The following is a 141,421-nucleotide window of genomic DNA, read 5'->3' as shown; positions in this document are numbered from 1 at the left end:
CACAGACAGCGATCTGTCAGGGGCCGGACCGGCGCCAGAGCCCACACAGAGAGTGGCCCTCTCGGCCTGCGGGGAAGTGACAGCGTGGGGCCTGGGCACCTGAATGCAGGGGTAGAGAGGGCTGCAGCTCTGCTCTTCCTCCCAGCGAGGGGTGTCCCGTCCCCTCCCGCTTGAAACTGGCCTTGGGATCTGCTTGACCAATAGCAGGTGGCAGAAGTGACCTCGTGGGATCCCCAAGGACGAGCCACAGGAAGCCTCAGAATGTGGCATTCCCAGCCTCCCTCTGAGCCTCAGAACCCCGGCTCTGGGGTCTCCAGACCCCCAAGCTGGAGAGGCCAGGTGTGGACACTCTGGTCCACAGGGCCAGCTTTCCGGGTGTCTCCACTGGTTCCCAGATCCCAGAGGAAGGTGTTCTGGATGCTCCAGACTAGTGCGCCCACTATTTGACCACCACTGAGTAACTCCCAGTGACCACACAGGGAGCAGAAGACCTAGCCAGCCTCGCCCTGCATCGTCTCGGCTCTAAGGACGGGGGCTGGCCTTAAGCCTCTAGATTTTAGAGCAATCTGTTACTCGGCCACAGATAACTGGAACACTCATTCATTCACTGACTCACTCATTCATTCATTCAACATGTACTGATGAACATCCACCCCCAGGCAGCTGCCCCAGGGGAGGCAGACGTCCCAGCTTGGGCTGCTTCTCTGGAGGGGTGGGTGAGGGGTGCTGGAGGCAGGTCCAGGGGGTCAGCCGGCCCCACTCTCTCACCAGTCCAAAGACACGGCAGGCAACAAAGGCCAACATCTGGGCTCCTTGCTGTTCAGTCACTAAGATCTGTTGGACTGTTTGCAACCCCATGAACCGCAGCACGCCAGGCTTCCCTGTCCTTCACCAACTCCCAGAGCTTACTCAAACTCATGTCCATTGAGTCGGTGATGTCATCCAACCACCTCATCCTCTGTCGTCCCCTTCTCCTCCTGCCTTCAATCTTTCCCAGCATCAGCGTCTTTTCCAAGGAGTCAGTTCTTCACATCAAGTGGTGGAAGTACCAGAGCTTCAGCTTCAGCATCAGTCCTTCCAATGAATATTCAAGGTTGATTTCCTTTGTATTGACTGGTTGGATCTCCTTGCAGTCTGAGGGACTCCCAAGAGTCTTCTCCAACACCACAGTTCAAAAGCATCAGTTCTTTGGTGCTCAGCCTTGTTTATGGTCCAACTCTCTTGTCCATACATGACTTCTGGGAAAACCAGAGCTTTGACTAGACGGACCTTCATCTTTCTGGTTAAGCAATGAGCTCTCCCTTCTGCCTGGATAGGCAGCTGTTGGGGGTTAGACAGGATGGAGCTTGTTCCTTTTGTCCAAAACCCACGTGTCCCGACTCGCCTGCAGGACCCCCAAGTGCCACAGCATCTCCTGCAGCCCCCGCTCACTGGTCCCCCTCCTGGAGCCAGGCGCCCTGCCCAGCGCCCTCCCCCAGAGACCCCCTCCGGGGACGCCCAGCGTCTCCTCCCAGAGCCCCTCAGGGCCTCCGCAGCTGCTGGTCCTGTCCACCCACCGCCTGCAACTTCCCCCCCACCCCACTCACTGTCCTCTGGGTCCCTCTGCTGCAGACACACCAGTCTCCTCACGGCACCTGGACCACGCCGGGTATGCTGTCCACTCAGGCAACCCCAAAGGGAGACCCGGTGACCACTGTCCTCACCAGGGACAGCAGTGCCAGGGCCCCGAGAGAGTGCCCTCACCTTCCAGGGGAGCAGGAGGAGCGGGGGGTCTCGCCCTGGCTGACCTCACGGGCCACCCGCCCACTCACAGTCCTCCTCAGGCTGTCAGGGAGCCCTGAGGCCTGGATCTCACGCCCTCACCCCCTAAGGGCCCTGGTGCCAGGGGCTAAGGCCGTCCAGGAGGACACTGGGCTTTCACAGGGCACCTCGTGCCAGCCCCACCCCGCCGGACAGCCGACAGGCACGGCCGACCACGAGAGCCAGGTCTGCCACCAGGACACGGTCTGTGGGAGCCCCGTCTTCTGCCCGCAGCTGGCCCGGTCCCCCGGGAGGCAGGGGGCCGCCCAGGGGCCTCAGGACCCATGTGGTCTGACACTGTCGTGCAGAGCAAACAGGCCCCTCCAGCCAACAAGACAGGGGCAGAGCCGGGCTGGGGCACAAAGGACCGCCTGCCCAGCGCGTCCCGAGGGTCAGCACGCTGGAGAGGCCTCAGCGGCAGCCCAGTACAGCCTCACCGCATGCTTGGGGAACCGCACCAGGTCAAGGCGGACCACCGGCCCAGCTGGTGCCCGACAGCTTCAGAGTCCCTCCCCTGAATGCAGCAGCGCCTGCCCGCCACCACCCCACCAGTGGGGGCCTCGGGCTCCTGGTGGCAAAGTAACTTCCCCAAGGAGACCAGAGCGCGGCAGAGGCCAAACCCGACACTCCAAGGGAAAAGGCAGGGCTGTTGCAGGATGGACGGCGGTGCTGGAGGCAGTCCCGGCTCCTGGAGCCAAAAGCCTGGGCACGCTGACCACGCACAGCCAGAATCAGCCCAAACACCTCCCCGAACACGGACACCGCGCAGTGAACAGGTCTGGCGCAGCACTGCCTGGGTTCTGGGGGCAGACAGGCCCGGAGGCGAATTCTGCCTCTGCCCCTGGCGCGTGCGGGCAACCTCTCTGAGCCTCAGCGTTCACATCTGCAAAATGGGGTGATGGTAGCCCACACGGGTCATAGCGCCAGAGCACCGGGAAAGGCTTCGTTATAACCGGGGCTTGACCGCCATCAAAGCGCCCCGGAGTCTAGGTGCCCAGAGCATAGCATCGCTGCCTGTTCCTCTGTGAACCTCACTTCCTCCAAGGAAAGCTGAGCGTCTCACAACGAGGCTCAGGCAAAGCACAGCTCGGTTGAGGGTGAGCAGCCTTGATCCCCACCCCACAAGGCTGATGTCGGTTCTAAGGAAGCGCCCTGGGCGGTCTATACCCACCCGGGCCTTGCCTGGCCCACTGTCCCCACTCCCAGGCCCGGCACGACCGCTGGCAACATGCCCAGCCCACTTCCTGTCTCAGTGCCCCCACGCGTGCTGTCTGCTGCCGAGAGACCATCCTCCTCCCTCTCGCTCTGCAAGCCCGGCCTCAAACGCCACCTCCTCCGGGAAGCCTTCAGAGGCTGACACCCGAGTCTGCCTCCTGCTGGGGGCTGCCTGCACGCCACTCAGCCCCTCTCTCACCCCGGCCGGGGTCTCTGTCCCTGCCCCCGTGGAGGCCGTGGGGGAGCTGCCGCTGGAGACCGAGGACCGGGCAGGGCTGAGTAAGCAGGAGCAGTCGGGGGGACAAGGAGACAGTGAGTCTGCGGGGCCCGGCCCGGCTCCCGCCTCAGACTGGTTCCACACACCCTCCCACACAGACAGGCCTGTCCTGAACAAACTACAAAGCCTTCACTGGAGCATCGGCGGCGGGGGGCAGGGGGTGGTATTCTGCCTGGTTCAGTCCTTTCGACGTTTCCACAGGTTTGAAAATTTCACAATAAAGCAACCCTCAAGGGCTCTCTGGGTATCCCATCCCTCCCCTGTGCCAGCATCCCTGGTGTCCTGCAGCGCCAGGCGCCCCACAATCCCGCCACCTGGAGCAGGGCCGCCTCCCCAGCCCACCGGGGCACCCGGGGCAAAGCCTGCCTTACGCCACCTGTCCTCCCGCTGGGAGATGCTCGAGGCTGATGGGTGCCTGCAGACCCAAGCAGGGCTTAGCAGCTCAGGCGTCATCACGGGGCCGCCCAGAGGGTCCCTATGAAGCCGGGAATGTGGATGCAGCAGGTGCTTAAAAACGTCAAGGCTGCAACTCTTTACTCAGTAAAGCATAAGCACGCAGCGTCCATAATAACCGGGTATCGCCCGCCAGCATGGCACTCCTGGAAGAGAGGATTCAGACACGGAAGGTCCACGGCCTTGGGGATTCCCAGCAAGGCTGTCACTCTGGGAAGCTTGCTCTGAAGTCAGGGCAGTTTCCGCTGCAGCCTGACCTGCATCTGCACAGTGGTGGTGGGGGGGGTGGGGTACACGGTGGAAGATTCGAGGCCCCCTGAATTTCCCGGCCACGAGTGTGGCCCCGGCTGCCTCGCGACCTCCTGTGTAGCTTTTGCTCTGTGTCAGTGAGGTCAGCGCACGGCCCCCTCCCAGGGCCAGCCCGACGCTTTTGTTCCTGCTGTTCTGTGGCCAATCACACAGCTGACACCCTGACTTGCTCAGAACGGTGCCCTCCCCAAGTCGGGCAAAGCTTGGCTCTTTCTTACAGAAGCAGAGAGCAGGGAACAAAAAAAAAAATGAGATCAGCTGTCAAAACAATGTTATTGACAAAGCAGCTGACAAACAGCCACGCAGCTGACCGAAACTGCCCCTGACCCCAAACTCCTGAGTGCAAACCTCACAGGCACAGCCCTGAGACCTCCGCAGGCTCCGAGGCCTGAACCAGATTTATCTCAGGATTTATCCTCCAGGTTGTAACAGAATCACTGGCTCAGCGTGTCGGACGTTCGGGAGACGTGTCAGAGAAGCATCTCCTTGTTTCTGCGGACTCGACCATCTGCCTGAGAAAGAACGGCTTGCCCCGCTCCCTGGGACGTGAACACGTGTTCTTCAGCCGGACCGAGGCCCTGCAGGCACAGAGCAGCCCGTTCCCGGCCAGGGGACCTCCTCCCCGGCACCGGCTACTCGGCTGGGAGAACAAGAGCATCATTGACCGAGAACGGGAGCCCGGTATCTCCCCTGGCCACCCCCTCCGCCCTTGCAGATCAGAGAAGCCTGCTCAGACTCTCCCGGCCTGTGCGAGGCCCCGGAGGTGGAATCAGAGGCGGCCGGGACCTCCGACCCTGCAACCTGGGCCTGGGGTTCCCCGGCTGCTCTGAAGATAAATGTGCTCTCGGAGGCTCCCAGCCAGGACCCGCCCCGTGAGGTACTCGAGTCCCCACCTCCAGCCCACCCCTCGTCACCGGTCACCCTTGAGCATCACCCCTTTCCTCTCCCCCGAAACCGATGCACCCTTGTCATGGTTAATGTCAGCACAGACCAGAGGCGCGCCTGTTTGGGAAGTCAGCAGAGACTGAACGCTGCTGGAAACCTCCCCCGGAGTGAGTCACCAGCTCACAGCTCCAGAGAAACGTCCTCTCCGGTGAGCTGACAGCCCTCGAGGGCAGGCGCTGAGAAAGGCAGCTCCACTGGGCCTCCCAGCCTCGTCAGGCTGAGGCTGACTTCTGCCGGGAACTCAGGAGCAGAGGCTGGGAGGCAGCGTCCCCGTGCCACCCTGGGCCCCTCCACATGGCAGCCTCGGGCGATGCTGAGGACCCGGCCTGGTGTCAAGGACCCAGGAGGCGGGACAAGCACCCTGCATGCTGGGCCTCCTCCAGCCTGCGGGCTGGGAGTCACGCAGGACCGACGGGAGGATGTCTGATCACCGGGAGCAGGAAGGGCAGGTGCGGGCGGAGGGGCGAGAGCAGGGTCCACCCCTCCTGGCTCCACACTGGACAGGCGGGAGGGCCAGAGCCGGTCCCGGGACCTCTCTGAGCATCGGTCTCTACACCCGTAAAACGGGAGGGGCTACCATCCCCGCCTCGTGGAAGCGCGGGGCCCACGACAGGAGCTGGTAAACGCAAACACCGGAGCAGGGCAGGCACATAGGGCGCCCTCGTGGACGCAGCAGCAACGCACACACCTGCTTCCCACGCGTCTGGGTCTGCGCGCTCACCGGCACAGCTGTGCCCGCTAAAGCCCATGCTGACTTTCTAACGGCGAACACACGGATCCTAATCAAGCCCCCCGTGTTCAGCAGGATCTACTGAGCATCTATTATGAGCCTGAATTCCTGGAGGGTTGGGAGAGGCCGGTTCCAGAAACATTAGGATGGAGCTGAGTGAACACTGATGTGAATTCTGACGTCACACAAAACAGCAGTGAAACACACAGTGTAACCAAAGGCATCCTATTCTTTTCCTGTTGTTACCCTGTTTTCCCCAAAGCTGAGAGACGCAGGATGGCAACCTTCAGCCGTGATGGAAAGAGGACTTCCTGAGAAAGGGGTTAAAGGTCTTTGGGCGGAAAGGTTTCCCCCACGCCCAGGAACTCCCCCGAGGACTGCCTGGGGGAGGCGGTCCAGAGACGACTGGCGTCCAGTGTGAGCCTGTCCGGCGGCCTCCGTCTGCACATTCCCCAGCAGGACGAAGCACCTGCCAGGCAGGTGGGGGCACCCTGTCCAGCAGCCAAGGGGCCAGGGGTTGCTGACTCAAGCCAGGCCCAGCCGAGCCTGCCTGCTCACCGGACCCTCAACCTCAGGGGCCCCGGTGTGCAGCTGGGGGGCAGGGGCTGGGAGACGGTGGGGGTACTAGCTCTGCGGAAAGTGGAGCGGGTCCCCCAGCGGGAAGCAGTCTCAGCGGTCTGGACTCGTGCTGCGCGTCGGCTCAGGCCAGCCAGGTACAGACCTCCTGGTCTCTACGCCAGAGAGCTGACCCCCACCCCGCCCCACCATCTGGACCGTCTCCACATCCCCCCGAGGTCTCACCCTGCAACCTGTGCTCACCTGGCCCCCCGAAATGAGAACCTGCCTGACAAGGAAAGAGTGTGCCCTGCATTAGGCACCTACTGTGTACGTTTCCCGCACACCCTTTACCTTCTCTTAATCCTCAGAAAGAGCCCAGGCAGCAGCTGTGTCAGCCCTGTTTCCGTGTGTTAACACCCCGAAGCTAAGAGAGGAGACCTGTCCCACAGCCCCTGGGTCCCGGCCGCCCGCCCGCGCTGCGCACCCCCTGCCTGCCTTCTCCGCGCTCCATTTTGGGTTTCCAGCACATCACCAATGGCCCCGCATACAGTAGGCGCTGAATAAAAGCCAGTTGCTCTCAGGGGGTTGGTTACCCCCTTGCTCCTTAGGCATAAATCACCTCTCTCCACGGATGGGCAGGGGCCCCTCAAATCTGGGCTGGAAAAGCAGCCCACAGCTCACTCCCCCCACACTGCAGGGGCCGGAACCCCTCACCAGAAGGGAGAAGGCACATATGTGCAACCAGCCCAGGGCATGGGCCCCGTGGAGGGAGGGGGGCTCGGGCGCCCTCTCTGCTCAAAGGCTGGGGAAAGACACGGGGGAAGCAGGCCCCCAGTCCTGTCAACACGCTCGAGCCTCCCAGGCTGGCTCCTTACTCCTCACCTGTGGCCCCAAAGCTGCAGCACCCCTACCCCCAGGAGTCTGTGAGGCCCTCCAGCCCCCGGCCCCCAGACCCACTGGTCAGCATCTGCTTCTCAGCACGACCCCCAGGCCCCTGTGTGCACCTTCCAGCCTGAGACGCTCCCCTCCACCCAGAACTCGCTGTTGCCACCGTCTCTCTTGAAAAAGATGCGACCACAGGCTCTGAAGCCACGCTGGGGACGCGTGAGCCAAGCCCCGCCTCAGAACACCCCAGCGCCCTCCAAGCAAGCAGCCCGCACCAGCACTGGGGGGTGGGGGTCCTCAAGCAGGCTCCCAGCATCCTCCGGCCACACCTGGTCACCAGAAGTGACTCTGAGGGGGAAGAAGGAGTCCTTGGACACTGCCGCGAGGCACCTGCCAGCACTGAGCCGGCAAGCGGGCCGCGTGGCCCCGGGGCCCTGCCTGTCGGGCCGCTGACGACTTCCTCGGGGCCCGGCTCTTCTGTGACTCGCTGCCTGGGGGGTCAGGGCTCAGGCCCTGAAGCCAGCACCAGGTGACCACGGAGAGACCGAGGGACAGAGTGTTCTCAGAGATACCGGAGAGCCAGGGGCAGAGATCCAGAGGCGGCGCGGGAGTCTCTTCCCTCGCTAGTGATGCCGGCTGAGAGCTGTTCCATCCTGCCTCTGCCCTCCCAGCACACAAACACAAAGAAGTTTGCCACCAGAGCCTCCGGGCTCACCCGCACCCTGACCCACCCAGGCGCCCCTCCTCCTCCAGGGCCCACTAGAGCCAGGAGCACCGCCCAGGACCGCGCAGGAAGCCGGCCAGGAGGGAGGCTTCTCTGTCCCGTGACCGCAGCCTGCACAACCCGGCCCCGGGCAGGGGGACACAGGGTCTCGGGTGACCACAGGACCAGGTAGCCACACCTGGACGCCTGGGAATCAGGAGCCCCTCCCCCAAAGGATTTTGGAGTGGGGGTAACTTCTCCCCCAGCATTTCTGCCCACCCCTAACCTCCCAGGAAACCTTCCCTGAAGCTGCGTATTTCACCCCTTACCCCAAAACCCACGCACACAGTTTCTCCTCTGCCCCCAGTCCATGGTGTGTGGGCCAGGCGGTCCCAAAGACACGGGATCCAGGGGTTAGGGCGCAAAGCACGCAGGAACCCCGAGCCCCAGCGCCCCCCGAGCCCCGCGCTTCCTGCCTCGCCCAGGGACTTGGGCGGAGCGGGGCGAGCACACGACTTCGGACCCGCGGGAGGCAAACCCTCCGAGGCAGGGACGCCGGGGCCAGCGCGGCCGGGCAGTCCTGCCCCATGCTTAATCCTCGCTCCGAAATAGCCCCGGGTAATCCCAGGGCCAGGCAGGCGGGTATTAACCCGGAGCTGCGAAGGAAGAGACGGAGGCGTCCCGAGGGAGGAGGGCTCCGCGCGTCCCGGGCTGGGGCTGGAGGCAGCAGACAGTCCCTCCCCGAGGGAAGCGACCTGAGAGGGACCCAGGCCCGTTCGAGGGCGGGATCTGCGCCTGCTGCGCCCCCGCGCTCCGGGTATGGGGTCTCCGGGTCAGGGGTTCCGGACTCGCCAGCCAGAGCCCCGGCTGCGCCCGGCAGCCCTCTGTGGCGAGACTATCCCGCATCCAAGCTCCCGGGTCGCTGGAGCCCGAGTCCCGAGCCGGCCGTCCGCGGAGAGCCGGGCGCGCGGGAGCGCCGGACAGCGCCCCGGAGCCCGTTTCCCGGGGAGCTCAATCCCGCAGAGACCGCGTACCAGGGCGGGCCGCGACCCCGCCGGGGGTACCCCGAGGTGACCCCCGGCCGGGCACCCTCCACGCCGAGCCCTGAGGGGCGCGGGGGGCCCCCCAAGAAGTTCGCGCGCCCCCGACACGCCCGCCGCCCCCGGTCCCCACTTACTTGTCGCGGTGGCCGCCGAGCTCCGGGACGGCGCCGAGCGGCTGCGGGCCGGGGCCGGGGTCGGGGCGGTGGGCGCACGCAGCCAGGTGTCGCCGGTGCCGCTCCAGCAGGCCGGCGTTCTCGCGGCTCAGCCGCGCCACTTGGCGCTCCAGATCCTCGATGCGCCGCCGCCGGCGCGCCAGCAGCTCTTGCTGCGCCGCGACGATCCGGGTCAGCTCCTGCAGGTACTCGGCCGCCTGGCCGGGGGGCTCGGCGGCGCTCGCCATGGTCCCCGCCTCAGGCGCGCGGGCGGCGGGGCGGCGGCGGCGCGGCCGTGGCTGCGCGGCGGGGACGGCGGCTCTGCGCGGCGCGGCGCGGCGCGGGGCTCGGCCCGGGGGGCGCGGCGCGCGGGGCCCAGCGCGGCCCCGCCTCGGCGCCCGGCTCCCGCCTCCGCCCGCGCCCGCCCCGGGCGCCTCCGCGCCGCCCGCGGCTCCGCGGCCGCACCGGGGCGGACAGGGCGCGGAGCTGCGGCCGCCGCGGGCGGGCGAGGAGTTTGCAAAGTGCCGGCTGCGGCGCGGGCGGAGCGGGAGCCCGAGCCCGGCGGCCGGCGCGGGCGGAGCGGGCGGGAGGCGGCGGTGGCGGCGGGGGGAGGGCGCCGCCTGCCGGCCCCGCGCCCCGCGCCCGCGCCGCCGCCGCCGGGGGGAGCTACGGGCGCCTGCTCGCAGCTGCCTCGGTCGCTTAGAGATGCTAATCTCACCAAGAAATTCGGCGAAACAGACGTTCCTACGGATTATCAGCCGACGACTGGGCTGTGAATAGCAAAATAAGGAACTCAGAAGCACTCTGGCATTTTTCCCCAAGTGTGATAAAAACGCGGGGTTCGTTTTGTTGCCCCCGCAGGACAAGTTTCCTAGGCCATCCTTTTTCCTAGACGGTTCTAGGTGGCTGGCCGCCCTGAGGCCTCCACGATGTGGCTGTGGACCAACTCCCAAGGCCCGGGCGGGGACCTTCCTTCACACCCCGGGTCTGGTGTGACGGGCCTGCGGTCCCAAGACCCACCTCTTCGGTGGTCCGGAGCCTTCCAGCAGTTCCTTTTGTCTCTGAGCCTCAGGTTGCCCAGCGATAGTATTTTCTATTTCTTGACTTTTAATAAGCTTTTATCCTTTTCATACTCTAAATTTCCTTGGGACTAACCTTGTTCTTTTCCTGCCTTCTTGGAGAGTTCAGTTCTTTCCACTGATTTGTTTTCTGGCAAATGTTATAAATTTGCCTCTGGGTAAAGCTTTGGCTACATCTCATGAGTTTCTAAAAACCTTGTAATAATGTACATTTTGATGGTACAGTGTCTCTTTGTTAAGGCTGGCATCACACTGGCTTTGATAAGACTTGGCATCCCACAGCCACGTTTGTTGATACCCCTTTACCTCCAGGAGATGATGGGCCCCGCCTAGAGAGACCCCTGACCCTCCAGGGCCCTAAGGCCTCCTTGGGTGGCGCCTGGGCATGGCCTGTGAAAGAGAGAATGGCAGGGGGAGCGGATTCGAGGTCCTCAAACTCACCAAGTGCTTTTCCTGGGCTACTTGTGATGTTCTAGAAATTAATACTGTTTTTATAAATCCTGTAATTATTTTCTCTAGGGCAAAATTCCATCCTGCTTGTGTGTGTAAAATGTGTTTATTGTTTCAGTTTATATTTTGAAAATATACCAACATCTTTGCAAGCCAGTCCTACTATATCCTCCCTTTATAAAGAGACCAGGAGCCTCCCCAAAAGGGATATGACCTTGGCGTCTCGTGAATTATTTGGGAGACCTGATCCTCGGGTCACACACATGGAGCCTCTCTGCCAGTTTGGGAATGAAGGAAATTCAGGTGTAAATCCTGGGGCACTTGAGTGAGGGTTGTGGGGGGAAACTGATGGGGGGTGAGGAGCAGCTTCCCCCGTCCCCCCGGCCAACCCCCATATGCCTGTCCCCACCCCACCCCCGCCCCCTTGCAGCAGTTCTGGGTTGAAGCTGACCCCATATTTCTGTCTCCATGCTGCCTGCCCCTGAGGCCCCCAGATGCAGTGAGCTAACTGACCTCACTCTGGACGAAGGACTAGGCTCTGGACTCAGCCACCCAGACGTCCTTCACAGTCTCCCCACGAAAGCTGATGATGTCAGAGCATTGATGGGCAAGGTGGCAGATGGTGGAGAGAGAGAGGTAACCCAGGGTGCTTTAACACACTCCTGCAAGACGAAGCAGTGAACACACACACAGGTCGTCCCGTTCACACGGCCTCTCGTCTGGATCCCCACAGAGGACAGCAAAGGAGACCTGTGCAGTAGGCGCTGCGGTGGCCGACAGGACCCCGCTTCAGGATGGGGCTCTCGCCCTCCACCCGCCAGACACGGCGGCGCCTGACAGCTCACGGCACTGTCCCTCTTCAGAAACTGCCCGGTGCCCACGGACTCGACCGCGCCCAAGGTTCCGCCCCTGCTTCCCTGAAGCCAGGCCGTGACTGGTCCACTCAGGGGCACAAGAGCCCCGCGCCTTTGTCCAAACTCGGCCAGCTCGGCAGGGTGGTCCCAGCTCCAGAACCGCTGACGGGGCTCGCGGAGGCCTCTGCTGGGATGGGCCCGCCGGCCGGCCCTCCTGCCGCCCAGGCCTGGCGCCGGTCCTGAGAGCTAGGCCGGGACACCTCCTGTGCCAGCCTCGTGTCCCGCTCTCCCGACCCTGTGTCACCCTAGTGAGCGTCCCCTTGCTTTGGTGTGGAGAGATTCTAAACCTGAAAAACCAGTGACAGCCTTTTCCAGTGTTATCATTACCTGAATACAAGGCCAAGGGGCAGAAAAAAAAAAAACATATTACTATGCACTCTAAAGAAAATAGAGGTTACAAAAGTTTGGAGGAGAGAGGGGAAGGGGAGGCATGTTATAATCATCTAATAACTTTTACTATTATTATCCACATTCAGCTTCTCAGTGAGACCATCTATCTTTTAAGTATCACCCTTTGTTGTAGAATCTTCATTTTTCTCCTTAAAAACCCTCCTGAGAGCTCTCTGACTCACCGTTATAATTTGGCCTGCTGCCTCCTTGGCCTGCTATGTGGCTATCGTTGGCGATTTCTTGGCATTTCCCTCCTGGATTGGGTCCATGCTTTCTTGGATTTTATGAATTCTCTTTCTTGGATTCATTTTGTATTTTGCTGTGAATATCCTCTAGCAATTCTCCCAGAGACAGCCTGTGGGAAGGTCTCAGAGTCCTTGGGCGTCTGAAATGATATATTTTGCCCTCACACTCAATTGACAGTTTTTCTGGGTATAGAATTCTAGGTTAAAATCAATTTCCTCAGAACTTGGAAGGGTTTCTACCATTTTCCTCGATCACTGAGTGCTGCTGATGCTAATCTGATTCCTCTCCCTTTGAGGAAGAGATTAGATTCTCTTGGAGGAGAGTGGTACTGCCCCCAATCACCACATTTGGAAATTTGGTGGGGGGCTTTTTTGATCACCACAATGACTGGGTTCCTCTGGTATTCAAGGCAGTAAAGTCTCATCTAACAAAAGTTGCCCCATTCAAATTGCCCAAGATAAAACAAAGTTGGAGGGTGCACACTACATGAGTTAGAGATTTATTATAAAGCAAGAGTAATCAAACCAAGTGGTCCTGGTGTAAAGCTAGACAAAAACCTCAACAGAAAAGAGTGTGAAAATAGACCCCCACACATGTGGTCAATTGATTTTAACAAAGATAGCAAGACAGCCTAATAAGGGAAAGGCTAGTCTTTCAACAAATACTGCTGACACAACTGGATATCCACATGCAAAAAAAAAAAAAAAACGAAAACTTACCCTTGACAGCATCTACAAAAATTAACTGGGAATAGAGCATAAACCTAAATGTGAGACTTAAACATACAAAACTTCTAGGGAAAAAACCACAGGAGAAAGTCTTAATGGCCTTAAGTTTGGCAAAGATTTCTTAAGTATGACACCAAAAGCATGAATTCTAAAAGAAAAAAAAAATCAGTAAATTGGACTTCATCATGATAAAAAAAAAGAAAGAAAGAAAGAAACAACTTGGTCTTCAAAAGACTCTGTTAAGATCTTTTGCCCATTTTTTTAGTAGACTGTTTGTTTTCCTGGTATTGAATTGCCTATATACAATGGAATATTACTGAACCATAAAAAGAACAAATCTGAGTCAGTTCTGGTGAGGGGAATGAACCTAGAGCCTATTATACTGAGTGAAGTAAGTCCGAAAGAGAAGAACAGACACAGTATGTTCATGCATGTATACGATTTCTAGAGAAACGGTGTTGATGAGCCTATCTGCAGGGCGGGAGCAGAGGCAGAGATGTAGAACCGACTTGTGGACTCTGGGGGAGGGAGCGGGTGGACCATGGGGAAGTAGCATCAGCATACATGCGCCGGCGTGTGTGGGGCGGAGAGCTGGCGGGAAGGTGCTGGACCCCACAGCGAGCCCAGTCTGGGGCTCTGTGATGACCCGGAGGGTGGAATGGGGGAGGTGGGGAGGCTCAGGGGGAAAGGGGAATGTGTGTAGTTGTGGCTGATTCAAGTGGTTGTGTGGCAGAGACGAACACAACATTGTGAAAAAAAAAATTTTTTTTTAAGACCCTAATGGCAATTTCCTGGGGTTCAGTAGTGAGAGGACTCCTCGCCTCCCCTGCAGGAGAACCGGGTCTGATCCCTGGTCAGGGAACTAAGAGCCCACATGCCAGGTGAAGGGCCCTGCGCCCTGGTAGACGTGCATCAGGTCGCGGTGAGGGTCCCGGCCCCCAGGGCCTGGCTCCCAGGCACAGCCCTGGGTGGGGTGGGTGTTGGTTAGCATGCCACCTTCCCTGACCTGGAGTCAGGGGACCCCCTCCTGTAATCCTGGGTGCTGCGTCTCACTCGCCTGGCACCACAGAGCCAACCGCCACGGACTCTTCAAGACTGCTTCCACCTGTAGTTTCCTTTGAAGAGGAAATCCTCTACTTAAAAAAAAAAAAAAAAAAAAAAAAACGCTTAGGAAAAAGAAAAGAAGTATGGGAACAAATATTTACCAAATATACATTCAACAAAGAGCTTGTGAGTAGACTGTATAAAGAATGCTTACCACTTAATAATAAGACAAACAACCCAATTAAAAATGGGCAAAAGATTTGAACAGACATTTTACCAAAGAAGATATGTTAATGGCAAATAGCACACAAAAAGATGCTCAGCTTCATTAGTTGCTGCTGCAGCTGCTAAGTCACTTCAGCTGTGTCCGACTCTCAGTGACCCCCATGGACTGCAGCCCACCAGGCTCCTCCATCCACGGGATTTTCCAGGCAAGAGGACTGGAGTGGGCTGTCATTGCTCATTAGTTGTTGGGGACATGCAAATCAAAATCATAATGACTTGTATATGAAAGCAAAACTATCAGGAGGGCTTCCCAGGTGGCACAGTGGTAAAGCTGCCACCTGCCAATTCTTCAAAGGACATCAGTCAAGAAATGGAAATGACAGCCCTCTGAACAGGAGAAAATTTTTGTGAGTCATACATTTGATGAGACCTTTGTTTCTAGAATAAGTAACTTTTATAACTCAACAATTTAAAAAGACAACCCAACGTAAAATGGGCAAAAATCTAAATAGACATTTCTCAAAAAAATAAAATAAGCACATGAAAAGATGCTTGACATCATTAGTGATCAGGAAAATGCAAATCAAAACCAAGCTGACATACCACTTCACCCTTACTAGGTTAGCTAAAATTAAAAAATACAGAAAATAACAAGCGTTGGCAAGGATGTGGAGAAAGTGGACGCTCATACATAGCTGGGGGGAGTCTAAAATAGTACAGCTGCTTTGGGAAATAGCCTGGCAGTTCCTCAAACCTTTAAGCACTTAGATGATCCAGAAATTCTGTTCCTAGATATATAGCCAAGAGAATTGAAAACACACACCCTCACAAAAACTTGTACACAAATGTCATAACAGCGTTGAGCAAAATCATGGAAATAAATGCCCATCAATTGATCGATACAAAGTGGTCTGTCCACACAGTGAATATTTACTTGTTAATAAAAAAAGAATACAATACTGACACTTGCTACATGGACAGACCCTGAAAACATGATGCTAAGTAGAAGTCAGTCACAAAAGACCACTATTGCAGGGTTCCACTTACACGAAAGGCCCAGAACAGACACATCTGCAGACAGAGAGGAAATAGACTCGTGGCAGCTGGGGGGTGGTGGTAATAGTGGGTGGATCAAGATTTCTTTATGGGCTCATGAAAATGTTCCAAAATTGATTGGAAAACTCTGTGAATGTACCAAAAAGCATGGACTCGTACACTTTAAAAGGGAGAATTGTGTAGTATGTTAATTATGTCTCACAGAAGCTATTAAAAGGCAAAACCCTCCACCATATCTGCTAGCATGGCTTCAATTAAGGAGTCTGACCGCTCTTCCCGTGTCTTATCTGAAGCGGGGCGATGCGGGTAGGCGGCTGGGAGATGGGTAACCAGCTTCTCCAGGCTCAGCATGCAGCCCTCCTAGGAGTCCCCCTGCCCATCGGGGTTGGGGCCTCTCTCGAGCCTCTTCCTCCTGCTGTGTTTAAAAGACGGCCTTTGTGTGATGGAGCTCTGGGATGACACGCTCTAAGCCTGTCACGGCTGGGCTGATAGCAGCACACGCTCCTCGGAGTACACACCCCTCTGAAGACTGCGGGGCGGGGGTGGGGGCGGCGAACCCTCCTCCACTCTCACTCACACACACCCTTGACCCGGCAATTCCAAACTCGGGAGTTTATCCCACAATAAACCCACTCACGAGCTCCAAGGCATCGTGGAAAGTCCCTTTCACGGAATATCTGTGGCCTCAACCAAGGTTGTTCTCTATGGACCAACAAGGACAACCTTTAGGATAAAGGAAGTGATGAGGGTCAGACACAGAACATAGGTGTGGGTTTCTCCCAGCAGCGCCAAAACACGCAGGAGCATGCGGGATCGTGTGCTTGAATTTGTAGAGACTTTCCAGAAGGATGTGCTCCAGATAATGCCAAAGGTGGGCACCGCTGGATTTTTTATACCTCCTTATGTATATTTTACCGTTTATTTAACGACAACATCCTAGGGGTGGAGAGAAGACTGACTCTATAGCCTTTTGTAAAGTTCAGATATTGTCTCCCATGCATGTATCACCTTTTCAAAATGTGGCCATAATAATAAGGAACAAAGAATCTCCAGGAATCCTATCTCCTCTGCACAGCTCTCTCTCACCTCGCCTGGATTCCTTCTGCTCCCAGAACTGCCCCCCCCCAGGAACTGCCCCCCAGAAGGGTTCAGGAAGCATCTGATGAATGAGTGACTGAGAGAGGCAGCCCCGCCCCAAATCAGCGAGCGGTCCTCCCCAGAGCACGTGGGCAGGAAGGCGTGTTCCCCAGGGCTCTGTGGGGCTCCCAGACACCCCAAACCCACTGGCAAGAAGCAGGCACCAGGCAACCACGGGGAGAGCTCTCCCCTCTCTCCCCTGCACACACTCACCTCTGACTCTGTCGTCACACCCCAGCTCACTGGCTCTTTGTTGAGGAAGTAGAGACAATTGGTGAACTGTATAGACAGACAGACAAAGAATGGCAGAAAGAGCCAGGACTTAGAAATCCTGCTTGGCCACCCACTTGCTGATAAGCACTGGACCACCATCTGCAGCTCTTGAGCTTCACTTAACTCATCCGTGAATGGAAAGACTAACCCTCCTTTCCAGGCTGCTCTAAGGATAAATAAAGGTCATACATGGAAACTCTCAGTGCCTGGCACAGGGTCGATGCATACGACCTCGTGCGGCCCCTCCCCAACTCCCTAATCCCCGCCTCAGGGATTTATCAGCATTCACAAAGATCAAGCTGGAGCAGAGACACTGTTAAACAATAAACATGATTAGAAAACCAAGTATGTGTGTTAAAAATATACAGTTATTCACTAGGCAAACAGACACAGAAGGCATAATTTTCAAAACAGTTGGGGGGGAGAAATGAAATAGATAATTTGATCAATTTAAAAATGTAACATAGTGAAATCATGATGAATTAAAATAAGATGGCCAAGTAAGTCTAAACAAACCAACAGTACAATAAAGGTTAATGTCTTCCATTCTCCTATCAAAAGGCAGAGACTCGGGTGGGGGGGGGGGCTTACCTGGTGGTTCAGTGGGTAAGGCTCCAAGCTTCCACTGCAGGGGGTGTGGATTTGATCCCTGGTCCAGGAAGTAAGATCCTCCATGATGTATGGCATGGCCAAAAAATAATAAAAAGGGCAGAGACTCAAACAGGATTCTCAAGAGGTCCAGGAGCACATGTTTATGAGAGTTAAGGTGTCTCAGGAGCGCCCTGGGGATTGGAGTCTCTGCTGACCACCTCCCAGCCACCTCACCTGTCCGGATGCTACACACTGCTAATCCTCAGAGACGGCCATCAAGCTCCGCTCTTTCTGAGTAGCTGGGGAGCAATTTGCGGTTCTTCTAGATAAGGCTGCTTGGTGATTACAGTCACCTTGTCAATCACCTTGTTTCTGCAAATCAGGAAGGATCCTCATTCCTCAGCTGTCTCACCTTGTAGGAGCAGGTAGCTGGTCCTACAACACTGCTCCTTTCCGTGACTCAGGGCACCCGCACAAAACTGCCACAGAACTGAAGCTCTTCACTGCGTCTCTCACCCCCAGGGCCGGGCTCCTGGCGTCTATGTGCACAGAACCTAATAGCAGGACGTGGGCCTGCTCCTCCACATGCCTCTGGTCCACTGTCTGCTGGACGCATTGTGGAAGAGGTTGACCTGCCCTTCAAAGAAGGGGAAGACAATCAGAAAAAGGAATCTTTAGCGCTAGATCCTTAGCACTGGACCTTGTCTGCACTAGCAATCGTTATCTAGAATGGGAAGGCCCAGAGAGGTGGACTGATTCATCTGAGGAGACACAACAGAGGATGAGATGGTGGGATGGCCATCACCAACGCTATGGACATGAATCTGAGCAAACTGGGAGACACTGAAGGACAGTGCAGCCTGGCGTCCTACGGTCCACGGGACCGCAAACAGCCAGACACAACTTAGCAGCTGAATAGCACACGGCATGCTGATTGCAGCCCAACCCCACGGAACCCTCCATTCGGCCATTCAGATGCCGCCTGCACGATGGCCACCATTGAAAAGTCTGCAAGTAATAAACGCTACACTGTTCGTGGGAAGAGCCACTGCAGAAAACAGCATGGAGGTTCCTCAAAGACTAAAAACAGAGCTGCCATATGATCCAGCCATCCCAATCCTAGACCTGTATCCAGAAAAAAACTATAATTTGAAAAGATACATACATATGCACCCCTATGTTCATAGCTGTGCTATTTACAACAGCCAGGACATGGAAACGACCTGAATGGCCATGGAACGGATAAAGAAGATGTGATTATGTATATGTACGCACACACACACACATACAACCGAATATTACTCAGCCACCAAACAATGAAATAATGCCCTAGAGATTATCATAGGAAGCAAAGCAAATCAGACAAGAGAAAGACAAATACCATACGACATCAGTTAGCAAATGCGGAATTTAAAATACAACACACGTGAACCTATCTATGAAACAGAATCAGACGCAGAGAACAGACGTGTGGATGGAGGGCAGAAGAGGCGGGGATTGGGAGTCTGGGATTAGCAGCGGCAAACTGTTATACACAGCACGGATAAACAAGGTCCCACTGCCTAGCACAGGGAGCCATAGTCAACATCCTGTGATAACTCGTAATGGGAAAGAATATGAGAAAGAATATATATGTCTGTATAACTGAAACATTTTGTTGTACAGAAGAGATTAACAAAAAACACTGTAAATCAACTATCCTTCAATAAAAAAATTTATTAAATGCTGCCATCATGAATTTTGCTGTTACTGGGTATACATGAAACATATATTTAATTTTTTTCTTTACTGTTTTAAACAAAAATATTTTTAGGGGAGTTCCCTGGTGGTCTCGTGGTAAGGATTTGGTCCTTTCACTGCAGAGGCCTGGGCTTCCCAGGTGGCCCAGTGGTAAAGATGCCACCTGCCAGGGGATGCAGGAGATGTGAATCCAATCTCTGGGTCGGGAAGATCCCCTGGAGCAGGAAGTGGCAACCCGCTCCAGTATTTTTGCCCGGAAGTCCCATGGACAGAGGAGTCCTGAAACGACAGAGCACACACACAGTGGAGCGTTGAAGACCCGTCAGCGTCTCCTTCACACAGTCAGGGCTGAAGGGAAACGGACCTGACCCCAGGGTGTGTGATGCGCTGTGGTCCACACCTCCTCAGGCGGACCAGGACCCCACAGGGCTGTCCTCACCTCCCAGCCTCTGCCTTCTCGCCTGTAAAATGGGCATAAGAACAGCTGCTGACACTGGCCCCCATGGCAGTCAATGGCCCTGTGAGGGCGGCAGGGACTCTCACCCCCGTCTCTGAAGGAAGCAGGAGGGCTCTGACAAGCCTCCGCGTGGAGGATGTGCCCGGTGGTCACTGCATCCACCGTCCCCCTTACAGACAGGTTAGGGGGACTCAGGCCCCGAGACAAGGCCGCCTGCTTGGCCACGGGGCAGAGCGTCGGTAGCCGGGAGGCTGTCGGGGGCCCAGCAGTGTTTTGCAGGTGGGGGTGGAGGGGGGCGGAGGATGGGGGGAAAGACATACTAACGTGTCAAGATGAATAAATGTTCAATTAAGTGTCCACAGAACAGAACCTCAGTCAACTAGTCCAGGACATCTCCACTTATTGCCGTGTAGTTATATATAAATTCTATTTAATGAGGCATGTGGGTGCCTTTTAATCTGTTTGCTGTGACGTGGAGTGGAGGCACCCACACAGGGCCTAGCGGAAGGCTTAAAATAGCCCAGCCACGAGAAGGAGGGGGTGGCCAAAGCATCCTCATTCATTCATTCTTTGTTTCTTTCATTCATTCATTCAGCAGGCACTAGCCCGGGGGGCCAGCAGAGCCCGCGTGAGGGACCCAGATGAAGCCTCTGGGAGTCTCTCCTGCAGCTGACTCTCCCCCCATCCATCCCCCGAGGCCCACAGGGAGCAGGGCAGGCCTGACGTCACGGATCCACGCCGTCAGCTGCAGAGCGGCGTGCACACCCAGCTCCTACGGGGCACACAGCGTCCCCTGAGACCCTCTCCCGGTTCCTCATGAATACATACATGGTGGACGCACCCTTCCAGAAGGCTGCGAGGAAGCCCATTACAGATTCCTAGGCGCCGACTGCATCTGTAATTAGGAGAACACAGTGGTTCTAATTTTAACATCACTCCTACTACCCCGACCGCCTCCCCTCCCTGTCGTTTCTGTGAGGGATGCAGCCCAGGATCTTGTCTGTGACTTGAGATGAGTCATCTTTTGGAGAATTCTCCATACAGCCAGTGACTCCAGCCTCTTGTTCCGGGGTCCCTGAGAGACACCTCCCCCACGGAGCTGCAAGGCCCACCAGTTTTAGTACCTGGACCAGCATGGAGGTTGGAGGCATCGGGCCTGTTAACCGTGATCCTTAGAAAGAAATCCAACCACCTCCCCAGGCCGGCCAAGCCTCCATCAGGCTGATGAATCACCTCCCCCCAACTCCTCCCCCTGAGCGTAGGACTGCCAGATAAAATAGAGGTTCCCAGTAAAATTGGAATTTCAGATAACAACAAATGACTTATGCAACATTTGGAATATGCTTATATTAAAAAATCTATTTAACCAAACCAGTCAATCCTAAAGGAAATCAGTCTTGAATATTCATTGGAAGGACTGATGCTGAAGCTCCAATACTTTGGCCACCTGGTGCAAAGAGCAGACTCACTGGAAAAGACCCTGATGCTGGGAAAGACCGAAGGCAGGAGGAAAAGAGGGGGACAGGATGAGATGGTTGGATGGCATCACCGACTCGATGGGCGTGAGTTTGAGCAAGCTCCAGGACATAGTGAACGACAGGGAGGCCTGGCGTGCTGCAGTCCATGGGGTCCCAAAGAGTCAGACACAACTGAGTGACTGAACAACAACAACAAATCTTGCTGTTGAGATCTCTAACTGGGTGCCCTGCATTTCTGTTCACTAAAACCTGGGGCCGTACCCCAGCCACGTTGCCCCTGCTCCTTTCCACGGTCAGGCCCGGGTGTGCCTACCCCAGGGCCTCTGCACATGCTGTCCCTTCGGCCGGAATGCTCCTCCTGCTCCATCTCTGCCGATCCCTCGGCTCTGAGATCTCAACTCAGACAATGCCGCGGGAAAGCCTTCTCCGACCACCGAACGGAGGCAGGGCCCCTCCGCCATCATCCTGTCTCTGCCCACCTTGTCTGGTATTTCTCGGGGTACTTAGCACTCTCTCTACAACCGTGCTGTTTATGCTTTCTCTGTCTCCCCCACTACAACGCCAGCTCCACGAGAGAAGCCAAGCCTGCCAGGCAGAGGGCCAGGCACATGCCTGTCTGTTGGCTGTTGAATATTTACAAGCACCCCTGCGGGAGAGGGTGGCCCTCACCGCCGCCGAGGAAGCTGAGGCTCAAAGCAGTGGACCACCCGGCCTTGGGCTCCAGCTGGGCCCTGACACGCCAGGAACGCTTCCCAGTACTTCCCAAGGATTCCCTCAGTTAATCTCACATCGGCTCAAATGATGGAAGCACCTCTGTGGCCTCCATTTCCGGGGTAAGGAAACTGAGGCACAGAGGGTTTCATCGGCTTGCTCACAGTGAAACAGCACATGAGACGTAGAGCCAGAATCTGGACCCAGGCTTCCTGACTTCAGAGCCCACTCACAGAAAACGGTGGCCTGGTCCAGCCTTTAACGTCACTCGGTTAAATGTTTACAGCAGACCCGCAGAAGCCCTGTCCGAGCCACGCCACCTCAGCCCCCTCCTGACCTCTGCCATGTCCTTCCCTGGGACCGCCACTGTCTGCTCCACATGATACACAGACACACCCCCACCCACCCCCCGCCTCCTGGTTCTCTCTCTGGTCATCTTTGCAAGGGCTGTTCCCTCCTGTTGGCGACCCTTGCCAAATTAAGAGTCTGGGATTAACATTCAATCCAGGGAACTCTACGCAACGCTCTGCAATACTCTACATGGAAAAAAGAATCCCAAAAAGACAGGGTATGTGTATAACTGGATCACTTCGCCGTACACCTGAAGCCAACACACCGTTGTAAATCAACTCTGCGCCAACATAAAATAAAATTTAAGAAACCCTTGGGAAGAAAGCAGGGCAGATTGAAAGCAGAGTCAGCAATCAGCAGAGGGGCTACAGGTGCTGCGGTGGTCTCTGCCCCTTTAATGAACTCTGATGACTGTAATTAGGGCCGTGCACACGAGTCCCCCAGGGTCCTGTTGAACTGCAGGCCCTGACGCAGCAGGGCTGGGGTGCGGCCTGAGAGTCTGCATTTTCTAACAGGCTCCCAGGAGCACCCATGCTGTCCATCTGAGGACCAGAGTCTGAGCAGCGAGGCCGTAGGGTGTTGCGGGAAAAGGATGGTGGGGAAGAGGAGAAGGATGGGAAGTGGGGGGATGCTGGGGGGCGGGGAGGAGGAGGGGGAGGAGGGGTGCAGGCGGAGAAGAGGAAGAAGGGAAACTGCAGAAGAGAGGGGAGCTCTGCCCTGGAGTGGGGAGTCAGGCCAGCAGAGAAGGGAGGCGAGAAGAACAGCAGGGCGGGCTGACTGGCCGGTCCAGGCTGCCGGGAGCTGCGTGGGAGGAGCCGAGGCGGCTCAGGTGTTCCGAGTCGGGCAGGAACGTGGGGCGCCTAGGCTGCCCTTCAGGGCCTCGCCAGGTGTGCTGGCTAAATCAGGCCATGGTTGGCAGAGGAGCTGGCCCGCTGGCCGCCCAGCGCCCCCACCCGGCGTGGCCCCTGTGGTTCCATCTCCCGCCTGCCAAGAGCAGGGTGGCCCCGGGGTGGCAGCCGCGCTTCCTGCAGACGCAGCTGTGGCGGGCAGGCAGGGTCCCGGCCTTGGGTCTGCTCCCTTCCTGGACCCACAGGCTTTTGGAGCTGGGGCATCTGATCAGAGCCGAGGGGGACGCTGAGGCCCAGGGAGGGGAAGGGCCTGGCTGGACAGTCAGGACCGGATGTCTGGGGGGAGCCTGGCTAAAGGGCCAAGGGGCAGAGGTGAAGTGAGGGCACGTGTTTCCCCCAAACACATCCTGTCCACTCTCCTTGGACGGAGCAGTCATCCTGCCAACTGTCACCGAGGGGCCTCCACTCACACACCCCAGGGTACCTCTCCGAGCGGCCACTGGCCATGACACGCCCACTCGGGCCCCTGCCACACAGGGCGCAGGGCCCCACCGCACTCGGGGGGCTCACAGCTCTTTCAGAGCCCCCTCAGAGCATCTCGATGAAACTCAGTCCTCCCCCAGCCTTTCCACGGTGACATCTGCAGGTTCTCATCCTTCGTTTAAAGGTGTACTTTTATGAATAGGACATAGAACATATTAAATGCTTTACAGGTGGAAATACAATGAGGATTGACCCATAATTAGATTATCTTATACCAGGACTTGCTATAATAGGTTTAAACTGTCATATGAAATAACCTACTCAGAATCTGAAATTATGTGAAATTGCACTGAAAGTGGGTTTTGTCCATCTTGTTATTTGAAAAGTGAGAAACCTAAAAAAGTAAGAGTCCAGCTCGATTGGGAAAAATTGACTTTGCTGACTTCTCTCCAAGGTGTCCTGAATTCAGAGCATCTCAACCCAGCCATGCACACCCCTGGGGAATGCCACAGGCCTGGGGGAGACAGGAGGCCTTGTTTGAATGCACTGACCCATCACCCCAAAGCAGCACTTCCCTGCATCCCCTAGTTTGGGGGCCAAGAGCCTTTTATACCCAGAACAATAGGCCGTAACTCTGTCCCAGATGGGTGAGGATATGAAGCCAGGCCACAGTGCGCTCCTTCCCACTGCTCAACACTGCCCCCAGGGGAGGCTGGGAGTTTCTGATACGCCCGGTCACCCAGTCATGTCCAGACTCCTTGCGACCCCACGGACTGTAGCCCACCAGGCTCCGCTGTTCATGGAATTCTCCAGGTAAGAACACTGGAGTGGGTTGCCATTTCCTTTTCCAAAAGCAGTTTCTGACCTGGGGCTCACACCAACCCCTCTGACGATGTCCCACGCCTGGTTCTGACTCCCCTCCTCCTGGGAGCCTCCACCAACCCAGCCGCATCCCTCCGCCGAGGCTGCAGCATGCCCCTCCCACAGGAGCAGCTCTGAGCCTTGCCGGGTCTCCCCCTGCCCCTCCAGAGAGAAGCCTTGTCTGACTCATCCCCCCGACTCCCACCCTGCCAGCTCCTGGGGAAGCAACGCGTTGACAAAGGCTGCCAGCATCTCCTGGAGGTGGAAACAGCAGCTCACCCCTCCCGGCTTAGGGAACAAAATGACTGGCTTGACAGCCGACAGGAGTCTGCCTCCAACTGGGCGCCTTGATCATTTTCCTTTGATTTAGACCATGAGCTCCTGTTCCCCTCCCCAACAGGGGGGCGAATGTCTCAGTGGTTCCTGAAAATAAAGTATTACATTTACACAAACACCCTGCCTCTGCCCATCAACGCCCTCAACCTGGACCTGGTGGGCAGTAGGGGCAGGAAGCGGGGCCTATGTCTTCTGCATTTTAAGATGCTTCAGTCCCAAACCTATATTTTTGAAGGGAAAAAAAAAAAAAAAAGATACTCCAGCACACAAAACATCCTTCATCCAGTCCCTCTATCTTTGTCAGCTGCCAAAGAAAAGCTGATCCTATCACGTCTGGTTATGGGTGAGCTAAAACTAGTCCTTTCCTGCCTCTGAAATGAGCGGCTTGGGAGTAGGTTAGTGGGCAAGGTGGGACTCCTCACTTCCACTGATACCAGCTAATTGGCCATGGCTGCTGGAATGCTGGACTGTAGGCAGTCTGAGGCAGAGTCCTACCCGAGCAAGAGAGAGAGTTCTGGGATGGATTAGCAACGTCTGCCACGGACCCAAGAAGGCGCTGGGGGCATGCACGTGCCAGACTGTTCACCATTTATGAAGAAACTCCGAGAATGAAAGCTGGTGGCCTGAGAGCGGGTTTCTTTGGCCCCCAGAAGTTGGTTTCTCTTAAAAAAATATTTTTGAAACTTTAATTTTATTACCAACATGTATAAGCTGGAAGGTTTTACCTCCCCCGAGCTGGACTTTCTAGAAAACCAGGAGAACGGGCCCCGCCGGGCTCTGCTCCCACCTGGCAGGTGAGTCCGGCGGGCGAGGCCATCCACCCTCAGCCCCGCACTCTCGGGGCCACGTGCTGGGCTGTCCCGCCGTTTGTGAGCGGGCACCTGCCTGCGATTCGGTTCCACTGGCCTGGTGAGTGGCAGCAGGGGCTCCGGGGGGAAGGTTTCACGGCCCCCAGAGGGCGAGGGCGGTTGCCTCCAACCCCCGGGGAGGCGGAGGAAGCCCAGCTCACACTTGCTGAGTGCCACCTGCTTGCTCACCAGCAGGCCGGGGTTTAACGCGGCGGCTCACGCCATCCACACAGCGCGCCCGCGGAGGAGGAGGCCGTGTGAACACTGCCACTTTGCAGACGGGGAAGCCGCGGCTCGAGAGGTGACAGGACGTCCTCAAGGTCATGGCCGCCTGCAGGTGAGCGGCAGAGGCAGGCGCTCTGCGGTGGCCGGGCCTGTCCCTCAGGCTCTGGGCTGCCGCCCTTGGCTCCCCGACGCGCCCCGCTCCGTGGAGCAGGTCCCAAGGGGGGCGCACCACCAGTCTGGGGCGCTGGCACCCGGGAACCACGGAGCAAAGGGAAAACGGGCTGCCACCTCCCTGGTGCTTATGGTTGTCTGTATTTGCTTTCAGTAAATGCTCCCCACGCGACAGTGGTCACCTGACGAGCCTGCTGATGAAGCCCTCCCCACGCAACTTTATGTGTGCTACTTACATCCAACATAAAACCCAACGAGACAACAGACAATCCCCAAGCCCACGGCTCTGGCTTTGTTTTCCTCCCGTCTCTCTGTTCAACTGAGATCGCTCACCCATGTGCTGTTAACACTGGGGCTGCAGACGGGCTCCTTGAGAGTCAGTCGTGGGGGAAAGGCTCCCGCCGTCCACTGACTAGTCCGCATGTCCTGGGTCGCTGCTCCGGGTGGAGGAAGGGGGACCTCGACCGCCAGGAGAAGGGCCTGCTGTACTCCTCAGGGGTGGCCCCCGCTCGTCCCTTCCTGCCCCTGGACCTCAGCTTCCCCGTCTGCCCGATAAGGGAGTTGAACAACAAGAAAAAGGACGACCCGAGATTGTTCTCTGTTAATGACCTTGACTCTTGACCCCTCCTCTCACGTGGTGACTCTGCAGCACCCCCAGCCGAGGGAGCCTGTCCCTGAGCCTCGATTCTAGATCCAGACTCGTGACTCGCTTTGTTCAAGAGACTGGAGAGCGGTGGCTCGCGTGGCCGTCCCAGCCAGCCGCGGGGGGCTCTGTGTCCCCACGTCCCCTCTTGCTCCTGGTGGCCACCTGGCCCACTGGGGTGACGAGATAAGAACAGAAGCCCGAGGAGGGGGAGACCAGAACTCCGGGTAGGAGGGCGCTGCGTGATTAGCCTCCACGGCACGTGCCTGAGTGCCTGGTCGGGGCGCTGACACGGGGCGCACTTCCTGCTCCTGTCCAGGCCACCAGGAAGCCCCGTCAAGCTCCGGGCTGAGCCCAGGAGAGAACAGGCTGAAGGGGAGGGGTCCCCAGGCCGCAGCCAGGTCACCCAGCCTCTGAGACAAGCGGCAGAAAGCTGCCCCGCAGGCTTCAGCCAGAAGGGAATTCATGCCTCGCTTTGTATCGGTCACCTACGGCTGCAGCAATGCCGCCTGACAAACCGTCCCAACGCTGGTGTGTTTGTGACCGCCGTCACTCACGCCCACGGCCAGGCGGTCAGGGATGCGGACGCTTGTCTCAGGTCCTCTCAGGTGCCCTGGGCCCCCTTGCGATTCTGTCAACAGCAGAAGCACGCAGAGGGTGAGGGGAAACTGGTGAGGCTTCATGGTCGCTTCCACCCACTTTCCGTTGGCCAGAGCAAGTCATGTGACCTCCGTGGGAATGGGGGGACACGCATTCAGCCTCCAGGGAGGTGCGGGGAAGCGGAGGGCTGGGATAAACTGCAGCCCACGCACCACCTGTGACCTGGTGACACCGCGGGCTGGCGGGTAGGGAGGCAGCCAGATGTTAGGAAGGCCGCTCTGCAGACGGGGGAACACGCGTCCCCTCCCACCGCAGACGGGGGGCCTGCACCTCGGCCACCCCATCTCTGAACTCCGTCCGTGCCTTTCCCACCCACCTGGACGCCCAGGCTGTGGTCTGTCTCAGAGCTGCTGTCTCAGACCTTGAGATGTAACAAGTCCAATACGGCCCCCTCCCTGCCCCCAACACACACAGACACACAAAAACAGGAGGAGACAGAGAGAAACAGTTATTTTTTTGGCCAAACTTAGGAATTCTAGAGGGGGGAAAAAAGCCCTATATGCAATACTATATTTTTAGCATGAAATGGTGCTAAAAGCATTTTTTGGCACCCTTTAGAGAGTGAAAGTTGCTTGGTTAGTTCGGGAACAGAAAATGGAAGCAAGTCACCGGGTTTTGTCAACGCCCTCGCCTCCAGCCGGGTCTGGCTGTTTCCAGTAGCATGTGCTTTAAGATGATAGTGACGTCTAGGGAGAAGAAAGCCCAGACCTCTCGGCCATAGGCCCGGGTGTCCGTCCAGCTTTGTCAGGGGTCAGAGTGCCTGAGATGAGCAGAGAGAGGCAGACACAGTGATGAGGAAGGAGACCAGCTGGGCAGACCCTGACACCTTTCCATTTTCATCTGAAAGAAGTTGAGGAGGTCGACATCCCGACCTCCACTCAACCCTGAAGGAATACCACCCATGATTGTTTCCTGAAGGAACAATCATCCGTGGCCCTCACCTCCAGGGGCTGGGAAGGACCATGGAAGCCGACTCTGGCCAACAGGTAAGGTGGGAGCTGTTTCGTGATGTGATGCCGGATCCTGGCAGCCGTCTTGCGTCACTGAGGGGGCGTGCCTGAGGGCTGTGCTGACTTGTATTGAGTGCTGCGTGCCAGGCAGGTCCTGAGCTGAGCACGTGTGCATATGTGTGTGTTAGTCACTCAATTGCGTCCAACTCTTTGCAACCCCATAGACTGGAGCCCACCAACCTCCTCTGTCCATGGATTCTCTGGACAGTGTCTCTAGAGGAGATTCTCCATTCTCCTCTGTCCTGGGTCTCCCACATTGCAGGCACACTTTTTACCGTCTGAGCCACCAGGGGCATATGGTATCAGTTAAATGTGTTCTAGGTGTTCCTGTGGACCAGATTCTGGAGACATACTAGAACCAGGTCCGTTCCCATCCTCGAGGCTGGACCAGCCAGGGTGGGGCAGTGGGGCTGGTGATGGTCACAGAGATCCCTCAGAGGGGAGGGAGGCCTGGGTGTGCAGCCAGAGACGAGAGGCCCATGGAACAGACCCGCTCCCCATATTCACACAACAGGAAACAGCACCACCAGGCCTGGGTCAGCTCCCGGCAGGACGCATGGGATTCCGGCAATAATCACACTCGTGTTAAGAAATTAAACTGAGCTTTATTAAATAAACCAAGTAGAAATGCGCCTATTTACATCCAAGTTGTCAGTTTGAGCTCAAGTAATACGCCAAGGCACAATTCTTCCTGTCTCTAGCTTTAAAAAAATAAATTGCGTGGTCCAGCCCCGAAGGACTGAGGCATATTCGGGCATACGGCTCAGGGTCAAAGCTGGGGGCCCCACGGCAGGGCCCATGCATGCCGGGCTCTGGGGCTTCCTGGGGGCAGCCCAGCTCCCCGGCCACGGTAGGGCCGCGTCCTAGAGGTCTCAGCTGCTGCATGGATGAGGGCTGGGCGGGAGGCTGTTTTCCGAGCCGCCTCCTCCCTGGCCCGTCTGGGAGCTGCCTTGAGGGAGGCCGTCCCGCAGGGCGGCGGAGGCTCAGATCCGCGAGGCGCTTGGTACAGGAGGAGTGGCGGAGAACATGGGTCTGTGCGGGGGCAGGGGGCTGACCACACGGGTGGTGCCTGGCTCCAGGTCAAGGACGTCTCCCTGATTACGACTCTGAAGCCCCCACGCTGATAGGGAAGCTGGGACAGGCAGGACGGGCTGTCCCCTGGGGCGGAGGCCCAGTTCACCGCCGGGGAAAACAAAGAACCACAGAGGAGACTGTCCATTCACAGCGGCCCTCGGTGGGGGCAGGAGGCAAGCCTCCCAGCTCCGGGAGTTTCAGGAGTCCCCAAGGCTGATCTGGGCGCCTTGGCCCAGCCCTGAGGCTCCTCGTGTTGCCCTGGGGTGGCCCCAGTCACTCGCGTCCATTCGCTCCAGTCATTTCCCAGCAGGAGCTGGACAGAGGGGAAATGTCGGGTTTCCAGAGAGAAAAGAACTCACACAAATAAGAAACATCACTGACAAAGTCCTTTCCCTGAGAACACGGCTGTCACAGCATCTACAGACCCTTGGTCCACAGACTGCCTGCCACCTGCTCTGAGTCCTGAGAATGGTGTGATTCTAGAGACTCCAAAATAAAAGCTGCGTGTGCTTCGAGAAGCCCCAGACGACAGGTCGAGGAGGGAGCCAAAGTATTCACCTCGGCAAGACTCTGAGTAAAACAAAACAACAATAAAAGCAACCCCCCCACCCCCACCGCCAAACAACAAACTTAAATTCCTACATGTGAGATTGAGCTCCTGGGCACAGCCTAGACTCCAGTTCCAGGCAGGGGGCGGCGGCGATGGCGGCTGGGGCTGGGGCTCGCTCCAGGCTGGACCCGGCAGGCCTGTCCCGGGGGCGGTGGGGGCCCGGGGCCTCGGCCTGCTGCCTAGTGGGACAGGTACGAAGGGCTCCATAGCCCCGAGGCGGGGCTGGTTCGGCGGGCAGGAAGCAGTGCGTTGAAAGGTGTTGGTGACGAGGCAGCAAAATCTAGGCAGGAAGAGAGACGTGGTCAGCGGAAGGGAGACCTCGATGCCCCCAGACCCCGCAGGCCCGCGCCAGACGATGGTCAGGAAGAGGCCCAGGCTCCCGGGCCGGTAGGCGGGGTCCACAGGGGCCTCCCAAGCGGCACAGGCAGAGGCCTGGGCCACGACCCGGACCTCCCAGAGCGCACAGCCTGCTGGGCAGAGACTCAGGATCCCAAGGCCGCGTTCCATCCAGGGGCACTCGGGGAAAGGGGCCTGTCCCTCCGGGCAGTGAAGGCTGCAGGAACAGACTCCCACATGTGTGGGTGGAAGGGTCTGGAGTGCTCGGGAGGCAAGGTGAAGCCCCCGCCACGGCTCCCGTGAAGCAGGGAGGCGTGTGCTGTGATCCGTGTCGACACAGGGAGGCGAGCTGCTGAGCGGTCCACGGCCTCCCCTGGCCGTCACAGGCCCGAGAGGCAGCCTGGACGAGGGCTGTGATTCTAGAGCCCAGGACACATGGACGGTCTTGTCACCCAGCAAGACGCATCTATACACAAAGCTGTGTCCCCTTCCAAGAAGCTCACAGGCCCCTTGAAGCCAGGCCACGCCCCCGTGCAGGTCAGCAGACACCCCCTCAAGGATTCTCTGTGTAGAGGAGGGAACCCTTGAAAGGGAATCGGGAGACACAGGGCCGCCATGTACAGCGGTGCAGGTTGTACACTGCATAGCCCCAGGGGACGCCACTCGCGGGGCCTCAGGATCGCAGAGACAGCTGGATTATGAAGAGGAGTGAGTCATGCGGTTCTTCTCTGAGCATTATCTCCTCGGGACCGCCCAAACCCTCACCTCTGAGTCAGCCCATCCACCCCACGCTGAGAGCCCTAGGAAGCGGTGCCAGAGGGCGGGAACCAGCCTCTCTGCCGGTACACCGGCAGACCCAGGGTCCCTGGCCCCAGCCCCTCCATCTTGCCCAGTCTGCCCCGGGGAAAGCTCTCCTTGCCCAGGACCGACATCCCCCACCAGCACCCGGACCTGCGCCCTGGGGCTCACAACTCACGCCCAGGGCCGGGCCTCATGAGACCCGGGGTCCCCCCACCTCCGGACCGCTCCGCAGGGTGGCTACTCACAGTGGGGGCTGTGCTGAGGGCTGGCTCTCGGGGAGAGGGCTGGCGTGGCAGGGGGCTCCCGGGGCGCGCAGATCGCATGGTAGGCTGAGAGAGACACGAGCGGCTATTAGAGTGGGGGCGGGGAGGGCAGGGCAGACGGACGGGGGGACACGGCGCGCCAGCTCACCTATGATCATGACCGCCGTCCCGGCCAACAGGGCGAACAGCGTGAAGAACATGGCCTGGTAGGAGTCCAGGACGTGCTGGAAGAGCCCGGCGCCATCTGCAGTCCAGGGACACGGTCACCAAAGCGCCCGCAGAGCCCGAGAGCTGTGCCCACGCTCAGCGGGCCAGGGGCTGGGTCAGAGCCCAGTCAGCCCGGGGCCCGCCCCCAGCCATCTCTGGCTGCTTGAACCCACCTGCCCTGGGCCCAGAACCCTGCCTCCTGGAGCAGGGAGGAGGCTCAGCTTCCACCCCTTCAGGGGCACGCCCCGGAAGCCAAGGCGGTGCTCAAGCGGTACAAGCTAGTCACATTTTACGAGAGCCCCTCCGGCTGCCTGTGAGTGCAGATGGGGGGCGAGGGGAGCAAAGCCTGCCTGACCGTGGCTCGTTCACTCACTGCGGGGCACATGTGCTTCTGCTCCTCCCGCCCCCAGACTCCCGGGTGCCGCTCTTGGCTGGACCACGCTGACCGCCCTCCCCCCGGGGCCCTGCCCCATGACTCACGAGCACCCGGGCCTCGGCGGTCCATCACGAAGGCCACGGTGACTGGGATGGTGACAGCCTGGTTGGTGCTGGGGCTGGAGAAGGTCAGGGCGGTGGACAGAGGCCCCTGGCTGCCGGCCGTGGGGTCCGAGATGCCGACTGTGTAGGTGACGAAGCTCGGCAGCCCCAGAGACTTCTCCTTCACGAAGGCCAGCACGGCCGGGGACCCCGACTTCACCTGGGAGAGATGTCAGGGCTGAGGCTGTGAATGCCGGCTCAGTCGTGTCCAACTCTCCACGACCCGTGGACCGTAGCCCACCAGGCTCCTCTGTCCATAGGATTCTCCAGGCGAGAATACCGGAGTGGGTTGTCATGCCCTCCTCCAGGGGATCTTCCCGACCCAGGGGTGGAACCTGCATCTCTTGCATCCTGCATTGGCAGGTGGGCTCACCACTGCACCCCCGGGGGGGCCCCAGGGCTGAGGGGCGCGCCCCTACTTCTTCCTGACACTCGTGCGGCCCTAGTACCTGGGCACACCCAGCTGACAGGCACACAACCCACGAAGTCAGAGGAGCACGCGGTCTAGGCTGGGTGTTTTTTTAAAAGAACAAATCAGTATCACGGAATTCTAATCAACAGCTCCTTTTACGTAATGCTGCGCTATGTGAGTGATCCCCAAACTCTGCTTCCCGAGGGGGCAGCTGGAGCTCTGGTCTATGGGCTATCAGATGCCAGCAGCCCAGCCCAGGGCCCAGCAGACCCTCCCCCTGTCAGCAGCCAATTCATTCCTGTCTCACTCCGGAGGCAAGGCTGCCAAGAGCAGGCCCAGGAGACCCGGTGAGCCCTGAACACGGCGTCCCGGACTCCTCCCACCCTGCGGGCCCCGGAACCCCCTTCGGCACCCGGCGTGGCCCAGGCCCAGAGCTGGGGACCTGCTGCCCACAGGTGAGCAGGGTCTGCGACAGGTGAGGGCTCAGAGCTCCTCGCCCTGCTCTCGGCCACCACGCGTCCCGCACTGAGCTCATTCGCGGACACGTGACACGTTTGCTGAGCACGTGCTGCGGGGGACAGGAGCAGCCACGACCCTTCACACCATCATACAGGCCGACAGACAGCCCTGGAAAAGACCCTGATGCCCGGAAAGACAGAGGCAGGAGGAGAAGGGGAGACAGAGGAGGAGGTGGCTGGATGGCATCACCGACTCGATGGACAGGATTCTGGGTAAACTCTGGGAGATGGTGATGGACAGGGAGGCCTGGCCTCTGCAGCCCATGGGGTCACAGAGTCGGACACGACTGAGCGACTGAACAACGAGAGACAGTGACTCTGCTCTGGGAAAAAGAATGGTCGAGAGTGTCTAACTCGGCCCTCATTTCAGAGAGAGGCAGCCCAGGACTTCACGGCTGCAGCTGCTCCTCCCCGCCTCCTGCTCCTTCCGGAGGCCTTGGCTCCTCCCTGCTCACCGCTCACCTCCAGGTGCTCCAGAACCTCCATGGCGCCAAAGACCTTCACCTCGGAGCTGGTGTGGTGGTTGCTCAGGAGGATTTCGGCCTGGTCGGCGTAAAGCCCGGGGCTGACGGGCACCTCGGCCCCGGCCTGCTCCGCAGGGGAGGGGCTGCCCAGGAGGGACGCTGTGACCAGCAGCGCCGTCCTCTTCAGGCTCAGGTGCTTCAGCTGCTGGTCCGTCAGCCGGAGCATCGTCACCGAGCAGACGTACCGGCCTGCGGAGACAGGGACGCCGTTCCTCCAGTGCCTTCCCTACCCAGACAGGGGCACCGATCCCCTGGTGCCTCCCCACCCAGGCCCCCAGGGACCGGCCTGCAGAGACAGGGGCGCCATTCTGCCGGGTCCCCTCCCCACCCAGACCCTGCCGCCGTTCCTTCTCCCTGGAGGACTCCTGTGCATCCTTTGGAGCCCAGGTGAGGCACGCCCTCCTCCAGGGGCCTCCTGGGAAGTCCCTCTTCAGTGTCCCCGCCCACCCTGGGCCCCCTTTCTGGGCCCAGAGCTCCCGACTGTCCTGGAGTTCTCTGTTCACGGACTCCCCTGGGGCAGGAATACCAGGTCCATCTCTGAATCTTGGGGCCCCACCAGGCTAGCTCAGAGCGGGAGAGAGGGAAGGCTGAACTGACACCACGACCCAACCCTGGCCCCACACCCAGCGGGGCTGACTCCTCTATAGCCGACGCCCCGGGTGCTGCAGGAGGCTCTACGGTGGCCTGGCTGGGACTATTTGGGGTCCGCGCCTGGCCCGCAGCAGGTACCTGGGCTGAATGAACAGTGCTGAGGGAGCCTGGGGAGGCTCCGTGAGCTGGGGGCCAGGGCGCCTGGGATGGGGTCTCCCCCCGTGCTCCTGCCAGCCAGGCGCCTCGAGGCCAGTCCCTTCCTTTCCTCCTCCCCCACCTTCACCAGCGGGGAGCCCCCAGGTGAGCTGGCTTCCTGGCTGACTCTGTGTCCTTCAAGTGGGGGTAACATCGACCCCGTGTGGGGCTGTGCTGGCCGATCCACAGGGCCTGGGACAGCTGAGGGCCTACTCAGCGCTGAGCCCCAGCTCGGTCCTGCACGCAGTATGCCTGCAGGTGCGGCCCGGACCCCAGACAGCAGCCGGAGGGACAGACACGGAGTGGGCAGAGGGGGGCCTGGCCTCTGGCTACAGCCAAACTCGCTGGGTGGCGCCGGGCCGCGCGTCCTCAGAGAGAGCCGAGCAACGTGCTGCACGCCTGTCCACGGAGACGCTCACGGCAGCTCTGACTCGAGCTGGGCGCCACGCAGGCTTGTCACGGGAATGTTCTGAGCTGTCCCGGCTCCCTGTGAGGGCGGCCCTCCTCTCAGGGCCAGCCCATGGGGCCGGCCGCCAGCTCCCCGGCTCCGGTCAGCAGGTCTGCGGAGCAGCTACACTCCAGAGACGCCCGGGACTCTAAGAGTGAATAAGGGCCCTGCCTCCGCGGAGCGCCCCCCCCACCCTGAGCCTCATCAGGCCGGCGGCGCAGGGCACCACCTTCCTTCCCAAGTCTTGAGGGGAGCAGCCTCCAAGCTCTGAGCTGCAAAGAGCAGGAAAGGCCTTGGACCAGGTTTCTCAGCTAAGAAGCGCGTCCTCTCCCCGGGTGGAGGCAGCCGCTGGGGGAGGCCGGTGCCTGGCATAGGAACGCAAACCCTCCTGGAGGTCGCAGTGACCTGGAGGCCAGGATGACCACATCCATCCCCAGGTCAGGCTCCTGACAGGTACGGGGCCTGCCCGGACAGATGGCCGTCGTGAGCCCGACACAGCGCGGGCACACCCACCGTGCAGCTTCCGTTCCCCTCCAGACCCACAGGCTCACCCAGGGCGGCGTCAAACTCGGGCTCCGCGGTGAAGACCTCTTGCGCTGGGAAGTCGAAGATGTCCTGCTTGAACTGCAGCTGGCAGGAGAGGAGGGCTTCTGGGCGCAGGGCCGCAATGCCTGCCACCTGGCCGGGGGAGCACTCGCCTGCAGATGGGGGGGGGGGGCAGGTGGTGAGGGGCGCCGCACCCAGGCCCCCGCCTCAGCCCTCGCCCACGGAGCCCAGCACAGGACACCAGAGCAGACCACACAGGGGCCGGCTGCTCCGAGAACCAGACCCGCGCCCACAGCCCTCTTGACTGCAGCTTATAAAGGCTGAGGGAACAGGCCATGTCAGCGCTTGTTCAAAGCCTGCGTCCAGAGAGCATCCAGAGGCCGGGCAGCTGGGTCTGGCCCGCTCATGCATGTTGTCTGCTCCTGACAGCCGGCGTGTGTGTCTGACTCTGTGACCCCCCGGACGGTAGCCCACCAGGCTCCTCTGTCCATGGGATTCTCCAGGCAAGAATACTGGAGTGGGTTGCCATGCCCTCCTCCAGGGGATCTTTTGGACCCAGGAATCAAACACTCAGGTCCCGCGTCTCCTGCATTGACAGGCAGGTTCTTTACCACTAAGCCACCAAGGGAAATGGGCAATTCATCCCTGGACATTGGTTCCCCATTGGTACCCTGTCCATGGGCTGCAAGGAGCTGGCCACGGCTGAGTGATTAAGCACAGCACAGCACGCGGATGCACTGATCTCTGGCAGCTGCTGTCCAGGGCTGTCATGGGCAGGGGAGGAGGTTGACTATTCCACGCAGGACTTGGGAGAATTACGGAAATCAGAATGAGTGGTGAGGCCTGCTAGGCCAGCTTTTCAGGGCTGTGTGGTGGCAGGGTGAGGCTTTCTCCAGTTGGGTGCCCAGGGCTGACGCTGCGTCGCTGAGCCCAGAAGCGGGCAGTGTCTCAGCACTGGGCCTTCAGAAACGTCCCTCACTGCCTCTGCCTGCGGAGGACTTGAATTTCTAAAGAGCTGGGAGGAGTGGGCCAGCAGGGGTTAAATGCCCTCCCAAGAGTGGGGGAGGCAAGTCTGGGCAGGAAGGGCACAGAATCCCATCTGAAGGGTCTGCTCCCCAGCCCGGCAGGGCCCCCCAGGCCTCCTAGCCCCTCACTCCCTACCTCTCAGGTTGGAGCTCCGGTCTCCCACGGTGACCATCACTTTGGAGGCCGAGACCTCCTGGAAGCTGCTCTGGATGGGGCGGGCGTACCGGGCCACGATTCTCTGAGGCAGGCTGACCACGATCTGGGGAGGAAGCCGGGGTGGGTCGTTGAGCGCCTGGGATCAGGTACTGCCCTTTCCGCGGTCCAGGGGGCAAGACCAAGGCTCCGTGGCCACGTGATTTGCTTGCATGGGGCACAGTTGGGCTAGACCCCAGCCTGGCTGGACGCCCCCTCAGAGCCAGCTGCCTCTCCCAGCACGGGGCAGGGTCACCATCAGGCCTGATATCACGTGGCTGTCGGGGGTGGACCGGGGACTCTGGCTCCCGATAGCTATGACCGCTTCTCCGTACATCAGCTTGGTTAATTCATCTTTCAGCGAAGAGAGAAGGACCTATTTTACTTTAGTGCCATTTATTCAAGATGAACCAGCCTGACCAAACTGCAGGCTCACACGGGCATTTTGAGGGGTGGTCTTTCTCCGCTCACCCCTCCCCTCAACGCCTCTGCCCCCGCCCGGGGGAGAGGCCCCAGGCCCGGCTCCACTTGGCTACTGCTCCGGGAGGCCCTGTGTGGTCCCGCCGCCTCTAGGGCTGCAGACCCCCCACGCCCCCACCCTTTGCCGTCTCCAGCGTTCAGCCCTAGAGCTCCTGACAGAGCTGCCCAGCTGCGTGGTCCCCAGCCCGGCCTGGAAGAGCCACAACCACCTCAAACCCCCGTCACCCGCCCCCAGCTCCGCCCTGCCTCCCTGCTCCCCTCTCGTCGCCCAGGCCAGACCTGGACACTCACTCCCAAGGCTTCCTCCTCCCAAATGGTCACTGAGCTCTGATGACCATCCCTCCTGAGCATCTCCAAACCCTCAGTCTGCCTCACCCACGGGTGCCAGGCCTCACTGCCCCCTCCCTCGGGCTCCTAGACTCGGCCGGGCACCTGGCAATCTTTCCAAACGCACCTCTGATCAACATCACTCTTGGCCTTAAAAAAAATTCTCTGATGAATCCCTACTGCATCTGGCCTAAGTTACAACGTTCTCACCCCGAACAGCAGCAGCTCATATCCATGAAGCACAAGTGATGCGCCAAGTATCATCCTAAGGGCTTCACACCCATGAACGACTCATTCATTCCACACAACAACGTCAGCCCCATTTTGCCAGTAAGAAAACTGAGGCACAGAGAGCCCGAGGTCACATCGCCTCTCCGTAACCAGCTGGGATTTGAACCCACACAGCCTGGCCCCCGAGCCAGCACACCTAACCACGCTAGGAGCGACCTGGAATTGAACGCATGCTGTGATGGACAGGGGGGCCTGGCATGCTGCAGTCCATGGGGTCACAAAAACGACTGAGCAACTGAACTAAACTGTGATCCGATTGCAAAGCCAGCCTCCGCTGCTCCACACCCTGAGTTCCAGCCCCAGAGCTGGCTCTCAAAGCCTGCCTGCGTTTGCTGGGTGGCGCCCTGCTCTGCCAGCCCCCCTCTCCCAAGCCAGTCCAGCTGCCCTCCTGGGCTTCTTGGGGTGGGAGGCACCGCTCCATCGGTCACACGGTGCCTCTGTCTGCACTAACTCGCCCCAGCAGCAGTGCTGAACACGCCCGCTATTAGGTGACACTGCTGGGTTCCACGGAGCACACGCTGCTCGGAAAATGAGACGCGTGGAACGCAGCCAGACTCCGCTCATTGATTCATTCTCAGCTGGAGATAGACAGGAGAGAGAGCGGTCTTGTTCGCCTCCACAGAGACTTGAAAGGTGACTTGCTGGGGGAGGCTGGCTTTGCCGGTGACGCCAAATCACTGCACGGGGCCGCCCACGGCCGCCACACCCCAGGAGATGCCCACGCAGACAGTCCTGCCCATGGGGCTCCGTGGAGGTGGCGTGGGCGCGGGGATGCCCCCAAGAAGCTGCCTCTGTCCTCTCACTGCTGTGGACGGGGGGGGCCGGTGGCCTGCGAGGAGGGGCCTGCCCCCCTCACCAGGCTCGTGACCCCCCAGCCAACTGCCTCACGGGCCGCTGGAGCTTCTTACATGGAGGAGAGAAGCAGTCAGCAGGCAAGTCGAGCTTTCCACCCCCAGGGGGTCAAACACGTGTGCCCGAAGCCCACCTCCTTGTAGGTCCTCAGGTGCCCGGTGACCTCATAGTAGACGGTCACGGAGCCTGCCTGCCGGGCCAGGGCCACGCCTGTCTTGGGGTCAACGTGGAGGATGCTGCTGGCTGACGAGCTCCAGGTCCCAGTGACTCCTAGGAAGAGAAACTGCGCGTGACCATCTTTCCCACGCCTCACACTCCAGCTGTTCCCGTCTCACCTGGGTCCCCGGGCAGCATCCCTGCTGCCCCAAGCCCCCCGCCCCTCCCCTGGCTCCTGGCCACGACCACCTGCTCCCTGAGTGGCCAGGGCCCCTGCCCAATGCCTCCGCCTGGGGAACCTCACGGTCATATCCCATTCTGGGGTGACCCGGGCGCTGGTCCTCCAGGGCTGGCTCGCTGCGTGCCAGCCCCAGCATTGCCCCCACTCAGCCACCCTGCTATGCAGCCCTTTTTACACAAACAAAGCAGGTGGCAGACTCTGCGCTGTCACTAGACGGCGGTCCTTAGTGAAAAGCCAACCTCGTTATATAATAAACATGAGGAGAACATTCAACAACCACCTTCTATTTGCGGCAAATAATATTTGCTTTTCTTTAAAGGCAGTGTGTAACTTCATTTTAAAAGGAGTTTGTTGTTATCGTTGCTTAGTCGCTAAATCCTATCGACTCTTTTGCAACCCCCTGGCCTGTAGCCCGCCAGGCTCCTCTGTCCATTGGACTCTCCAGGCAAGAACACTGGAGTGGGCGGCCATGCCCTCCTCCAGGGGACCTTCCCCACCCAGGGATGGAACCCACGTCTCTGCATTGCAGGCCGGTTCTTTACCCTCTGAGCCACCAGGTCCCTGTAAAAGGCCAGACAGTAAGTACTTGGGCTGGACATGCCTGACTGTCTCTGACGCTGCCACTCAGCACGCAGATGAAAGCGGCCACTGACACGGGGAGCTGGCGGGTGTGGCCGAGCACCAGTTACAGCCCAGTGCAGAGAGAGGCTGCTGGCTGGCCCCGGTCGGGATAGCGGTTTTCCGATGCCCGCTCCAGAACCTCACCAAGCTCCACGTGCACACTGGCCCCGGGGGCCAGAGCAGCCCTTCCCACCTCCCAACCCAAGACACGCCTCCCTCGGCCAGACCCCCTCGTACCTTCCGGGCTGACCAGAACCGTGGCCAGACAGAGGACGTCCCCCACCACCACCGCCCCGGACAGGTCGGGGGAGATGGCCTGCAGGACGGGCAGCGGGACGAAGTCGGAGAGGCCGCCATGCGCCGCGTCCCACGCCCTGAGCAGCGTCAGGCCCACGCTGACCGTGCGGATCACGCAGGTGTTGTTGGCGACGCCCTTCCCGATCTGCACGAACTCGTCCCTGCAGCACGGGAGACGTGGCTCTCAGTCTCGGGAGTGGCCCCAGCTCCCAGGGAGGGCCCCGGCTGGGCCCCCGCACCTGCCCACTGCACCCTGATGCCGCCTGGCTCAGGTTCATGGAGCAGCTGTTCTAGGTGAGCGGGCTGCAGGCCATACCAGCCGGACTCCCCCACCATCCACGGCCCAGACAGGATGGCCAGCTTCAGCACCCCCACATCCCATGGGGAGGCTGAGGCCCAGAGCAGGTGATGAAGCTGTGCTCCCAGCCCGCCCGAGCAGGGAACCAGGACACTCTGGGGGTATGGGCGGCCCTCAACCGGGTAACTGGGACAAGGGCATCGCCCCTGCCCACCTGCTTTCTCCTCTGCTGAGTAGGGCTGACCCTGTACCCACATCACAGGCTTGATGTGAGCAGCAAACCCAGTCAGCAGCTGGAAAGAGCTAAGGTCAGCCCAGGCATGCGGGCACACATGGGCACTCGGGGAACGACAGCCCCTGTGGGCTGGGAGGGACAGGTGGGCTGAGCAAGTGGAGGGTCAGGGCCCCTGCTCCATGGCCTCCCTCCCCGCGCGCCCGCTGCCCAAGCCCTGACTGCTCTCGTGGAGACGGATGTCCCAGCCATGGAAGGGCCCGTGTGACTTCTGGACGAGGGGCGGCCTGTGCCCCAGACCTGCAGACGCCCTGCTATGTGCATGGAGCACCCTGCAGGCCAGAGGCCCTCGTGACCACAGCCTCAGCTGGTGGCCTGGGGGACGAGGCCACTTTCCCACACCGCAGGTGTAGTCACGGCCGCCTGGAGGGGTGACCTGTCCATCCAGGCTCACGGGCCCCAGAGAGGGCAGAGCCAGGCTGGACCCAGGCCCGACTCCAGACCCCACTTTCCCAGGGCCTGGCCCCAGGTGTGCTAGCGTGGGGCACACGTCTGCTCCAGGGCCCGCAGGCTGCAGTGGTCACCAGCCCCTGCTCATGACCTGCTGTGGCTGGAGCGGAGGCTCTGGAGCCCTGCTGCCTCCTTCCGGGCCTGAGGCCCCTCTCAGCTCCTCCTGGCTTGGCCTACATCCCCTGGGACGGTGGTCCTTAGCCCTGACAATCACCCGAAGGCCTTGTTCCACCAGGTGCCCTGAGAGCGTGCATTAAGGGCTCCCAGGCAGTGTGATGCTGCCGTGTGGGGACCACACTTTGAGAACTGCTGCTCCAGTGGGCTCACAGGCCGGCAGGCCTAGCCTAGGGCCACGGCTCTCTTTCCTGGAGACCACTCCCCTCTCCCTCATATTCGGCCTGAGGCTGCAGTTCTAGTCCCGAAGTGTCAGCAGAAAAGAACTGCCCTTGCAGCGCACATGGGACCTGGTATTCAAACCCTACTCTCTGGCTGTGTGGCCTGAGACAAGTGGCTTGACCTCTCTGGGCCTCTACAAACGGGCATCACTGAAGAGTCAGCGAGATGGCACGTAGGCGGGCCTGCACAGAGCAGAGGTCAGTGACCGCCGGACTCCGTCCTCACCGACACCTGAGCGTTGGAAGGCGTGCGCCTTCTCCGATCGGCTTTTGTAGAGAAAGCAGCGAGCGCCGCGCTTCAGACTGCAGGGCCAGGGTTGTCTGCGCCTCCAGCTTCCACGAAATCTTAGTGCAAACCTCCAGCCACAAGCCCCGACCTCTGGGTTCTGCTTCCTGGGCGTTGGGGGACGTCCCTGCCCAATGACTTTCTGTCTCGTGATAATCAAGACTCTCGGCAGTGGCCCCTCAGTCCCGCTGCCTGGCCGAGCCCAGTGCTTCTCCCGGGGTCCTGAGAGTGGGGCGAACTCCCTGCTCTTGGGAACCATGAGTGATGAACTCATCCTTCAGCAGCGCTGGCCTCTCTGCAGGGTCATCAGTCATCTGTGTGAGTCAGATCTGGATCTGATGGAGATGTGACTCCGCGTGGGGAATGCGGGGGGCCCACCGCCTACCTGTTAGTTGCAAAGTTGAGGATGGAGTTGTGAGCGTGGAAGACGTCTCCGGAGTTGTCGTGGAAGTGGACGGTGAAGGTCACGGTCACTCCCAGGGGCAGGGCCGCCAGAGCCTCCTTGTTCCGGGTGTGCAAGGCGGGGCTCATGGAGATCCTCAGGTAGGAAACAGGGGACACCTGGGGACAGCAAGCAGGTGCGGTTACAACTGTGCCAGGGACGCCTCCCCAGAGAGCCCCCTCCCGAGGACGGGTGCCCACTCCAGCTGCTCCCAGCTCAGGATGCCTGGGGGCTAGACCGACTTGGGGTCATGGAGAGAGTGTCCCAGCCCAGATGCTGGCCCTCCTCCTCCCCGCGGTGGCTGGCCTCATTCTGAGGAAATCTAACCCACAAGAGTCAGAGTCCATGACTGTGAAAAATTAGATCATTATTCATGTTGCAAAAATATCCCCTGGGCCTTGAATGCTGGGCCACGTCGGAGGGCCTGGCTCTCCAGGCATTTAAAGTAGAAACAATGTCTGCTCGGACGGCGGTGGTATCTGGGGGACACTGCATGCTGCAGAGGTGCCTAGAGGTGCTCCAGGGAAAGGGGGGATGGGAAAGGAAGGGACGATGGCTTTCGGGAGCCCGGGAACCCAAGCTCCTTAGAGAGCCGCCTTGGTTCTCTGTCTCCAGTAAAATCCATCGTGGCCAAAAAGCCAGCCCCTCAAAGCCCCCGTTTCCAGGGATGGGCGCACAGTTGGCACTCAATGCCATCTGGTGACACGGGACGAGTCGGCAGTCACTTTCGCTTACTCAGAAACTAGGGTTGAGGGTTCCCTGCCAGATGCCCATCTTGAAACAAAAAGATACTAATAAGGAAAAAGGCCCAGGACCCAAGCAGAGTCTAAATATTAATATTCAAGAGAACATGTATTTGCTCTGTCAGCGAGGATTACATTGTGGTTGTGATGAGATGTGCAGAGAAAATTCCGTTCAGGATAAACTCTGGGACCCGATCCGGGGGACGCCCAGGAGAACATTCCTGTCTTAAGGAGCACAGAGCAGCAGGGGGCACGGGCATGCTGGGTGTGGGGGGCACCAGAGGGCACCAACCTGGGCTGGAGCCCAGAGCCTGACTCCCAGCCACCGGGCAGTGCTCAGTGGCTCGACGGCCTCGCCTGTGAGACGGGCCTCCTCACCCTCCCAGAGCTGTCTGTCACCCAGTGCTTTCTGGGTCAGCACACAGCATGTGCTGAGTTCATCGTGGTCAGGTGTCGGCTGATCCAGGCTCCGCTGGCCGGTCAGGACACGGGGCTGCCAGTCCCGCAAAGCTCGGACGGCTCTGGGCCACAGTTACTCAGCGAGGAAAGGAGTTCATTGCCATCAATCATTTCCAAGGATCTTTGCTCTGACACCCAGGACATGCTGCAGCTTTTCACCTATTGTTGTTCAGACTCTCTGCAACCCCATGGACTGCAGCACGCCATGCTTCCCTGCCCTTCACCATCTCCCAGAGCTTGCTCAAACTCATGTCCATTGAGTTGGTGATGCCATCCAACCACCTCAACCTCTTGCGTCCCCTTCTCTTCCCACCCTCAATCTCTCCCAGCACCAGGGTCTTTTCCAGTGAGTCAGCTCTTTGCATCATGTGGCCAGAGTATTGGAGCTTCGGCATCAGTCCTTCCAATGAGTATTCAGGGCTGATCTCCTGTAGGATTGACTGGTTGGATCTCCTTTCAGTCCAAGAGACTCTCAAGAGTCTTCTCCAACACCACAGTTTAAAAGCATCAGTTCTTTGGTGCTCAGCTTTCTTTATAGTCTCATCTAGGACCTTTAATAGTTTCTTACAATTTCTTGGCTAGAAGGTGAGTATATTTACTTGCACACCTCAAAGGGAATACAGTACTTCTGCTTTTATTATTCCAAAACTGAGGCAGACGAGATCCTACCTTGACAGCAACAATGACGGTCTGGTTGGCCCCGAAAGCTTCCTGGGCAGTCACTTCAACCATGGACGTCCCGATCATGGACGCTGATGCCAGGAAGCCCTTCTCGTCAACATGCACGACGGGAACCTTCTCCAGCCCATCCAGGACACGGTAGCTCAGAGAGGCGGCGCCATCCCTTGGGAAAACAAAACACACTCATGTTCGCCTTCAACAGCAGTAAGATGGTCAGGGAGAGGGGCCTGGGGTTCAGGAGTCCTGCTGCTCACAGGAGAAAAAGAAGCACAGTTCTGGCGTCACCACGCGCCAGGTCCCCACGCACAGCCTGCTGCGGCTCACTGGCCACCGATGGGAAACCTAATTTGGAAAACCAAGGGTTCCCAGTAGAGCAGCACCTTCCGTGGCCAGTCTGCAGGAAGCGTGTGGGAGCTGAGGCTCTCATGAGCTGCAAGGACGCTTGCAGTCAAGACAGCCTTCCACGTAAAGGCTTCCCTGGTGGCTCAGTGGATAAAAATCTCCCTGCCAGGGCAGGGGACACGGGCTCTCTCCTGGTCTGGGGAGATTCCACGTGCATGGACCAGCTAAGCTCATGCACCACGACTACTGAGCTTGCGCCCTACAGCCCGTGAGCGGCAACTGCTGAAGCCGAGAGCCTGCGCTCTGCAATAAGGGACGCCACTGACATGAGAAGCCCGCGTCTCTGAGCCAGATGGCGCCCAAAGGCAGTCCCAAAGACCCACCAGCAACTGTGCATCTTCAGACACACCAGTCCCCTCTCCCAGCCTCGGCTTGCTCAGCTGTGAAACGGGAGCGAGGGCCTGGCCCTGTTCTATTTCCAAAGGCCAATAACTGGATAAAAACTGGTCACTGCTATAATAAGAATGCGGTGCGGGAAACTACCAATAATGTGCACCAGAGAGAAGGCAAATGACGCGGTCTCCTTTGCTCTTTTACATATTCATGATGTTACAAAGAAAGGAAGGAAAAGCTCCCAGGCCCGCCCCCCGGGACCCTCTGTGCCGCAGTCCCACAAATCCTCCGCAGACGACTCCTTAAGCAAATGTCACCGCTTCTGCCTCATATTCCTGTCCCCTCCGCTGGCGCCCTCCTCTTAACCTGCAGGCCTCCTACACATCCCCTGAGACCCGACTCCTGTATGTCCACGGGGGCCGTGCCTCCCCAGAATCCTGGCACGGAAGGCGCTCCTTTGGGCTGTGGCTTCGGACCATTACGACCTGTCTCACATGACACTCCCCTCTCCCCCACCAGACTCCTCGAGGGCAACGCTGTCCTCCGTCTTGGATCCAGAGTCCAGCTCGGAGCCGGGCGCTGACACTTCTGGCTGTGTGCCCACCGTGTGTGTGTGTGTGTGTGTGTGTGTGTGTGTGTGTGTGTGTGGTGTGTTTCTCCAATGTCCTTGCAGTTCCCGACTTTGCAACTGCAGTTCACACACGAGGCATCGCTACCCAAAGCGCCACCTTAGAACACAGGGCAGGGGTCTGGTGTGCCCACAGGCTTCAGAACCCACTGCTCAGCATTCACGGTGTCTCCACCACCCAGGAAGGGCTGAGATCTGCATTTTTCACATGCCCCACCCACCAGCTGATGCCCCAATTCCCAGACCACACTGAGTGGCAAGTCTTAAAGACACAGGACATTCGAGAGACTGAACCCCTCCAAGCTGGCACTTGCCCCCCTTTGAAGAAGCAGGTTTGTGTAGAAAGTGTGAGAAGTTCTGGGCCGCAGGGAGGAGAAGGGCCCACGGGGAGATGCTGCAGACGAGCAGGGGTCGTCCCCGTGGCCGGGAGGAGGAGGGGGACGGCAGGGCACTGCGGCTGGCCCTCGGCACGCATGGCTCCTGCTGACTTTGACAAGCGAGCCGTAGGACGGGAGCCGCGCTGAGTCACGTACCTGTTTGTCTGGAGCTTGATGAATGAGTTTGGTGACATGAGCACGTGTTCTGCTTCTATTTCAGGGCTCAGCAGCCGCAGCTTTTCAAACACCTGGGGGAGAAGGAGAGTTCCGTTCTCCTGTGATCCCCAGAAGCACGTGCAGGGTCGGGGTGCCTCCCGTGGGCTGAGAGACCCTGGGGCCAGCGCTGCCAGGAGCTGGGGGGTGGGCAGCGAGCGCCGAGCATGAAGAGCCCGAGGGCGTGCTGGGCAGGGGCAGCAGGCGCGGTGGGGAGGCCCCCGGGGCTCTTCACGGGGTCGGGGGTGTGAGCTCTCAGGGTGTGTGTATGGAAGGCGGCACATGCAGCAATGGGGCCCGGGGCCCTGCTCGGCGACGCTGCCAGGCTGGGGAAGCTCTGTCTGAATTCTCCTTCCCCCAGCCAGACATGCTCTCCACATCGGCCTTTCCCAGAACCACCCGCCAGGCACCCTCTCTGCCTGCCAGGCTCCTGCCGAATCCGCACAGAACCGGGACAGGGTGCCTGGTGACCTCCGGCCAGTGGCTGATACACCTGACGATGTCGGGGGGATCTGATCCTGCCCCTCCCCGGCAGCCCCAAGCTCACGAGGCAGCCCTCCCCCGGGGACTCCAGACGGCTCTCTGCACACAGCCCACTGCGCCCACGCCCTTCTAAGGCCCTCTTCTCCCTGAGGACCCGCGGGCTGCTGGCACCCTTGACCCTGAGCCTGGGCGCTGAGCACACTTTGGGGCTCCCCGCTGCCTTCTGATACGATCAGGCCAGCTGGGTGCTCCGAGGGCCTGTGTCTAAAACCGAACAGGTGATTTCTGAAGAGGAAGCTGGCCTACGTCCCCTGCCGCCCAGCAGCTGCTCTGACCACACACTCAGGCGCGCCTTCCTCATCAGTAAAGAGGGCCCCGAGGGAAGCATCCTTGGCGTGCTCGCCTCCTGGAGCTGGGGACGCGGGGGACACTATGGAGGGGCGGGGCTCCCTACACGGGGCCTCAGGGGCTGCATTGGGCTCCAGACCCAGGTGAGCCCGTCCGCGGGCCGACGGCTCCCAGAGAGAAGCTGCCTCACAGGCTGAGCGTCACACAGCAAGCACACACCCAGACAGGCCCCTCCCGCCGCTCCCAGGCAGGTAACCCCTGCGGTCCCCCCGACAGACACAGAGCCGAAGGCACAAGGGGGGCCTTCCTCTCCTGCCCCGTGACCTGCCGAGGGGCGCCAGAGCCGGCAGCACGGTGAACGGCCGCGGGGTCAGGGCGACGAGGGGGCCTGGGGGCTGTGACCTGGGGGCTCAGCTCCGTCAGTGAGAGGCTGTCTCATCTGCTGCCGCTTTGGCTGGTGGCATCACTCCACGTCTCCAGGACAAGCCACACACTGGGCTTTTAGACAAAATCTTCCTGTTTTTCAACGTTGGCAACAAATAAAAGACTGTTTCGGAGCACTGAGTGAGCCAAATAAAACACCTCTGTGGGCTGGATCCAGCGTCTGAGTTTCCAATGCGCTCGAAAGTTACCTGCTGTCAGCCAGGGAAACCGAGACACGGAGCTGCTAAATGACCCGACTGAGGTCACAGAATTCAGAAGATGCAAAGCCCTGTCTCTAATTCCAGGACAGGGGTCAGAATTCGCTGCGCTTTGCTTTCAGTTGGGAGGAACGTGTGTGTGTGTGTGTGTGTGTGTGAGTCTGTGTGTGTGTGTGAGTCTGTGTGTGTCTGTGTGTCTCTGTATCTGTGTGTGTGTGTGTGTGTGAGTCTGTGTGTCTCTATATCTGTGTGTGTGTGTGTGCGAGTCTGTGTGTCTGTGTCTGTGTATCTGTGTGTGTCTGTGTGTGTGAGTCTGTGTGTGTGTGTGAGTCTGTGTGTGTGTGAGTCTGTGTGTCTCTGTATCTGTGTGTGTGTGTGTGTGTCTGTGTGTCTCTGTATCTGTGTGTGTGTGTGTGTGTGTGAGTCTGTGTGTGTCTGAGTGTGTGTGAGTCTGTGTGTCTGTGTGTGTGTGTCTCTGTATCTGTGTGTGTCTGTGTGTGAGTCTGTGTGTCTCTGTATCTGTGTGTGTCTGAGTGTATGTGAGTCTGTGTGTCTGTGTGTGTGTGTGTCTCTGTATCTGTGTGTGTCTGTGTGTGTGTGTGAGTCTGTGTATGTGTGTGTGTGTGAGTCTATGTACGCACACGCAGGCAGGAGTCGGGGGCGGGGCTGGGCAGACAGGCACCTCTCTGAAATGCGCTTCTTCACCCTGCTTGGGGCGTGTGCCTGACCTAGAAATGGCTTGTTTCCTCTTGAAGAGGGGGTTTGAACCTGTGTCTTTCCTCATGTATCTAGGAGTCGCTTTCAGTCTTTCTTTGCAATTTAGGGGGACCCAGACATTACATTTAAGGGCTTCCTGGATGGCTCAAGGGATAAAGAATCTGCCCGCGATGCAGGAGACCTGGGTTCGATCCCTGGGTCGGGAAGATTCCCTGAAGTAGGAAATGGCAACCCACTCCAGTGTTCTTGTCTGGAGAATCCCACGGACAGAGGAGCCCGGTGGGCTACAGTCCATAGGACTGCAACAAGTCAGACACGGCTGAGCACTCACGCACAAGGTCAGGACACCAGTGAGTCTCACATGAGCAGGAGAGGGTCCCTAACTAAACACACTCAGGGCAGGGGAGCAGGAGAGCGCTGTGGGCCAGGCCTGGGTGGACAGCGCCGTCTTGCCGCTGCCCCCTCGAGGGGCCCTAAGCAGGCCTCCTCCGTCCTGAGGCTCAGGTCCCATCTGTGAACGTTGGGGTCACACCCTGTCTCCTGGGGCACAGCCCTTGAGGCCTTCTGGGACCCTCCAATGCCTGTTTCCTGGGAACACCTGCCCCGTGGGCTTCGCAGGACCCGGCCCAGGAAGCGGCGGGCACGCATCTGCCTGCGTCTTGTCCTCCACGAGCGCTTGTGAAATACAGGCGATTAGACGCATGCCCGGCTCAGATTTTCCAGCCTCTTTCCCCCAGAAGGCACCCCACTCCGAGCTCAGAGTCAGCTCCTGCTCTGGAAGCACATCGAGCTACTGCAGACCTCCAGGCTCTGCACGGGCCAAGTCCCCTCCCCCTGCCCCCGCCAGGCCCTCCCAGCCCCAAACGCCTCCCCTCCACGAAGCCCTGGGTCGCCCCAGCCCTGGGCTCCCACGGCACCTCGGAGCCCCAGCTCAGGCCCCGCCAGCCTCACCACAGCTCCCCACAGGCCAAGCGCCCCCCAGGGCAGGCCCCCAGCCCCCCCACACACGTGCCCACACGCCACGGGGGAGCAGGGCCCTGGGCTGGCCAGCACTCCCCCGCTGACAGCAGCCCCTGGGCGCCCTCCCCTCACCTGGATCTGGATCTCGTCAGAGAGCTCTTTGGCGAGGCCCAGCAGCTGCCCAGCGGTGGGGTCCAGGGCCTTGACCACCACCCTCAGCCCAGTGCGGCCCTTCGCCCGGCCGAGCACGTTCATGGCAAAGTTGTACTGTGACGGCAGCCGGAGCGATGCCTGCAACAGACACTGGACGTCCCGAGGGGGCCCGGGCCCGGCTCCCCCATGGGGCAGGTGCCCCAGACCGCCCGAGCCGTCTGCCTGTTGTCACCCCGCTGCCCTCCCGCCCCAGTGGAGGCCTGCCAACCCCGGCACGCGCATGGGGTGCCCCATGCTGCGATTCACGCCGTTCCCAGGACCCGCGGGAGAGGAGGGCCCCGCCAGCGTCCTCACGCAGGACTTCTCAGAGCTTTGGCTGCAGGGCTCGGGGCAGATCGCCCAGACGGCGCCAGGCTTGGGTGCTGCCCATGGAGCCCTTGTTATGGGGTACTTGTGAAGAAGTCATGTGCCCGGGTACCGTGGGGATGATCTGGGGACAAGATCTGGTCCCACAGGGTCAGGGGGTGGGGGGTACTGGTCTTGCACTATATGAACTTCAGGCAGCCTCTAAGAGACCCCATCCCCTGTCTGATCCCCTCTCCAGGCCCCCAGTGTCCTCAAATGAGACAAGGAGAGACCCCGGGAAGCAGGTGCACTCAGGCCCCGTGTGACCGAGGCCCACCTGGGGTCACTGCCTGGAGTCACAGGGCCAGTGCCCGCTGCACAGCCCACTGACTGGGTCACCCAGGCATGTCCGCCTCCCCACGCACGGGCCTCAGCTCACACATGGGGCAGCATGTCTCTCCAGCACCTTCTAGCACAGACCTGGGAAGGGGCCAGGCACCCCCGAGGGAGCCTAAGGGGACGGGGTAGGGTCCTGGGATACACCTGGAGAAAACTCCAGGGCTGCAGCGGCAAGTGACATCCTAGAAAGGGGGTCAGAAGCTACAGACTGGGGACCCCCAACCAGGACCCCTGGCATCCTGGGACCTGCGTGACTGTCCCACCCGGCTGTCATTTTTGCTGCTTCCACCTGCAGGTTGCCTCCAAGCCTCTGGGCGGTGTGGCTGGTCGGCAAGAAAGAGCGTAAGATGAAAAGGCTGCAGCCTGTCCTGGAACCCACAAGAGGGGAGCTGGAGGCACGCGAAGAGCTGAAGGGGGGAGGGACCCCGGGGAGGGACAGCATGGCTGCAGACAAGGAAGGCTCACGAGGGCGTGACAGGCTGTCATCTGGGACGGAGGGTGGGGTCTCTGGGGGCGCGGTGAGTACCTCGTGATGCCGCCCCCGGACATCCAGGACGTCTCGCTTGGTGACAGACCAGTGGAAGGTCAGGCCTGGCATGGCGTTGCCGAAGGAGAAAGGGTTCTGGTTGTTGGTGATCCCGGTTACATAGACGGGCATCTGCGGGGAGAACCCAGGCCCGTGACCACCCACGTCCCATGGCCGGAGCCCCCGGACACCCTGAGACACAGCCTGCGCTGTCCCCCAGGGCCTGCTGCCGCCCTGTCTCCTGAGGGCAAGAGGGGCCCTCGATCAAGTCCTCCCGAATTGGCAGCCGGCACAGCACAGCGCCAGCCCCTCCCCGCCCGGCCTTCTGGGGCCAAGGGACCCCGTTCCTGACTGACTGTCTAGAGCTCTGAGGGGCCTGCAGCCCCCCTGGCAGGCCAGCTCACCCTGTTCCCATCCCTCTCAGGCTAGTGGGGGCCCCTGCTCAGAGCAGTGGACTCGGCCTCCTACACTCTGGATTTGCCAAGTGCTGATCCAACGGCAAACAAACAGAGCAACGCAGCAAGAGGCCGGGGCGGAGCTGAGTGCGGCTGCGGGTCAGCGCCAGCTCCAGCGTTCACTGGCTGTGGGGTCAGCAGACGCCCTAAGCCTGCCACATGTGCACCTCCTCGTCTGTGACGCAGGGGTGACCCCAGAGCCACCCTGGGGGGCTGTGATGCACGCCACGTGGACTACGACATACGAAGCACCCAGAAAGGTGCACACCATCCGAACACCAGCTCCTGGGAGGTGCCAGGTGCTGTTCTAGGTGCGGGAAGGTGACAGGCTGGTGGAGACGGGGCATCACCCCCGCGGGACTGCAGGGGTAGGCGCCACACGCTGGGGAGCTGGCGCACGGGGGAGACGCAGCAGGAGAGGCGGGGAGTGAAGCTGGACCCAGAGGGAAAACAGAGGCCAACGGGTCGAGGGGCTGCAGAATCGTCCCAGAATCATCCCAGCAGAGGAAACAGCATCCTGGGGGCAGCTCCCCCAGGCTCATCCTGAACCAGCTCCCAGAGCCTGACTCCTGCCAGAGTCTGCTCCAAGGACAGACAGGAGGGGCTGGAGAGGTTCCGCCTCACCTGGGTCCCCGCCCTCATCCCTGTGATGGAACCTCACCTGGGTCCCCGCCCTCATCCCTGTGATGGAACCTCACTTGGGTCCCTGCCCTCATCCCTGTGATGGGAACCTCACCTGGGTCCCCGTCCTCATCCCTGTGATAGGAACCTCACCTGGGTCCCCGCCCTCATCCCTGTGATGAAACCTCACTTGGGTTCCCGTCCTCATCCCTGTGATGGAACCTCACTTGGGTCCCTGCCCTCATCCCTGTGATGAGAACCTCACCTGGGTCCCCGCCCTCATCCCTGTGATGGGAGCCTCACCTGGCTCCCTGTCCTCATCCCTGTGATGGAGCCTCACCTGGGTCCCCGTCCTCATCCTTGTGATGGGCGCGCGGATCCTCACAGCCTGGAGAAGCAGCACCTCCACCTCCACGAGATCCTGGGAAGAGGGCTTCGGGGCTCAGGCTGGCAGGGCTCAGGGGCTACTTGCCAACAATGGGTCCCTCCCCGAAACTCCCCCTTCTGAGGCTGCAACCCTTTCTTTAGAGAGGAATGAAGTAGACCCTCCCTGGTGCTTAATTTTACTCTCAACACGCCTGGTACTTTCTTGTTTTTATGAAATTGATAGACTTGGAGTATCCACCCTGTGATTCAAAAGGACTTTGCAGTCTGACCAGGACACTTGGAGAGACACTGGAACTGCTGGGAAAGGCGTGAGTCAATGAACTCAGGGTCGGGTCAAGGTCAGTCCCATCCCCTCCAGGGGGTCCCAGAGCTGAGTGCTCAGATGCTCTGAACTCAGCAGCGCTCCTGGACCACTATCAGGGACCCAGTTTCTGTCCACAGTCACATCACCCAGAAGGAAGTGCTCTCTTAGAGCTGGGGCTCCAGCATGGCCGGACCACCCAGCCGCTGCTCCTGCAAGTCACTGCTGGCCACGGACATGGGGCAGAACCAGGCACCTTGAGCTCTTCCCAGGAGGGGACACGCTCTGCTCTGTCCTTCCCAGAGGCCCACAGAAGTGCCCACCCCAGGAAAGGAGGAAAACGGCAGACCGAGACACCCGCCACCACCTGCTTGGGGCCAGAGCAAGAAAGGTGTGAGGTGGGGGTGGGGGTTGGGGGGATGAGGGGCCCTCCTGGGTGAGGTCCCCCTGACTTGGCCTCCAGCATCTCTTCCGACCCAGAAAAGCTGCTGGGAAGTGTCCCCCACTCCAGCGAGGAGGCCTGGAGATAGTTTAACCTCTAGCTGAGCCAAGATCCTAGTGGATAACTCAGGGTTTCTTCTCCTGCAAATATCAATCCAGGTCTGAAATACTACGGGTGCCCAGTTACCCTGGATTACGGCAGCCAAGCCAGCATGCGCCTCTAAAAACACACGCCATAACCCCCGCAGCGTGTCAGTGCCCACGGCATCCCAGCTCTCCTGTGAGAATGTCTGCAAGCCCCGCTGGGAATGAACGGACTAAAGGCGGGAGGGCTCTGACGTGGGCAGCACGAGCTCAGGCCTACAACAGCCGTGGGTGGCCGTGGGTGGCCACGCTCAGGCAGAGCAGAGGGTCCCGAGAGCACGCACGGAGGCACAGGGAACAGGGTCTGCTGTCTCAACTGCTGCCATCACCCTGCACTGAACGTCCCCGGGGAGGGAGGGCTTGGGGCCCCAAGCCTTAAGAAGCAGTCGCTCAGCTGGTAAAGAATCCACCTGCAATGCAGGAGACCCTGGTTCGATCCCTGGGTTGGGAAGATGCCCTGGAGAAGCGATAAGCTACCCACTCCAGTGTTCTTGGGTTTCCCTTGTGGCTCAGCTGGTAAAGAATCCGCCTGCAATGCGGGAGAGCTGGGTTTGATCCCTGGGTTGGGAAGAACCCCTGGAGAAGGGAAAGCCTACCCACTCCAGTATTCTGGCCTGGAGAACTCCATGGACTGTATAGTTCATGGGGTCACAAAGAGTCGAACCTGACCAAGCGACCTTCACTTTCAGGGACCCTCGGCCTGGAGAAGGGCGACTGTGGGGGTGCAAGAGCAGGCCTGGCCTGGTGAGGGGGGAAGCTGACAGGCAGGTGCTTCCGGCTCCGAGGGCAGAAGCAAGACCCTGGGAGAGGGGTGGTCCTCAGGAGCAGAGCCCACACCAGCAGACGGGGAACCTCCCTGCCATGGCTCTGCGTCCCGCCAGCCGCCTGGGGAGCGGAGCACCCCTGCCCTAGAGGGCGGACGTGGAGGGCGCCTCTGCTGCGACCCCGCCGTTACCTGCGACACAACGACCAGCTTGCCCGTCTCCGCGTCCACGGCCTGCACGACCCCCGACACGGCGCCACGGCCCACCGCGAGGCCCCGCACCAGCCCCGCGCCGCTCACCAGCGCCACGCTCTCGTTGCTCATGGAGAAGAGGATGTTGGACTGGGGCTGGGGGCCGCCCTCGGAGGTGATCTGGAGGGGGTAGGCAGCAGGGCCCATGAGCCAGCCCCTCGGGTGCCCACACCCCGGAACTACCCCCCACAGCCCGCTCGGAAGCCCCAGGTGGTGGTGTGGGGAGGGCGCAGCCTTGAACTCCCACCTGCATCGTGGCCCCAATAATCAGCGTCACCTTCCTGGGGATCAGCCTGAACGGGGGGAAGACCTGGGCGTGGAGACACAATAGGGAAAGAGGCCACTGTGTTCCGGGCGCGGTCACCCTTTAACTCCAGGGACGTGGGAACACGGTGCCCAGACTCCTGCCTCTGAAGGGAGCCGACGAGGGCCTGGGGTCCCAGGTTCCCGGGGGCGTGTTCCGCTCTGGTGGGGTCGGCAGAAACGCCCACTCCCCGGTTCGCCTGGGACCTGCCCATCAGAGGTGGGTCCTGCTGTGTGTTTCAGCAAGTCCCCATGACAGTCTGGCACATATCCAGGTTTCCAACCCGCTGCCTTCGAGGTTCCCCAGCTCCCCTTTGGAAGGCTGACTCTTGCACAGTTTCCAGATTTTTACTGAATAATCATCTAGAATAGTTCTCTACCCCCATGGCCTCAGTATTTTCCAGATGAGGAAAGGAGGACTCGGGGTGGGGTGCAGGATGCGGAGGCCCTGTCTCTGCGGCAGGGCAAAGCCCCCATCTCCTCCTCCTACAACCCCACAATCCCCGCTTTGCCCGAAGACATGCCAGTCAGCCCAGGGGTGACATGTGTGTGAGGCATGGTCTCAGTAGGGCGGCCCTGAGCACAGGCACATAGGACTGCCTTCTCACCCGGAGGAGAAGGGCGCACCTCCATCTCGGAGCACCACCCACACCCGCCGGCACAAAGCCCCCCAGCCCGCGAGGCTGAGCCCACAGAGGACGTGGCAGGGGCAGCTCAGTGCTGCCCCCAAAGGATAAACTCAGACACGACTTCCCAGCCCTGGCGGCCATGGGCTCCTGTCTCAGCCCAACACCAGCACCAAGTTCCCTCACCCAGAACGGCTGCTCTGGTGAGCAGGGGCTCCCGTGAAGAGCCTGCTACCTCCAGGGCCCCAACCATCAGTGTCTGCTTCTACACTGGAGTCCAGACCCACCTGCTCACTCCCCAGCCACTCCCCCGTCTGTGACAAGTCACTCCCTTCCTCTGAGCCACACCAGGCCCCCTACATCCCAGACAGAGTGAGGGAACCCAGCCCCCTCACTCCTGGGCTCCCAGACCCCCGGGACCAGGAAAGGCCCTCTTTTAAACAGAGGACCCTGGAGAGCAGTTTCATATGCCCTCTCCACATGGGGCCGTCCCTGCCGGCTCGAATGGTAAAGAATCCGCCTGCAATGAGGGAGACCCAGGTTCCATCCCTGGGTCAGGAAGAGCCCCTGAGAAGGGAATGGTTTCCCACTCTTGTATTACCAATTGGAGAATTTCATGGACAGAGGAGCCTGGCGGGCTACAGTCCAGGGGGTTAGTTGCAGAGTCAGACACAGCTGAGTGACTAACACTTTCCCTTTCCATGGGGCTACCTGGGCTGCCCCTAAAAGTCCCAGCCGATCACAAAAAACAGCATACCCCTCCCTCACCCCCCCACAGAGCGCTGACGTGCCCCAGGGGCCGGGCCAGGCCCCCGAGGCGTGAGGAGGAACAGCTCTACCTCGATCTGCTGTGGGGCTGAGCTGATTCTCTGTCCGGCCTTGTCAGTCACGGTCGCGGTGAGGCTGGTCTGGCCGATGGCCACGCCGTGGACGCGGAAGGAGGCGGTGTAGTCGTCCGGGGCTTCATCGAGGGCCCTGGAGCAGAGGGAGGGGCTGGGACCTCTCCCCCGGGCAGACCCGTTGCCGCTGCCCCCCAGGTGCCCTCCTCTGACCCCCGACCCCACGAGAACTCACACCAACGTGACGATCTGGGAGGCTGCCCGGAGTTTCAGGTCCATGAAGGCCAGGTACTTGGCCAGGAAAGGCTTCTTGTGGAAGTCCAGGACGCGGACATGTGCCTTGACTGTCTTCCCGATCTCCACCTACATCGTGGGGGGAAGAGACTCCGGGATGGCCTTCGAATGACCAAGCCACCACCTGTGGTGCCCTACAGATCTCTGCAAAAGCATTGCCAAGCTCACACCCAGAGGCCCACGGTGATCTCCAGACTATCAGCCTACCAACAAGCGGAAGCTGTTGACATGCTTTCTGTGTTCAGGGGGCCTCGGGGGGATACTCAGATGCTTTGCCTGAAGCATAAATGTGGCATAAAGGTCACAACCCACTCTGAGAGAACTAACATCTGGGAGAGGGATAAATGAAGATGAGAGCAACAGATACACATGACTACATATAAAGTAGATAAACAACAAGGGTCTACCAATCGCACAGGGACTATCTTCAACATCTTATAATAACCTATAATGGAAACGAATATATATATGGGCTTCCCTGGTAGCTCAGCTGGTAAAGAATCTGCCTACAATGCAGGATACCCCGGTATGATTCCTGGGTTGGGAAGATCCCCTAGAAAAACTACCCACTCCAGTATTCTTCGATTTCCGTGGTGGCTCAGACAGTAAAGAATCACCTGCAATGCGGGAGACCTGGGTTGATCCCTGGGTCGGGAAGATCCCCTGGAGGAGGGCACGGCAACCCACTCCAGTATTCTTGCCTGGAGAATTCCATGGACAGAGGAGCCTGGTGGGCTATAGTCCATGGGGTCACAAAGAGCAGGACACAACTGAAGCGATTAAGAAAAGCTATGACCAATCTAGACAGCATATTAAAAAGCAGAGACATTACTTTGCCAACAAAGGTCCATCCAGTCAAAGCTATGGTTTTTCCAGTGGTCATGTATGGATGTGAGAGTTGGACTGTAAAGAGAGCTGAGCGCCGAAAAATTGATGCTTTTGAACTGTGGTGTTGGAGAAGACTCTTGAGAGTCCCTTGGACTGCAAGGAGATCCAACCAGTCCATCCTAAGGGAAATCAGTCCTGAATATTCATTGGAGGGACTGATGTCGAAGCTGAAACTCCAATACTTTGGCCACCTGATGCGAAGAACTGACTCATTGGAAAAGACCCTGATGCTGGGAGGGATTGGGGGCAGGAGGAGAAGGGGATGGCAGAGGATGAGATGGTTGGATGGCATCACCGACTCAATGGACATGAGTTTGAGTAAACTCTGGGAGTTGGTGATGGACAGGGAGGCCTGGTGTGCTGCAGTCCAAGGGGTCACAAAGAGTCGGACACAAGTGAGCGACTGACCTGAGCTGAACTGAAGCGACTGAGCGCAGCACATATGTGTGTGTGTGTATACACACATATAAAAAAGTGGAATCACGGTGCTATGCACCTGAAGCTAACACAGCATTGTAAATCAGCTCTACTTCAGCACAAAGAACTAAGGCCTGAGTTAGAGAGCTGATCCACAGCTTAGCACAGCAACAGGCATACAGTGGGGGGTTAATAATCGCTCCACAGTTCACACCTGGCAGCACATACTGCACGCCGTGAAAACTTTGGGAAACGTGAGTCAGAAGTGCTCAGTGAAAGAACACAAGTCTAGAAGCAACTCACCCGTGGAAACGAGATCAGAGAGGGCATAACCGAGGCTCAGAGAATAGTGACTGTGAAAAAGTCCAAGCTGCGTGAATGCCCCCTTTAATGACCAACCCTTCTCTCCCTCGGGAAGACAGGACTCTGATAGCATTCCTCTGGAAACCGCTGCAGCCACCTCATGTATTTGAATTACATAAAATCCGTCTTCACGTTAAAGAAAAGCCTAGATCTATTATGCATTCATTTTGCAGAAGCACTCGGTGTTAGTGCGCTTTATTCATCTGCCACTGAATTTCTGAGAAGCCGAAAAGTACAGACGGGGGAGAAAATTCATGCCCTGGCTGGCTAGTCACCTGCAGCGGCCAGAGGCTAGGAATCCCCAGGCCAGGGCCGATGTGAGGACAGCATCCACGGGGATTTACAGCCAGGTTACACGGGTGTCGACCGAGATGAAGATGGACCCCCCCCAGAGGCCGCTCTGCGCTAAACCCAGGATGCTAGGTGAGACAGCACTGCAAGGGGTGGGGAGATGCGAGGAAAGCACCCCCCACAGCCCCACCGTGCTCCCGGCTCCTGTGCGGCTAAAGAGAGGGAGCGTACGAGGAGGCTGACACTGACCTTGTCCACCACGCGGATGTACAGCTCCTGAATGTCCGAGACGTAGACGTCAGCCTTTGCGGGGGCGGGGAAGGCTAAGCACAGGTCGTGGATCATGACGGTGGCGGTGCCAGGGAGCACAGGGTGCACCTGCAAGGCGGGGGCGGGGTGTGGTCACACGGCCGCTCAGGGCAGCGGCCTATCGCCCGCTCGGAAAACCCTAACCCAGAGCTGGCCCCGCCCACCCCTCGTCGCGAGCCCCCACTGCCAGCGGGCGACGGGCTTGGGGTGTGATATGTTAGTGCCGGGATAGATCTCAAGGAGCATTTCTTGCAACTTGGCACAGATTACAGAGAAGAAATGGAAGCTGCTCCAAGGCGGGGTGATCAGAGCTCGGCGGACAGAGGATTCACAGCCAGGAACCCATATTGCTTGTCCAGGCCACCTGCTGCAGCTCCCATCAGAGAGGGGCGTCCTGTGGGGTCTCCTCTGAGGCTGGTAGGCTGCGAGGCGGCTGCTTTCCCCATGAAGCCCTCGCTGAGGAACCCTAATCTGGACTCACAGACTCTCAGAATCTGGGCACGGGCCACAGAGGCCACCACATCTTTCTTCACTGTGAGCTCCTCGAATCTCACCCATCTCCACATTCATCTCCACCTCTGCTGTGTTTGAGGGCTCCCCTGGAGGCTCAGACGGTGAAGAATCTGCCTGCAATGTGGGAGACCCAGGTTCGACCCCTGGGTCAGGAAGATCCCCTGGAGCAGGAAATAGCAACCCACTCCAGTATTCTCGCCTGAAGAATCCCATGGACAGAGGTGCCTGGTGGGCTGCAGTCCACAGGGCGGCAAAGAGTTAGACGCGACCGAGCGACTCACACTTTGCCACACTTTCCCCATATTTGACGTAGAGCCTGAATAAAATGTTCACAGTGAATGAACTCATCTGAGCTCCTGTATTCCAAGCTCCTGTCTTTGGCTTTCCTTGCCAAAGACCCTCTTTAAGCCTTCTTCTCTCTCTACTTCCTTCCAGGGATGCCACTTTCAGAAGAACCTCTCCCCAGACAGCCTGCATCATCACCACTTTCTCACGCAGCAGATGCACTTGCAGTGATTGGTTGCATTGCTGAGACGGGCACCTCAGGTGGGTGGTCTGGGGGCTGGGCGGGTGGAGGCATGTCGCGGAGCCAGTGGGTGGGCCTGTGACGGCCTCCCACCTCTATCTGGTCCGGCTTTGCTGCCTGCAGTTTGTGGCCTATGTTCACTGGGGGTAGGGCTGGGTATAGCGAACGGCTCCGTGTTGGCAAAGCTGCAGTTTTAATACCAAGAACACGTGGGGGAAGAAAAAGTCAGGAGACAACCAAATAGGTTAAAAGCCTTCAAAGGCTACCCAGAGTGAGTTTTATGTTCTACAAGAACCTGGCGTATCTGGCCCCTGCCCAGGGCTCTGATGTCACCGCAAACCGTGTTCCCCCATGGCCGTCACCCTCTGGCCAGCTGGCCCCGCCTGCCCCTCGGGGCTGCACGGTCCAGCCCTGAAATCTGGGCTCTTCCCCTGCGTCCACCTGCTGGTTCCCTCTCAGCCTCAGCCCCGTCCGGAGGTCCCTCTCTGGCCAAGTCCCCCCTGGTCCAGGTGGGCACCTTCGCCCCTCTGCTCACTTCTCCTGGGGCAGCTCTGCCACCCCCTGGCCAGCAGGCAGACCTTCTGTGTATCCGCCCCCAGGCTGCGGTGGCGCCTGCCTCGAGCCCGGCCTAGCCCCGTAGTGTATGTGCGCTGAGATCCAGGGTCACCACTGCGAGGCACTGGTTAATGTACGGAGACCACCACTTCCACCAGCTCGGCTTCTGTCCTGGCTTCATCAAGACCAGGATTCAGAAAGAAGTCTGCAAACCCCAGGGCCCCTCATCCATCTGGGAAGCGCTGACTCTAGTCCACACCCCTCAGCGGACATACAAAGAGACAGGCCCACCCAGGGTAGGAACCCAGCCTCAAAGGGGCGGCGCTGGGGAGGGAGCACAGTGCCCGAGCCATCATTTCAGGGCACCTTCTCCCACGCTCGGCCACGCCCGAGAGCCGGACGCCACCAGCAGCCAGAAGGGAGCTGTCGGGCAGGGGGCTGGGCTGGGCAGGGGGCTGGGCCGGACAAGGCCGGGCTAACTACCTGCAGCGCTGGGCTCGGGGCTCAGGGGCATAAGCACAGATGAAGGATGCTCAGGGCACTTCACGTAAGGACCCAGGTCACTCAATAAAAATCCCAGTGTGGAAACCCTGCCAGCACCTCAAACAACAACCGAGCCAGCCTGACATCAAATACGCTAAAGACAGGAGGTGGTCAGGGCCACGGGTCTCCAGTTCTGTGGTGGACGATTCACCTCGCTGATTACATGTCCCCCAAAAAGAACCCACTTAAACATCCCAGGGAGACGCGAGGACTCTGACCTGATCCCCCTGCAAACGTCACCGCCGTCGGGAGCAGCACGTCACTCAGGAGGCAGAGAAATGATGGCTCGCTGCACCCACGGGGAGAGACCCGCGAGGCGGTGGTGGGCATGCAGGGGAGGCATTTCTGTCTCTCCTTCAAACGAGCCATTTTGCACGTTTTAAACAAAGATATAAATGACGGTGAGGAAATCGGTTTCTCTCCCACTTGATTTCCCAGCAGCTATCCATCCAGACACCTTCTGGGTGACAGGGCAGAGGATGGCGGCCCACAGAGGGACCACACGGCCCACAGGCCGCCCACACGTCAGCCCTGCCAGCTCACCCGACAGTGAACGGTGCCCCACGCGTGAGCCCGCCCGCCACTCTGGAGACAAACTGCTCTGGAGGAGGCGAGGGGGCAGGCTGGCGGGTGGTCCTGTCCCAACTCCACTGTGCATGCGTCACCACCTGCTTCTCCAGGCTCCAGACCCACTTGCCTCTTGATGGAGGTATATGTGGGGGGGTGCGTGTGCAGGAGGGGAGGTGACCGAATCTACCCCCAGAACCAATTCTCCTTCCACAGGGGTGACACTGCCCTCCGAGAGCCCAGAGGAAGCCCTGTCAGCTCTCTGGAGCTGAGGACACGCCACTGCTCATTAAGACGCTGCCATGGAGCCAGGGGCAGCTCTGCTCTGGACGTCTGCCCGCGCCCGCCAGGCCCCGAGGTACGGATGCGCCCTCACGGCTCCACACTTCCCAGGCCCATCACACGTCACGCTTGTCCCTTGACAAGCAGCATCTGTGGACGAGCAAGGACCCTGTGGGAATCTTTGAATGTCACTGCTGCCATCAGCTTCTTTCTTCTGTGTGTGCCCAGCAACGTCTTGTGGTGGCCAGGCCCATGCTGGAGGTGAGGACTATGCCCCTGCAGACACGGACACCCTTGAGGCTGGTGGCGGGAGTGGCCAGGGTCACACTGAGATGAGAAATGCCATCCAAGGGGCCCCACCCAGCCCCAAGGCTTCCTACAGGGCCAGGTTGGGGTCTGGTTCCTCTGCCCACTGTCCCTTCTCCAGAAAAAGGTGGGACACACCTGAGTTCATGCCGCATAGCTGCCGCCTACCACCCACCCCGTCTCAGGGAGGGACACCCCGCCCCACGCCGAAGCACCTCCTCAGAGGTGCAGCATGACGGACACCAGCCCGCAGCTCAGGACCCAGGGGAGGGGTCGGCTCCTAAGAGCAGGGGCCCTGGTTGGCTGCTCACTGCTGAGTCCCCCAAGCCTGCAACGGGCTGGCGCATGACGGGGACCCGCCTCTGCAGAGTGACTGCCTTGATGAAAGGCCTGAGTGCTAGGCTCCTTCCCGCCGCCCTTGGACTTACTACATGGCTTCTGCAAGGAGGGAGCATGTGAAATGTAAAGAGGTGATGAGAAGAAACCCTGAGTTTAAAACAGGTGAACCCTCCCGTGCGTAAGCCAGCCGAGCTGGACACAGAGGCGGCTGGCGGAGGGTCTGGGGCCGTGGGAGCCTCTGCAGCCCTGGGAGCATCGTGAGGGCACCATCGCCCCACAGCAGCCCAGGGGCGCCCGCGCTAGGCCCCCGCCCGCAGACGCGCAGAAGCCAACACGCACCCACGAGCCATTCTTGCCTCTGAATGGGCCTCGATAGTGAAAGAAAGAAACATTTCCTCTGAGCTAATTGAAGAACTGTTGTGGGCTTCCTTGTTTCAGTGATTAAGGGAAATGAGAATGCTGCTAATTAGCAGCTGGAAGATGCCGCAGAAACGTGTAAACGTCCTTCAGAAGGAGCGCTCTGAGACGCCGCGAGGACCCGTCATCGGCTGTCAACACTCCATGAAAAATCCCTCGTGCCCTTGGTGGAGAAGGCAAAGGAACTGGTGTCCGATTGCATCTGGAGCCGCAGGGGTGTCTGCGCAGGCCGAGGTCGGGGAAATCAGAGACCCCGGGGGCCTCGGCCCCTCCAGGACACCTTCTGGGCAAACACGATCCTGGCGGGGCCTGCCTCATGGGCACTGCTGGCACGCCCCACACACGGTACTAGACGGGTCACGGGGTCGTGTCTGCGGCAGGGGTCAGCACCTCTCAGCAAGAGCCACGGAAGATGAGACGTGGGGAAGGCGCGTCCACCACACGGAGAGAGAACTGCTCCAGCTCTTTTGTCGTTGTTGTTCAGTCACCAAGTCACGTCTGACTCTTGTGACCCCATGGACTGCAGCACGCCAGGCGTCCCTGTCCCCCACCGTCTCTCGGGGTTTGCCCAAGCTCGTGGCCATTGCATCGGTGATAACATCCAACCATCTCATCCTCTGTCGCCCTCTTCTCCTCCTGCCTTCACTCTTTCCCAGCATCAGGGTTTTTTTCCAATGAGTCGGCTGTTCACATCAAGTGGCCAAAGCATTGGAACTTCAGCTTCAGCCTCAGTACTTCCAGTGAGTATTCAGGGTTGATTTCCTTTAAGATTGATTGGTTTGATCTCCTTGCAGTTCAAGGGACTCCTTGCTGTAGCTCTAGCTCGAGCTCTTTGGGACCATCTATAAACGGGGGACATCATGCTTGCCTTGGCAGGGACAAGCCTAAAGTCTGCTGCCAACAGGGACCGTACATCATAGGACACTGCAGGAGCGAGCAGGGGTTCGTAGTTCTGGGAAGACTTGACTCTGATGCTGTAATCCCGTCTTGAGTCTTTCAGACAAGCGTGCCAGCTTCAGTTTGAATGCCTCCCTGGACAGGGAGCTCAGTATCTGCAGCAGTAGCCTACCTAGTCCATCACAGACCCTTACAGGCTCTTGTTCCTGGAGGAAAAGTCTCTCTCTGGCCACTGGGCTGCCATCAGGACTTGCTCAAAATGTGTGGTGTGAGGTTAAGTGTGAGTAAAAAGGAGTCCAAGTTTTGTTGGCACCACACACATTTTTCTGAACTGGACACGTCCCTCTTCTAGATAACAGGGGAGTTATTTTTAATCTCCAGAGATAAAGCAAAGCAAGGCATATTTCAGGCAGTTGGAATCATTTATAATTTGAGGTTTTCTGTTCAGTGGGAGGGATCTGCTGGTGACCACTCATTTACATGGAAGAGGAATGGCCAGGGGATTATCCTTTCTTGGAAGAAAGGAATAACAATGCCCCGGGGGAGCTTCCTACGATATCAGGCATCCAGCTGCGCCCAGACTCCCTATAACAACATACGCTTGTCCACAGGCGCCAAGGGACGGCTTTTTCTTGCTCTGATTTACGGCAATAAACCTAAGAGGCCCTAACATCCATGATTCTGCCTCTGAGAAAAACAGGTATGTTATACTGTAGCTCCACAAGAGAGCTAAAGACCAAGGTTGCCCACTGGGGGAAGGTAAGAAAATGTCAGAAAAACAATGTAACAAAAAAACTGGATCCTCCTAGAAACTCACATGCTACCAAAACTGACTCAAAAAGAAACAATCTGAACAGACCAATAAAAAGTGAAGAGATTGAATTCCTATAAAAAACTACCCATGAGCAAAGCCCGGGACAACGTGGCTTCACTGGTTAATTCTACCAAACATTCAAGAGTAGTTGTTACCAATCCTATACAGACTCTTCCAAAAATTAGAACAGGGAACACTTCCAGGTCATTCCATGAGGCTGACATCCTGATACCCAAACCAAAGACACATAGAAAACCACAAACCAGTATCTCTTGGGAATATGAACATACTCTCAATTAAATACCAGCAAACTGCATCTAGTTATGCATAAAAAGAATTACATATCATGATCAAGTAGCATTTATTCCAGAATGCAAGGTTGGTTTAACATCTGAAAACCAATTAATGTAACACCTCATATCAACAGAATAAAAAAAAAAAAAAAAAACCCACATGATTATTTCAAGGAACACAGAAAAAATATTGGACAAAATCCAATATACTGGACTTCCCTGGTGGTCAGTGGTTAAGAATCCATCTGCCAGTACAGGGGACATGGGTTCGATCCCTGACTTGGGAAGATCCCACACACCGAGGGGCAATGAAACCTGTGTACACAACTACTGAGCCCGCGCTCCAGAGCCAGGAGGCCGGCTCCCAAGCCCGCACGCCCACGAGCCCGCGCTCCCGAGCCAGGAGGGCGGCTCTTGAGCCCACATATCCATGAGCCCGCGAGCCTGCGCTCTGCAACAAGAGAAGCCGCTGAGAGGAGACGCTCACGCACCGCAACCAGAGAGTAGCCCCCACTTGCCGCAACTAGAGAAAGCCCAACTGCACCAACAAAGGCACAAATACATTTAAAAATCCAACACACTTTCATGTGTGTATGTGTGTGGAAGAACAGGGAGGTGATTATGATGGTTTTCCTTTTTTCTGAGGTGATAAAATAGTCTAAAACTGACTTTGGTGATGTTGCATTTATCTATGAATATACTAAAACCCACTGAATTGTGACTTTAAGTGGGTGAATCGTATGGCATGTAAATTACACCTCAATAAAGCTGCTACTAAAAACACTAAAGGTCACTGAGAGGTCACAGCTATCGCTGAGCCACAGTCTCTGCTCCCTACTTTGCTGCAGTCCCCACCATGCCCTAATACCCTCCAACACTGCAACTAATAAGCATCTGGTGTCGGTTAGCCCAGCCCTTCCCAGTGTGGTCCTTGCATCCCGCTCACCTGCCTCACTTACTCTACACCTGTTCCACTTCCAAAGCAACTGACGCTGTGACCCTTGCATCAAGACAGTCACCGGATGCAGAAAGTCAGAGAGAGGGACCTGCAGGGTTTCGGCTGAGAGAGCGAGGTGTCCAGGCAAAGGCACCCGGCTGTGTTTCTGAAAGGAGTTGGTGGGACCAGGTCTCTGTGGAGGCTAAGTCTGATGGCAGCCTTCCCTGGAATGCGTGCTTCATGCTCTTGCCAGTGGCGAGGGCTCCCCCGCACAGACGGGCAGTGCCAAAAGCAAGTGCAGACGGCAAGACTGCGGGCGAACCCGCCTCAACCCCCACCGTGCGTCAAGCACCAAATGCCCGGCCTCTCTCGAGTCCGGGACAAAGTCTTGCTTGGCGCTGGGATGACTGTAAAACTCCTTCAACACCTGGCAACCAGCCTCCACCAGGGGAACGCAGGTCTTAGGCTCCGAGTGGTCCAAAGCTCACAGCAGAGCTGTGATGCCAGGATGCCGCACGGGGTCGTGGTCACAACTCACATCGTGGGTTTGACACACTCCGTCCCGAGGGTTTCCTTTCAAACACAGTTCAGTTTTCGTGACCGTATGATAACTCACTCTGCTGATACACAGACAGTTAGGACACTGGGTTGGTCTGCCTTTACTCTTTGTCATAGCCATAGGAAGACCTTGTATTTTTTTTTATTTTTTGGCTTCACCACGTGGCATGCAGGGTCTCAGTCCCCTGACCAAGGACTCAACCTGTGCCCCCTGCGTTGGAAGCATGGGGTCTTAACCACTGGACTGCCAAGGAAGCCCCATAGCGCGACTTTTTTTTAAATAAAAAAAAAAAAATTTAAACAACCCAAATGCCCCACAAGGAGAGAAAGGCTGAGTACAAATGATTGCCAAATAATGATAATCATCATCATCATCCAGCCTACAGAGCAATATGGAGAAAGAGAAAACTTGAATTAAAGCACTGATCAGAGTGGAAGGCTCAGATCTTCTGTGGTCACAGCTGGGTGGGGGGTCAGGGAAGGAACATGGAGAAACAGAAAAAGCCGATGTGTCCGTCAAGGCAACAGTCCTTCCGGTCGTTGCTTATGTAATAATAGTTCCATCCTACCTGAAAAGCCGACTAAAAGGAAACCGTTAGGTAGCTAACAGCATGGGTAGTTTGTGGAGACACAGTGCGGACCACAAAGGCAGCTAGAGGGCGTCCACAGTGATCCCTGGGAAAATCGGAAGACCCCGCGCTGTGACCGACGTGACCCACCGGCCGACGCGCAGAGGCAGGCGGGGTGCACACTCACCGTGGCGATGCCCCGGGCCTCCTGGTAGGCCACTCTGACCACGTCGGAGCTGCTAGTATTGAGGAAGAAGTAGCCGGAGCCTTCTCGGACATGCAACTCCGCCTGTGGAGGGGCCGGGCTGGTGTCAGAGGTGAGGGGTCCCGGGGGTTGCTACGGGGGGTGGTGGGGTGGGGATGGGGCAGCCGAACCTGCACATCTGGGTGGTTGTAGATGGTCAGCTCTTCCGGACTGACCCTCACGTCCTCCACCAGCATGAGTTCGATGGAGGCCGACACAGGCGTGAGGGGGTCGTGCTGAAGGGGCAAGGCCATGCAGTCAGATCCAGGGGGACCGAGGGCTACACGGGCCCACGGGCGCCCCCCACGGAAGAGCAGCCCCAGGCGCTGGCATCACACTGGGGACCTCGCTGTATCGGGGACACAAGCCCAGCAACACCCATCGAGCTTTGAGCCGCATCCCTGTGAGGCCTCCCCTAGTCCTGTCAAATCAGCCGCCCCCCGACCTGCCAGGCCGCGGGGTGGACGACCCCCATGTCCCCAGAGAAGTGGGGTGGGTTCCAGGCGGTGGGGGCTGCGGGCTGAAAGGGACAGGGCTGAACCACCCGGGCACGCTCAGCAGGGGCTCTGAGTCGGGCGGCAGGGGAGAGTCTAGATTGGTGAGCTGCCTTTCAGCTGGGCCCCCCGTCACCAGCATGCAAGGAGCACAGGAGGGGAGACTGATGCATGGGGGCCGGCGAGGAGGCGCCCCGGTCAGTGGGCCAGCCTCAGCACCCCGGGAACAGTGGGCAGAGCGTGGGGGACGCGGGAGGACGGCCCGCCCCGGGGGCCCTGATCGGTACCGGCTGCTTCACGCTGGCCGTGTCCAGGTGCGGCTGCTGGTAGCCAGTGGCGGTGGCAGAGATGGCCGTGGTGCCTGAGGCCTGGTGAACCGAAATGGGCTGCAGGCCTGAGCGCGAGAGGGACGCCGCGTCAGATCTGGGCCCGGCTCCCGCCTGTGACGCAGCCCTGCCTTCCCACTAGCTGGTGTGTAGCTTGAAGTCTCCCACCGCCCTGAAATTAGGGGACGGGGTGCACCGTGTGCACCTCTAAGAGTTAAGGGGCCCTGAGCAAGCTTCCCAGAGTGGCTTAGAGGAGCTGGAGGGGACGGCTCAGGGTCTCCAACAGCAGCGTCAGGGGTCTCAGAGCTCGGAGCAGCGGGGTCTGGGTGCCAGCCTGGTCCGTGCACAAGCTGGGCTTTGAGCCCAGCCGCTGTGTGCCCTGAGCTGCTCCCCACCTCCCTCCCAGAGTCCATTCCTCCCTCGCAGACGTGTGAGGACTAAAGGGGAGTCCTGATGCTCCCTGGGCGTCAGTCCTGGACAGAGGGGGTCCTGGCCCCCCATCCGCAGCTGCCCGCCCCTCTCTGCGCCCAGTCGGGGCCGCCACTCACCGTGCAGCTTCTTCTGGCCGTTCCCGTCGTCCCGGGACACCAGCTGCAGGGGCGGGGCGGGCTCGATGCTGGCCAGCGACGGCCTGCTGGACTCCCACTGGATGCTCAGCGAGCTGAAGTTGTCGAACCTGCGGCCCTGCTGGTCGTAGGCGGCCAGGTCCAGCAGCGGGTTGCGGTGGCTGGAGACAGGAACCTGCAAGAAGCCGAGGTCACCCACGTGGCCACACCTTGGCTGGGCAGGCCCGTCCCTGACGCACGGTGCACCTGGTGGGCTCACGGGGGTCCTGGGAGCTTCTGGGGGTGACTCGCTAAGGGATGATCACTACTGCTGCTGTCAAGGTGCCCTTGACAGTCCTACACAACCTGGCGTCCAATCCCAGCCCATGCTCCTCGACGGGGACCTTGGTGATGTCTGAAAACATTTTGGTCATCACGACTGTAGGGGGCCCTACTGGCATCCAGGAGGTAGAGGCCAGGGTGCTGCATAGCGCACAGGATAGTTCCCCCAAGGAGGGAGGATCTGGCCCGAAGCATCGGCAATGCCAAGGCAGGGGGACCAGGCGTCAAGCATGCTTGCAAGTTCCCTGGTCCTGTGAGGCAACAGCAGCCCCAAATTCACAAACGGGGAGGCCGAGGCGACTCAGAGATGCTGAGTCACTCGCCCAGGGTCACACAGGTTCTGGGGTGGACCGTCTGGTCTGAGTTTAAAGCCCACGGGCCTCCCTAGACGCTGTGCAGCCTCATCCCTCTGTGCAGGAGTCGGGCAGCTGGTCCATCTGTGCCCTGGCTCAGCACTCCTGGCCGATGCCCCACTCAGGAGCCCGGGGTCAGGCTGGAGTGCGGCCCCAGTCCGTCACTGTGACAGGTCAGCCCCGTTTCAGCGCCTGGTGTCACCAGTGATTTACTCTGCAAACACGTCCTGGGCGGCCTCTGGCTCCAGAGGGGCATAAAGCGAAACAGACACTGTACCGGCATACACTGCAGGGATCTGTCCTCCTCAGGTCCCTGCGAGGCCACAAATTACAGCGGCCCTGTCTGCCTGGCTGCAGACTCTGCAGTCCCAGGGAGGCTGGATCTCAGGGCAGTTCTCTGTTCAGCAAGACTTACGACACTCAAAAGCCCACGCAGAGCCGTGCTCGCTGCCCCGTCGCCATCTTTCAACCAAGAGATGACCCTGGGCTGACCCTGAGGTCACTGCTGACCGATGGCCAGACATGGCCCACTCGGCGAGCGGCCAGTGCTTACAGACAGGACGGACGCCCGGGGATCTGATTATCTTATTCTCTGAAACTGAGACGGTCTGGCCAGCCCAGAGTGACTGGGGGGCAAGAGCCAGAGCGAGCGCGCTTTTGGAGGGGCATCCTCTCTCCACGCCTGACCCCCTCCCAGCCCTGTCCTCCACGCCTGGGTTCGGGGTCCCCAGGCACATGAGTCTGCAGAGTTAAGAGCAGAGGGTGGCAGGGACACGAGCCTAGAGGGGTGGGGGTCCCCGGCCAACACCGCGCCACTGTCCCCCACTGCCCAGCCCGAGCTGGGCCCCGTTTGAGAACCACAGAGAGGAAGATGAACGCAGGCACGGCTCGGATGCACCAAGCCTTGCGGAACCTGTGTTTTCACAGGTCAGGGGCTTGGAGGTCAGGGGCAGTTTTCCAGCAGCGTCTGTTCACTTTGCATCTCCAGGTCATGTTTTGGTAATTCTCCCAGTGCTTCAGGCTTTTTCATCATTACTGTCTGTATCTGTTAGGGCATCTGTGATCAGGGGCCTTTGAAATTACTACCACAACTCACTTCTGAAAGCTTAGATGGTGGTCAGCGTTGTTTAGCAATAAAGTACTTTTAAAATTCAGGTCTGTATGTGGTTTTCCTTAGCTGTAACACTACCACACACTTGATAGACTCCAGGATAATATAAACATAGCTTTTAAATGCACCGGAGAACCAAGAAGCTCACGTGACTCATTTTATCACAATACTCAAGCTGTTCTGGTGTGTCTAGAACCAAACCCAGGCTATCTCTGACATCTGCCTTCGTGCAAATTCTACAGCGTGAGGATGTCAAGTGCCTGGGGGTAGGCGTTGGGGGAGAGCAAACCAGAGGAGGAAATACTGCGGAGGCCCTTGTTACCGTTGTTTAGATGCTCTGTCACTGCGACCCCACGGACTGAAATCCACCAGGCGCATCTGTCCATGGGATTCTTCAGGCAAGAATACTGGAGTGAGTTGCCATTTCCTTCTCCAGGGGATCTTCCCAACCCAGGGATCAAATCTGCATCTCCTGCAGCTCCTGCATTGCAGGCAGATTCTTTACCACTGAGCCACCGGGGAAGCCTGGGGACACTCATTAGATGGGGTCTAAGGCTGAGGAAGGCCCTCCCAGAAGGTAACGTGTGAGTGAAGAGCCGAGAGGCCGGAGAGGGCCTGGGCGTTCAGAAGGAGACCACTCCAGTCAGGGAACAGCAAGCCAGACCACAGCGCCACCCCAGGTCCGAGAGGGGACGGTGGTGGGGCGGGGAAGGTGACGGGCGGTCCTGGGGCCTACGGGCCTCAGGAGGCAGGGGTGTGAGTCTAGCTCTCACTCGGGCGCAGAGGAAGCCGCAGCAGGACGGAAGCAGGGAGCAAGGTGAGACGCCTAAGCCACCCTCTGAGTGCCTATGTGTGTGCAATTCCCCTTATGCTCTTAGTGACCCCAGAGGCCGCTGTCACCCCATGTCACTCAAAGGAGGTGGACGCACGCGAGCCAGATCGGGGCTGGGCCTGCCGCCCTGAGCTGCCCCCCAGCTCCAGCTTCACAGTGGACCCAGCAGGCTGGGCCTTCCCAGAGCCCGGACTTTCACACGTTGCTCTTGCCACAGTGGGTGGGAGCGGCGGCTGAGTCTGGCGTTGGAGAGGTCCCCTTTCTCCTGACACTGCCACAGCACAGGTCCCGGGCACCCCACGGCACCCCCAGGCAAGTGCCCACCGGGCAGAACGGGTGTGCTGACGAGGGTCAGCATCGGCGTCGCCGGGCCCTCAGAGGCACTCACCACCTGCTTATTCTGCTGCAGCAGCGGGCAGGACAGGTCCAGCTGGGGGCTGGCGTAGACAGGCGTCAGCGTGAGCCGGGAGGGCGGCGCGCACACGAACTTCACCACGGCGGGCTCCAGCGCCGGGAAGGGGTTGGTGACGCTGGGCTTGTTCCCCACCGTCAGGGCGATGACCTGATGGGGCAGAAGACGCATTGCACACCCCAGCTCTGAGTCCCCACTCCACTGGGAGCCCCTGGACTCGGGGTGCTGTTATGCAGAATGGGGACGGCGGTGATAACCCATCCCAAGGGCTTAGAACACTCCAGTGATACGTGCATGGGACACAGACAGACCTTCTGGCGGGGGCCCCCTGCAAACAGAACAGAACTGGGCCTGCTCCAAGAGGAGGGTCAGGGGATGCCATGCAGCTTTGCAGGACTAGCCAGCACGTATCAGGGTCCTGCCCCCTGCTTGGCCCCCCTGGTGTTCACTCAGCCACCCCACTGCCCTGGTCCTCAGTCTACCTGCCTGTGGAATGGGTGCGACCGCCACAGCTGTGTCTTAGGACTACCTTGAGGATTAGACAAAATGAGGACGGGAGGCACAGCAGGGTACCCAGGGATATGACTTTCCATCCCTCCTCTGGACAAGGTAGGCCTGGGGGTGGCTGCCTTCTCACCTGTTCACCCAAGACCTGGCAAGTCACGAGGATCCAGTGTTGCTGGTAATTCCGGGAGGCAGGGGGCCCAAAGAGAGCCAGACTGATGCTGTCCGCGTCCTCTGAGGTGACATTGCGGAAGAACTTGGAAGGCTCCAGGACCCAGGGTCTGGGACCACCCTCAAAGAGCATCTCCTTCGAGGAGCCAAGGGTCACCAAGGCAACAGAGGAGGGGTCCACAGCCTGCGGGAGAAAGCAGAAGAGTCGGCGTGTCTCTGCGAGGAGCAGGCCTGCCGGGCCGGGGCTCGCTATCTGGTCTTTGCCCTATGTGGTGCTCACGGCCCTGCCAGGGAGGATCTGTTCGGGTGTCCATCTCCCCTCCTGGCCTACGGGCTCCATGAAAGGAAGGGCATGTCTGTTTTCCTCCCATATCTGTAGTGTGATCTCAACCACGTGAGAAATGAAAAACCATGTAGAAAAATGTAAAATATTTTAAGAAGAGCAAATTACAGCTACCCTGGATACTATTTCTCTGTCGTCTCATCAGCAAAAATCAAAAGTCTGAGTACACACACTGCTGATGAGTCTGTGGCAACACACGCACTTTATTTTTTTACTTTTCAGCTGTGCCAGGTCTTGGCTGCAGCACGTGGGGTCTTTAGCTCTGACTCGTGGGATTTAGTTCTCCGACCAGGGGTCGAATCCAGGGATCGATGCCCTGCATTGGGAGCACACAGTCTCAGCCATCGGACCACCAGGGAAGTCCTAAACACATACTCTTTTATAAAAGGAAGCTGTCTTTTTGAGATATAATTGACATATAACATTACATGAGCTTCATTAGTACAGGATAGTGATTTGATATTTGCATAGATAATCACCACAGTACATCTGGTCAACAGCTGTCACCACACAAAGTTACAAATGTTTTTTTCTCGTGATGAGAAGAACTTTTAAGATCTACTCTCTCAGCAACTTTCAAACACAGTATTATTGAGAAATGTGTTCTCATATTCTGCTGGGGAAGATAGGAAAATGGCACAACCCCAACAGAGGGAAATTCAGCAATGTCTGCTAAAATCACAGTGTCTGCTAAAATCACAGGCCTATTTATCCCTTGTCCGAGCAGTATTCACTCTAGGAATGGACTCGGAAGATAGGGCTCCATGAATATGCTAACTGCAGGCACAGAACTACACACTGCAGCATTATTTTTTAAGAGGGGAAAGCGTGGGAACAGCCCAAACACCCATCAGCAGGGTGGTAAACTGTGGTCTATCTTTATGACCAAATAGCAAGCAAAGACCTTCCCATGTGTATGTGAAGAGATCTGCAAGTTATCTTCTTTGTTTTTCAAGTAAAGGAGCAAGGTGCAGGACAAGATGTAGAGCCTAGTACCTTTTGAGGACAGAGGAACAGGCAAAAAAAACCCCACACGTAACTATGTGTGGTGATGGGCGTTGAGTAGATTCATGGTGATCGTTTCACAGTACAGACAGGTATCAAGTCACTGTGCTTCACGAATGAAACTAACACAGCATTATCTGTCAATTACATCTCAACAGGAAATCCAAAACAGCCCTTGGCTGTTGTCTGCCCTGCATCAGACACTGCCCAGGGCTAGGGCTTCAGAGATGACGGTTTCTAATGTCCCTGAGCTTGCTTCTAGTGGGGCAGGAGGAGAAGGAAACATACCCTAAACCAACAGGCCTGCTTGGGTCTGTGTGAGGCTGCATGACCCCACCTGGGAGGAGGGGCCAGGCCTTTCTTGCCCACACGTCAACTACTAACCCTGCTGAGCATCCGCTACCTCCCAGGCACAGTTCTCGGTCCATTTCGTTTTGCTCAAACCCTCCTCCTCACTAAGGCAGGTGCTATGTTAGCCCCATTTTACAGGCAAGGAAACTGAGGCCCTGAGAAATTAAACCAAAGTGGCAGAGTTGGTGCGGGACCTGGATTCAGACTCGGGAGTTGGTGTCACAGCAAAGGCAGCATGCTCTGAGCAGGAACACACTTCATGCCTTCTGCACGCGTGTGCACTGGGGTCCCAGACGCTGACGCTCACCTGGTGTCAGGTGGGGGGGGGGCACGTCCAGAGGGGAGCGGAGGGCGGGCCCCGGGCTCACCTTGAGGGGCAGGTAGGCGGCGATGGTGACGCGGGCGCTCAGGTGCACGTGGCCATGCCGGTAGCTGACGAGCAGCGCGGTGTAGCCCTGGGCCTCCGCCCTCACTGTGACGCCGCTGCAGTGGTCAGGCCCCGGCCGCAGCCTGCCTGCAACGGGAGCAGCAGAGGTCAGCGAGCACGCGCCTCTGTCAGGGGAGACCCGACGGGCTGGCACCCTCTTTCACGCCAGGCTTGATATGAATCTAATTTTTTTAACTTACCATTTTCAAGTATAATTCTCATTCCAAAAAGCATACGCACATCATAAGCATACAGCTCACCACTTCTCCCGGCAGACTGAACATGCCCTGTTTCTAGGCCCGGGATGAAGTACCAGCATGACCTGCACCTCCCCGTGCCCCTCCCCAGAGGGAAACCACTGCTCGCCGACTTCTAAGAGCAGAGCCGGATCCTGCTGGCCTTGGAACTAAAACAAAGGGAACTGCGGGCAGAAGTCCTTGGTAACCGGCTCTCTCCCGCTCAGTACTGGCGGAATCACTCAGAGTATTTTCTGGGCTCTCTGTTCTATTTCCCTGGCCTCTAAGTCTGTGCAACCGCCACTCTGATTCAATTACTATAACTTATAATAAGGACTTTCCCAGGTGGCTCAGTGGTAAAGAATCCACCTGCCAAGCAGGAGATGTGGGTTTGATCCCTGGGTCGGGAAGATCCCCTGAAGAAGGAAATGACAACCCACTCCAGGGTTCTTGCCTGGGAAATCCCATAGAAAAAGGAGCCTGGCGGGCTACAGTCCACAGGGTCACAAAGAGTCGGACACGACTCGGCGACTAATCAACAGCAACCTGTAATAAGTCCTGAAAATGGGAAGAATGAGCTCTCGAAGTTTGTTCTTTTTTCAGCATCACTTTGGCTATTCTGGATCTTTGGGATTCCACACAAACATTATTTTTCCACATTCATTTTACTCCTGAGAGGTTTTTTTGGTGGAATCGTTACGGTTTTCACATATTAAGACTGGATCATATTAAGACTGCAAACGGATACACTTATATCTTCCTTTCCAGTTTGGGTGTCTTTTATTTCCTTTTCTTGCCCAATAGCTCTGGCTAGGACTTCCGCTATCACGTTGAAGTGGTGACAGCAGGCAACCTTATCTTGTTCCGGATCTTAGGGTAAAGGTTTTCAGCCATTTACCACGGAGTCTGATGTCAGCTGTGGGTTTTCATATAGGGCTTTTATTAAGTTCGTGGAGTTTCCTTCTATTTCCAGTTTGTAGACTGATTTTATCATGAAGAGGTTTTGAGATTTGTCCACTGATTTCTCTGCCTCCATTGAGATAATGATGCAGTTTTCTTCCTCTGTTTTGCTAACGCGGTGTATCATGTTGATATTAGACTGTTGAGACACTGCCTTCCAGGAGTACATCCCACCTGGGGCTGGCGTTTAGCCCTTCTAACGTGCCTTTGGCTGTGCGGGGCCATGAGGACGCACTGAGTTGCCAAGAGCACGAGCGGCATTTCTCTGGGGATGCATGTCAGCATTTCTATTGGCAGGCCACAGACAGCAGGATTTCTTCTCTGGTCCTTATTGCCTGGGAGCGTCTATGCTCAGCGTCATCACTTTCGCCAACCATCCTTCCCTAAATGGCTGTGTTGACTCACGCTGCCACCAGCAGCTGCATGACATCCCCCGCCAATCCGCGGTATTTTCCACCTGTTTGAAAAAAAGCCATTCTGGTGGTATTTTACAGTTTTTTTCCCCCAAACATTTAGAAAGAATGATGCGGTGAGGCTGCACACCCCGCCCCTTAGATCCCACAGCGAACATTCATTTCTGCTCCTCTGGCTTCCTGTCTACCCACCCCCTTCACCCCCAACAGTCCGTCCCACAGGTTATGCATCTAAAAGTGAGCCTCAAGCATCGGTGCGCTTCATCCTGGACGCCTTTGCACACACGTAACTACAGGTCCGTATTTCTTTAGGTTCTTTTCCCCCTAAGGTGGATGTGCACAGGGTGAGGTGCACAGATCTGGAGGAGAGCCCGTCGGCAGTTCTGACAGAGGCAGCGCTGGGACCAGGACCGTGGACCCCAGCCCTGTCCTTTCTCCTCGGTCCCCCCGAGCTCGTGGCTGCAGCCCGTGGACGCCCCTCCGGGACGTGTAGGGGTGGGATGGGGCAGTGGGCCCCTCTCCTGCCGTCGGGAGGACGGGCCTCTTCCTTCTGTGCTGACGCTTTGCTGCTGTTCAGTCGCTCAGTCGTCCAGCTGTTTGTGACCCCGTGGACGGCAGCCCACCAGGCTCCTCTGTCCATGGGATTCTCCAGGCAAGAGTACTGGAGTGGGTCGCCGTTTCCTCCTCCAGGGGATCTTCCTGACTCAGGGATCGAACGCAGGTCTCCCGCGTCTCCTGCTTTGGCAACCAGATCCTGAGCCACTGAACCACCTGGGAAGGCCATGCTGATGTCTGCCTCCCCACTAAACAGTGGCTTCTCTGAAGACACAGAACCCATAAGGCCTGGTTTCCCCTGGACAGTCTGAGAAGATGCAACTGCAGCTACGGGGTGATGTCCCGGGACGTTCCATGACATCCGAGCAGCTTTGCCTTCAAACAGCTCTGTGAATGACCACAACCCCGGTGACCCCAGAGACGAGCCTACAAACACCTCTGACTGCCAAGTTTCCTAAACCCTGCCAAGATCCAGGGGTCACTCCCCTGCTCAGAAACCAGCGGTGGCCCCCAGTCCTGGCCACTTTGAGGTCAATGTACCCCAAAGCCCCAGTGATGCAGGGTTTGACAGGTTCTGCAACCTCAGGCCACAACCTCAGTGACCCATAGGCGTGCCCACAATCACTGCTCCCCACCCCTCTCACCCTGCCCGGGGTGTACTCACCCTCAGGCGTGGTTTGCATCACCTGCAACCCTAGGGGACTCCTGGGCCGACACCCCAAGGAGGCCCCGTTTCCCGGGCACTAAGGCTCTGGGTGGGTGTTGCACACACCCAGCCTCCCATTCCATCCTGAGGACCTGGCTTTGGGCCCTCGGGGGACCCTGGGCAGTGACATGGCCGCGATCTCTCTGTCCAACACGTGGCTGACCACAGCCCCCCTCCCAGAGCGGCTCTGACATCTGGTGAGGTCATGCACGCCAAGTGCACGCAGCACACCCGGCAGGAATGACACCACCACCAGCATCACCACCGACTTCACCACCCAGCCCTCAGGGGGCCTGGTTCCAACGGCCCTGGAGGGGCAGACCATCGGGTCACAAAGGTGTTGCGATTCTGTCACTCATCAGAACCCCTACGGACAGTGTATTCCGAGTACCCGCCACATTCCACGTACCGCGAAGGGCACCACGACAGGAGAGTCTACTTAGGATGACGCCCATTTTAGAGGTGTGGAAACTGAGGCTCAGAAAGCTGAGCGACATGCAGGCCACACGTCAGAAAGGTGCAGAGCAGACCGTAGCTGGGGGTGGACAGGGGACAAACACCATTTCTCAGGCTGTGACCCCTCCACTGACTCAGCTCCTGACAGGAATCTGCGCAACCCACGCTGAGAACCCAGGTCATCGGCGGTGACCCTGCCAGTCGGCGGCCGCTCACAGCGCTGCGTTACCTGGGAGTGGCTGGAACACGCCCTGGTTCTCCACCTCCACCACCAAGTCAAAGTGGGAGCAGTCGCTCAGGGTGACCACGTCGTCAGCCCCGCCCGGCATGAGGCCATGGATCCTGAGGGGCAGCTCCAGGCTCTGGCCCACGCGGGCCTCCACTGGGCACGGGGCGAACTCCATGCCGCTGGGCTCGATCACGTACACCTGCAGGACAGGGTTGGGGGGTACGGTCAGCCAGCTACACAGAGGAGGAAGAGCCGCTGCTCAGCTTTGATTCCTGCGTGTGGGCACTCAGGACCCACTAGTGAGAAGCCTGAGCTTGGGCGACATGATGCTTTGTGCAGGGGGCAGAGAGACGTTCCGGGCAGAGATGCAGACAAGGCTTCCCTGGGAAGGTGACATATGAGCTTGACCTGGGAGCATGTCAGAGATGGCCAGACCCAGTCTGGCTGAAGAGACGGTCTATGCAAAGGCCCTGAGGCATGTACAGCTCAGCACGTCGAAGGGAGGTAAAGAAGAGGGGAGCACAGGGTGAGAGGCGTCACGGGCATCAACACCGAACAAAACTGCCCAGATGCCAGGGTCTGTTCCAAGAACCGCACAAGTTCTCCCCATCCTCCCAGCCTCCTTGTCAAGAAGGTCACCAGTGTCTCTGCCTGATAAGGACCCTGCTGTGGGGGTTGAGAGCCTGCCCGGCTGCAGCAGGGTGAGTCTGGGCCAGGCAGGCAGCCCCGGAGGCCAGGCTCCGACCACTACAGACACTGCGGGGCTGTGTGCAGGCTCTGGGCTCAGCGGCGGGTGGGCGGGGCACATTCTCTGAGATGAATCGGCCTGCGGCCACAGGAGGGACTCGCTACTCACAGATCACCCTAACAGTTGGAGCATCCGCTACAGCTAAGCTGTTTCGGTTACAACCCTCCTTACATGAGAGCCTGGGCCTCCCAGGAGGCGCTAGTGGTAAAGAACCCGCCTGCCAGTGCAGGAGACACAAGAGAAACAGGTTTGACCCCTGAGTTGGGAAAATCCCCTGGAGGAAGGCGTGGCAACCCACTCCAGTATTCTTGCCTGGAGAATCTCATGGACAGAGGAGTCTGGTGGGCTACAGTCCATGGGGTCGCACAGAGTCGGACATGATAGAAATAACTTAGCACGCACACAAGACTTAGACGGATCCTTAGGTAGGTGTGTGTGAACGGAAATAAAAAGAGGAGGATAACCTGTGCGTTAATGTCCCAAATAATGTAGAAGGTTGGGACTGGACACGCTATGTATGCAGCTTCCATTTTGGCCCTAAATGGAGTGATAAAAGCAGCTGAGATCAGGGTCAGGCAGTCAGGAATGCGCTGGGGTCAGAAGGCCACCAGGTGGGGCTGTCCAGGGCTCGGCTGCAGGGGGTCACGCCCACCTTCGGCCATCACTGAGTTGGTCCCACGTCACTTGGGATGGACGCCAGGTGTAGGGTCCCCATGGTGGGGACTCCTGACTCGGATCTGAACAGGAACCAGAGGAAAGGAGCAGGCTAGTCTCTTGGGGTCTGGGGGCTTCCTCTCCCTATTAATTTACAACCCAGGACCCAGCAGCCTTTCTGACGCAGAGTCCTAGCCTTCGGGTCAGAGGGCCTTCTAGAAGGACTCCTCTGAGTATCTCGTGTTTCTGAATCCTCTGACCTCCCTTCAGAATCCCGGTGGTCCCACCCCTGCCAGGTGTGGGATGGGATGGCTGTCTCCCGGGTCTGTCCGTGAGCTCAGGGGCCAGGCTGGACCTGACCCCCGACCCCCCTCACCACAATCCCAGCCAAGCTTTCTGACCCCTGACCCTCCTCACCACAATCCCAGCCAAGGTTTCTGAACTAAGCCTGAGGCTGGTTAAGACAGTGGCTCTGATCACTCCCCGAGCCGCCCTGTGACAGCCCTGACCCAGGCCTCACCTTCATCTCACCGAAATGCAGCGGGTTCTGCACGTCGTGTGCCTGGATCACACTGACCCCCGTGTCACTGCCTGTGGTCATCACGCCCTTGACAGTGACCGTGGCCACCACAGAGCTCGACGAGGACCAGCTGAAGTTCCCGCTGCCACCGTGGGCCTGGGGAGGGAAGGCATTACCGGTCAGCCCACCTGCCCTGCCCTGCCATCCCTCTCTCTCTCACACCCCTGCTCACACGCGTTGGCACTGCGTCACCGCGTGGAGACACAAGGCATCAGCCAACGTCCGGCTGGCACTGCCCGCACCCCTTGCTCTCCCCACCCTGTCTCCTTCTGGTCCTCGTATTCCACGGACCTCTGACTGGCACACACGTGTATGCACACACCCCTGACAGTGGCCCCAGGACCCAGGGGCACCTCCCGAGCTCAGGCTGCAGCGGGAAGACCCCAGCCACAGAGTCGTGACGTCCCTGCCCCTCCTGCACACACTCTGCCCGCTCCAGCCATCTGCCGTGAAGTCAAGGACGGCCCAGCGGCCTCTGCATCAGGGGCCGGGAAGGTGACACAGCTGAGGGAAGAGACAGCGGGTCCCAGAGCACACGCAGGACACCTGTCCTCACTGCAGGCAGACAGCGGGGTGGACGGAGGGCGGCCCCCACAAACCCCAGCCCCAAAAGGCCCTGGGCCCTGCCACTAACGCTGGGGGACACGTGAACTTCAGAGACCAAGAACACCAGGCATGCGAGGGAGTTGGAGACGTCTCCCCTGTCAGTTCCAAGGTTTTCTCTAAAGATATTTACACTGCTTCCAGAAAACAATTATTTTTACAAAAAATAAAAACCACATGTGAAAGTTAAATCAATGATCCGGACTTTCTACCTCGTGATTTCTTTTCTATTTTTCAAGGTTTTTTCCTAATTGCCAAAATACCCTGCTGTGATAGAAAACCTTGGAAGATACAGAAAGCATAAAGACTTTGATTTCAAATTCTTTTAACCAATAGATGGTAATTTAACACAAACAGAATGGAGTTCAAGCCTCAACACATGGAAACACCCAAAGAAAGTCACCCAGACAGGGCCTCCCACTTACCTTTATCGTGTACTGATAGGCGCCTGCCTTTGGTTGCCATGGAAACGTCAAGATGCTCGGATGAAGGGTGATGGGGCTGTGGATTTCTACCTCCTGCTGGTTCCACACAGGCACCCGTAATGTGTGGACCCCTCCATCCTGCAAGGGGGCGAGGGAGACACACACCAACATGACAACCAGACCCCGCCCCTCCCCTCAGACTGTGGGGGAGTGGGAAGGAAGACGCCGGGTACCCTGCAGCCTTCTTTGTCTCCATGGAGACGGCTTTCGGTGGCTCTTCAACCGCCACTCAAGTCAGCACTGCTTGACTGCATCCTCATGGCACTCCTGCCGGGATGGTCGTGGTTATCCCCACTTTACGGATGGGGAAACCGAGGCATGGGACATGAAAGCCACTTGCCCAGAGCCCCCAGAGCAGAAGTGGCCGCTTCGGTAGGAATCTCTGCCTGGTCCCCAGGCCACAGCGGCCTCCGCCAGGCCCAGGAGAGGTATAGTAGGGAGATGAGAAGCCCTACACCAAGCTTCCCATCAGTAGAATCTGCTCCCACCGAAACCGACTGGCCTTTCAAAAACAGGTGGGAATTTTAAAACTCTGAAGGACCCAAAACAGCCAAAGAAACACTCATGGGTCCCAGTTAGTGCAGAGCTGGACACACGGGCCGAACACTGCTCCCGACAAGGGTTGCTAAACCCAGTCCCAGAGGTGAGGGCTCACTTTTTCAGGAGCCAGCAAGGGGCAGAGGAAGAGGGGCTCTGGTCCACCGCAGGGACAGAGGACAGGGGACAGGGAAGGGCCAAAGCCCCCACCCCTGATGCCCCTGGGAGCCTAGAGCGGAAGGGACCCCCACGGCACCCGTGACAGCACTGAACTCTCGGGGCCCCAACTCCTCCAGCTCACGTCCACCCTGGGTGACAATTCTGCCTGCAGAGGGCCCGGGGTGGCCCAGGGAGGTGCCAACTTGCCTGGTCCACCACAGAGGTGAGGGCCGCCTCGATGACTGTCTGGCCCCTCTTTGTCGCCCTGACGTGATGGTACGACCCATTCTGGGAAGAAGCCAGCACCTCAAAGAACTCCACAGGGAGCACAGTTTCAATGCGGATGTTCTGGAAGGCAACGCAGGCTGGTGAGAGGAGATTCTGGGACAACTCGGGGAAGTCAGGATGCGGAGAAGAAGCCACGTGGCCCCCAAAGAGTAGTCAGGCCAGCCTGATGAGCTGCACAAAGCCCGGGATCTGTGCTCTGAGCCCCAAGCCTCAGTCCCTCCCAGGCTGTCCTCCGTGTGTTACCCGATAAGCCGGCGCTCAGGAGCGCGAAGCCACAGTTGGCACTCAGACCCCGTGGTCCCAACAAGGAAACCAGCAAATACAAAGAACGACAACAGAATCCCTTAGCGCTAACTTCCCCCCAAAATGGTGATGGAGCGAGTCTAGTAACACAAAGAAGGCAGTGGCTTCTACCAAAAGGCTGAAGGGAAACTTCAGACCCCATGAGGAAGGTCTGGATATTCTCAGGATCCTGGGAATTGCTCACAAAGGAACAAATGCGGCCAAGATGCCTCTCTGTCCGCCCGTTTGTGTGAAGCTGTTTTCAGAACCAGGAAGCTACTGGGCTTGGCCTCAGTCAAGAGGCCTATGGACAGTTCAAAGGCATTTCTGGCCCTGAGCTGCTGTAGGGCTGGGAAGGAAGGATTCTCAGTGGTGAGGTCCCTGGGCTAACAAGGAGGAGCAGGAGGGCAGATGGGAGACGCCACCCCCGCCACCATCACCGCCTCTGTGACCCTGCTGCCTGCGGCCTCCTCTCCCTGCTCCAACTGATGGGAGTGCGGCCTTAGGGTGCAGACTCACAGGGCCCTGAGATGCCCGAGGAACCCCATGACAGGGTTTCCCAGGGATCCAGCAGTACCGTAAGAAGCACCCCAACTCAGCCCGCCTGCTGGGGGGCCCAGTGATTTGAGGAGGCTCTTCAGGGACCTGCTCCAGGAGATGTACCCCTACACCCCCACCAGGCTCGAGGGGGACTCACATCCGACAGGTAGACCTTGTTACCAGACTTGTCCAGCACTTCGACAGTGATTTCATATGGGCGGCCGGTCTCAAGCACCCACCTGCCACCCGGGTGGACCGTGAACCCTGTGGAAGAGGCAGGGGTACAGAGCCTCAGCACTGGGGTCACAGGGGCCTGCGCCTCAGGAAGAGGGTAAACCAGGCCCCGTGAGCACGGGGCCACGGCCACTCCCCTGCTCGCGTCCCAGGGAAGGACCAGCGCCCGTGATTGGCAGCTCTAACGCCCACAGCAGGCCTGAGCGCTCAGAACCCGAGCTGCCCTCACAGGCCCCTGGGCCAAACCTGAACATTCGCTCCTGGTGGCTCCAGGGCCCATTCAAGCTTGACCCTATCCACGGTGGGCCCAGCTCTGACCCACAGTGAGCCTGCACCCTGAATCCACAGTAGGTCTGCACCCTGAATCCACAGTAGGTCTGCACTCTGAGTGCACAGTAGGGCTACACTCTGAGTACACAGTGAGCCTGCACGCTGAATCCACAGTAGGACTGCACCCTGACTCCACAGTAGGTCTACACTCTGAATACTACCCCTGGGCAGTTCCTGGGCCCTGGCTATGCTCCTCTGGATCCTCTGTGGCTCAGAATTCCTCCCCTCCTCTCTAGGCCTCCAGCCCTCCCCTCCTTCCCTCCAAGACATCTTGCCCGCGTCCGCAGCCATGATGCAGTCTGGGCAGAGCCCAGGTGTAAAGCCAGGAGACAGAGCCCTCCCCACTTGACTCTATCCTGCTTCCCTCCCTGAAGAGCAGGTTACCGGCTGGACTTTGGCCCACCCTCCCTCCGCTTGTCCTGTACACAGACAGGGGAAGGACTGGGGGTCAGGGTGGGAGCTGATGGCCCAGGCCTCCCAGCCGGCAGATCTGGCCAAAGTGAGGCCATTGTCTGGGGGGCTGTTGCTTTTACCTGACTCTTTACCTCCTGGAATCCCAGACAACCCAGGACGCGCACACTCACCTAGGTACCCGGGCTCCACCACGTAGATTGTGCTGTTGGGTAACCGGGATGCTCCCTGCATGCGGATGCCTGGATTTTGAATTAAGGCGCAATGAACCGGCTGGCAGGCTTTGGTTTGGCTCCTGCGGCTCCCTCATTATCAACATCACGCAGGCAGAAGCAAGGATGGAAGGGCCTCTGCCTGAGGCCCTGCAGAACACAGGTCTTTTCCAGGATCAGTGGCCATAGGGCACTTTCTCCACTCAAAAGGGGGCCTCAACAGGGACCCTGGAGACCACCTGGGCCACGTGAACAAGTCCGGGACACATGACAACCCACACGCTGGTGTGGGAACAGCCTAGGCTAGGCCCCTTGGATGAGACCAGAGACAGTTCCAGAGGCAGGGAGGGGGCTCAGCCCCAGCCACCGCCTCCATCTCAGAGCCTCTCCAAGAAGTCCTGCACCGAGGTGAGCCATTCTGCTCAGACACCGTGCTATTTTGGTCCTTTTTGATTTTCAGACCTTGAGGGAGAACAGGGCTATTTTTAGCCTCGCCAAGGTTTCAGGGAGAAAAGTGACTTGACTTCCAAACAGCACATCTGTGCAGGACACACAGGTGCGGGCGCGCCATCTGGGAAAAGGATACTCTTGTGGCCGAGGACCAGGCTACTCTGTCCCAGCTGCATGGCAGTGACCGTTGACGTGTCCTGGGCCAAGACCGCCACAGGCTGGCCTGGGGCTCCCTCTGGGTCCCAGACGTTGTTCAGAAGCTGTAGCTCGTACTGATCGGAGGGCATTGGGAGTTCTGGCCACCCAGAAACAGGGATGAGCAAAGCAGGCAGAGAGAACCAAGACAGGAAATGTTAAAAGTCAATGTCACTCTCCCCCACACCCCCACCACTGCAATCCCTGGACCCTACTGTCAGTACAGATGCTTGATTTTTTTTTTTTTTGCCTAATTCTTTTCAACACTTTAAATTTTAATAGTATTCTCCATGCCTATGGACAAAGCTGACACTCTCCATGAATTTTCAGAGGCAATCAGTTTTCTGTGGATGCCACGAGCAGCTTTTTTTTCTTTTTTTTAATTAAGCACAGCCTCTGACTCAAACTGCCAGTGTCTGGCAGGATACCAACATCAGAGCCTTTTCCGTTTGCCACAGAAGTAAGTGACGCTGCTTCTGCAATGAGGGGCCCAGGGCAGGGCTCACTGGACCTGGCCATCTTCCGGGGGTCTGCAAAGAGATGCTGGTCTGTGGTGCCCCGTTGGGTTTCAAGAGATGGGTCTATAATTTGCAAAGAATTCTCTCTGTTGCTGTCCTGACCATCCGTTGGTGTTCTTCTCTGTGTCACATCGTGGAAGAGAACTCACCCAATCTGGGCCAAAAAGGAAAACAATTTCCCTGGGAAATAATGGGTTCTGCAAACCCATGACCTCGGGGTCTGACCTTCTGAGTCCTGTGGGTAGCGCCCACCAGCACTTTCAAATTGACCGAGAAGTGGGACCACTGCGCTAGGGGTTTCATGTGCACCTCACCCTGTTTTATCCTATGACGCCCCTGGAACCCTCACGTGAGCATTGGGGGACCTGCAGAAATCAAGACTGGAAGCTTGCTAGGGGCCCCTCAGCGGCGGGCAGCAGACCTGGGATGCAGACCACAGCGAGCAGGACCACTGGGACACATCCTCTGCCCCGCCTCTAGGACTTCCTATCAGATAGCCCACGCACAGAGCCTGTGTGTGAGGCCCCACTCCAGCCCTCCAGAGAGGGACCACAGTCAGCTTCCCTGCTCACCACCGCGTCCCAGGCGGGGGCTGCCCCGGGAGGCACCCAGGACAAGGATCCGAGAGGTGTTTCAACCAGAACATCCTCCAGAATTCCCAGGAACTCTGGAAGAGGAGAGGCCAACGTGCCCATCTCCTGCCCTGGGGTACCGGTTGTGTGTTCCACTAAGTCCCCAGGAATTTGCCCTGGAGCAGAGGGTTCTCAAAGTGTGTTCCCTGGACCATCAGCGTCACCTGGGAAGCTGCAAATAATTGGCCCCAGCCCAGGCCTGCTGAACCAAACTCAGGGAGCGGGGAGGAGCGGGGGGCGGGGCAGGGAGGAGACTGCAGGGGAGAGACCAGCACAGGCCCGGCAGGGAATTCCGACACGCCTGGAACGGAGAAGCCCTTCCGGTCCACACGGCCCACTTCTGGTCCACACGGCCGAGCGGTGGCTGAGACGCTTGCAAGTGATGCACCCAGGGACCAGACCACAGCTGCAGTGCATGGAGGGCTGTTGCAGTTGTTCAGTCACTCAGCTGTGTCCGGGTCTTTTGTGACCCCATACACTACAGCCTGCCAGGCTCCTCTATCCATGGGATTTCCCAGGCAAGAATACTGGAGTGGGGTGTCATTTCCTTCTTCAGGAGATCTTCCCCACCCAGGGATCAAACCTGTGTCACCTGCATCAGCAGGCAGATTCTTTACCACTGAGCCACCAGGGAAGCCCCGCATCGAGGAAACGTCATAACAAAAGAATAACGCAACACTGCCCACTGAGCAAAATCGCTTGGTGCTACTTTAGAACCACTAGTTTCCTCCCCTGTTTAAGGTCCTCCAAATGAAAAAGGCCCTTTTTGGGAAATAAGCTGACTCTGGAAGGATCTTGCACAACAAGATGTAACCCTATTTACAAAGCCCTAAGACAACGAACATCAGGGGCTTGTCTGCTGAACCTCTTCAGCACCTCCTGTATTGCAGGACCTCGCTACTTGTCAGAGGTACTGAGCAGGGGACGCTTTGCGGACATGAAAGGTGCCTGTCCATCCACAGACAGAGGAAGTTGCTCCTGGGCCACAGCCCGACCCAGCTACCCCCAAGGGCATGGGACCAGCCCCAAGGCTGCCCTTCTGTGGGCAGGAGGGCAGCCGGTCTCTGACCGCTCTCAACCCTGGCTGATCCTCCAGAGGTGCTTCTGATCTCCAGAACCCGCACCCCCACCCCGTGTAGGGATGACCACAGAGCTCCTGGGGAGGTGGGTCCGAGCCCAGGACGAGGAGAAGCACACAGCCCTGCCTCTGAGCCCAGCCCTGCAGGTAGCCTAGCGTACACTCGCTCTGGGCAGCCACAGCTCAGGCTGTACTGGGTCCTTTAACAGCCTCTTCTTGGACTCAGGAACCCCTGCTCCACACCCATCCATCTTCCAACCTCAGCCCGATTTACCCCAGGAATTTCCAGCATTCCTGTCACTGAGGTCTCCTTAGACACCCCGTTCCTCAGCCAGCACGTCCTCCCCACGTCTTGTTCTCATAATGTGGTTACTGCGCCAGGCGAGCCTGCGACACCAGCATCATGCATGAGGACCAAGCAGGGACTCACAGACACCCCTCTGCCAGGCCCCTCGCCCCCTCCACCTGCCCCACTGCAGGCTGTCACTGGAGCCCCAGGTGGGTGGGCCCTGGGCCGCCCCCCGACCGCTTCAGTCTCCCCCCAGTAGTGCCCACAGACAGAGCAGGGGTTCCATAAACAAACAGGCTCGTGAGAAAGCAAGCCAGCACTCAGCAGAGAAGGGAATGGCTGCCCACTCCAGGATTCTCACCAGGAGAACCCCATGGGCAGAGTACATGGCGCGTGGGGTTGCAGAGAGTCGGACGTGACTGAGTGACTAACACGGTCACTTAATCGTCACTTAACGAGAGGCTGGCGGACGTCGGGGAATGAAAGCAGGACAGAAAAGAAGGAGCATTATATTTTGAAGGAAGAAAGACTGAAAGAAAACGTGAAGATGAATTTGGGGTAACTGCCCTCTGGGTGTCCTTCTCTGAGCCTTCTGAGGGACATCAAACAAAACAGGGGCTCTCTGAAATCCAGGTCCCCTGTCACGACGCTGTCCCCCTGACTTTCCTGCCTGGCAGTCCGTTAAAAATGACAGCAATGTGAATTCTGTGTCAATTAAAAACAACCCATCCAAAAAAAAAAAAAAATGGACAATTTCATTTCCACCCAGATGTCTTGTTCACAGTGGCCCAGTGCTGGCTCCTCCCCCGTCTGTTCTCCCCAAGCATCTGTCTGGAAGGCACGCCAGCCCAGCGCCTGGTGCCATCAATCATGCAGGTGTGTTTATTTTTAGAGGCATTTTCCATCTCATTACCCTACAGATGCAAGGGAGGCAGCTTAACTACTTCCCCTCCGGGGCTAACTTTCCTGGGTTCCATTCTTTGATTTCTACCGGAGGTCAGTGACCAAGCCCAAAAGTCCTCTGGGTGTCTTGGGATGCGCTGTCCGTCAGACACTGAAGGGTAAGCTGTGGAGTCCACTTTATTAAATCTCCCCCAACATCCCTGGTGGGGGCGCACCTCTCCACCCTCATCCACCCCTGCAAAGAGGCCACCCACCCTGCCCTGAGAGGCCAGAGAGCCGTTCTCTCGCTCCCCGAGGGCCGCGACACCTCGATCCTGCAGGCATGGTATTATAGGCAAAGGACTGACAGCTTTGCAACTATCAGGCATCTGTGCCTCATCTGTAAAACAGGGTAGTATTGAAACCCACGTCACAGCGTTGTCGGGTCATAACATGAAAAGCACAACACCCAGGAACGCTCCCCACGGTCAGACGCCTCCAGACCGCCTCCATCTGGTCACAAGGCGCTTCTTGACAGTGCTCAGGGGAAGGCAGTATTGTCAAGAACCCCCCAGGTGCCCTCTGGCCTTTCAACCTGTTCCCACGGCGTTCACCTTGAGGACTCAGGAGCAGGATCTGGAGAACTCCACCCCTGAGCCATCTCCCCTTCAAGAGTCCCAGGAGTCCTAAATCTGGGGTGCACGCCAGCCTCTGGGCAGGACCCCACCCAGCTTTGTACACACCTCCCTCCACGTTGCCACACGCAGAAGAGCCAGACATTAAGCGCCGAGCGCTCGGGGATGCCCAGGACCCCCAGGCTCGTGCCCTTCCGCAGGGCACCCTGGGTGGGAGAGAGCTGGACCCTGAGGCAGGGGAGGCCGTCCTCGCTCTGAGGCCTCCCCAGGCCTGCAGAGCCTGCCCCACGGCGATGACGGACCAGACCCCCCGCCCCGATCTGCAGACCCGGCTGTGGAACAGACCCAGGCTGCTCCGACGCTGGAGCAGCTACAGGCTTCTTACCTGCTGCCCTGCCTCACAGACAGGATGCCAGCACCCGGGGGAGGGGCCTGCCCGGCACGCCTCGCAGCCCGCAGCCACGAGCCTGGACGCCCTGGGCTCTGACCGCGAAATGTGTGTAAACTAAACAAAATGATGATGATGATGACGGCTTGGTGATGCATTAAGAACACTCACCACCAAGAATGCATCACACGTACACAGCGCTTTAGCGTTTCCGGCACAAATCCACGTGCACTCATCCATCGTGCCCTCGACATAGGCAGAGAGGCCACGAGGGCTCCGGCAGAGACCCTGAGCCCTAAAGCGGGGCAGTGCCTCGTCCAGGCCGCCGGACGTCAGTGCCAGACCAGGAACGAAACCCAGTCCGGCAGAAGCTCGTGGCTTCTGACATTCTTCAAACAAAGGGATATAAACCCCCAAGGATCGAAAGCAGGATCTCAAGATGTTTGTTCACCTCTGCTCACAGAGGCACTATTTATAATAGCCAAGAGGCAGAAGAAACCAAGTGTCCATCAACGGATGACTGTCCAAAATGTGGTCCATACAGACAGTAGACGAGTACTCAGCCTTGAGAAGGAGGGACATGTGACACCTGCTGCAATGCGGATGGGCCTGGAGGGTGATCGGTGAGGTAAGCCGGCCACAAAAGGGCAGACGCTACATGATTCCACTTAGGTGAGGTCCCGAGAGCACTCAGATTCATAGAGACGGAGAGTACAACGGTGCTTGTCAGGGGCTGGAGAAGGGGGCTAGGGAGTTAGTGCTTAACGGGCTCAGAGCTTCAGTTTGGGAAGACGAGGAAGTGCTGGAGGTGATGGTGGCAATGGCTATACAACAATGTGTTGATAAATGTAATCAACATCACAAAAATGCACACTTAAAGAATAGTTGAAACGGCAAGTTCCACGTCACGCCTATCTCACCACGATAAAAAGGGTGCCTGAGTGCGGCGCTGAGCAGGGGACCCACCTGTAATTTTCCCTTGCCTGATCTTCTGCACCCTGTAGCGGATGGATGTCCCCACCAAGAGGTAGACGTCGTAAGCCGGGTTCAGAAGGATGTTCTCCAAGATCAGCAGCCTGACCTCCGCGGGCTGGACGTTCTAGCATGAGGAAGAGAGGGAAGGGGAGGTGAGCCCGAGTCGGGGTCGGTGTGGGCAAGAGGCAGAACCTCTAGAGCGCTTCAGTCTGTTCACTGAAGGCAGGGGAGGCTGAGAACACAGGGCAACACCTCGGGACGCCCCAGACCCCAGGGAGCCCTGTGGCAGAGGGGCAGGCGTTCAGAGCTCACTGCCAAAATACAGCGAGCACGGCACTTCATAGTGGGCAGCGTGCAGGCCAGTCTTAAACAGTAAGAAGTACACGGAGAATGAGGAGCCAGGAGTGACGGCTGGGGAGACAGGGGCTCGGGGGCTCCACGCAAGAGCTCCAGAGGCCGGGGAGGTGGGGCGCCCGCAGGCAAGCCCGAGGAGGAACAGCTGCGCTCTGACAAGCGCCCCCCGTTCAGGCCACCCCCGCCAGCCCAACCCTCATCCCCACCCAGACTGCCTCCTCGGGAAGCATCATGACAGGCTGGACTCGGGGGCAGACCACCCGTATGGAGCCCAGGGCGCCCCCGGGTGATCAGACTCCATGGGGCCTGCACTTTCCACTGTCCTGGAGCTGTTCGTCACCCCGCGAGTTGGGGAAAATGGAGGGGAAAGCAAGGGGTCCTTGTCCACAGAAATGCAGACGTGTTCCCTGGAGGACGAGCGGTGGTCATCCCTGGATGCGGGCCAGTTCTGCACCTGTCTGTAGATCTCTTCGGATTTTCTACTGAACCAGTTCTGACATGTTACACGCGTCCTCACTGAATAGGAAGTTAAGGTTCCCATTCCAGGTGGACACAGGAAGACCCTGCGCTCACCACCTCCCACGGAGACGCTGCGTCTACAGCTACATATGCAACAATTTCCTCTAAAAAGAAACCCAAAAAGCTGGTAGGGCAACCCCTTCACACGGGACAAACAGCAGGGAAACCACGTCAAAGCGACGAGGATCCCGGGACAGTCTCATCATAAACCTCACCCCTCGGGACAGTCTCATCATAAACCTCACCCCTCGCAGAGACCACATTCACGGGGAACCCAAACCCGGGGCTTCTCCCCAAGGAGCGAAGGGTTCGTATGTCACATCAGGCCCCCCGCCTTTTAAGACCAGCGCCTGAGAGATGTGCCCCCAAAACATCTGGTCTTAAAGACCAGACAGTAGCCCCCGATCTCTGCAGCTAGAGAAAATCCCACACAGCAGTGAGAGGCAGCACAGCCAGAAATCAACACATGCAGTTATGGAAAAAAAGACCAGAGGGGCTGTGGGGACTGGCAGACATCCCTGAAGGGCCCGGCTGTGCAGAAACATCCGCCCAGGGCCCAGAGCAGGCGCAGCCCGTGGAAAGTGCCCAGGGAATTCTCTGGTGGTCCAGTGGGTTAGGACTCAGCACTTTGGCTGTCGAGGGCATGGGTTCAGTCCCTGGTTGGGGAACTAATATCCCGCAAGCCATGTGGTGGGACCAAAATAGCAGAAAGGAAGGAAGGAAAGAAGGAAGGAAGAAACAGGATGCCCAGATGTGATGGGACAGAGACACATCGCCCATTGAACTCATGCCCACCAGCGGACCCTCGCTCGGCCATGCCCCGGAGCTCAGACCCGCCCCCACCCCGCCCCCAGCGCCCCAGTTCTCATGTCTCCACCCGGCTTTGTAACTACCACCCAGGAAACACGCCAGATCACCGCATGCTGGGGCTGAGGTGGGGTGCTGAGCTCCTGGGTCCCACAGGACTGTTACTGTTGGAGAGACCGTTCCTGGCAGGACCCCACCCCAGGGCACTGCACAGTCAGCAGATCAACACGCCCAGCCTTCCTGGGAAAGAGGCCGGTTGGCCTGCCCTGAGGGGCCCCCAGAGAGCTCTGGGAGGGTGGGCGCGGGGGCGGCACACCCCAGCCTGTCGAGCCCACCTGCTCTTACAGAAGGGGAGGAGCACCCATCTCCGGGGCCCTGACTTTGGCAGCTGCTACCGGATGACATGTCTCCATGCCCGGCTCTGGTGCCCAGACACGGGTCCTCAGGTTCCACGGGACCAGAACCAGCTGAGAAAGCTCTTAACCAGCTACCACCCCCAGCGCACAGCAGGAGGCAGCGCACCCCGGAGCCGATCTTTCTGGAAAGCAGCCAGCGGTTGGGGCCTTGGGGGCTCAAGGCCGGGGCCCAGGGTGAATGGAGGAACCGCCTTGGGAGTGCAGCGCTGGCGGCGCCGGCTCCCCGGCCACCTGCCCCCAAGCGCGGCTCACAGCAGACCCCGGCCCCGGCAGGGCACCCCCTCCGCTAGCAGGCGCGCCGGGGCCGTGCGTCCAGACCCCCCCGAGCCCGGGCCGCCCGCGCCCACCTTGTACGCGGCCTCCCGGATGCGCGCCTTGAGCTTGGAGCTGCCCGTCTTCAGCCCGGACACCAGGACGGTGTCGCCCTGCTCGGCCGCCTTCTCCATCTCTGAGATGTGCGAGGGGGGGATGTAGGTGGACTCCAGGAATGTCAGGATGCTGGAAAAGGAGCGCGAGCTCAGCCCTGACGCGTGGAACCAGGAGCCTCGCACGCATCCCTCTAGGTGCCTCCTCTGCGTGCTGCCAGGCGCCACAGAAATGACCCTAGGGTGTTGCCTAGAAAACCGTCCCCAGAACGTCCTGCCTCAGAACTTCCAGCGTCCCCCCGGAAACACCCAGGCTTTCAGGCCCTGGACTGGCCCTTGGTCTGCATGGAGCCTGGGAACCTGCATTTTATAAACCTCCAGCTGTGACTGTGATCAAAGGTGGCACTGAAATTTGAGGACTGCCCACTTAGCTGAGGGCTTCCCTGGCGGCTCATGTGGTAAAGAAACTTCCTGCAATGCAGGAGACCTGGGTTTGACCCCTGGGTCGGGAAGGTCCCCTGGAGGAGGAGATGGCAACCCCCCCTCCCCTCCCCCACCCCGCCACAGTGTTTTTGCCTGGAGAATCCCATGGACAGAGGAGCCTGGTGGGCTACAGTCCACGGAGCTGCAAAGAGTTGGACACGACTGACCGACTTTCACTCACTCAGTCAACTTTATGAAAAGCTTTGGTCTCAGGGCGTGAAAGGTAAGCCCCAGGACCAGAGGCCCAGCCAGGGCTCCCCACTAGCCCCAGTCTCCTCACCCTGGCCAGCTCCTGCGTCTGGGAAATGGTTCAGTGATGACCCCTCAAGTGTCAGGAACAAGGGATCACATTGCTTCCTACCCTAATCCTGCGGTTAGGCTGTGGGAAGAAGGGAGGGAGAATTCGGGATGGGGTGGGACCCCCAGAGAGCAGGCTGGTGAGTGGGGCCAGCCTGAATCTTTCCTGACAGCCTGAGATCTATAAATAAGCCCCCCGTTCCGCCCGAAGGAGAGCAGTCAGACATGTTCATTCTCCCCAAGATCTGCCGAGCACTGCGGTGATTCATTTCCTCATTTCATGAGGTATTGCATGCTGAAATTTTTTTCTTTGCATACAGAAAAGCTTTGGTTCTTTTTTTATTTATCATTTTTTATTTTTTAGAGGATAGTTACTTAACAACATTGTGATGGTTTTCGCCATACATCCACATGAGTCAGCCGTAGCTATCCACACGCCCCCTCCCTCTTGGACCCCCCTCCCGTCTCCCTCCCCACCACACACCTCTAGATTGTCACAGAACACCAGGTTTGGGTTCCCTGCATCTTGCATCATACTCCCAGTGCCTATCGTATATGCTACGTCACTTCAGTAGTGTCGTTTCTGTGACTGTCTGTGCCTCTATGGACTGTAGCCCACCAGGCGCCTCTGTTCATGGGATTCTCCAGGCAAGAATACTGGAGGGGGTTGTCATCTCCTTCTCCAGGGGATCTTCCCCACCCAGGGATGGAAGCCACGTCTCTTACATCTCCTGCACTGGCAGGCGGGTTCTTTGCCTCTAGCGCCACCTGGGAAGCCAAAGAAAACTGGAGCGGATTGCCGTGTCCTTCTCCAGGGGATCTTCCCGACCCAGGGATGGAAGCCGGGTCTCCTGCATTGCAGGCAGATTCTGTACAGTCTGAGCCACCAGGTACATCTGTGCATGTTTCACTGCAATTCTCTCAAATCATCCCGCCCTCCTCTTCTCCCCCGTGCCTACAAGCCTGTCCTTTATGTTTGTCTCCTTTTCTGCCCTACTTGTAGGATCATCAGTACCATCTTTCTAGATTCCATATATATATGCGTTAATAGATGGTATTTGTCTTTCTCTTTCTGACTTACTTCACTCTGTATAATAGGCTCTAGGTTCATCCACCTCATTAGAACTGACTCAAATGCGTTCCTTTCTACAGCTGAGTAATATTCCCTTGTGTGTATGTACCACAACTTCCTTATCCATTCCTCTGTTGATGGACATCTAGGTTGCTTCTATACCCTAGCTATTGTAAATAATCTCATGCTGAGTTGAATAAAAGTCCAGGACACTCCGGCTCCAACACTCTCAGCACTCTTGGGTCAGCACTCGGCTCACGTCCAGTGCTTGGAAGCTCGGGGCCGCTGTCAGGGCAGGAAGCAGGGCTGGTGGATGGGGGCAGGCAGCCAGAATTCCTGAACACCTAGTGTGTGCCGGGCCTGGAGACGGGCTCTCATCCCGTCAACGTGCTCCCCACCCGGCACCCCTGGAGGTGGGCACGGTGACACGTCCATCTGCTGGAGGACACTGGTGCTCAGGGGGTCACAGTCCTTGACGACGGCCGCAAGCAGGACACGACAAGGCCAGGACTGGGCGCCAGGTCTCTCTGACCCACAGCCCGCACTCTGGGCTTACAAGACAGCGGGAGCTCCAGAGCTCATTCAGGAGATGGAGGCTGACGGCCCAGCCCCCAAAGAGCTCTGAGCCAGGAGGGCAACTGGCTTACACGGGTGTCAGGGTATGAGGGTGCCTGCTGTGGAAATGGCCGTGAGCTGAGCCCCAGTGCTTCCTGGAGCCCTGAGCTAGACTTTTGAAAGTATAAATAAGAGGTCAGACTCATAACTCCCCATTAAAAATGTTATTAATTGCAGGGGGGTAGAAAGCAACTTCAGAGTGGGGCACCTGGCAGATACCACCCTCCCTGAGGGATGACAGAGAACAAAGTCAGTGCAGCTTTATGATAAGATGCAGTGAGAATGCGGAATCTCGCCTCTGGTGATGTTCCTGCAGAGCTCTGGGTCTGATCAGAAGGAACGTCAGATAAAACCTGGACTGGGGGAGTGAGTGAGTGAGTGAAGTCGCTCAGTCGTGTCCAACTCTTTGCGATCCCGTGGACTGTAGCCTACCAGGCTCCTCCGTCCATGGGATTCTCCAGGCAAGAATACTGGAGTGGGTTACCATTTCCTTCTCCAGGAATGGGGAAAATTCTACAAAATATCTAGACTACAATCTTCATGAGTCCCACATCCCGGGAGTCAAAGAAGGACCAAGAGACTGGACCAAGTCTCCAGGTTGACGGAGACAAGGAGAGACAGGACAACTTGAGGCAGGGAGCCCTGAGCTGCGTGTTTTGCTACAAATGGGATAAATCGGCAAAACTTAAATGAGGTCTGGTGATTGCAGGCATCAGTGTTAATTCCCTAACTGTGATGACTGTCTCATCGATACGCAGGAAAATGTCCTAAGAGGTGGTAAATGCACGCTAAAATAATCGGGGGTCACAGCCACCAGGCTGGCTGCTTGCCCTCAAATGGTTTGGGGAATCCACTTCCTGTATTGTACTTGCAACTTTTCTTTAGGCTGAAAATTGGTGCAAATCTTTAAAAAGTAAGTCTTCCTCCCCCCCAAAATCGTATTTAATACAGCACAACATGCAATGCAGCCTTTTGTTGTTGTTGTTTTTTAGTCGCTCAGCCGTGTCCAACTCTTTGTGACCCCATGGACTGCAGCCCTCCAGGCTCCTCAGGCCATGGGATATCCGAGGCGAGACTAGTGGAGTGGGTTGCCATTTCCTCCTCCAGGGGAGCTTCCTGACCCAGGGATCGAACCCACATCTATGCGTCTCCTGCGTTGGCAGGCAGGTTCTTTACCACTGAGCCACCTCCTATCAGGGGATATCAGCCCGGACTCCGGAAGCGCACCACTGCCGGCCAGCAGAACCTTCTGCCGGTGGAAACGCTCTGTCCGCCCTGTCCAGTGTGGGTAACACCGGCCACACAGCTAACGAGCACCTGATGGGGTCAGTGCATCGGGGACCGGAACCCCCCATCTTCCCTGGTGTAAGTGTGAACGGCCAGGGTGGGGCCAGTGGCCGCCATGAGGCACGGTGAGGATTCACACAGACCAGAACAGTTCAAGTCCAGCTCCAGCCCTTACCAATCTGAGGCGAGCGGACAGGGGAACATAAGCCACACGCTGTCGGGAGGACTGGTCAAGTCAAGACGGGGAGCGAGTCCATCTCACAAGGCGTCTGTCCGTCTGCAGTACTGACCCCCCGCCTCCTGCCCCGCCCAGTGCTGGGACAGGCGGCCTCCCGTGCCTGGAGGCTGTCACTGCTGGAGGGACCTCCCAGCCGGAACCGTTACCCACTCACCCCACACAGGGGCCCTTCCCCATCCCTCCCTGGCGCCCCGTGACAGCTCCGGTTATCAGGATGAGCTTTCTCTGCCGCAGCTGGACAGCCCAGCGCCCTCGACAATGGCCCCCAGAACACAACCCGGGACAAGGCCCCTGCATGGCTGTGCAAGCTGAACACGTTGACCAGCCCCGGGGCAGCCTGGGGACCGTCCTGGGCGCCTCACTGACGGGGGTGCTAACAGTGACGATGAGGGTGAAAGCCCCCGACCCACCCTCCCTCCCGCCTCCCTTCAAAGGCAGGAGCCTCTTACCGGAGCGCGTTGTGGGTGTCTGAGTAGCCGTCCGCCTCCGTGTCCTTCACGATCGTCCAGTCAAAGACCAGCCCGGCCAGCGTGCTGAACGTGTTTCCTGCAGGAACGGAGGGGGGTGGGGGGGTGCACACGAATTAACCCCCCCGGGGCCAAGGGGAGGGGCGGTGGACTCGGCACCACCCCCTCATGAGGGAGGGGGCACCATCTGCAGCCTCCCTTCTGGAGGGGAAACCGAGGCGTAAGGGATCGGGGTCACGTGACTGAGTGGGGCTACGCCCCCTGAGCCCAGGTCTCCCAGGGACACACTCTGTCCTTCCTGCTGCCTGTCCCACCTGTGCACCCATCACCCCTCGAGTGGGTAAGCGCTTTACAGTCTAGACAGCAGCTCCTGAGACTGTGAGTCCAGCCCCCCATCCCCTCCCCGTGCTGGGAGAGGAACCCCGGCCATCTGGCTTCACCTGCCCATCCTTTCTCCTCCCTGAGATGCCGAGACCCCAGGTCCCGGGTGGAGGACATGGGCCTCGCACAGCTGGCCTCTCTGAAGTCCTGACTGCCGTCGGCACGCCTTGGACCAGACGTGAGAACAGGCGGAGCCCAGCACGTGACTAGGTGATGCTTTCTGGAGGAGCAGGACCCAGGCAGGGTCTGATACCCTCGGCAAACACCTTCTCAGGGTAAGGGCAGTGCTCAGAAACAGGGAGGGAGATGAAAACGGGGGCTCAGAGGCCTGACCTGCCCGGAGCTATGGTTGCCTTTTCCCCAGGTGATTTTGATCTTGCCCCTTTCCACCGGTCCCCATCATTTCAAATAAAGAAATGCAATGTATGTATCCAACTTCCAAGTTCACAGGTCCGAAGATCCAGTGGTCTGGGCCCTTCTTCCTGTAGTGACCCGCGGCTGCCCAGCCTCTCCGGCCAGCTTGCCACACTCCCCACCACACCCTACTGCCTCTCCCGCTCCACCTCAATCATCTGTGAATATTCCCCACCGAGCCAGTCCCCAAAACAGAGCCTCTGGGGCCTCGAAAACCTCTTTCTACGGTGTGAAGACCAAGGCTATTAGAGTCAGACAGGTCTGAGAATCTGCCCCAGCCCACCTCTGAGGTCTAGGGCTGTTGAGGAGACAGTGCTCCCAGCGAGGGGCCTGAAGGGTGTCAGCCAGTTCACCAGAGCCGTCTGAGGACAAGGAGACGGAGGCTGGGGGAGGTTCCTAGGGTCTCTTAACCTGGAATTTGGCAACAAGAAGTCCCCGTCTTCATCCATTTCAGTGGCTACACTTGGAGCTCTGTTATTCAGCGTCAAAGTCCCTGCCCGCCTGCATGTTCAGATGTAAGGGAGGGATGACTATGGGACCATTCCTAGAGCAGAAAGCATCCGTGGGCTTCCAGAAGCTTCACCCACGTGGGGGCGGTGCACACGCAGGGTCAGCACCTGGTTTGCAGGCCCTGGTCCGCTTGGGGCCCTCATCCCAAAGGGAAGGCACCAGGAGGCAAGTCAGGCTTGGGGAGGTTGGAAGGAGGCAGAGACAGCCCCAGACACAGGGCCAGATGAGGGGGCGCTCCCCTGAATGGCATAGATACCCCAACATGAGTGCAGACTCTCAGAGGCACCCAGAGTCCCTGCCCTGCAACTCAGGTTACACACAGACATGCCAGCTACCGGGGTCTGCCCCTGCCAGCTGCTGAACCAACACGCTGCGTCCCGGCTGAGCAGGCCCCAGGGAAATGGGGTCAGCGTCTCTCCTTCCCGGCCCCCCAACCCCCAGGCTAAACCTCTGAAGCCTGTGCCCAGATGTGTTCGGAAGCCGGGTGAGGCCCGCAGAGAGGCTCACTCTAGCCAAAACGCAGCCGCTGGACCGGGCGGTCCTGGGACAGGAAAGGCCTTGGCTGTGTTCCACCCGACACGCCGCGGTGTGCACGCACCCAGCCCAGGGGGATGGAAGGCGGCCGTCATCACGGGGCAAGGGCCACGAGGGAGAGGCCCGGCAGGACCCACGACACCAGGGGACGGGGCGCAGGTGGCAGAGAACCCCGGGGGCAGGGAGGGGGCAGGGAAGCAGGATCACAAGTCCCCGAGACTCCACGTCCCAGCGGACCCCTCTCACCACACACAAGCGCGAAAAGAAACGCGTTAAAATCTCAAGACAGCAGCAGTGAGGCGTTAAATCAGGCCCAGGGCCCTGTGGCGCACACGGTCCTACGTGAAGCTGGCCTTGATGTCTGGGAGACGGGATGAAGCCACAGGAGACAGCAACTTCTCAGAGGGGACAGTGAGCAAGGGTGCCTCCCAGCAACAGAGGCTGCAGGACCCCACGGTCAGCAGGAGCTTGCAGGCTTGGGGGCTTGTCTGTTTCAAAAGTATCTATTAGCCCTACTGTGTGCCAAGTGCTCACAGTAACGAAGAAATGCCAGGACCCGGTCTCTGGAGCTGGCACCTCCCCCCTCAGCCCCTGGCCCTGGTCCCAGGAAGCAGCTGGAAAACAGTAAGCAAACACTAACAAACATTTGCTGGACCAAAGTCCAACGTCAAACAGGGAATGGAGTGATCCCAACCCTGCCCAGAGGCAGAGTGAAAGTGCCTGCACCCCAAGGCCAGGCCGGGAAGCGCTGGGGGGGTTTCACAGGGAAGGGACTCACCCCACCCCGGGAGCCCCCGAGGACAGGATATCACAGGGAGGCAGGGGTGCAGGCTGTGACCAGAGGGGCTGGGACTCTGAGCAGAGATCCAGAAGGGGATGGGAGGTGCTCTGAGCAGAACCTGGGTGTCAGGATGGGAGTGGGGGCATCTGGGGGAACAGAGCTGCCCAGCGCTGCCCGGGCACCAGGTACATGCAGGCTGGGAAAGATCAGAAAATCATGAACCCAAACAGGCACCCTGCAGACGGCCTCAGGCCAAAAAAACAGACCCCAGACCCTGGCGCAGAACCCAGAGCCCAGAAAAAACTCAGCAGCAGGAGACGGCAGTGTGTCCTCTCCAATTTCAGTCTCAAGGATGAAACAGGATCCCTGCCTGGCAGACCCTTCACCTCTCAAGGCTCAAGCATCACAGCTTCTAAGAAACTGTCCTGACCTGTGTGATCTCCACGCCCCGCCTCTGAGCCTGCTGGGGTTGCTCCCCCATCCTGTCCCGTCACACTTCACCCCCCGTGTGATTACAGACAGCGTGTGCTGGGGTGCACATGGGGCCTGACCTACATGTGAACCCCCAGCCTGAGATGCTCCCCAGCCCGGCTACACCCCAGTATCTGGCGGAACTCCAGAGGCTGAGCCCACTCCACTGATGCCTAGCGGACTGAGCGCCCACCACAGGCCAGGCGGGGTGGGACCCTTCACGTCCGCTCACCAGGTCCGTCCTCACAATGAGCTGAGCATCCCTATGTCAGTCTCGCCGATCAGAGGGCAGTTCAGAGAAGCTGGGCAGCTCACCAGATGAATGATGCAGAGAGGAAAGATAGCTGGGAGACACTCCAAAACAGGACTCTGACCCCCAAGGACATTTGGCGATGGCTGGGAGAGAGTTTTGGTTGTCACAGCTCGGGGGGTGCCCCTGGCATCCAGGACAGAGACCAGGGACATTGCTGACCAGCCTGCCGTGTGTGTCCTGGGCAGCCCCCACCGCAAAGGCCTATCTGCCCCAAATGTCAACCCCACGAGCCCGAGAAACCCCAATCTGGAAAAGTGTTTCTAAAAGCAGGGGCTAGAGCGATCAGGGGAGATTTCAAAGACAAGGTGAGACTTGACTTAGACTGCAAGTTTTAGAAGCTCCTTTGTTGAAAAGATGTCTTTGAGCCTGACCTACTTTCTTCAACAAAACCTCTACCTACAAATACTCCCTTTGTTCCCTGACGAAGAGGTCGGCTACAGCCCGGGCAGCCTGCCACCCAGCAAAACAGACGACGTGAGAAGAATCCCAGCCCAAACAAGTCAACGCTCTATTACAAACGGAAAGACGGTGCATGGGACTGCCAGCATAGACGCACCAGCCACAACACACACACACACACACACATGTGCACACACACACGTACTCAGTCTGCACTCCGGACCAGAAAGCCAAGCCCAGCCCTCAAGGCCTCTGCTGGTCACGGCACTGACCCTGCGAGCCGCTCTCAGCTCCCACCGCTGCCCAGACAATGCTGTCAGCTTCCCAAAGACAGGCTGTACCCCTGGGGTCCCTCCAGGCACAGGGCCAGGCCCTGTGGAGCCATGGCCGTGGACTTGCTGTCCGCAGGATCCCAGTGTCCATTCAGAGGTGGTCCCAACCTGCAGTGCGTCACCCTTCTGGCCAGAGCAGCCCCCTCAGGGGGGGAGCGGGTGGCGGGCAAGCGGAGGGCGGACAGCCTGGGGGCCTCACCTTCCGAGTCCAGGGCCTGGATCTTCAGCTCCAGCGGGGCGTCCTCCAGGTAGAGCTCGCGGGTAGTAGAGACAATCTGAATGCCATGGATGAGGTCCACGATGGCGTCGCAACGCAGGACCTGGCCGGTGGCTGCAGGGAGGAAGGCACGGTCAGCCAGTGGGGGACCCACACCCCCTCCAGCGCCTCGCAGGGTGGGCGGTCTCAGGCTTTGACAAAGACTGGGGGTGACCAACGGCCCCCAAAAAACAGGGCTGGAAGAACCAAGTCACCCTTTGGAGCCTCACTGGGCCTGAGAGTCAGCCCAGACATCCAGGAAGTAAGGGCTCTGCGGGCACGTTGGTTGTCTGTCTTGTACTTTTCCACCCTGGACACCAGCATTTAAAGCTGTGGCAAGGGGCTTCCCCGGCAGCTCAGTGGTCAAGAATCCGCCTGCCAATGCAGGAGACACAAGTCGATCCCTGGTCCGGGAAGATCCCAGGAGCCACAGGTGCTGAGCGCATGCCCTGCTCCACCGTGGAGAAGCCACTGCACTGAGACGCTGGGAGCAGAGCACTGGAGAAAAGGCCCGCGCCGTCACCAAGGCCCAGCACAGCCCAGAATAAACGAGCAGTTCCTAGACCTCCTGGTTTTGGTCAGGCTGTGACCACTGAGCTCCCCACAAGGCTCGGGTATGACGAGTTGGCACCCTGACGCCTGTCCCTGCCCTGAGACCAGGAACTACGCCCAGAGCTTGTGCATTGCGTGTGTTTACACTGCTTCTGCGTAACACTATCACCTACGTGCTAAGGCGCTCAGTCGTGTCCGACTCTTTGTGACCCCATGGATTGTAGCCCACCAGGCTCCTCTGTCCATGGGATTCTCCAGGCAAGAACGTTGGCGTGGGTTCACCATGCCCTTCTCACTCTAGTATAAAAGAGTGTGTGCACATCCACACAGATTTTTTTACTTGCTCCATCAATAAGATACATAAATGGCATTACCTGGAGAATCCTCTAGGGTAAAAAAATAACAGCTTGTGATAAAAAATCATTCTGACTGTTCTCCAGGCATCATATAAAACTACTTGTACACGCTTAAATTTCTGAGAAACTAATTCAGCCTCATTATCAAAAGTCTTAAAAATATTTACATAGGCTGTGACCCAGTAAAGCTGAGACTCCATCCTTGGCGGGAAATAACCTGAAAGAACCCAAAATTGTTCTCTTGTGTAACATGATTTTCTTATATAACACTGAAACAGACATTGGAAAACAATCTGAACATCCAGTATGTGGAATGCTAGCTACTCAGCCATTAAAAATAATCCTACAATAAAATGGGAAATTTTTCATGCCATCTTAGGTGGGGGGGAAGCACAATGGAAAATTCGTTGTTTTCTGAGCACTCTGTGTGACCCCATGGACTCCAGCCTGCCAGGCTCCTCTGTCCATGGGATTCTCCAGGCAAGAATCCTGGAGTGGGTTGCCATTTCCTTCTCCAGGGGACCTTCCCCACCCAGGGATTGAACTCTTAACGTCTCCTGCAGTGGAGGGCAGGTTCTTTACCACTAGTGACACCTGGAAAGCCCCTTATGACCATAATATGGTAAATTAAACATGGGGAAGTGAACGTTGCACAAATCTCTTCATTTTGAATCAACGTCCATTAAGGGTTATTTTAGTAAGAAATAACAACTTAGAAATGGAAGCCCCCCTCCATGGGAGGGAAAGTGGAACACGGCGCTGGCGGGAGGAACCGGGCTGGGTGCTGCTTGCTTGGTGACCCTCCCACCCACTCTGCAGGCGTCCTGTGACCCAACAAGAGAAGAGAAAGTGTGCCGGACCACGGGCTCCGCAGCCCCAGTGGCCCGAGGTCTCAGTAGGATGTCCCCGCCTCCCCCATCCCCGCCAGGGCCACACGGGGCCCAGAAGCCCTTACTGATGTCCTCTGCGAAGATGATGCTGGTCAGGCGGGCGGGCTGGGACAGGCGGGCCTGCACCACCGCCCTCCGGGAGCACTGCTGCTCGTCCAGGCCCAGCGGCTCGATACTGGCCACCTCCGGCCGGGTCGACGACCTGCAGCAGAAAGATGAGAGCGCGCTCCCTGGAGCCGCTGGAGAGGCAGGGCTGCGACCCGAAGCTGCCCCAGACTCACAGCTCCGCCAGCTTCAGCCAGCTTCAGACTCGGGGTGAGCTGGGCAGCCGAGCCCCTCTGCTGGGAACAGGCTCCGCCCACCCTGAGGTCATCCCACAGGAGCCGGGACACTTGGAAACACCCCTACGTTCAGCAGTCCTGACAGGATAATGCCCTGGAACTGGAAATAACTATCAGTGGAGAAAGTGCCTACAAGCCCCAGGGAGGGGAACAGGCCAGGTACCCGCTGATCTCTAGGCTGGGCCGGGCTCACGGCAGCTTCCCAGATGGTCACCTCCGTCCCCAACAAGCTCTGCAGACCCAGAGCCCGCCAACGGGAACCATGAGACCAGGCACAACAGCCCAGCACACTCAGGGCCAAGGTTAAGTGAAGGCGGGCAGAAGGGCAGGGAAACATTCAAACGGACGGATCTGCAGAATCCGTGACTTCCCACGGAGACTTGGGCCTTGGAGTAACCGGCCGAAGGGACAGCATGACGAGCAGGCACCCGGGGTTAGCATGAGGTTTCTCATCTGAGACCTGGGGTAACAGCAGTTTCCAGGGGAGTGAGATGTGGAGAGTGGGAAGGAGCAGAGTGGACACTGCAGTGCCGGGTGAGCACGGGCCACTCGCAACGTCGAGGAGATCGATGCTGAGGTCAAGGTGCTGAGGTGAGGAAGATGGGGGGTGCTGAGGTCGAGGAGATGGGGTGCTGAGGTCAGGGACACGGGGTGCAGAAGGCAAGCAGGCATTGGAGGCCACAGGAAGGAGCTAAGATTTATTCTGAGGATGATGACCAGCCCCTGGGCCATCCTGAGCAGGTGAACATTCTAATCTGATTCCCACTTTTCAGAGCAGTCAGGGCTGCCCTCGGAGTGCTCCAGGCGGGGAGGCCCCAGGGAAGGGCACCCGTGGTCCCCAGGGCTGCGTGCAGCGTGGTGCCCAGCAGGGAGTGGGCACTCCCGAGTCAAGGCTGCCGTCCCTGCCCTGGGCTTTCACTGCCTGGAGCCTCAGTGTCCTGGGTTACTCAGAAGGAAACTTGTACAGTCTGCTGTGAAAAGGCAATGGTGTGAAATACACCCAACAGACGTCTCCAAGTTGATGCAAGCCTCTCCAAGCTCAGCTCGGATGCTCAGACACTGTGAACACCCAGCACACAGCAGGACGCAGCAACACCCCTACTCTGAGAATGAACCGCAGTGGGGCTGAGGGAAACGAACGTCTCAGTCCCCAGGGAAATGCATCTGTGGTCCCCGCACTGAGAGACGTCCCCTGAGAAGAGTGCATTTCAGAGACCAACGGAGACAGCACAGATCGAGCCAGACAGGGAGGAGTGAGCAGGCCTTGGGCGCAGCCTCGCCCCACACCAGAGAATGCAGAGGCTTTCCTGTTCCAAGATGATTTCCAAGGGCATCAGACCTCCCCACACGTACACATAGACACACAAAACTGATGTGGAAATTAACACAACATTGTACATCAACTATACTTCACTTTGGAAAAAAAAAACCTGACGTGGAAACAAGAACAGAAAACACACATAGATCAGATCTGAGAGACCAAGGAGACAAATGTGACGGAGGGCTCAGGCTTGGATCGGGGGGCAAAGAAGGAAGCTCAGTGGGTACCCTGACGCAACCCAAGCCACCTAGAGTTTAGTTAACTCAAGTACCAGTGCTACTGTTTCCCTTTTCTCAACATTCCTGGTCTTGAAGGATGGTAACTGTCGGGGAAGCTGGGTGAAGGTACAGAGGAACTCTCTGTATTATCTTTGCAACTGTCCTGTAAATCTAAAATTGTTTCAAATTTCTAAAAAAATTTCAATGACAAGGGGAGTGCGGGATGAATAGGCTGAGCACAGAGAATTTTTAGGACAGTAAAACTATTCTGTATGACACTCTAATGATACAAGTCACGACACATTTGGCTGGCTACAATGAATCAATGCCAACTGTGAACAGTAACATACCACACAGACTTTTATTATAATAAGGTGTCCATGTAGGTACAGCTTCCCAAGTGGTGCTAGTGGTAAAGAATCTGCCTGCAATGCAAGAGACCTGGGTTTGATCCCTGAGTAGGGAAGATCCCCTGGAGGAGGGCATGGATACCCACTCCAGTATCTTGCTTGGGAAATTCCATGGGCAGTGGAACCTGGTGGGCTGCAGTTCATGGGGTCGCAAAGAGTCAGTCAGGAGTGAGCGCGTGTGCACACACACACACACACACACACACACACATATGTGCAGGTTCATCAATCGAAATAAATGCACCATCTGGTGGGGAATATTGATGGTGGCAGATGCTGTGGGGGGAGGGATATATACAGGAAATTGCTGTAATTTGGGCTCAAATTTTTTAATAAACCTAAAACTGCTCTTTTTAAGAGTCTTTAAAAAAAAAATAAGACAGTTCATCGTTTTCTGCTTCTAACTTTGAGAAACAATGTGGTGTACCCTGTTCAATGGCCCCTGGGAGCCAGGAATCTAGGCTATAAATCCCTCCCCAACCCCGAATCTTAGGCGCCTCAAGAACAGGGATGACAAGCTCTTTTCTCACTCCCTCAGGGCAGTGAATTAATCTCACTCTCCCAGGAAAAAAATCAATGCAGATAAGAGGAGACTGCCCTCATTTAAGTCCGAGAAGCCTGAAGTCCTCCTCACACGCCCAGGCCCTCCATGGGTGGCCCCTGAGATGCCTGCAGCCCCCAAGACTGACCGGGAGCACCCCACCCCTCATCCAGGGCCTCCAGGGCTGTGGGGCTCTGCTAGGTACATGGACAGCCCGAAGCTGCCCTGTCCAATAGAAATACACAGCTAATCACATTTACAATGTCTTTGTTGCCTTATTAAAAAGCAATAGGTAGGGACTTCCCTGGTGGCCCAGTGGTTAAGACTCTGCACTTCCACTGCGGGGGGGTGAGAATTTGATCACTGGTTGATCTTAATTTTAATGACACGTATTATTTCACCCCAAACATCCCAATCATCCTTATGACCCGGGGCCCCTGCATTCCGGACACAGTGAGTGGCCCCGGGGCAGGCCTTCAGGGGTTGGAGAGCCCTGAAGATGGCGTCCAATCCCAGCCTGGGCTGAGTGCTCCCAGCTCTTAAAGAAGCCCCTCCTCTTCACACTTAGGGTGGGTACAAGGGCAGTAAGTGCAGCCTTGAGATAACACAGGGCAGCCTGTGCAGCTGCCCCCCACTCCAGGACTATGGCAGGGTCCAGCCAGCAGAAGGCGGCTCCGCACAGGGGAGCTCAGGGCAAGGGAGCCACGGCCCACCCTCACAGGGAGCAGGGAGGCTGGAAGCGCACCCCACCCCCACCGCCCCCTCTCACCCTGCGCTAGGGCCCCACTTCTGAAGCTGGCGGGCTCTTCCCAACCACCTGGAGGGTTTAAGACGGGCTGGAGGGGTGTTTCTGTCCCCCGCAGAGGGCTATTCCCCGTTACCTTGGAGGGTGCTTGGAGGCCCCTGTGCTCCCGCTGTGCCTTTAAGAGCAGAGAGCCCAGCAGGGGCCTGGTGTCGGGTGTCCCTGTCCCCGTGTGAGTCAGTGGAAAAAGCACTTTGGAAGGTGCTCTCAGGGATTCGAAAGGGAAAGGGACCCCTGGAGCCCAAATTCGGAGTGAGGACTGTGTGGGGGTGAAAAGTAGGAGGGCAGCAAAGGGGGCTGCAGCTCTACCCATAACGTCTCCTTACCGGAAAAAAGCCAAACTGTAGACAAGCACACAAACTGTTAACAATGCCTAATTCTGACCCTAGGAATACGGTGTTCACTGTGTTATTCTCTGTTCTTTTCTGGATTATCCTAACTTCTAAATAATAGTATTTCCCCGGCAACGTTAGATGCAACTTAACGAGGTGCTGTGCCCTCATTTTACGGAGGAGTGAAGTGTTGAAGTGAAAGTGTTAATAGCTCAGTCGTGACCCTTTGTGACCCCATGGACTGTAGCGCGCCAGGCTCCTCTATCCATGGGATTCTCCAAGCAAGAATCCTCAAGTGGGTTGCCATTTCCTCCTCCAGGAGATCTTCCCCACCCGGGAGTCCAACCCAGGTGTCCCACATTGCAGGTGGATTCTTTACCATCTGAGCCTCCACAGCCCCCGGGGTGAACTGAGGCTTAAACGGAAGAGGGGCCGGTTTAGGGCCTCTTCGAGGGCCAGGGTCAGGACACAGGGGTCCAAGTCCAAACGTGGATGTTTCCTGCCGTTCGAATCATGTCTCAGTCCCTCAGAAGTGCTGTGTCTGCATCTCAGAGCTCTGGGTCAGCCCGAGAGCTGCCCACAGAGGAGGCTGCCTCCCTCCTGGGCTGGGAAGGGAAGAGCTGACCATGTGTGCACACTTCTGGAAAGCTTCTGCCTCCAGGACCTAGCAAGAGAAGAATCACCTCCTCCACGGAGGGAGGAAGGGTCATCCCTCACAGACATGACGGTTAATCGCCCTGCAGCCCAAGCCAGGCAGAGAGAGTGGAGATAAGAAGGGATGACAGGCAGGAGCTCTTTGCGTGCGGCAAATGCAGAGATATCCAGACACGGTTCTTTTAAAAAACAGAAGTGTGCTGGGGGCGTGCGGTGGCTCATTTTATGTGTCGGTCTGGCTGGGAAATGAGGTGCCCAGCTACTGGGTCAGAGATTATTCTGGGTGTGTCTGAGGGATGTGTTTGGGGATGAGATGAGCACTTAAACCAGTAGACCAGTAAAAGAAATTACCCTCCCCAGTATGGGTGGGCCTCAGACACTCAGTTGAGGCCTGACTAGAACAAAAAGCCCGCACTCGTCTATGCCAAGTCACTTCAGTCATGTCCAACTCTCTGTGACCCCGTGGACTGTAGCCCACCAGGCTCCTCCGTCACGAGATTCTCCAGGCAAGAATACTGGAGTGGGTTGTCGTGCCCTCCTCCAGAGGATGTTCCCAACCCAGTGATTGAACCCACGTCTCTACGTCTCCTGCTTTGGCAGGTGGAGTCTTTACCACTAGCGCCATCTGGGAAGCCACATATTTATCTCCTATTAATTTTGGGTCTCTGGAGAACCTGATCAATATAGGGAGGGCATAGAAGATAATGAAAGGAATTGTCTACCCTGTGTTAAGCCCAGAGCTAAATCCTTCGATCCATCAGATTACTTAACCCTCCAGCAGACATGTGTGGATAAAGCCAAACTGAGATTCAGAGAGGTTGAGTAATTTCCCCAAAGCCACACAGCCACGAGTGGCAGGGCCAGTGTTATAACTATGTATGTGTGACCCCAGATCAGACAGTCCTCACATTACCCGATGCTTTCCCCAGAAACACACAGCGCCATAGAGCAGTGAGGCACAGATGAACTGTTTTTAGATTGAGTCTTGATGTCTTTTAATTAGCACACATTCATCTTTACTGTTTCAGGAAAAACAAATGTAGCAAACATATGAGTTCCTAGATGTTAATACCGACAAGCATCTCCAATGTTCACAAAGGTAGTCATTTTGAAGGAAACAGTATGTTCTAGTACAGGCAGGATATTAAAGAGGCAACCTGCAACAGTGGCTGAGTGGCTGCAGTTTTGGGGAGGAAATACCAGCGTGCATTCCTGGGACAGCTGTGAGGGGCGGGGTCTGTCCATCGGCCTCCATCTCCAGGGTATCTAAGACAAGGACCGAGCGAGCGGCCTCCACAAGGCTGGCGGGAGCGCTAACAACCAGACTGTGCCCACGCGGCTTGGGGAGAACACAGGCGAGGAATGCAGGGAAAGAGGGAAAGACGGCAAGAGGGCCGCAACGGCTTCCCCGGCCTGACCCTTGCAGGCTCAGAGACGGCTGGGCACTCGACAGAGAAGACAGGGTCCGCGTGGGGCGGAAGGCTGAGATGCCCACGCGGGGACTGGCCCCAACAGCCAGGTCATTTGGATACAGCCTCGTGTTTGCCAAAGAAGCAGGTTCAGGCTCAATGGCTTTTCTGCACAAGAGCCTTCCTCTGCCCCCAGTTTTTCTGTTTGCTGTTTTAATTATTTTAAAGTTTCCGTTTATTTTATGCTGGCTGCGCTGGTCCTCTGTGGCAGGGTGCGGGCTTTTCTCCAGCTGCGGCCCACAGACTTGGTTGACCCGTGGTACGTAGCATCTTAGTTCTTGAACCAGGTAATCAAACCCACGCCCCCTGCATGGGAAGGCGGATTCTTAACCACTGGACCACCAGGGAAGGCCCTGCCCCCAGTTTAAATGAACTGATGCCACTGCTCAGAAAGGGTGAGAGCCGCTTCAGCCTGTCCACCTGTCGTTCCGCGCATCTCAGCTGGCGGTCGGCAGGCCTGCCCACCCTCCCTGCTCACCCACTCGCCCCAAGGCCCGCAGGAGGAGCTGGAAGGCCCTCCCCAGGCCCCTGGCACAGGCGGTGCTGGGGAGATGGCCCTGTTCTCTGTTGAGAAGGTGAAGGCCCAGGACAGCAGGGCGCTGACACACACCAGTTGTGTGACCTTGAACAAACAACTCAACCTCTCTGGGCCTCTGCATCGGTACAATGGGAAGAAAAATGATACCTGCTGCAAAGGGTTGGGGTGGATTAGATAGGATGACAGACATCTTATCCCAGGGCCTCGCACATAGAAAGCTCTCAAACTCAGGAACCAGGGGCAGGTGTCCAGATGAAGGGCTTGCGGCCCTGAGGCATTTGGTGAGATTCCAACCTCAAGAACTTTTGATTTTTAAGGGAAGGAAGAGAACAGGGGTCCTTCTAGATTATGATCACTGATGCCGGACCTGCCCATCGGCTTCCCAGAGTGAAGCCTGACCCTGAACCCGGCTGGCAGGGCCCTGCTCCCTGTCAGACTCCCTCGGAGACCGAGTATAAAGACAGAGTCCACGGCGTGCTCTTTTCTTGTCCCTGTTGCACGCAGGTAAGACCCTGGTGCCAGTTTTTGCAGATGCCCTTTAATGGGTCAACAGGCTTCCCTGGTGGCTCGGGTGGTAAAGAATCTGCCTGCACTGCAGGAGACCCGAGTTCAATCCCTAGGTCAGGAAGATCCCCTGGAGAGGGGAATGGCAACTCACTCCAGTATTCTTGCCTGGACAGTTCTAAGGAGAGAGGAGCCTGGTGGGCTACAGTCCACGGGGTCGCAAAGATCTGGACACAACTGAGAAACTAACACCTTCATTTCGTTTTGTCATGGATTCTCTTCTGCTCCAAATTTGCCGCACGTTCTATCATAAGTGACTCTTGAATGCTCTGCACATATTGAGACCGTTATATGACTTTTCTTCTTCATTTGGTTGATAGAAGAATTGTTTTCTGTTGGTCAAGCAATTCCACTGATTGGTTAGTATTAAACCAACCTTGCATTCCTGGGAACCGCCCCAGTTGGTCATAATACATTACTGTTTTTACATTTCTCTGGATTTGATTTGCTATTTTGTTAAGGAATCTTGAACTCTGGGTCTGTGAATTTCTTTTTCTTGTAATATTTGTGCCTGGTTTGCAATCAATGTAATGTTGGCCTCATAAAAATAAGCTAGGAAATGACTGTTCTCTCTCTTTCCTGAAGGAGCTTATAAAGGATTTGTACTATTTGCTCTTAAACGTTTCACAGAATTTACAAGTGAGGCAACACGGGCTTGCAGTTTTCTTTATGAGAAGATCTGTGACTAGAAACTTAATTTCACCAAGTGTCCTAAGTGGACTGGAAGGCAGCAAGGTGTTCTGAGAACCCTCCCCCACGTCCCGCACGGAAGGTGGGGTGGGGCACCCCACAGCAGGCGGAGCCTGGGATGCAGGGCTGGCCGCCTGTGGCAGTGTTGCTTCCTTTCCTCTAGAATATTCACCCACATTCCAGCAAGACAACCCCCTCCCCCCCGCCAGATCACAGCAGCTCCCGTCAAGGGCCCCAGCGGAGCAAACCCAGGGTGTACATACCGTCCCCGCCCCCGACAGAAACACACAGAGATGCGTAAATGTGCATGTGTGGGTGCCACTCCTGCAGGGGACCCGTGGTGGGTTTTGGCTGCCCAGTCTCCGCCCCCTCCTCAGTAACAGCACCCAGCTTTTCTGGGGGTGCCGCTCTTCTCCACCCTCAGACCATGAGCTCCTGGGACACTGGGAGGCCTGGTCAGTCAGCAGTGTGAACCCCGGGCTGGCGGGGTCCAGACCCAGGGTGTGCCCCGCCAGCCCTGATGGGGTTTGCAGGCCTGGAACTGCTGTCTAATTACCCTAGGGAGCCCCGGGCAGAGGTCCAGACCTAGGACCTGAGACCAGGCTCTGCTCACCTCACCGAGCCCTGCGTGCAGCCTGAAACAAACTCTGCCAAAACAGAGCTTATTTAAACTTTACACAACCTCAGTTTACTTAAACTTTATTTAAACTACTGTGGTTTGAGTTTCCTGTCACATGCAGGCAACTCAGGAGAGTCTAGCCAAGTGAAACCCCCTGATTGAATTATTCAAGACATGTCGTCTCATTTCATTCAAACTACTGGCACTATATTTAAAAAAAAAAAAAAATGTCATTTATTATGTGCTTATTATGTGTCAGGCACAGAACGAAACGCAGCACAAATATTTTATCTGCCCCCCAACAACCCTACTGAAACCCCCATATGACACCCACAGAAGCAACAGATGGATGGGAAGTAACTTGCTCAAGGGCACATTCCTAGATACCCCTCAGTGACGCTGGTCTCTAGACCCCTGGCCGGGACCCCACCCTCCCCTCTTGTGACAAATGCACCCAGATTGTGCAAAACAGAGCCAGCTGACCCCCTCTGCCTGCAGCCGCCCACAGGAGCGTCCAGGCCGACAGACCTCAGTGAAAAACGACTCCACGTCCTCAGTTGCCCCAACCCCGCTCACAGCCTTAATACTGCTTCTCAGCGTGCCGTCCACGTTCCGAAAACCCTACTGAAGGACCTGGGTAAGACAGCCATTGATGAGAAGGCCCGGCACATTTCCTGGGCATCCCAGGACTGAGGAGTCTGTGACTTGTCTTTTGTTTTTCTAAGGGGATCTTTTTTTTTTTTCCAGTTTGTATTGAATTTGTTACAACATTACTTCTGTTTTATGTTTTGGGGCTTTTCTGGCCACAAGGCATGTGGGATCCTAGCTCCCTGACAGGGATCAAACCCACACCCCCTGCATTGGAAAGCAAAGTCTTAACCACTGGACCTCCAGGGGAGTCCTGTGACCTGGCTTTGAACTTGGCTCTGCTAGGTTCCGTATTTGTGCAGTGGGTGGTCACTCTGGAGGTGTTTTGTTTTCAGGATTAAGTGGGGAGGAACACGCAAAATATGCAAAGGAATTAGCAGAAAAACTGGTTCTGCTCTTCGGCTGCCTCTGCCACCCCCACCTCCAGTATTCATGCCCCTGCCTTTGGACCTGGGTGTCTGGCCACCCACCCACCGCGGCGGCTCTGCCTGGACACTTTGGCTGCCTGGACACTTGCACCTTCCCCGGTTCCCAGCCCCTCTCTTTCTATATCCAGTTACATCCAAGTTACCCTTGCATCATTTTCCTACTTAAAAAAAAAATTTTTTTTTGATTCTTCTTTCTTGAAAAGGTACTTTAAAAAGTCTTAAAGTACCACGCCCTTTAGGCCACGCCCTGAGGCATGTGGGCTCTTGGTTCCCCAACCAGGGATCTAACTGTAGCCTACACTCCTGCAATGAAAGTGCAAGTCTTAACCACTGGACCACCAGGGAAGTCCAGAAAAATATTTAAAGAGGAAACTGTATATCACTAGCATAGAAAGCCCATATCATTTGCCATCCATCTGAAGTAACCATAAAAACAAACATGAGTCAGAACAATGTTGCTACTTCCAGGGATGGGGGTGAAGAAGGAAACAGGCTGCTATCACAGGGTGTTAAGGAGACTAGAATCTGGATGTTGGGGCTGGAGGTAGGGAGGAGGGTTAGCGGACGGGGACTGAGTCTCAGTTTGGGAAGATGAAAAAATTCTGGAGATGATGGCGGAGATGGCCCCACAACGTGAATGTACTTGATCTCACTGATCTGGACACGAAGATGGTCACTTTAATGATATGTGCATTTTACCAATTTTTTTTGTTTAAAAAGAAAAAATAGAAACAACATGTTGGCACCAGAAATGAAAGTTATCTTCAGGGTGTCTAACCGGACACGGGAACCCAAGGACGGGGAGGTCAGGGGTGGGAAAAGGAGAAGTGATGGTTGTGCAAAGAAGAGGTGGGTGGGGGCAGAGGAAGACACAGCCCCCCTCCACCCACCAGCTAACCATCCTCCCAACACACACACACACACACACACACACACACACGAGCCAGAGCCGACAGGGCGGAAGTCACCTCGGACGTCACCGCGAGAGCAGAGTGGGGTGAGGGTCAGGGACAGGCAAGGGAAGCAGGAAGGAAACCACCCGGGAAGCAGGTCCACTCGGTAAACACACTCGGTCACCTCCTTCTGTGGGTCTGCGAGGGGGGACCCGAGCACCCACGGGGGAACCAGGACCCGTGGGCCGGGTGGTGGGGGGCACAGCCAGGCCCTGGTCACCAGCCCAGCAACCCACTCCAGTACTCTTGCTTGGGAAATCCCATGGACAGAGGAGCCTGGTGGGCTACAGTCCATGGAGCCATAAACAGCTGGACACAACTCTCCGACTGAGCGTGCACCCAAGCAATAACATGAAATATCAAAAAAGAATCAGGAACTTGTCACAAAACCAGCAGTGCTGGTATGACGGGAGGGGTTCAGTCAGGTCTGGCCAACTAGTCAGAGGCTGCAAATCCCCAAAGAGGGTGGGTCAGAAGGCACCGTTCCCTGTCCCCCATCCCCCCTCTGCGGGCTCTCGCTCTACGGAGACCATCACTCAGTCCCCCAGAGCACCTCCCTCCTGAGGCTCGCACTGACATGCGAACAGTTTTGACTTGATGCTCTCTATAGTTCTCTTCACCTTAAAATTGCCTGAGTATTTGATACTATAAAATCAAGAAACAGGAAAAGTAAACTTGAAGCCCCTGGCTCAGGTAGGCAACGATCCAGTAAACCGGGAGCCGGGCCGAAAATCCAAAGATGAGCAAAAACTCCCCCAGGGTCCGGGGGGTTCACGTGCTCTGTTCGCCACCTCACAGACTTCACAGTGACCTCCGTGGGCGAAGAAGGAGGCAGATAGAAAGCTTGCCTGCACACCCACTCTTAAAGTTCCAGAAGAGACTCTTCAAAAACGAAAACAACACCTGACTGGACTAGGAAGAGCAGACTGAAAATAAACATTTCCAGAAGATTTTCCTGTGACGTTAAGGGAGAAGTCACAGCACCAAACACCTCCGAGACACTTAAGCAGTCACACATTTGCAATAAAAAACTATGGATCAGATTCAAAACAAGTTATAAGGTACTTAGCACTCCCTGATGCATCAGAGATTAGAATGGTTTTTTTTCCCCCTTCCTCCTAAGAAGCTAGATAAGTAAATTAAAATCCATTAGTTTTTCAAAGAAAAAAGCAGTTGGGGAAAAAAAAAAACAGTTGTTACTTCAAAAACAAAAAACACAGCTCTAGAATCTCAGGAAGTAGCACACAAGGACATCCAAGGGGATTCACTTGAAGCCAGCTGTTTGTAACAGTGGGCTTCCTTTTCCTTGGCCCCATATCAAGAGAAGAGACAACTTCAGCTAGAGAATGAGCACAGTCTCAGGAAAAGTCTGGACTGACAGCTGATCCCCCGACAGGGGGTCCTGGACAGGACGTAGAAAAGTTAGAGCGAAGATCAGCCTCTGATACCAAGCCAGAAATACAAACCACCAGGTGCAGGGGCACTAGCCCGAAAATGCATTTGGCTAACCTGGACTGTCATTTCAGGAGGGGACCTTCAGAAAACAATAGGTACTAGTAGCGCATGCACGGGGCTCAGTGGTAAAGAATCTGCCTGCAATGCAGGAGATGCAAGAGATGCTGGTTCAAGCCCCGGGTTGGGAAGATCCCCTGGAAGAGGGTTTGGCAACCCACTTGAGCATTGTTGCCTGGAGAATGCCATGGACAGAGGAGCCTGGTGCGCAACAGTCAGTCCATGGGGTTGCAAAGAGTCGGAGACGACTGAAGTGACTCAGGAGAAAGCAGTCAGAGGACCAGCACCACGGTCTCTGGATGTGCACGGACAACTGTCCGCACAGACTTAACACCTGCTGGACTCTGCAGTGCGATCACACCTGATACACTGTCTAGCCTGTAAACAAGCAACGAAGGAAGGAGCAAGGGTGTAGCATGTGGGCGGCACCCTCCCTTTCATCTCCGGCAAGGTGGCAGGGAGGTGTGGTAGGGCCTCGGCCACAGCCAGCACTCAGCACCCTGCTAGGAATGAACCTGCTGTGGGTGGAGGCCCCTTCAGGCCACCTTCTTCTCCTTCTTCTCCCTCGTTGAGGGATGCAGCGGCTGGACCGCATCACTCAGCGACGTTGGGGTGAGGCGTACCCCTAGTCTCATTAGCTCCTGGGGTTCCCAGATCACACTCCCCACAAGGTGCAGAATTCCTGAGCCCCCAGCAAGCTAGGAATCCAGGCCAACCCTGCTCTGCGGGCAACCTGGGGTAAATCACCAACCATTCTTTTGCATCTTTCATCTGTAACGTAGGTGTAAGTGTTGGTCGGTCAGTCCTGTCTGACTCTTTGTGACCCCATGGACTGTAGCCCACCAGGCTCCTCCATCCATGGCATTCTCCAGGCAAGAATACTGGACTGTGTTGCCATTTGTTTCTCCAATGTAGTTGTATCATGTGTTAAAAACCAAGGGTTTGTCCGAAAGATCTCTCATCAAAGGCTTACATTCCTTCCCAAGACGCTGCACTGCTGACTCAACTCCCACGCACACCTTCCCGGCTTCCCCACAAGCCAGGTTCCCACACCAGTCCGTCGCCAGGCAAGAATCACCAGACAAACTCCAGCAAGCTGCCTGCGTTCCTAACCCAGGGTTCTGCAGGGCGCCGACTACCCCTCCCGGAGCCTGAACGAGAAAGGAGTGCGACCACGTGGACGCGCATCCCGGGCCCAGCAGCTCTCCTGTGCGACCCTCTCCCCCAGCAGAGGGGCCCTACGGAAGCCCGGAACCGACAGGCCTTCGGAGGCCCTCAGCCGCACCCGCCAGACGCCCTCCGCGAGTCCAGCAGACCGCTGGGCTCCTGACCGCACCCCCGCGCCTTGGCAGGCCCCCTCCTGCCCGAGCGCGCCGAGGCCCGGGCGGCGCCATGCGCAGTGGCGGCGACCGGCGCGCACGCCGCCGGGTCACAAGCGGCCAGTAGCCCGGGCACTGGCCTATCGGCCGCCAACCCAGGGCCCGAGCGCGCGCCGGCGCACCTGCTGCGCGGGCCTGCGGGGGGCGCGCGGCTCCCCGCCTCCCGGCGCCGGCCCGGCCCGGAGGCCGCGCGCCGCAGGCCCCACTGGACCTGCCCGGGGCCGCGGCCATCTCCCCGCGCCCGCGCACCTGCAGCACGCCCGCTCGGCCGCCCGTGTGCAAGGCCCGCCTCCCGCCCCGGCCCGGCGCCGGGCCGCGCCTCACCAGCGGTAGCAGCCCTCCGAGGCCTCCAGCGTGAAGTTCACGCGCGTTGCCCGCGTGAAAGGCAGCAGCACCTTGGGGATGTTGAGCTTGGCCGCCCGCGCGCCGGGACCCAGCGCCAGCAGCCCCGAGAGCAGGAGCAGCAGCGGCCGCAGCTCCCGGCCCCCAGCCGCCATCCTTGCCGCGCTTCACCTCCCGCGACCCGGTGCCCGGCGGCCCGCGCGCTCCCCTCGCGCCCTCCGTCCCCGGTCGCGCGCGCCCGGCCGGCAGGTGATAAGCGCGGGAGGGAGTGGGGCGGGGCGAGGGCCGCGGCCCGGGGCCACTTCCTGGGCCCCGGCGCGACCTGAGCGCGGGAACTGAAGGGGCCGGGCTCCCATCCCCAGCCCCGGGCCCTGCGGGGCGGAGCGAGGGGCTGGGGCGCGCGCCCGGGGCCCCGCGGCGGGTGGGTGAGTGGGATGGGGAGTGCGCCCGAGTTACCGTGGACAGGGAGAAAAGATGCGGCGCCGGCCTGCAGGACACCCCTCGACCACGTGGGAAGCCCTATACGGTTTCCTGGCCTCCACGTTCGGACTCCTGGTTCAAACTCCTCTCTGCCACCCGCAGCCATTCACTGGGCCCCGTGCAGCGCCTCTGGCCAGTGAGCCTGGCCAGGGTCCGACAAACAAGTCGGCCAGGCTCCTGAGACCTCGAGTTCAATCGAGGAAGACCCCCATCAACACGCGAAGGAACAGGCTCCCAGGAAATCCGGAATGCGTAGGCGTCCTGGCCCGGGCATCTAGAAGAGGCGCCCAGTTCCGCAAATGTAAGCCACCTGCCGAAGTCCTGGACCCTCCTACCCCCGCCCCCCCCCCCCCCCAGGGAAGCACTGTGATCCCCAGTTCTCGAGAAGAAACAAGGTGAGTTGGCCTGAAGGCCGCTCAACCACGAAGGACAGCGCCGAGGCTCTCAGACCCCAAAGCCCTGTTCTCTGCGCTGCACCCGCTCTCTTCCGGAAACCGTGGGGAGGTTACTCAAAGGGCAGATTTAGGGCGCCAACACCGCCAGAGCACACCCTACCGCTCCTCCGCCCTCAACAGCGAGAGAGAGGGAACTGCGCAGCATCAGTGAATTCTGGGCGCAGAAGTCTTAGATCTTCAATTCAATCTACAGGTTGCGCTCTGGGTTTGTAGTTTTCTTTGTCCTGATTTGCGGGAGGAGAGGGCTCAGCAGGTCCCCTACTCCCAGTAGATTAAGATGTTAATCCGCTGTGCTGCGCGGAGGCCCCAGCCTAGTGGGAGGTCAGGCAAGGGCGGAGCAAGTGCCCAGGGGCCCCGGGTGTGAAGGGTCCGGGAAGTGTGCCCTGAATTGTAACCGGGGAGGCCCCTTGATCCCCTGGAGGAGGGTACGGAAACCGCTCCAGTATTCCTGCCTGGAGAATCCCGTGAACAGAGGAGCTTGGAGGGCTATAGTCCATGGGGTCAAGAGTCAGACAGGAATGAGCAACTAACACTTTCACTTTTCAGGCCCCTTGATGACCCTGTCTGAGGGTGCAGGGAGAGGCTGAACTTCAGTCCTGCTGGGAAAGGCTTCTAGGAGGAGGTGGCCCCTGTGCTGGGCAAAGACATCTCACTGGGTCTCAGAGAGGCCCTGATGGCCGGGGTCTGCCCCTGAGGCGCCGTCCAGCTTTGAGCCAGTAAAGAGGGATGTTTGAGAATCACCCTCAAAGCCTTTCCTGGCAGCTCAGATGGTGGAGTCTGCCTGCAGTGTGGAAGACCCAGGTTCGATCCCTGGGTCCAGAAGCTCCCCTAGAGAAGGACATGGCAACCCACTCCAGTATTCTTGCCTGAGAATCTCATGCATGGAGGAGCCTGGCAGGCTACAGTCCATGGGGTCACAAAGAGCTGGACATGACTGAGCAACTTCACTTTCACTTTCACTCAAGGCCTAAAGGCCCCAGACCAGAGATCTCTGTGAGCTGGCCTCTTCCCTGTGTGGAGCCAAGGGCTCTGGGAGGGGAAATTCCAGTGGGTTCTCTTGTGTAAAGAAATAAGAGTTGTATGAAAAAAAAACAGCCCCAGAGTGGGTAACTGTGCGGGATTCTTAGTGTTCTTGTTTGCATATTTTATTGATTCGTTTTTTAGTAAATAACGGATGGTTCAAGCTAAAAAGGCTGGAAAGAGCTCACAGTAAAAGTGACTCCCCCCTCACTCCCCCTCACCCTGTTCCCTTCCCAGAGGCAGTCAGTGTTTCTGCTTGGGTATGCTTCCAGACAGATTTTATGCATATATAAGCAAGTACATGTGTGTATACATTTGAAATTCATGATATAACTCGTCATGTTCCAATCTGCCCACTAACATCGGCAAACCAGGAGCCTTGCCCAGTAGGTAAGTAAATACAAGGGACTCAGTGGGCCATCAGGGATCTTAAGCCCATCTGGCCCATGGGAAGCATGAATCCCTATGACCCCACCTTTCCAGATCTTCTGATTATTGAGGAGAAATCGTAACGTCAATTTGTAGATAAAACATCTTGACTGTAAGTGAATGTAATTTATCTTGGACATTTATCCCAGGAAAAGAAAGCTTAGTTTTCACAAAAGCCCATACATACAATGTTCAAAGCAGCTTTATTCAGAACAACCCAACACTGAAAACAGCATAGAAATCCTTCCATGGGTGATGGTTAACAGACTGGGTCCATCAACACCATGAAATGCTACTTGGCAACAAAGGAAAACACAGCTGATACAACTCAGTAGCTTGAATTCCAAGGAAATTATGCTGAGTAGAAAAAAGCCAATCACAAAAGGTTACATACAGCATAATTCCACTCGTATAACATTCTTAAAAATGGCAAAATTATAGAACTGGACAATAGGTGAGTGCTTGACGGGTGAGAGCCAGACAGGGGAGGGGTAGGTGGTGATGTGGCTTTAAAATATGACCTCTTTGTGGGGATGGAAATGTGTCTTGACTGAAAAAGTGAACGTGTTAGTCGTTCAGTTGTGTCTGACTCTGCGACCCCATGGATTGTAGCCTGCCAGGCTCCTCTGTCCATGGCATTCTCAAAGCAAGAATACTGGAGTGGGTAGCCATCCCATCTCCAGGGGATCTTCCCAACCCAGGAATTGTAGCTGGGTCTCCTGCACTGCAGGGTAAATCCTGGTTATAGTATGTCCTGTGGGTTTTTTCCTAATTGACATATACTTGATTTATCGATACAATGTTGTCTTAGTTTCAGGCATATAGCAAAATGATTCATTTTTTTTTTAAAGTTCTTTTCCATTATAAATTATTACAAGATATTGAAAGAGTTTCCCTGTTTGTCCTATGGTTTTGCAAGAAGTCACTGATGGGGGGAACTGGGAAGAGGGTGCACAGGATCTCTTTGTCTCAAACATGTCTCTGTCTCTGTCTTAAAACTGCATGGGAGGGACTTTCCTGGTGGTCCAGTGGCTAAAACTCGAGGCTTCCAATGCAGGGGACCCGGGTTCCATCCCTGGTCAGGGAACTAGATCCCACATGACACAACTAAGACCCAGCACAGCCAAATACATAAATAAACACTAAAAAAAAAAAAAAAAAGTTGCTTGTGAATCTACAATTACCTAAAAAGAAAAAAAGTTTAATTATGCAAACAGAAAAACAAACATACAAACAGGCCTAACAAAATGATCTGGTAGACACAGCTTGTTGACCACTCATATGCTTACTTTAAGGCAGTCAGGAAATTTCCTCTGAGGAAACCAACCAACAGGAAGCAAAGAAATGAGGGACAGAACATTTCCCTTTGCTCTTTCTTTTGTCCTTAGCCCTGACCACCCCCCTACCTCCCCACCCAGGTGCCCATGACCCTGGTAAGGAGCAGTGTCTGGGTCCCAGACTCTAAGCGGTACCTGCCCTCTGAATGTGGTCTGTGTCCTCCCCCTGCCTCTGGGCGCCTTCTCTAGGTATCAAGTGCTTAATCTGAGTTTCAGGGGGACAGGGGGCCTGGCGTGAGCAGGCCACGCTGCCCCAGGCACAGAGAGCCCCGTGGAAGGAAGGGACCCCACATTTGTCTGCCTGATAAAGAAAATGAGATAGGACAATGACCTCTATCCCTATGTGCCATGCCTGTCGTCTCCTACCACTCAGAAAAAAATTGCAGATCTGAGGATCACTCATACTGGTATTTCCTATTTGTCTTCAAATCAAAGCATCACATTTATTTAAGAAGGAGACTTTGTCAGTTCTGTAAATAGGAAGGCAGTATCAGTTGCTCAAATAGTAGCCATAAAATAAATACAATGAAGCAATAGGATGCCTTGAATCTACCAGGAGACACTGTTTCCGGAGCCCAAGGCCCACGCTGTCTGTTCCTGGGCAGAGGACCAAGTCCCTGCCGACAAGGACCTTTCTCCAGGAGTGAACATAAGTCGAGAGGGGATTTCAAAGGCAAGGAACCTGCTTGTACTGGCATGTTGTCATATTAGAATCTATCTCCCACCTTTTTGCAACAAACATATTTTTTAAATGGTGCAGTGGAGAAGCTCAAGCATTCACAGTAGTTGCTAGAATAGCATAATGACGCCCCCGGCGGGACCATCCACCCCCACGACCACGGCGTGGCCAGCCTTGCTCCTTCTGCAGCCAACTCCAGCCCCCAGCCGTCTCATTTTGAAACATATCCGAGACATCTTACCATTTCATCTGTATTTCAGTGTGCGTATTGCTAAAAGATAAGAACCCTTTCACGATAACCACAAAACTATCGCCACATCTAAAAAACGACCACTAATTCCTCAGTCATAAAATATCCAATCAAAGTTCAAACTTCCAACTGTCATAGCTTTTCTTTTTTTTTCACAATTTGTACTTTCAGAATCAGGATCCAGGTAAGGTTCACATGTTGCAATGAGCTGAAATGAGTTTTTAATCTGCAGGTTCCCTGTTCCTCTTGGGATAACAGTTCTTCTTTAGAGCACCCTCACTCACGCCTGCCCACCCCCATGCCATCCTTCTGCGGGACCCGCCCAGCAGCAGTGGTCTTCCTGCTAGCTTCTGATCACAGTCCCTGAGGATTGAGGAAAAGGGAGGGGGTCCCCACTGTGGGCCTTCAGCACTGTCTCTAAGCTGGAAACCTCAGCATTTAGGGAAATAAAAAATAAGAAAAAGGCTGGGAGCAATGCAACAGCTTCAACCCTGGCAAAATGCCTTCTAAAACTTCAAGAGAATGGCACCATTTAATTACAGAAATTGCTGCTTTTTACCAATGCTCAGACATGCTGCCTGCTCACAGGATCTAGTTTTGATTTGTGCATTTATGCTCACGAGGGACGGTTTTCTCACACTTGCCACGTCCATCTCCTGCCAGGATCAGGGAATGCCCAGGCCAGTTCTCTGCCCCTGGACCACCAGAGCCCTCATCCTCACCCCACTACTCTCCTCTTCCCCAAAGACCTCACTATGGGACAGTGGAGGCAGGATAGGCTGACTGAAGCGCCACACCGTCGGGCGCCTCAGAAGCACTGGCACGCGCGCTAGCCCACCGCCAGGCCTGACACCAACAACCCCGGAGGACACACAGGGGGTCTCGACCTCACCAGGCCACCAAAAACTGGAGGAGGGGGGGCTTCCCTGGTGGGCCACTGGCCAAGACTCCGTGCTCCCAATGTAGGGGCCCTGGGTTCGATCCTTGGTCAGGGAACTAGATGCCACATGCCACAACTGAGATCTTGCATGCCACAACACAGCTGGAAGATTCTGCACAGTCAAATAAATAACTGAAAAATACTGGAGGAGAGTATGTCCTAACCCTGGCTTCCCAGATGGGCCCTGCCCACCACCAGGCAGCGGACACTGGTACCAGAGTGGTCGACACAGATCACAGTACACGCCTGCCTGGCCCCCACCCTCCAGAGCCCCCCAGATGCCTTTGGCAGAAGAGTCTAAACTCTCCGTGATCTTCAGGACCCCAGATGCACCTGCTTCCCACACAGCATCCTCTCCTCCATCCACCTCTCAGGCCCTCTCCTCCAGTCTGGACACACCTGGCTATTTCAACCTCTTAGGGACGAACATTTTTTTCTAACACTCCTTTATAAGACAAAATTATTTTTTTTATTTTTAATTTAAAATATTTTTATTTTTTATTAAAAATTAAATATTGTAGCCCAAAAGGGAAAGGTGATAGATTATTCTTTTTAATTGTATTAGTATATTTTTTAAAAACATTCTTACTACCTGCCTGTTGCAGTAAGAAATAACATCAGGGTGTACACGTCCATTTACTAAATAAGAATGCAATTAAAAAGAAATCTGCCATTTGGGGGGGCTTCCCCGGTGACTCAGTGGTGAGCATTCCACCCGCCAATGCAGGAGACACAGGTTCCAACCCTGATCTGGGACCATCCCACACGCCGCGGGGCATCTAAGCCAGTTCACTATTGAGCCTAGGCTCTAGAGTCCGGGAGCTGCAACTATTGAAGCCCGCATGCCTTAGAGCCTGTGCTCTGCAACGAGAGAAGCCACCACAATTAGAAGCCTGCACACCACTGCTAGAGTAGCACCTGCTCACGGCAACTACAGACAAGCCCGTGAAGCAAGGAAGACTCTCATAGCCAAAAACATATAAAGAAAATTATTTTTAAAAATCATTAAGATGATGAACTTTACCACAACAACAACAAAAAAAAGGATTAAAAAAAAAAACCCTTAACTGTAGCCACAGTAATTCTTTAGAACTTAAGCCTACAGAGGCTTTCAGGCATTTGTGTACTTCATCCCTGTGTGATGAATTACAAACATACGGTGTGTATTTTATCATTGACATTAACACTGCCTGTGCACGGTGGTTATGGAAACCAGACAAACTTCAGCCCATCTTGTTACTGTCTTCAGAATCTCTCTGGACAATGCTGTGGGCAGCCCTCAGCCCATCCTTGGGCACAGCTTACTCTGAGGCCTGTTCAAATCCTGGTCAGATGCCGTCCCTGCTCCCTGTTGGCTGCATGGCCCTGGGAAGGTAATTGGTTACCCCTTCATTGATAACATGGACTTCCTCGTGGTCTCCAAGGCACAGAGATTCCATCGATAAGACATGTAGCCTTAGGACAGGGCTTAGGACACTATGTAGTCAAGTACTTATTCCACAAGGAGGATGTTCCTCTTCCTCAGAAAGCACTACCCAGATTTCTTTCCTTTGAATTGTTTCCCAATATTGAACAATCAGGTTTTTTGTTTTTTTAATGTAGAATCTAGCTTTATAATTTCTTTCAAAACATTAGAAGTTAAAAAAAAAAAAAAAAAATCAGAAGGACTGGCATCATGGGACTCATCTTTCCCCAGGGTGATGACCTGCCAGAAACAAGTGGCCAACATCTTTTGAAAGGAGGATTTTCAACTCCCCAGTTTGCCACAGTCCTCACCACCCCCTACTGTCATCCCAATGAGCTTTACATTACACATAAATAAAAATCCACACCCAGGCAACAAAATACATTAGGAAACTTTCATTTCACCCACAGACTCGCCAATGCAGTGATCCAGAGGAACTTTAGGTTTTCCCATCACTTTCCACATATTCACTGAAGCGAAGAAGCCATAGTTCTGTCCTGCGGCAGGCTGCAGGTTGTCTGCCCTCCAGCCGAGAGGCCTGTCAGAGCAAGGATGGCTTCCTGTGTGAAGCTGCTCTCTCCCCCCCTGCCCATGCAGCAGGGCACTTATGATTTCAGAGAACAGCCAGGCAACTTTAGCTAAACTGTTTTGAGGGTTCTTTTTGTTTTTTTGTTTTGTTTTTGTAATTCTTGGCCTGGGGCATGTGGGATTTTAGTTTCACACCAGGGATCAAGCCCACACCCCCTGCAGTGGAAATGCAGAGTCTTAACCACTGGACTCACAGGAAGTCCCTAAACTGCTGACAGTATCACAATATTTACAACACAAAGGTGCACATTAGTTGCAACAAATCGTAACGTGACTTGAGTGGGTAATTTAGGTTTTGCATCCATTAGAAACTTTGATGAACTCAAAGTTTAAGTAGCTGGTGGGGGTGGGGGGTTGCGGTTCTTTGCTCACATTTTTACTCTGTGGGCCCACAATGCTTTCTATAGGACTGAGAAAGGCAGTGTCTGTTGGGAAGGGGAAATTTCCCTCTTCCTCCATTGAGTTCCTGTGGCTGAGCTAATAATCAAATGGACATAAGACACATAAATAGGAGAAAAAGGAATAAATTTTAATTTGTGCTCATAGAGGTTTTGTAGTAATGGGACCTAAGAGGTGGCCAAAGCAAGCAGCTTGTATATTTTTTTAGACAAAGAAACAATAAATTTGAGAGGAATTGACAGGAAAAAGGAAGTGAAGCTTTGGGAACTCTAATTAGAGTTTGGCCTTGGGGTGGTAAATTAAAGAAGTAACAGGTTTGTTTATATAGACTCTCCGCCATAGATCCCCTGGTTCTGGCAATAAGGATTCCTTCCACCTCCAGATGCAGGCAGTGACCCTTTTACAGGAGAGATTGATTTCCTGCTTTCTGGAAGGCAGAGAGGAGGGTCACTGGTTCCCTCTTGTATTAACATCTATCTCAAATGTTAGTCTCTCAGTTGTGTCTGACTCTTTGTGACCCTGAGGACTGTAGTCATCCAAGCTCCTCAGTCCATGGAATTCTCCAGACAAGAATACTACAGTGGGTATCCATTCCTTCTCCAGGGGATCTTCCTGACCCAGGGGTCGAACCTGGGTCTCCTGCATTGCAGGCAGATTCTTTACCATCTGAGCCACCAGCGAAGCCATAAGTAATTTTAACTCAAAATAACCAGTGTGCCATTAAGGCATATTTGGGGATGGCCTGACCTGGCAGAAAATCATCTTTACTTTAGACTTCTTACTTTCTCTCCTACCATTTTTATCTCAGAGCAAAAAGGGAAGTTTGTGAGAATAAATTCAACTTCTCTATCAGCTGAAAATTAGAACTACTTGAATATGGTGTTAGAGTCAGTTTGTGGAGAGCTAAAGAAATCGTACTGAGAAAATAAGCATACAAACAGAGAATTCCCAGGAGAGAAAGTCCCAGTGATCAATGCACGGAAAAAGATCTGCCCATCCCTTGAATGCAGGGAAAGGCAAAATAAAAAAGGAATGAGCTGTCTTCTCTCACTGATCAGATCAGCCAAATTTTTAAAGTCTGACTCTTATCAAGTCTGAGCAAAGACAGAGGAAATGAAGTCTCTTGCACCGTTGGTGGAGGTGTAAATTGCTTCAGCCAATTGGAGGAGATTTTCAGTACATATGTCTGCAAGTCCTTATTGAAAATCTGAAATCAGATATGTTTCAGCATTTTTAAAAATAATTTTTATTCATTTATTTATTTTTGGCTGTGCTGGTCTTTGTTGCTGTGTGGGCTTTTCTCTAGTTGTGGCCAGAGGGGACTACTCTCTAGTTGCAGCAGGAAGGCTTCTCATTGTGGTGTCTTCTCTCCTGATGCAGAGCACGAGCTATAGGGTGCAAGGGTTTCAGTAGTTGCAACCCCTGGGTTCTAGAGCACAGGCTCAGTTGTGGCACACGGGCTTAGTTGCTCGGACACATGTGGGACCTTCCTGGACCAGGAACCAGTCCCGTGTCTCTTGCTGGCAGGCGGGTTCTTTACCACTGAGCCAACAGGGAAGCCCCTGTTTCAGAATTTATTGTTTTCTCATTTAGTTTGAAAAGCAAAAGGTGCAGAAACCCATTTTTACAACACCACTCCCAGTGAATTCAGGAACAGCACCTACTGTCAACACTTTGACTGTTCTTAAATAAAACATCAATATTCACACTGAATGGGCAGAAGACTTTCAACAGTCTCAACTCAAGTATGTCGGTTTTCCCTGCAAAGGACTTCGATGAGAACTTATGGGGAAAGTGATTTTAGAGGTTTGGGGGGTTTGTTTTTGATTTCAGAATGGTGGGGAGGGATCTTGGATCTGTAATTAGTAAACTTGAACACAGACATAGTTCAAGACCTAGCAATTCATGTCATAAGTATGTGCCTTAGAATATGAGATTTGAAGGTTTTTTCTCAATTAAAAAAAAATTTTCAAAGCATAGTTGATTTACAATGTTGTGTTAATTTCTGCTGTGCAGCAAAGTGACTCAGTTATGACTATACATAGCCTTTTACATACTCTTTTCCATTATGGTGTATTACAGGACATCAAATATAGTTCCCTGTGCTACACAGGAGGATGTTGTTGTCTATCCATCCTGTATATAACAGGCTGCACCTGCTAATAGAATTTGAACTTTTCTGAGTGCAACCCACAGTATGAGAAACACAAGTCAGAGACTTCCCTGGTGGTCCAGTGGTTAGGGCTCTGCACTCCCACTGCAGGGGGCATGGGTTCGATCCCTGCTCAGGGAACTACTATTCCACACGCTGCTCAGTGCAGTTAAAAAACAAAACAACACAATCACATGCAACCCATTTCACAATACTTTGTGTGAGTGAAACGAAAGTTTTATGAAACAGTATTTACCTTCCTGCAGGTGACCATTCTGATATCTTCTGTTTCATATTTCATCATTTGGGTGTTTAATATGTGCCAGACATAGTTCTAAGCCTTTTCCCCTATATTTCATTCTTTCAAAAGTTCTCGGGTAACAACTCAATGATAAAAAAGCCAAATAACCCAATTTTTTAAAATGAGCAAAGGGCGTGAATAGGTATTTTTCTGAAGAAGACTTACAAACAGCCAATGGGAAGATGTCCAATGTTATTAGCCACCAGGGAAATGTCAATCAAAACCACAACAGATAGCATTTCATGTCAACTGGGATGGCCGTGATAACCAAAAAAGAGACATACCAAGTGTTGGCGAGGATGTGGGAACTGGAACCACAGGGGAGGAAAAACTTTCCCCTGCTATGTTAGGTTCAGTAATGGGGGCAGATTAGCAAGAAAAAAGATAGACTTTTATAGGTACTGGAAGTTCACAGGAAAACATAATCTCTAAGTAGCTGAAGACTTAATAGGGGAGAAGGATACGGGAAAATGCTTCTATGGAATAACAAATGGGTTTACAGAGGAGCCAATGGGAAATAAGAAAGCTTGTGATGTTTGTTTAAGCAGGTGGTGCTAGTGGTAAAGTACCCACCTGCCAATGCAGGAGATGAGGTTCGATCCCTGGGTTGGGAAGGGATGGAGGCGGGCATGGCAGCCCACTCCAGTGTTCTTGCCCGGGAAATCTCACGGACAGAGGAGCCTGGCGGGCTACAGTCCACAGGGTCACACAGAGTCGGATACGACTGAAGTGACTTGGCACAACACACAAGCAGGTACAAGGATCTTCCATTCTCTTCTTTCCAGCCCGAGAGAGGAGGTTTAAGGCATCATCACTCCAGAAGTTTCTACCTTAATCAAATAAAGGAAGCTCGGAAAAGGCTCTTCCTGCAACTGTGACTCTCGAATGTCTTTCCTTTAAAATGATCTTTGTATCAACTCTGGAGGCCTCATTGGGCCCCCAAAGGACCTTCACTCAGTGCTGGTGGGAATGCAAAATGGTGCGGACACTTTGGAAAATAGCCTGGCAGTTCCTGAAAAATTAAACATAGAGCTGCCCTATTGTTGAAAGTGAAAGTCACTCTGTCATGTCAGATTCTTTGCGACCCCATGCACTATGCAGTCCATGGAGTTCTCCAGGCCAGAATACTGGAGTGGGTAGCTTTTCCCTTCTCCAGAGGATCTTCCAAACCCAGGGATTGAACCCAGGTCTCCGCATTGCAGGCAGTTCTTTACCAGCTGAGCTGCCAGGGAAGCCCCCGTCATTGTTCAGCCACTCAGTCGTGTCCAACGCTTTGTGTCCCCACGGACTGCAGCACTCCAGGCTTTCCTGTCCTTCACTGTCCCTGGAGTTTTCTCAAATGCACGTCCATTGACTTGATGGTGCTGTGTAACTGTCTCATCCTCCACCGCCCCCTTCTTTTGCCGTCAGTCTTTCCCAGCATCAGCGTCTTTTCCAATGAGTTGCCTACGATCCAACAATTCTGCTCCTAAGTATATACCCAAAAAGAAACGGAAACATTCCTCTACACAAACACTTGTATACAGACATCCATAAACTTATTCACAGTAACCAAAAAGGGGTAAACAAGCCAATTGTCCATCAGCTGAGGAGTGGATAAGTGAGTGTGGTCTGACAGAGGATGGAGCACTATTTGACAACAAAAAGGAAGCGAGTGTCGACACATGCTACAACATGAATGAACCTTGAAAGCACTGTGGTCAGTGAAAGTCACAAAATGCCACATATCGTATGACCCCATTTATGCGAAACGTCCAGAATTTACAGAAGCAGAAACATAAGTTAGTGGTTGCCTGGCAATGGGGGCATGGATGGAAAGCAGAAATGCAGAATGGTTGCTCATGATCCTAAGGTTTGTTTGAGGGGTTCTGAGACTGTTCTAAAATTAGAGGGTGGTTTGGGACTTCCCTGGGCTCCCCTGGTGGCTCAGAGAGTAAGGAATCTGCCTGAAATGCAGGAGACCCCGGTTCAACCCCTGGGTCGGGAAGATGCCCTGGAGAAGGAAACGGCAAACCACTCCCGTAGTCTTGCTTGGAGAAATCCACAGACAGTGAAGCCTGGGGGACTAAAGTTCACGGCGTCACAAAGAGTAGGTCACGACTGAGTGACTAACACACACCTGAGACTTCCCTGGAGGTCCAGTGGTTAAGATTCTGCACTCCCAACGCAAGGGACACTGGTTTGATCCTTGGTTGGGGAACTAAGGTCACACACGCCACACTGAGTGGCCAAAAACTAACTAAATAAAATAAAATTAGAGCATGGTGATGGCTGCACAACTCCGAAATACCACAAAACACTGAACTGTAAATCCATGAGATTTTACGACATGCAAACTATATCTTGATAAAGCTGTAAAAAAAAGTATGCTTGAAATCCGGGGCACTCTATGTCCCCCTTCTGATGTCTATGTCAGAAGTCTTCCCTGTCCTTTTTATACTTTAATAAAACTCTGCTACACACACACACACACACACACACAATTTTGGTTGAAATCCCTCACATTCATCTCTCACACCACTTATAGGTTGTGACCCACAGTGAGACGAAATGGCTACAGAGAAATTCTCACGTGTACAAGCAGATGTGAAGAAGGATATTTATTGCAAGACTTTTTTTGTGAATATAAATAAATTGGAAGTGTCTCTAACTTCACTCTTGGGATAAAATACTGTACAACAGTTAAAAAGGATGACCCAGACCTACAGATTGACAGCTTGAGATCACATCACAGCATTGTATGGAGCAGGCGCGTCATCAGGGAACACTGCGGCTTTCTGCTTTCAGGAATGTTCTTTTTTTCTTCACCCGACTGACAGTCCCAGGAGTGTTCACTTTGCACCCTTTTGTGAAACTGAACACTTTTCTGTATCTGCATAATTCATAAATAACTTAATGTTATTAAAAAAAAGGAAATGCGGAGTGTTATGTACAGCTTGATGCTGTTTATGTATAAATTTTACAAACATGCCAATCAATAGCATTGTACCCATCCACGCCTGGTCAGGAAAATAGAAGTTGTTCTAGCTGTATTGAGGAGAAAGGTATTTAATGCAAATAATTGCTTTCAAGTGTGTTGAAGGAGATGAACAATAGGAAATAGTACCCAGACATCAGGAGGCTGTCTCTGCCCCTGGACTGACGCCAAGAATGCAAAGGTACCGCTCACCCGCCAGAAGCCCTGCGCTCAACCATGAACTCAGGGGCCTAAGGTCCTTCTCCTGCCACAGCTGAAAGCACCACCAACCTGCAGAGCTGGCGCAGAAAGGAGGACAGCTTCTTTCTCTCTCCTCCCTTACAATCTCCAAATGCAGAAAAAAGGGGGTTGGGCAGATAGCTTGGAAGCTTCCAGTCCCACAGGTTAAGCAGAGAGCAGGCAAAGACGGAACAGGGCCGACAGACAGAACCTTGTGTTTATACAGGAAGGATTCCCACCCAAGTCACGACGGTGATCGGAGCCAGCTGTGCTGTCGCTGTTGTAGTCCAGTCGCTCAGCCGCGTCTGACCCTCTGCGACACCAAGGACTGCAGCACGCCAGGCTTCCCTGTCCTTCACTGTCTCCGTGAGTCTGCTCAGACTCATGTCCATCCAGTCGGTGCTGCCGTCCAACCATCTCATCCTCTCTCGCCCCCTTCTCCTCCTGCTCTCAATCTTTCCCAGCATCAGGGTCTTTTCCAATAAGTCAGCTCTTCGCATCAGGTGGCCCAAGTATTGGAGCTTCAGCTTCAGCAACACTCCTTCCAGTGAATATCCAGGGTTGATTTCCTTTAGACCTGACTCTTTTGAGCTCCTTGATTCCCACCGAAGTCATGAGAGTAGTCAGAGCCAACTTTATAACAATTTATTTATTTAATTTAAATAATTAAATTATTTAATTAAAAAAATTAAATAAATATGCATGATTGTCGATTATGACTTTGGAGACAATAGGTGCTTATTTTATTATTATGTGTATTTTTCTACATCTCCTTAAATTCTAAGAGCATAATATATTCTAAAAATCTAACTTCTAAAAATGCAGTCAAAAAAGAACTTACTGAAAAAGAGAATATACCAAAACACTAATGATTTTTGTGGTAGGGTGGTAACCTAGGGAATTTTTACCTTTTGTTTTCAATTTTTGAAGTATTATTTGACACCTGTATTAAATTTATAGTGAAACTTTACAGTAGGGATGCTCTTGACTTTTGCCTAACTTTACATGAGTGTAATAGTTTGGAGGAAACACCATGTCAAGAACATCATTTTAAGCTCTTGTAACCATACGAAAGATTAGCTTGAGACATCTGTTGGTGCAGACAGCATCCTTTCAAAAGAAAAACAATGACAAAGTCAGTGGATTGCCTATTCATTCGACTTGTTGAGAACCCTGGGACAAGTCTCTCTGATGACTGACTTGGGATACAGAAATGGATGAAATGCTGTGTCAAACTGTTTAGCTTCGAGGGATTGGGGGCAGGAGGAGAAGGGGACGACAGAGGATGAGATGGCTAGATGGCATCACCAACTCTATGGACATGAGTTTGAGTAAATTCCGGGAGTTTGTGATGGACAGGGAGGCCTGGTGTGCTGCGATTCATGGGGTTGCAAAGAGTCGGACACGACTGAGCAACTGAAGTGACTGACTGAGTGACTGACTGTGACTTATAAGGGGGTTTCCCAGGTGGTGCTAGTGGTGAAGAATCCACCTGCCAATGCAGGAGATGCAAGAGATGGGAGTCTGATGACCCCTGAGTCAGGAGGATCTCCTGGAGGAGGAAATGGCAACCCACTCCAGTATTCTTGCCTGGGAAATCCCCTGGACAGAGGAGCCTGGCGGGCTACAGTCCATGGGGCCACAGAGAGTCAGACATGACTGAGCGACAGAGCACTCATTGACCATTCAGATGATGAAAATATATTTCTCATATACAACCAGTCTTTGGCCACAGTTTCTGGCTCAAAGCTTCCAAAACCCTTGGAATTTCCTGGGACATGAGAGCAGTAAGAACATCGTTTGTTATAATATCTGGTCTCTTAACTTCAGCCTCAGAGCCATAAAGGTGAAATAGGCGTCCTGTTATTGATAACAAGCCCCTTTACACCTCCACAGGCCTTTTGTTGATGAGGTGACTTGGGCAAGCATCTAAGGATGGGGCTGGTTACCAGGGAGACCAAACTTGGAGGGGATGGGACTGGTTTCGGGGAGGGGAGATGGGCTGGAGGGCAAATGGCTGGCCAATGGTCAGTGATGTGATCGGTCGTGCCTGTGTGAGGACGCCACAACAAAAACCTGAAAGGAGGAGGTTTAGAAAGCTTCCAGGATGGGGAACCAGAACTCGTCTACATGTCACCGTACTTTGGGGATTTTTATGCAGGCCTCATCCTGTAGGCATGATTAACCATTAAGTGAATCTGCAGCCCCTCTTTCCCCTTCCCAGAGGTTAGGGGCTGAGGCTGAACAATCTTCTAATCCTTACTTGGTCTTTCTGGAGACCAGCCCCCACTTTGAAGCGATCCAGGAGCCCACCAAGTAGCGCCTCAATATAACAAAAGACACGCCTAAAATTACAAAAAAATAATTTTTTTTTGTTTGTTTAAATTTTTTAAAAAATTTAGAAAGGAACTTCCCTGGAGTCCAGTGGTTAAGACTCCATGCTCCCAACAGCGGGGGCCCAGGCTCGATATCGCTGGTCAGGGAACTAAGATCCCGCACACAGTGCGGTGCAGCCAAAACATAACAACAACAAAAAAGACATGCCTATCATCCAGGAAATTCCAAGGGATTTAAGAGCTCTGTGTAAGGGTCCCGGGTCAAAGACCAATATTAGAACAGACAGTGTTCCTAGTACTAGACAAGTAAAATCAACCCAGTTTCACAGATCTGAAAACCGAGCAAGACCAGTGGCTTCTGAAAAGGCACATGACTGCTTGGTTGGTAGAACAGGACTTAAAACTCAGTTCTTCTGACATCCAGGTCAGGACTAAAGCTATTCCAAATGGTATATATATATATGTATATATATATATATGTTTTTTAATGAGAATTCTTTTCCTGTTTGCATTCTCATTCTGAGTGTGAGATGTCCACGTTAACAGGAACTGGACCCATATGCATTCTCTCTTCCACACTAATCAGCTTCAGTTTATTTTTGCTCAGGTCAGCTCATGGACACACAGAAAAGAGGATATTAGTCATTAAAAAAGATTTTAAAGGAGCTGCTGTGAAGTGCTCTGCTGTTCTCCAAAGCCAGTTTCTGCTCCCAGAAGTGGGATGAGACGATTGCCTATCACAGAACTGTGTGTGTCTTTCAGCAAAAAATGGGCTGCATTTGGATGCTGAAGAGATGACATCCTAAGAAACTTGGGCTTCTGAAATCAGGGTCTTTTCCTCCCAGGCAGCAGTTAACTTTCCAGATGCCGTTGTCAACTGTGATCTTTCCATCCTCACTAAACATCAAAGCACAGGGCAGAGCACTTGGGAGAGTGTTTCCAGGAAGCCCAGCACATGCAGGCTTTAATGATTGTTCCCATCTTACACGTGAGGTCACTGACTCACACAGGCAGAGTGGGGTGCCCGAGATCCCACAGAGCCTGACCAAGACCCTGGCCCCAGCGCATGTTCCCGTATTTGGGGGCTGGGATGAGGTGAGGTTAGAACCCTCCACACACCCAAGGGCAACAGCATTTTGCTTGTTGGTTTATTTCTTAAAAAAAAAAACAAAAAAAAAAACTTACCTTATTTATTTTTTGAAGTACAGTTGAAAATGTTTTAGGTATACACAAAGAGACTCAGATATATATACACAGATATATATATATATATATATATCTTCAGATTCTTTTCCATTATAGGTTCTATAAGATATTGAATATAGTTCTCTGTGCTTTACAGAAGGACCTTGTTGTTTATTTTATATATAGTAATTATTTCTTTCCAGACAGGGAAATGGATCATGTTCCTGCTTAAAATATCTTAATGGTCTTTAGACCAATGGCCAGAAAATTGTGAATAATAATCATTTTTTAAAGCAACATGATAGATTAGGCAGAACACAGTAGTTTCTTAAAGAGTGGCCATGAAATTCCAGTTCAAACGTGATTGATAGGTTTCACCTGTAAGCAGAGACAAGCCGTAGCACCTCCAGGGACGAAGGATTCATCACCACCTGAGTCAGCTGCTTGTTCCTCTGCCCCATGTCAACCCAGGATCTACCTGCCCACAGCTTCCTCCCATCCCTCGGACTAAACCCTGCCGCCCTCCCTCCCTGTCCATCCTCTGCACGCTGGACATAGGCCCATGGCAGGACACCAACACAGCTTAGCTTGAGGATGAGGACTCGACTCCAACCCGACCTGGCTGTCTGCACACCCGCCCTGGCTGATGGGCCTGGGTCAAGTAACCTCGACTTCCATCCTGTCCTGAGATAACTGATTATGGGCCTTCATTCTCTCCTGATACAACTACTTAGATTGGATTAATAAGGGTCGTCCAGAGAACCAGAACAGAATGTGCACATGTGTGTGTACATAAACACGTATGTACATTTCAAGAGATTTATTATAAGGAATAATTCACACAGTTAAGGAGGCTTGCAAATCCCAACATCTGCGGTCTGCAAGCCAGAGACTCAGAAGGGCCGATGCTGTGGTCCAGTCCAAGTTTGAAGGTAGGAGAACTGGGAGAACCAAAGGGGCAAATTCCAGCCCAAGGGCAGGAAAGGACCCAAGTCCCAGCTCAGCACTCAAGTCACAAAATTCCCTCTTACTCAAGCTTTTTTTTTTCCACTTGGGTCTTCAGTTAATTAGACTATATTTGGGAGGGCAATTCAGTGTACTCAGTCTACTGATTCAGACATTAACCCCACCCACAGATGTCTTCACAGACACACCCAGAACACTGTTTGACCAAATGTCTGGGCACCCCCAGACGCAGTCAAGCTGGCAAATAAAACTTAATCTACGAAGTCCCTCCAAGCACTGGTTCTGGATGACCCACAAACTCTGACATGCTGGGTTTTCACTCCCACTCAGTTCAAAATATTTTGAAACTTCCCTTGTTTTGTTTTTTGAGTGCGTACTCAGGCAAGTCCGACTCTTGCGACTCCATGACTGTAGATCACAAGGCTCCTCTGTCCATAGGATTTCCCAGGCAGGAATACTGGAGTGGGCTACCATTCCCTTCTCCAGAGGGTCCTCCCGGCTCAGGGATCAAATCTGAGTCTCCTGCATTGGCAGGAAAATTCTTTATCCACTGAGTCACTTGAGAAGTGGTTTGATTTAAAGGATTTTTGAGATTTTTCTGTATAGCTTCTTTAATTAAAAAATTTTTTGACTGCACCCCATGGCATGTGGGACCTTATTTCCCCAACCAGGGATGAAACCTGCCCCCTGCACTGGAAGGCAAAGCCTTAAATCACTGGACCACTGGGGAACTCCCTAATTAAAAAAATAAATAATAATATGGTAAATACACATAACAGATATCATCGTCTTAACCATCTTGAAGTGCCTAGTTCACTGCATTCAGTATTCACATTGTTGTGCAACCATCACTACCATTGTCTCCAGAACTCCTTTCATCTTATTAGACTGAAAGTATGACCCCAGTAAATACTAGCTCTCCATTCCTCTCTCCTTGAGCCCCTGGCAACTACCTGTCTCCATTCTATCTCAATGAATCTGACCATTCTAGGTGCCACATGTAGGTGGAATCATGCAGTACTTGTCTTTTTTGTGATAAGTTTCACTATTGCAAGCAAGTTTCACAAGCTCACTACGTCACTGAGCATAATGTCCTCAAGGTTCAGCAATGTTGTCACATGCATCAGAATTTCCTTCCTTTTAAGGCTGAGTATTCTGTTGTCTGCAGAGACCACAGTTTGTTTGTCCATCATCTGTTGATGGACACCTTGGTTGCTTCTACAGTTTTAGCTATTGTGAATAGTACTACTGTGCACATATTTGTGAAAATATCTCTTAAGACCCTGCATTCAGTTGTTTGGATGTATATGCAGAAGTGGAATTGCTGCATCATATGGTAATTCTATGATCAATTTTTTGAGAAACTCATACTGATTTCCACAGTGGCTGCACCATTTTACCTTCCCACCAACAATGCACAAGAGCTCCAATTTCTCTACATCCTTGCCAACACTTGCTATTTTCTGCATTTTTAAAAATAGTATCCATTCTAATAGTTGTCAAAAATAACTTATCTTCCCTGGTGGCTAAGCTGTTAAAGAATCCACCAACAATGATGGAGACCTAGGTTCCATCCCTGGGTTGGGAAGATCCCCTGGAGAATGGAATGGCTACCCACTCCAGTATTCTGGCCTGGAAAGTCCATGGGGTTGCAAAGAGTTGGACACGACTGAGCCACTTTCACACTTTGAGAGTTATTTTATGGTCCAGCATGTGAACTATGTGCCATGTATATTTCATGACTACTTGAAAGGGATGTGTATTCTGCAAGAGTTCAGTGTAATAGTCCTTAAATATCAGCTAGGACAGTTTGTTGATAGTGTTGCTTGAATATTCTATATCCTTACTGATGTTTCAATTATTTTTTTGTCTACTGAAGGAGGTGTTAAAATATTCAATATTACAAACAACTTTAAGCTAATAAATTTGACAACCTACATGAAAGTAACAAATTCCCTGAGAATCACAACTCAGTGAAAGGGATACAAAAAAGACATTAAAAAATCTGAATGATCCCTTAACTTAAAAAAAAAAAATATTTGCAATAAAAAACTTTCCCACAAGGAAAAATCCAGGTCAAGATGGCTTCTTAAGACTCACCTCTAGCACACATTTATGGAAGAAATAATGCAAATTTACACCTTCTCTTCCAGAATATAGAGGAAGTGAACATGCTTCTCTACTCCTTTTAGTGGGCTGATATAACTCTGATACCAAACTCTGACAAAGCTATACAAGCAGAGAAAAGTGAAAATCAATATCTCTCTTAAACACAAAAATCTTAACAAAATATTGGAAAAGAGAATCCAGTAATATATAAAAATATACCACATTATGACCAAGAAAACTTGTCCCAGGAATGTGAGATTGGTTCAGCATCCAAAACTCAATCAGGGGACTTCCCTGGTGGTCCACTGGCTAAGACTCCATGCTACCAATGCAGGGGGCTCAGGTTTAATCCCTGGTCAGGGAACTAGATCCTACATGCCACAACTAAGATTTGGTGCAGCCAAACAAGTAAATGAATATAAAAAACAATCAGTAAATATCATCACATTAAGGAGGTAAAAGGCAAAAATCATATGACCATCTCATTAAGGCAGAAAAGGCAGTTTAGGACATTCAACACCCACTCATGATAACAGCTTTCAATGAAATAGGAAGAAAACTAATAAACTGCATCTATGAAATACACATAGTTACTGAACTGCTTAATAATGAAACATGGAAAACTTTTCTTCACATCAGCCACGAGGCAAGGATGTCTAATCTCACCACGTTGATTCAACATTCTATTGGATGTTCTAGCCAGTGCAGCAAATAAGAGAAAAAAAGAATACGTATTGGAAGGAAGAAATACAGCTGTTTCTATTTGCAGGCAACACCATTCTGCATACAGACAACCCAGAGAATCATAAAAAGCAAAATCTGCAAAAAACTACTAAGTGAATTTAACAAGATTGTAGGTGTTAGGGAGGAAGAAATTTTCCTCTGCCCTTCTACGTTCTTCTGGTTGGTCTAAGCATTAAATTGAATTGAGATGGATTAACAGGAGAAAATCAAACAAAAGTTTAATAATATGTATACATGGGAGAGACCCAGGAAAGCGGAGTGATTTAGTGACACGGCTGAAAGCCTCACCTTAAATATCACCTTCAGCTAAACACAGAGAGGATGTTGGAGGTAGTACTAGGTCTGGGACCTCAAAGGGCAGGAATGCAATTCACAGAGACGATGAAAAAACAAATTCCTGGTAAACAAGTGATTGCTCGATCAGTAGAGACAATGCGACACTGAGAGGAAATTGAACCAACAGACTTTGCTGGGTTCCTCCTTCCTACCTACCTAGGTCATGTTATCTGTAGTTCTCTGTGGTGACAGCTCCCTTCCTGTAACAGGACCTTTATCTATGTTCTTTTAGACAGTTGTGTGTGTGTGTGTGTTCAGTCACTCAAACATGTCTGACTCTTTGCAGCCCCATGGTCTGTAGCCCACCAGGCTCTTCTGTCCATGGGATTCTCCAGGCCAGAATACTGGAGTGGGTTGCCATTCCCTTCTCCAGGGGATCTTCCTGACCCAGGGATCGAACCCACATCTCCTGCATGGGCAGGCAGGTTTTTTACCACTAGTGCCACCTGGGAAGCCCTTTAGGCAGTTAGGGGAATGTCAAAGATTCTTCCAGAGTCTTTGGGGCCTTTATTTTCAACTCAAAATAATCTGCATGCCAGAGAGATAGTAATACATTTGGCGTTGGCGAATTTTGCTCCTTTACAGAGAATACAACATCAATATACAAAACCTGAGTTTACATATACTAGCAAAAAGAAAAAAATATAAAAGGACATCGTTTGTAATACCATAAGAACATCACATATTAATATTTAGAAGCTAATAAAATGGATGCAAGATTTCTATATCAAAAAGTATAAAACACCACTAAGAGAAATTTTAAAAGATTTAAACAGATGGATGGATACACTGTTTTCATGGACTGGAGGGTTAAAAATCTGTAAGATGTCCATCATCCCCAAAGGCACCTATAATTAAACACAAATCCAAAAAAACTCAGCAGGCTGTTTAGTAGAAACTGACAAGCTGATCCTCAAATTTATATGAAAATGAAAAGGGTCTCAGTTCAGTTCAGTCGCTCAGTTGTGTCCGACTCTTTGCGACCCCGTGGACTGAAGTACACCAGGCCTCCCTGGCCATCACCAACTCCCAGAGTTTACCCAAACTCATGTCCATTGAGTCGGTGATGCCATCCAACCATCTCATCCTCTGCTGTCCCGTTCTCCTCCTGCCTACAATCTTTCCTTGCATCAGGAGAGCCAAAATGATTTTGAAAAAGGACAAAGTTGGAAGACTTACACTTTTTAATTTCAAGACTCATAAAGTAATCAAGCTTTTATGGTACTGACATTTAAGAATAGACAAGCAGATTTATGATACAAAACGTACATGGTCAACTGAATTTTGGCAAAGATGCTAAAGTAATTTAATGGGAAACACAAGCTTTTTTTAATGAGTAGTGCACAAAAACATAAAAAATAATTTGAGATACAGCAGGAACCATAAATCTTCTAGAAGAAAACATGGGAGAATACCTATAAGACCTTGGGGCAGGCAGAGATTTCCAAGTAGCAAAACCATACAAGAAAACAAGCAGATAAACTGGACTTGGTCAAAATTTTAAATTTCTGCTTGTTGAAGACACTGGTAAGACAATGAAAAGACAGCCACAGATTTGGAGAAAATATTTGCAAATATTTTCACAGTGAGATACCTTTACAAAGCTATTGCAAAGGCTAGAATGAAAAAGATGGATCAAACTGAATGGCGATGAGAATGTGTTGTAATTTGAATCCTCATCCCAAACTGGTGGGAAAGTGAAATGGTACAACCACTTTGGAAATCAGCTCAGCATTTTTAAAAGTGAAACGTATACCTAGGATATGACCCAGCCATCTCACTCCTAGGTACTTACCCAGAGAAGTGGAAGGCTATGTCTCACAGAGAACTGGATCCATATGTTCACGGTGGCTCAGGCTGATTTAGCTCCGCACGGAAAACAACCCAAATGTCCACCAACAGGGGGGTGAATAAAAGCAGCTGTGGTATATCCATACAAGGGATATGTGTTGATAATGAACTGGGTATTGATCCCTACAGAAACGTGGTTGGATTTAAAAATAGCAATGCTGAGTGAGGAGGGAGGCAGAGGAGAGGGAGCTCTGCGTGAGGGAGGGTGTGAGGGAGCTCAGAGTGAGCGGGGTTCAGAGGGAAGCTCTGAGTGAGGGAGGGTCTGAGGGAGTCACAGCGGGGTCCGAGTGGGCGGGGTTCAGGGGAAGCGCAGAGTGAGGGAGGGTCTGAGGGAGTCCGAGTGGGCGGGGCTCTGAGGGAGCTCCGAGTGGGCGGGGCTCTGAGGGAGCTCCGAGTGGGCGGGGCTCTGAGGGAGTCACAGCGGGGTCCGAGTGGGCGGGGTTCAGGGGAAGCGCAGAGTGAAGGAGGGTCTGAGGGAGTCCGAGTGGGCGGGGCTCTGAGGGAGCTCCGAGTGGGCGGGGCTCTGAGGGAGCTCCGAGTGGGCGGGGCTCTGAGGGAGTCACAGCGGGGTCCGAGTGGGCGGGGTTCAGGGGAAGCGCAGAGTGAGGGAGGGTCTGAGGGAGTCCGAGTGGGCGGGACTCTGAGGGAGCTCCGAGTGAGGGAGGGTCTGAAGGAGTCACAGCGGGGTCCGAGTGGGCGGGGTTCAGGGGAAGCGCAGAGTGAAGGAGGGTCTGAGGGAGTCACAGCGGGGTCCGAGTGGGCGGGGTTCAGGGGAAGCGCAGAGTGAACGAGGGTCTGAGGGAGTCACAGCGGGGTCCGAGTGGGCGGGGTTCAGGGGAAGCGCAGAGTGAACGAGGGTCTGAGGGAGTCCGAGTGGGCGGGGCTCTGAGGGAGCTCCGAGTGGGCGGGGCTCTGAGGGAGCTCCGAGTGGGCGGGGCTCTGAGGGAGTCACAGCGGGGTCCGAGTGGGCGGGGTTCAGGGGAAGCGCAGAGTGAAGGAGGGTCTGAGGGACTCTGAGTGGGCGGGGCTCTGAGGGAGCTCCGAGTGAGGGAGAGTCTGAGGGAGTCCGAGTGGGCGGGGCTCTGAGGGAGTCCGAGTGAGGGAGAGTCTGAGGGAGTCCGAGTGGGCGGGGCTCTGAGGGAGTCCGAGTGGGCGGGGCTCTGAGGGAGCTCCGAGTGGGCGGGGCTCTGAGGGAGCTCCGAGTGGGCGGGGCTCTGAGGGAGTCACAGCGGGGTCCGAGTGGGCGGGGTTCAGGGGAAGCGCAGAGTGAAGGAGGGTCTGAGGGACTCTGAGTGGGCGGGGCTCTGAGGGAGCTCCGAGTGAGGGAGAGTCTGAGGGAGTCCGAGTGGGCGGGGCTCTGAGGGAGTCCGAGTGAGGGAGAGTCTGAGGGAGTCCGAGTGGGCGGGGCTCTGAGGGAGTCCGAGTGGGCGGGGCTCTGAGGGAGTCCGAGTGGGCGGGGCTCTGAGGGAGCTCCGAGTGAGGGAGGGTCTGAGGGAGTCACAGGGGGGTCCGAGTGGGCGGGGTTCAGGGGAAGCGCAGAGTGAAGGAGGGTCTGAGGGAGTCCGAGTGAGGGAGGGTCTGAGGGAGTCTGAGTGAGGCGGGGTCGGAAGCAGCTCCGAGTGGGCGGGGTTCCGAGCAAGCTCTTAATGCTCAAGGGTGAGAGGAATCTCTAAAAAAAAAAAAAAAAGCTATGCTGACTGCTTTCTCTTTGGAAGAAAAGTTATGACCAACCTAGACAGCATATTAAAAAGCAGAGGCAAAGGTCTATCTAGTCAAGGCTATGGTTTTTCCAGTGGTCATGTATGGATGTGAGAGTTGAACTGAAAAGAAAGCTGAGCACCTAAGAACTGATCCTTCTGAACCATGGTGTTGGAGAAGACTCTTGAGAGTCCCTTGGACTGCGAGGAGATCCAACCAGTCCATGCTAAAGGAGATCAGTCCTGGGTGTTCATTGGAAGGATTGATGCTGAAGCTGAAACTCTAATACTTTGGCCACCTGATGTGAAGAGCTGACTCATTGGAAAAGACCCTGATGCTGGGAAAGATTGAGGGCAGGAGGAGAAGGGGACGACAGAGGATGAGAAGGCTGGATGGCATCACCGACTCGATGGACATGGGTTTGTGTAGACTCCGGGAGTTGGTGATGGACAGGGAAGCCTGGTGTGCTGCAGTCCATGGGGTCGCAAAGAGCCGAACATGGCTGAGCGACTGAACTGAACTGATGCTGATTGAAGTTAGTCAAACACAAAAAGGATAAGAGAT

At 55.8% G+C, this 141,421-nt stretch overlaps 1 protein-coding gene and 1 non-coding gene across 4 annotated transcripts; one reads left to right on the top strand and one right to left on the bottom strand.

Moving 5' to 3' along the window:
- Positions 1-28,610: 28,610 nt before the first annotated feature.
- On the bottom strand, positions 28,611-116,146 carry NUP210 (nucleoporin 210). Of its 3 annotated transcripts, none has more exons than XM_061128973.1 (40): positions 115,924-116,146; positions 102,246-102,382; positions 100,326-100,457; positions 95,974-96,070; positions 91,515-91,665; positions 89,063-89,195; positions 83,616-83,774; positions 82,991-83,059; positions 82,000-82,106; positions 80,940-81,080; positions 79,977-80,114; positions 78,889-79,044; positions 76,967-77,165; positions 73,353-73,498; positions 71,248-71,469; positions 70,587-70,760; positions 67,564-67,756; positions 66,977-67,083; positions 66,327-66,431; positions 66,139-66,240; positions 57,776-57,904; positions 55,509-55,636; positions 55,274-55,409; positions 53,753-53,815; positions 53,446-53,625; positions 51,558-51,638; positions 50,142-50,273; positions 48,851-49,009; positions 45,513-45,604; positions 43,605-43,779; positions 41,677-41,852; positions 39,511-39,731; positions 38,389-38,525; positions 36,249-36,372; positions 35,093-35,239; positions 33,246-33,496; positions 31,797-32,013; positions 31,258-31,353; positions 31,092-31,175; positions 28,611-29,989 (listed from the first exon to the last, which is right to left on the bottom strand). In XM_061128973.1, exons 1-40 carry the CDS (start codon positions 116,094-116,096, stop codon positions 29,889-29,891), a joined length of 5,670 nt encoding a protein of 1,889 aa, XP_060984956.1. In that variant the 5' UTR covers positions 116,097-116,146; the 3' UTR covers positions 28,611-29,888. The 3 variants fall into 3 exon arrangements, with proteins under 3 accessions (XP_060984956.1, XP_060984957.1, XP_060984958.1); XM_061128974.1 differs by having other exon boundaries at positions 53,554-53,625; XM_061128975.1 differs by lacking the exon at positions 48,851-49,009.
- Positions 116,147-126,203: 10,057 nt separating this feature from the next.
- TRNAG-CCC (transfer RNA glycine (anticodon CCC)) lies at positions 126,204-126,276 on the top strand. The gene has a single exon. It is a non-coding gene; the product is annotated as a tRNA-Gly (tRNA).
- Positions 126,277-141,421: the final 15,145 nt, after the last annotated feature.

The sequence above is a fragment of the Dama dama genome, chromosome 24 (assembly GCF_033118175.1).
Source record: "Dama dama isolate Ldn47 chromosome 24, ASM3311817v1, whole genome shotgun sequence".
Taxonomy (NCBI): Eukaryota; Metazoa; Chordata; class Mammalia; order Artiodactyla; family Cervidae; genus Dama; species Dama dama.
Note: the sequence above shows the minus strand (reverse complement) of the source record. Positions and strands in the feature narration are given on the sequence as shown.

Excerpts from the sequence above, each read along its gene's own strand:
- NUP210 (XM_061128973.1), bottom strand. The coding sequence starts at position 116,096 with ATGGCGGCTGGGGGCCGGGAGCTGCGGCCGCTGCTGCTCCTGCTCTCG. Across the intron at positions 81,081-81,999 it reads ACAAGGTCTACCTGTCGGAT|AACATCCGCATTGAAACTGT; the intron begins GTGAGTCCCCCT and ends GTTGCCTTCCAG. Across the intron at positions 73,499-76,966 it reads CGTGTTCCAGCCACTCCCAG|GCAGGCTGCGGCCGGGGCCT; the intron begins GTAACGCAGCGC and ends CTCCCGTTGCAG.